At 44.7% G+C, this 144,179-nt stretch overlaps 2 protein-coding genes across 3 annotated transcripts; both read right to left on the bottom strand.

Annotated features, from left to right (window-relative positions):
- Positions 1 to 19,790: 19,790 nt before the first annotated feature.
- DEGS1 (delta 4-desaturase, sphingolipid 1) lies at positions 19,791 to 45,386 on the bottom strand. The gene is made up of 3 exons (XM_077485822.1): positions 45,164 to 45,386; positions 25,132 to 25,874; positions 19,791 to 21,930 (listed from the first exon to the last, which is right to left on the bottom strand). Exons 1-3 carry the CDS (start codon positions 45,243 to 45,245, stop codon positions 21,784 to 21,786), a joined length of 972 nt encoding a protein of 323 aa, XP_077341948.1. The 5' UTR covers positions 45,246 to 45,386; the 3' UTR covers positions 19,791 to 21,783.
- A 34,262-nt stretch (positions 45,387 to 79,648) lies between these two features.
- On the bottom strand, positions 79,649 to 127,123 carry FBXO28 (F-box protein 28). 2 transcript variants are annotated; one of them, XM_077485820.1, is made up of 6 exons: positions 126,938 to 127,123; positions 104,799 to 104,908; positions 96,478 to 96,616; positions 96,097 to 96,147; positions 88,466 to 88,661; positions 79,649 to 85,597 (listed from the first exon to the last, which is right to left on the bottom strand). In XM_077485820.1, the coding sequence occupies exons 1-6, from the start codon at positions 127,097 to 127,099 to the stop codon at positions 85,206 to 85,208; spliced, it is 1,050 nt and encodes a 349-aa protein (XP_077341946.1). In that variant the 5' UTR covers positions 127,100 to 127,123; the 3' UTR covers positions 79,649 to 85,205. The 2 variants fall into 2 exon arrangements, with proteins under 2 accessions (XP_077341946.1, XP_077341947.1); XM_077485821.1 differs by lacking the exon at positions 96,097 to 96,147.
- Between the last annotated feature and the right edge of the window lie 17,056 nt (positions 127,124 to 144,179).

Raw genomic sequence — 144,179 nt, 5'->3', positions numbered from 1 at the left:
TTTTTTTTTTGTTTAATTTTTATTTTATTGATCTATGCATTTCTATCTTATGCCAAATATCAATTCATATTGTTGCTTTATTTTCAAATTCTGTATTTCATAATTACAATGATATTCAGATTTATGTTTTACTATGTGTATGTAACATGCAATTTTTGTTTTATCAATAATAATCAATAAAAACATTGAAACAAAAAAAGTGTGAATTGGCCCTTACAAGTTCCAATGTCATTTCAAGGTTGTTTAAATCTTTTTAAAGCTGCAGCTTTCGCTAAATTGTTCAGACGCAAGAAAATCTTGATGCAGCGTTCCAAACTAAAGAATTGTTTTGTTTTTTGTTTATTAAAAATATAATAATTACCCTGGTATGGACAAAGGGCAGGTTCACAACAGATTTCAGCTAGAAGACTTCAGTGTTAAATAATAGCAACATAATACATTTTCCTATGAAAGAATAAAGAATGTTTTTCCACCTGCCCTGATGCTAATGTGTTATGAGCAGACAATTATCACAAGATTTACAATTATACACGGTAATTACATGGCTACTGTTACTTTGGTGATGCAAGCTTCCCGTCTCTTGTTGTCGTTATTTTATTTTTTTTATTCAATGAACTGTATCTGTGTACTGACAATGGCGGACGCACCCCCACGAAGGGATATTCTTACCTCTTCTGTCTATTATAAATCTGCTATATAAAACCTTTCCAGGTGGTGGAACACCCATCTCTGGGGAATTGTCTTATTGTTAACATTCTAGACCTAAATAAACTAAACCTGTAGCAGTCAGGAACTGACATGTAGCAGATTAAAAGGACAAAGAGGACCTGTCTTCTACATATTAAAAAAAAAAAGTTCTCCTCTTGCAGCTAAAAAGGATGGACCAGTGAACATTCCATTCAGGTGTTGGGAGAAGCTTAAATGAATATCTGTCTCTCCTGGATGTAGAGCAGGCATGTCCAAAGTCCGGCCCGCGGTCTAGTTTTGAATGGCCCGCCTCGTTATTTAAACATGTGTATCTTATATGGCCCCCCAACGATCTCCCGGGGCCAGGGCCTCAAAAGATATATAGGGTGGCTGCTTCGGGGGGAGGAGGCGGGACGAGTGCCATGCACACAGGAGGAGTATTACCTGTTTACACGGCAGCCTCTGTAATAGAAAGCCCCGTCTCCAGCGCTGCCATTGGACGACTGCTCTGTCCATCAAAGGAGGCAGGACTTTTTCTTAAAGAGGCCACTGTGTAAACAGGAGATTCTTCTGTAGGATATCTTTGGCGCTCGTCCTGCCCCCTCCAAGGCTGCCCTGATGGTAATGGTTAGTGCATTCCTGGCAATGGTGGGGCTGCATTCCTGGCAATGGTGAGTGAATTCCTGGCCATGGTGGGGCTGCATTCCTGGCAATGCTGGGTGCATTATTGGCAATGGTGGGGCTGAATTCCTGGCAATGGTGGGTGCATTCCTGCCAATGGTGGGCGCTACATTCCTGGCAATTGTGGGTCTGCAGATGGGCATTGACCCTTATTTTGCTTCACAGTTCTTTATTCAAAATTTTAAGTTTTCTTTCCTGAAACTTCCCTCTTAAAGTGAAGGTGCGTGCTATACGCCAATAAATACGATATATCCAAATAATACACTTGAGTTCATCTCTTCACCACACACAGCCACAAAGGCAAGAGAATTCTTGTTGGGCAGTGTATTAGTGCTCAAACGAACACACTTAGACCGAATTTTAATGGTTCAAAGAATGTCAGGCAAAATGGTCGGCCCTCGCGCATGTTCACTTTATTAAATCTGGCCCTCTTTGAAAAAAAGTTTGGACACCCCTGACGTAGAGGATCAAGTAACTTACTCCATGTGAGGCATTGGTGCTCCTTGATTGATCCTTTTCATGGGAGCATGGTGGCATGGATAGTCCTCAGTCCTGTTTAATCTCTGGCAGGAGCAATGGCAGCGGCTCCGTTTCTACTCCACCATCCTCATTCTACATCCTCAGTAATAGTTTTTAATTTTTTTTTTGATGCATTACAGATAATCATTTTGTACTGATTATTTTGGTCCACTTTTTAACTTGTACCTACAGGTAAGGCCTATCTGTAGGCACAGTGAATATCTCCTAAACTTGTACAGTTTAGGAGATATTTAAACATGCTAGTGGGAGGGGCTTAAGGGAAATTTTTTAACAAAACCTGGGCCTTCCTTGTACCTATAAAATATGCTTTGATTGCTTTGCCACCAGCTGAACTCTCAGGGATACATTACAGTACATGGAAGGCAGCAATGATCACTATGGCACATGGAAGGAAGGAACGATGGTTCACTACAGCCTATGGAAGGCAGGAAGGATGAATCACTACAGGGCATGGAAGGCAGGAAGGATGGATCATTACAGCGCATGGAAGGCAGGAAGGATGGATCATTACAGTGCATGGAAGGCAGGAAGGATGGATAATTTCAGCACATGGAAGGCAGGAAGGATGGATCACCACAGTGCATGGAAGGAAAAGAGCGATCTGAGAATTCACTCACCAGAGGCTCAGGCAGGCATCATGTACACTGGGTGCTCAGTACCCACTTACACAACCCCTTCACAGCACAGTATTGGCTGCACACTGGGGATTGAGGGTGGGCACAGGGGGACACGGGGAAGAGGCGGAGAACTAGCCTACCTCCTCCTCCCTCCTTATGCTGCAGTGATCTAGAGACGGCAGGGTGGGTGAGTGGGTGGGCCCGATCCTCGTCAGCTGCAGCACGGAGCGATGCACACCAGACAGGATTAGTGGAGTCAAGTTCTGTAACTTGTTTCGGTACTTGGCTCTGCTGCAGGACTCAGCCCGAATTCGCTTAAAATTCTATGACGATCCCGGGGAAGGTTGGGGGGTATGGCATTACACACAGAGTGATATATTTCAAGGATTTCCTTTCTTTTCATTTAGATTATGGCTTATAGCTAGTGAAAACCCAAAAGTCAGTATCTCAGAAAATTTGAATATTACATAAGACCAATAAAAAAAATAAAAGTAAAAAAGACTGCATTCCTTTCGGCGTGTCATGGAGGTGATCAGGTTGTGGCACTGCTGAGGTGCTATGGAATCCCATACTTTTGGCACTATGGGCAGGTGCCAAGTCCTGCTGGAAAATGAAATCAGCATCTGCATAAAGCTGGTCAGCAGAGGGAAACATGAAGTGCTCTAGAACAGTGGTCATCAACCCAGTCCTCGGGGCCCACTAACAGGCCAGGTTTTATGTATTACCTTGGGGAGATGCAGACTAGAATACTGCAATCACTGAACAGCAAAAGATATCACCTGTGATGTATTTTAGTTATCTTGTAGACCTGGCCTGTTAGTGGTCCCTGAGGACAGGGTTGATGACCACTGTTCTAGAACGTCCTGGAAAAGGGCTGTGCTGACTCTGGACTTGATAAAACACAGTGGACCAACACTAGCACCGGGTTCTGACCTCAGCCCTATAGAACACCTTTGGGAAGAATTAGAGCAGAGGCTGTGAGCCAGGCCTTCTTGTCCATCAGTGCCTGACCTTACAAATGTGCTTCTGGAAGAATGGTCAAACATTCCCATAGACATACTCCTAAACCTTGTGGACAGCCTTCCCAGAAGAGTTGAAGCTGTTATAGCTGAAAAGGGTGAGCCAACTCAATATTGAACCCTACGGACTAAGACTGGGATGCCATTAAAGTTCACGTGTGTCCCAATACTTTTGGTAATATAGTGTATAATAACAGTACTGGTAACGCTGCCCTAAAAATCTTAAATGTTTAAAAAAAGCCAGCCTGACATCCACCCATAGCCAGCAACAGCAATAAAATGTCATCTACCTCCACCTGTAACCGCACCCAGCCGTACCCACTGTTTCTAGCAGCCTCTGTATCCCCCCCATAAGATTTGCCATATATATATATATATAATTTTCCTAAATAAATATAAAAGCCATAAAATATGAGGTCAAACCTATACACACTCATTTTGTATGCAATCAGGTAGGCCCTTGCACTCTATAGTTTAAGGTAAAACTAAAGGAAATGTAATAGGAACATTGTACAATGTATGGCCAGTCTAAGTGACACTTATGTTTCTCAGCCCAATAGTGGACATGCAGCAGTGGTTGTAAGTTGCAGCCCGCCGCTCTTCCATTAACTGATGCTCCTCTTTAATGCGTAATCACAATGCCATTTGCACCCATTGAGAACACCACGGTCTCTAACAGAGTCCAGAATAGCCAAGTAAACCCCTTTCCCTTCCTCACTCCACCCAAAACTAAAAAAAAATTTCCCTAGACATTTAAAAAAATAAACCTATAAAGCCATTGCAATCCTTGAGATCTTACTGGACTAAAATATTCAGACTGATCTCAGATATTGCTAAAAGTGCGATCAACCCTTCTAACGAATTGGCTATTCTCCACCTTACTATAGATCAGTAACATGCAATTAGCAGACCTCCAGCTGTTGCAGAACTACAAGTCCCATGAGACAGAGCAAGACTCTGACAGCCAAAAGCATGACACTCAGAGGCAGAGGCATGGTGGGACTTGTAGTTTTGCAACAGCTGGAGGTCCGCTAATTGCATATCCCTGCTATAGATGAAATACCTGCTCAATTCAGAATCATCACCCTACATATACTTATAGGAAGTCAAATCCAATATAATGCATAAATGGAATGCCACCACACCATTGGGACTTGCAGAAGTCATTAATGATGTCAACCTGTAATGTACCTACAAACATATATTTGCGATTAGGAATAATTGCTACTCAAAGTTCCAGATGACATGGTACTGCTGGCTAATACACTTTATGCAACATAAGAATGCCGTAATCTACAGATTATATAACTTGTCATTCACCCCATTCTCTAAGGAAACCAACACCTGTGACCTGACCTATGGTTGTCTTACCTTTGGATAAGATTACAGTTATGTGAATGTTTTATCTGTATGCTTTCCCATGTGGTTTAACCACTAAGTAAGCTTTTCTCATGGTATAATAACCACTGGAATGTGTACTTACTTTACGCTTTGATTGCCATAGCCTATGTTCTATTTGAATCCAGACTTAATAAAAAAATAAATAAAATAAACTGGAAAAGAAAAATAAACCTATCAATTCATATAAACACTATATTGTCAAAAGTATTGGGACACCTGCTTTTACACACATGATGTTCAATATTGAGTTGGCCCACCCTTTGCAGCTATAACAGCTTCAACTCTTCTGGGAAGGCCGTCCACAAGGTTTAGGAGTGTGTCTATGGGAATGTTTGACCATTCTTCCAGAAGTGCATTTGTGAGGTCAGGCAAAGGTGTTCTAGCGGGCTGAAGTCATGACTCTGTGCAGGCCACTAAAGTTCCTCCACCCCAAACTCGCTCATCCATGTCTTTATGGACCTTGCTTTGTACACTGGTGCGCAGTCATGTTGGAACAGGAAGGGGCCATCGCCAAACTGTTCCCACAAAGTTGAGAGCATAAAATTGTCTTGGTATGCTGACACCTTAAGAGTTTCACTGGAACTAAGGGGGCCAAACCCAATCCCTGAAAAACAACCCCACACTATATTTTCCACTCCACCAAATGATTTGGACCAGTGCACAAAGCAAGGTCCAAAAAGACATGGATGAGTAATTTTGGGGTGGAGGAACTTGACTGTCCTGAACTCGATAGAACACCTTTTGTATGAATTACAGCTCGTCCACATCAGTGCCTGACCTCACAAATGTGCTTCTGGTCAAACATTCCCGTAGACACACTCCTAAACCTTGTGGACAGCCTTCCCAGAAGAGTTGAAGTTGTTATAGCTCAATGTTGATCCCTATGGACCAAGACTGGGATGCCATTAAAGTTCATGTGAGTGTAAAGGCAGGCGTCCCGATACTTTTGACAATATAGCGTATGTGGGTTGGAAAGAAGGCAAATTGCTAAAGTCATTATTGTCTCTACACATAAGAGATGTGCAGGCTTTCCATGACTACATAAACAGATGTGAGTAATGCATTGTAATAACAGATTACTCTGCCGCCCTGACATTAACTCCTGGCAGCCAGCCGCCGTGTCTTCACTAATCTAGAACACACTCCAGCAAGTCATCGCATTGATTCCTCCTATTGATCTGCCACTGTGATGTGACTCTGCGGTTTCTGTACAACCCTGCTAGCTATTGTACAACTACTCATCTACAGCTGCAGGACTGCTGTCACATCTGCTGCTTCAATCAGCAACAAAGTAAAAACACCCACGGCCTTATCACTGAATGTAACATATACATGAAAGTCAGGGGATAAGACAACTCAGTCATCGCAATGTGGATGGCCCAACACAGCGATCGCCAACCAGTGGTCCATGAGAAAATTTTAGTGGTCCCCAGGGGTGCTGCTGCAAATAAACATTGTGGCATATGTATACCGCCCAGTGTTTCCAGTGTTCTTCTCACTGAGCGCTGACAGTTAATACTGTCATCACGTATTGATTCCTCCTCTGTAGTTCCGGCTCCTCTGAACGCAGAGGGAGGCTTTTTCGATGTCTACAAAAGGCAGGCTATTGCAGCTTACTATGCATAACTTATATTAATTGCACATACAATCTTATGGGGAGATTGTTGAATTAAATGGTGTGGCAACAGGGTCTCTAGACTGCAAAATGGCCAGTGTAGTAAGGCCCCTTTCACACTTGTGCAACTTGTCCTGCGACTTGGGAATGCAAAGTCGCATGACAAGTTATACCCCATGATTCCCAAAGATTACCATTCATCTGTCCATCTTCAAGTCGCAGTGACTTTAAAATAGACCCTGCATTACTTTGGTCCAACTTTGATGCGACTTGAGGTCCAAAGACATCAAGATTACATGGGCATTGATGCAAGACGTGGCAAAATCGCATGACTTTCAGGTCACACAAGTGTGAAAGAACCCCCCATTCCTTATGGTGTTAAAACATGCTTCTCACTGCAGTATTAGGATAAGTTCACCTTTCTGAACACATTACAGCCATGTTTAGGGTTTTCACTGGTCCGCATCTATTCCCCCCCCCCCCTTTGTGACAGCGTGCAGGGGGGATCTTCGCCCCACACTCACTGTCATAATTCATAAAGAGCACAGCCATGATGGGCTCCACACACATCATTCATTCACAAATCCCTGTGAATAAATGAACTGCAAGTACCATCAGCCTTCATGGCTGTCAGCTTGTAGATCTCAATTAACTACCAGGGCACTGATGAGCGCTGTAGGTTTTCCATTGAGCTTCCAGTCATTCAGTAACTGTCTGCACGTCTCGGAGGTCCAGGTAGACAGACAGTCTGCAGGAGCATGGCATTACACCCACAATCTGCTTAACATGGGTGCAATACTTTACAGGTTCAAAATAAATATTTATTAAATGCACTTTACCTGTAACAAAAAATGCATTTATTACATATTTTTTGTAATGGTGAAGTTATCCTTTAAACCAGGGGTCTTCAAACTTTTTAAACAAAAGGGTCAGTTTACCGTACTTCAAGCTTTAGGGGGACTGATATGTGGCCAGCAGGAGTATAAAAATGTCTTCCCATCAATTAGAGTAGACAGTATCCCCTCTTTCGATAAGGGGAGGACTAGTACCCCATCATTGCTGTCAGTGGGAGGAATAGTACCCCATTGTTGCTGCCGGGGGGGGGGGGGGGCAAATAATGCTCCAACAGCCAGATAAAAGCAAGCAAAGGCCGCATCTGTCCCCCTTGTTCACACTTTGAAGTCCATGCATTTAAACCATGGTATACTTTTATACAACCTAATATTATACTGCACATATTTTCAATTTTCCAGGACATTTTCCTGGACCCTTCTCCAAAATTTGATTACCGTCAGTGTCCTTTTCCTTACACCACGGGCAGGAGAGAGGAAACACGATAATGTAATATTATCAGCCGTATGGAATGTAGTCCCACATCTGTGTTATATCAACATGCCAGCGGTAGTCGGCTGAGAAGCCAGCCTTGTACATCGCCAGTCTCTGTGGTCAGAGACTTGTCTATTAAGCAACCAGCCTTTTTTGCCCAGGATGGAGGGCACAACTAGTGACTAGTTCAATGTAGTAAACCTATGGTTCAGTTCTCTAAAGTGATTTGCACACCCTAGTAACAGAGCTAACAGCAATCATTTTAGCAGAGTTAAAGCAAACTGCATGAATCTGATGCAATTTTTTTTTTGGTTGGGCCTAGACTTCCATGGCACAAGTTACAAACCACAAAGTTTCTCTAAACAGCCCATTCACACTGGGTCAGATGATATGGTAACCATAGACCAGAGTTTCCCAACTCCAGTCCTCAAGGTGCCCCAACAGGTCGTGTTTTCAAGACTTCCCTCAGATGAAAACGGCTGTGATAATTACTAAGGCAGTGAAACTGATCAAATCACTTGTGTAAAATAATGGTACAACAAAAACACAGGAAAATTTCCCCAGGGGTTTTTTAGCAGCAGAGAGTTGGTGTGAAAATAGTTGATGTAAAAAAATAATTTATTTGACAGGCAATAGTAATTCCAAATGAACAATAATACATCATCCATATAGGTAGTGCGACAAATACAAACATGGAACATCACTCATAGCAAAAAACTCTATGTACAAGCATGGTTTGCCAATTGTATTCGTAACATATGTATCCACATGAAAAACCCCGATGCATTTCGACCCTTGCGATTTCCGGTCTCTTCAGGGGGATTTATATTCTAGGGCAGGGGTGGCCAACCAGACGAAGACCAAGAGACACATTTTTTACCGAGTTACCGCAAAGAGCCACATCATACGCATGGGCACACATGAACATCACCCCATCCCTTCCTCATACACACATACTTTTGCTCAGCTGGATTTATTGTAAATGTCACACACTGTTTTAACACTACAGACCACAGGTCAGTAATCTTCCTTTGAAAGTACATCCATGTGACAGAAGACAGCAGCTCATCTAATTTCCAAAATACAAATTGTCTTACAAACAGTGAACTGGTCAGGATAACAATAAACAGTTAATGGGTCTTCTAGCCTGAACTAGCAGTAAATTCTTCCAAAAAACATCACAGAAAGCATGCAGCACACACAGAGCTCTGGATAAATAAGTGAAAAGAAGCTGAAATGGTTAACAGCCAGCAGTGTGTCACACTATCAACAGACAGAGAATGTGCTGAGCAGATCAGGTGAAACGTTATTAAAAAAAAAAAAAAAAGTACAGAGCAAGACAGAGGGAGAAGGGAGGACAGATCAGTAAACTGCACACTTGTGGTCATACCTTTTTGTATCTCATCGGCTTCAGATACAGCGTGTTTCTCCTTCCTCTGCCCCCCTTCAGCCTCACTCCAGCGCCTATGTATTCAAATGTGGCGGGCTGGGGACACTACACGCTGATTGGCTGTTGATGTGTGGGAGGAGCGGAGGAGTGCAGAGACTCGGGCTGCCTGTCACCGCAATGAAACAGCCCGAACCAGCCCGAAGAGCCGCAGGAAACCGATCAAAGAGCCGCATGCGGCTCGAGAGCCGCGGGTTGGCCACTCCTGTTCTAGGGGAATGTCAAAATATCTAATTAAAGACTTTGGACAATATAGAAATATATGGGTGGCTAATTGGGTGGCTAAACACCCGCTTCTTCCCCCTTTTAACACATGTGAGCCCTAATACTTATGGGTTATGCAGCTTTGGGGGCTCCCTTATTGTTATATTTTTCCTTTTTACATATACCAATTGGGTGGCTTAACACCCGCTTCTTCCCCCTTTTAACACATGTGAGCCCTAATACGAGCCAAGACATACTGCCAATTTTTGGCGAAATCATAATGCAGGTATTTTTCCTTTAGCCACCCTTGAGGTGACAAAGGGACGCATACAAAGCGTAATAGCCTATAATGAAAGGCACCTGCATTTGAGCTCAGACAAGTGGAATCACTGTTTGAGCATAGGAGTATATCCTTTTTCCTTGGGGTGCAAAAAGTTATCCTCTTTTCTTCCCCCTCCATCGTTTTATGTAATTGATGGCATTGTATATGCCTTTGGCTCCTTCTACCAAAAATATAGCTATATTAAAGCGGGATTCCACCCTGATCGGAACCCCCCCCCCCTCCGGTGTCACAATTGACACCTTTCAGGGGGGAGGGGGGTGGAGATACCTGTCAAAGACAGGTATTTTCACCCACTTCCGGGCATAGACTCCCACGGGAGTCTACGCCATTTCCTGCCCTGCCGCGCTGTCTGCTGGGACACACACGGGTCCCAGTGACAGCGCGGAGATTTCCTATTGCGCGGCGCGGCTCGCGCAGTAGGGAACTGGGAAGTGAAGCCGATTCGCTTTACTTCCTGATTCCCTCACCTCGAATGGCGGCGGCAGCAGCCGAGGCCCGAGCGGTCGATCGGCCTCGGCATCGCTGGAACCCGGGACAGGTGAGTGTCCATTTATTAAAAGTCAGCAGCTGTAGTATTTATAGCTGCTGGCTTTTAATATTTTTTTTTTGGGCGGAATCCCTCTAACATATGATCACCTGTAAATTATTTTATTTGTACTACTTTGCATGCATTGCAGTGTTTTATTTTTTTCTCCATCCCCTTGGTGCAAACCGCTCTGTTCAGCCCCGCGCCACTGGGTGGTGTGCCTCTTTTCCGCCCCGCTTCCTGGCACAGTGGGGAGACGCAGATGTCATCTGCGATTCTCCCCAATGTTTGCTCCCCTACAGTTGAGTCCTTTTTGGGCCACTGTGGGGGGCTTTCTCCGTGCCTGCGGCGTTCCGTGATCGCCACCGGACTGTCAGTGACGTCATGCTTTTGCGTCTGAGGCGATGGCTTAGGCCAGGGCTTTTGCCTTCCGGAACGCCGAGGGGGCCATGCGGACGACGCCCTTTTGGTGTTGTAGACCTGTGGGAGGGTGGATTGGGTGGGGTCCCACACCTGCAGACAATGGACAAATCATGCAGATACTTTAAAATCCCACAGCTCCCAGGAGATCCTGAGGTGTTCCCTGGTAGTGCTGTCATACACCAATACAAGACTGATGGAGTGCTTGGTAAGTGTAGCTTTTGGAATTAATATGACTGGGTAATCCTTGTACTTATGCGATACCCATTCATTTATTAACATTACTACTTAAAGTGGTTGTAAACCCTTACAAACCACTTTGACCTACAGGTAAGCCTAGATTAAGGCTTACCTGTAGGTCCAAGCAATATCTCCTAAATCTATATGGTTTAGGAGATATTTGCCCGAAAACGGGCACCGCTTTCAGCGGCGCGCAGGCGCACTGAGCGCAGCAGTTCCAAAAATGGAGCTGCCGCATTTGTCGCGGGAGTGACGTCATCGCGGGAGTGACGTCATCGCAGCAAAATAGATGCGGCGGACTACAGGGGACAGCGGCGACTTCGCTGGCTCCTGTGTCAGGTAAGTGACACATAATGGGCTACTATGCGATGCATAGTAGTCCATTATGCTTTACCTTTGCAGGGAAAAAAAGAGGAAGTAAACTCATCAGGGTTTACTTCCTCTTTAACCTACACAATATTATTTCTTAGTAATATAATCATAATCCTACTCCCTCACTTTATGCAGTTAGCATTCAGTGTCATATCTCTCATGTTTGGCACCTTGATCCATCTCACTTTCACCATCTTATTCAATTGTCCACTTTTTTTATTTTCTTTCTCACACACACATACACGCATGCATCATTTTTTTCACATTTCCAATTTTGTTGTTTCAGTTTTCTTTTTCAGTAGTTTGGTTTTGTTTTCACTTTCACACCCCCCCGCCCCGTCATCAGTGTACCTCACATCATGCATTTTCACTTCACCCATCACATCTCCACACCCTATACCTCACCCACCTTTTCTCACTGTCAGCTAATCCCTCTTATAATTAATATAACTAATGAAGAAACTACGCCATGCTATATATAACTAGTTTAATTCTTTTACAATATGAATTCATTAATTACCAAGTAATAAGCCTATAACTGCCAAGCACTTCTATATACTCCCTCTAATATTTAATGATGACCTACAAAAAGTTTTTTGCATGTCCATCTGCAGGTGTTTTACCCCCCATCCTCCTCTCTGGGTCCCATAACGTGGCCCCCTGTAAGCTCAGTGGACTATGCACCCACCCAGAGGGCGTGAGGGGAACATGTGGCAGCGATGGGATCATTGGATGGCTATAATCCTGCAATGCCGGTTCATGCGACACGTCCTCATACACCCATTGGTAACTATATCTCTATATGCATGGAGACATATTTTTGCTTAATTTGAAATATTATACCTATATATATTTCTATATTGTCCAAAGTCTTTAATTAGATATTTTGACATTCCCCTAGAATATAAATCCCCCTGAAGAGACCGGAAATCGCAAGGGTCGAAATGCATCGGGGTTTTTCATGTGGATACATATGTTACGAATACAATTGGCAAACCATGCTTGTACATAGAGTTTTTTGCTATGAGTGATGTTCCATGTTTGTATTTGTCGCACTACCTATATGGATGATGTATTATTGTTCATTTGGAATTACTATTGTCTGTCAAATTATTTTTTTACATCAACTATTTTCACACCAACTCCCTGCTGCTAAAAAAAAACCCTGGGGAAATTTCCCTGTGTTTTTGTTGTATACTTATGGGTTATGCAGCTTTGGGGGCTCCCTTATTGTGTTATATTTTTCCTTTGTGCAAAATAATGGTAAGCCTGAAAACATGACCTGTTGGGGCACCTTGAGGACTGGAGTTGAGAAACACTGACCTAAGATAAGCTTGTGTGCTTGGCTAGTCAATGATGGCCACAGCTGGCCCGGAGAACTGTCAGATTGTGTACATAAAAAAAAAAAAAAAAAAAAAAAAAAAAGACACCTTGTAAAGTCACTTTGCCCTTTCAGCTGATCAACAACCTCCAAGGTGAACTCACTGACCCACACTCACATCAGAGCTTACCGGGGTAGCTGGTGCAACTGCCACTCCCCACATGACATTTGGGCCTGGCGATTGGCTGTTTAGGCCTGAGCAATGTCACATGCTCCACAGACTCAGAAGCCCTATATGGTTTGAGTAACAGAGGGAAGAGAGTCAGATGAAGCAAGGGAGCACAAACTGGACTAAGGAGGGTTCTTTCTGAATGGGCTAAAGCAGGGGGTCTCCAAACTTTTCAAGTAAAGGACCAGTTTATTGTCCTACAGACTTGGAGGGCCAGATTGTGGCCAGCAGGGGCAGAAAATGTCATGGGCCTGGCATGAGCGAGAATAAATATGGCCTTAGGGTTGGTGGTCAATAGGAGTAGTGTCCCATCATTGGTATCTGTGGAATGAACAGTGCCCCATATTTATATATATATATATTTTTTTTTTTTTTTTTATGTCAGTGGGCAGAATAGTGTCTCAAGGGTCACACGTTGGGAACCCTGGACTAAAGCCTGCTACACACTATCCATGTGATTTATTTTTGATTCCCACCCTCCCCCAAAATGCCCAGTGAGGAGATCTTGTGCTAACAATCCGCCGTTAGTACAGCAATCTCCCACCGAGCTATTGTTGACCGTTCCTCCTCCTCCTCCCCCCCCCCCCCCCGCAGCAGAACACTCCAGTCAACATTTTAAGCCACAGCGCACTGGTTGGATGTTGAACAGCAGACCTTTTTGGTCTTAACCCTACACCAGAAGCCAGACTGACTGCTGTACACACAGGCCGAATGTCAGAAACTTTCTATTGACCTAGTGGATACCGCCTGATATTCAGCTTGTGTGTACAATTCTTTAAAGAGTCCCTGCTGCTTAAATGGAATTCCAGCAAAACTCATCACTAAAAGTTCAAAATTTATTGGAAAATTTGATTCAAATATTGTAACCATATGCACTCATGAATTAATTCTAATGGTCCTTAATATAGCAGCAATAAAGATGAAAAATCCCAACATGTTTCATGCACTGGGCATCTTCAGGGGATGTTTTGGCCGCTAAGGGTCCTGGCACTATTAAATAGCAAACCGTATAAATATTTATGAACAATATTACAAGGATAGAGATCCATACACGTGTGTGTAGATATATAATGTTGGGTAAGCATGTTGGGTCAAGTACATAATCTGTCATTTTGACCTTTTAATAATTATTGTTAATTGACATGTTGCACCTGAAAAGTCCCATCAATTCCTTCTTTATTTTATTCACGAAGGCCTGATTCACACTTATGTAGGTTGCATATTCCAGGTGCATTTTGCAATACACCAGAAATAATTCCCTGGCCCTTCCCATAAAATGCACAAATGTGAACTACAACTATAGGAAACCATGTTAAACAGACTTTAGTGTGTTGCTGCAAAACTGAGACCGCACTTAAAAAAAAAAAATTGCATAGGTGTGAACCAGGGGTTAATCTCAGGCAGACCCTTACACTACACAGTTTGTGGTGGATCTAAGCAGCCTGTGTTGGGTGGCATAAAGTTTGAGATGCTTCAGAGCTCATTCAGAGCGCAGCATTTGATCTGTTTATGGTAATACAAAACCTACTTGAGGCAGGTCAGCAGATCAACTTGCAAAACCAGCTTGAAGGGAACAAAAGCCCGTCACCACCGACGACTCGAAGATACGAATTTGTACCATGTGTGGAAAAAAATTGAAGAATCAATAGATGCAGGATTCTTGTCAAGATCACACACAAAAACAAAAACCACAACAAAGCAAACAAAATGTACGTTTAATACATTTTAATTAGGTCAACAAATAAACTAATACTGACTTTACAAAAAGCTGCTTCAATAAGTGTGTCATGGATGGGTTTGGTTTAGACGGACAAGGAGTGGTTTAAGACAGTAATATTTATTAAAGCTGAGTTGTTCCAAGTTATGGGCTGATAAACAAAAGAACACTTCTCTTGCCCACATCTGGCACGTAAGGACAGGATAAGGTTAGTTTGCCCTTACACAGACCACTGGCAATGAAGTTGGTCTGAGGGGTTAAAGCTGAACTCTGGGCACAAAAAAACAAAAACAAACATTCATTGAAATATATTCAATACCCACAAAGGATATACATTTTGGAAGCACCAAATGTTTTTACAAACCCAGATATTCCCTTGTAAAAGCATCTGTGACATCACTGTGCAGAAAGCAGAGCTGTAGGAGGAGCTCAGCAGACCCCAGGGAGAAGGAGCGAGAGGGGTGGAATGATCTCAGTACAAAAAACACAAAGATTAGACATGTGACAGTGGATGTCCTGAAGAATAGCTAGACTCACTTCTAAAGCTGGGTACACACCCTGGCAGGCTGCACGAAAAAAAAAAAAAATACACAACTAACATAAGCCATGTTGGGGCAGCGATTCTCTCTCCCTCCCAGAACACACTGATCAGCGCTCACAGCCAATAGTATTCCACAAAAGCCAATCATTAGATCATCTTCTGTTGGACAGGTAGCTGTGCACACTAATCGAACGGCAGCTGCTTCACTCAGATAGTGTGTAGCCAGCTTAAGGCCCCCTTCACAGTAGGGCGGTGTTGGCGTTAAAACGCAGCTATTTTTAGCAGCGATTTACCGCCAATTTTGTGGAGCTATTCGCCCGCTAGCAGGGAGGTTTTACCCCCCTGCTAGCAGCCAAGAAAGGGTTAAAACCACCGCAAAGCACTGCTGCAGCAGCACTTTGCTGGCGGTATAGCCGCGCTGCCCCATTGATTTCAATAGGAAGTACAGGCGCGGTGTATACAAAGCTCCAAAGATGCTGCTAGCAGGACTTTTTTTTTACCGTCCTGCCAGCGCACCGCTCCAGTGTGAGAGCCATCGGGGCTTTCACACTGGAGAGACAGCAGCGGCTACTTCAGGGAGCTTTGCAGGCGCTATTTTTAGCACCTGCAAAGCACCCCAGTGTGAAAGGGGTCTAACATTAAGAACAATTGTGATCCAACTGAAAATGAGGACATTTAAATTTCCTCACCACCCAATACAAAACCATAAAGCCATTTTTTGGCCCTGCTAATATGACAATCACAGTGCCTGACACCCTCACAAACTAAAGGCTCCAAAATGGTGTGACAGCATGAGGTCAACCCCTTCAACCCCTACACCAGCCCCCCTTCCACAATATATTAAGTTATAGGGAAGCCAAAGTTTTCTTTATAGATAAATGTGATTACAAAAAAACAAACACATAATTTAATGTTTTTTTTTTCTATTTAACATTGTTTCTTGGTATATATCTTGTAAATACACATGTGAAGGGAGGCTGCCATACTGGCTCCTTACAGAAGCACAAGGGCTGCAGTGACTGTGCTTTACTGCTCCTCGCTCTCAGTGACAGTCTAGGAGTCGAGTCCAACTGACTGGTAGAGTGAAGTTCCTCTAATGACCGCCATGTCTTGTATGGACAGTCAGATGTTTTCAAGGTAAAATGACATTCATTTTTCTAGTGCTTATTCCTGTATAGTTCTTCCTGGTTTTCCAGCCCAGGCACAGATACGCCGCAGATCTCTGCCAGGTCTTTGGCACTCAGCACAGGGATTCTATACACGTGCAGACATACCATAATGTCGCTGCAAATCCCGAGGACCTGCGGTGTGACATAATCACACAATACTTTTGTCCAACTGTCTCCTAGGATGTGTGACATCAACACCCCAAGTGGCAGTAGGTGGGTGATAGATATTATCCTCACCTGGTGCTTGGCAACTGGGCCAGCAATCACATGGCATGACCCACATGCTTCTCCATACCTGCCGGCAGCTAAACAAAGCTGCAGCTAATGGGCGATAAATATGTGCAGCTGAGCCCTACATTGACAAAGCATTTCCTGTAATTACATTCGTTTCCCTTTACAGGTGTGAACAAAAAAAAAGGAAACTGTTAAGTGGTTGACCTCATACTAGTTAAAGCAGTATTACACCCAAAACCAACAATGTAATATAATGCAGCTTACCAATCCTTAGATGTGGCGGCTTCATTTGTTTTATTTTTACATTCTCTCTTCCCCCCTATGTTTTCACCTGAGTAACACACCTCCTGTATTAGAGGGTCTCCATTCTGGATGAAGGAGCACGGCAAAACAGCAGCAGCATCAGTCTGAGGGGAAGGGAGTGATACCGGCAGCTTTAGGGACACTATCAAATTGGGATAAAGGTTTTACATAAATAAAAGCTGATCACTATAAGCACTCTAACTGCTACATCTGCAGAACAGATTGTTCTGTTGAACAACCATAGACTTAATGACCAGGTGAATATAAAAAAGGAAAGAAAGCCTAAAGAAAAAAAAAAAAAAAAAAAAAAAAAAAATGCAGCCATCACATCTAAGAACTGGTAAGCTGCAGTATTTTAATAAATGTTAATTTTTTTGTTAAATACCCCTTTGAAACAGAAACCTTGTGCAATTTGACCCACCAGTCTACCCACAGCTCCAAGGGGGGACGGAGCTCTCGCTACCCCGGGAGGGGGGGAGGGGGGGTTGGGGCTGGGGCTGTGGACACACACAAGCAGCAAAAATTGAAAATATCTACATAGGTCTTTGGAACAAAAAAAAAAAAAAAAAAGGTATAAATAAGTTTTCTCAGATAAATATTTTTTCTGAAATGACAATGGGCTCATGTTAACATTTTTTTATACAAAATACAGCTCAGTTCTTTATGCTATTAGGAGTCATTTATCATTAACAGAACAAAAAAAAACAAAAAAAAACAAAAAAAAAAAAACACACACATTATGGCAGAAAATAATCTTCATAGCAATTAGGGTGTTCTAGCTTAGTGAAAACTTGAAGCGTGCTTTTTAAAGCTCACAGAATAAAATAAAGATTTTAAAATCTGACAATAAAGGGAGGTGAAGAGAAGCCACACACGACCAGTAAATTTGGGGGGGCAGGCAGAATGCACCTCTTTGGTTCCCTGTATGAATACAGAGCCCCCTTTCACAAACACAGCTTCACTCCAGTATCCGCCCAGACTCCACGCACACCCGCCATCACATCACAGCACACTTTGTTCATTTGCTGCATGTTTAATTAGCAGCGATAATCTCTCTGAAATGGTTGCAGCATCTTAATAGCAAGATGAAGAATGAAAAGTTCCATTGTTGGAATGGGGTGGGGCGGAGGGGGGGGGGGTAGTAATGTGCCTCATAGACAAAGTCACAAGTCAGTCACCACAGGGAGGGGGGGGGGGGGGGGGGGACAACCTGGTTTTCCTTGTGACCTAAGCTTTTCTCCAGCTTTGATCTGTGGGACATTTTAATATTATACAAAGAATCATTTATGACACCAATCCAGCGTGCTGGGGTTATCAGACATGTTACAAGATGTAAGGAGTGTGGAGAATAGGGCGCTCTGGATAGCAAGCAGACCAACAGTACAAAGTACAAGCCTGGCTCCTGAAGTGCTGCTGTGGTGCATCAAACAAAGCCGAATAGAAAGCGCTTCCAAGTGCAGTAATATAAACACTAATGACAAGGAAGGGTTAAAAACATTTACAAGACAGGAGTGAAAAAGTAATATAAATCAATCCATAATGTCCAACTGCAGGTGGAAGTTCTAGCCGACCAGCGGTGGTAAACACGGTCTCTCAGATCCAAGATGGAGGGCCGTGCTGTCAGGACCAGCATGGAATCCAGGCAACCGGAAGTGACGTCAGAGTGCGCGGTTACATGTTTGAGCATGCCCAGTCGCTCCTTCCTCAAACCCAAGCCATTGGTTTGAAGGAGTTACTGGGCATGCTCAAACATGTAACTGCCCACTCTGACGTCACTTCCGGTTGCCTGGATTCCATGCTGGTCCTGACAGCACGGCCCTCCATCTTGGATCAGAGAGACCGTGTTTACCACCGCTGGTCGGCTGGAACTTCCACCTGCAGCTGTCTTTACACCCAGGAGGCATCCCGCTGGACGTTATGGATTGATTTATATTCCTTTTTTCCACTCCCATCTTGTATGTGTTTTTAACCCTTCCTTGTCATTAAATTGTTTTTTTTACCGCACTTAGAAGCGCCTTCTATTCTGCTGTTACAAGATGTGGTCCCTTAATAGCAGGGCAGTAAATTGGAGGTACCCGATCTATACTATGGTATTAAAGTGGTTGTAAACCCTTACAACCAACTTTGACCTACAGGTAAGCCTAGATTAAGGCTTACCTGTAGGTCCAAGAAATATCTCCTAAACCTATACGGTTTAGGAGATATTTGCCGAAAGACAAGCACCGCTGTCAGCAGCGCGCAGGCGCACTGAGCGCGCCGCTGTCAACGGCGATATGCCGCGAGTGGCGGCTCCCGTGAGCATGCGCGGGATGTAGCAGGAAAAGGCTGTTATACAATACAAACCCTGATCCACAATAAGAGATAGCATAACTCTGATATGTCCTATTGAGAAGTTTATAACATGGAGAAGTTCTCATGGTTAAAGAAATGTACCTTGCTCCTGGATCACCTGCAGTACTGTAATGCTAATCACATGATCAGATGCCAAGGTAGGTCAATTTTTTTTTTTTTTTTTTTTTTTGTGTGAAAGAAAGCAGACACAATCAGTGCTCTTGTATCTAAATAAGTAGAACTATGAAGCATGTGTATAGTGTCACTGAAGGTGACCCTGTACATTACAAATAAAATAAAAACACCCCACACGATAGGAAACAGAACTTTTTGGCTTTAGAGTTAGAAAAGGCTAGAAACTATATCAGGTTTTTCTTGCCATCTGTGTCCCTGATGGGCAGAATTACCTTCAATTCGTGGTATGGTGACTGGTGTCATGTGGAACAGGAAATTAAATGTAAATACAGATACCACTAACTATATTACACTAAATTAAAAGCATGAGAATTTTTTTTTTTTTAAATCATATTTATTTGGTGGTTGCAGAGTCAATCTGATGCTGCTTCTGTCCCCCCACCGACTCAAAGACTGAAAACCGAGCGATCAAACACCCCTTAATTGCTTGGTTCTCAGTGCTCCCCGAGCAGAGAGCTGGTGACTCCCCACCCCTCAGTGCGCTGCCCTGTGGAGGGGGTGGGTGCGGCTGGCTCAGACATGAGGGTGGATCTCAATCATATGGTCCCAACCTTTGCCAAGCCTGAACAGGTTCTGGGATGCCAGCCAAATGTCTGCCGAGACTGGGTCACAGGAGTCCAAAACAATCTGCACTCTTGTTCGCCACAGAAGTGCAACCAAAAAAGCTTTTTAACACATTAGAAAACAGCAAAACTACAGAGATTTAAGGCAGTACCAACTAAGAAGCCAGAAAATGAAGGATGCCACCACTGCCTGGACTAACACTTGGTGGACCAATCCTCTAAGCTTGCAAAAGGTCTTCGACACGAACCTTCAGGTGACAGTTACCCTTCATAGTTACCTACTTTTCTTACTGGGGGGAAAAAAAAAAAAAAAACAAACACTCATCTACCCAACCATTCTGCTACAACATAAGAGGGAGTTTGAGGGGCAAAGTCCGAAGCAGTTCTAGGAGTCCCGGCAAATCAAGTGAATGTTTTCCTTGACTTTCACTCTGCATTAACTCTTTTGCCTGCACTTCAAAGCAACTTAAGACAGGGACACCAGTTAAGGAACAAGTTATTGGAGGTTGAATGCTTCAATCCACACTGTACAGAGGGTTGTAAAGCCACAGACACTGCAGAGTGCAGAGAGGTCAATAAGAACACAGCTGATAAGATTAGGGAGCTCCAATAAACAACATGACAGTTCATGCCAACGTGGCGACTTTGAGTGCAGACACAGATAGCATGGCACAAGGCTGATTTTTTTTTTGTCACTTTGATAAGAGGTCTCCACGTGTAGAGAAATATGGTTGGTTGGTTGCTGCAGATCACGTAGGTCTTTTCTATGTACGTACATGGTGCATACACTAGGAGCAATTCTAAAGGAATACATCATGGTTACTTAGTAGATGCCAGTAGTTACATAAATATTGTCCTTTATTGAAGCCTGTCTAGACCAATGACTCATACATGGGCAGTTACTTAAAACTGAACTCCAGGAATTAAGACAAAATTTACCGCTGCAGTGCCCCACCCAACCTCCACCACCCCCACCCCAGACTGCAAGAGCTAGTTGCTTGTTTAGTCTAGGGATGCAGAGATGAGGTGTATTACTTACCCTTGGTGCACCAAGTTCTGGGTTGATGGTGGTCATTCAACCTCATCACGTACAGTGGAGCGCTCGTATTCTGAGCTTGTGACTGCAGCCAAGTGCACCTTTGAGAGGGGCAACGCTGGCTGCTCGCATTAATGGAGGAAGCCTGGCAAAGCTAGAAGGCACTTATACCTTACTCCTGAACACATGACTAAACAAGTATCTTTTGTAGTGTGGAAGGAACCACTGCATGGGTATATTTTGTCCAATTCCCCAGCTTTAAAAGGAAACTCATGCTAGAAACATGATGGCTGCCATTGCTGAACTATCACACTGAAATAACTAGCAGTTTGCTACATGTGCCCCATGGCTTCAATATTTAAAGCCACTTAATTGGAACAGAAATATGGATTACAAATTCAGATTTTTTCTCCTGGGTCTGTAAGCTAAGTGGTGAAGATCATCATGACCCAACTAGCATTTTCATGGGGGGACAGAAATGGCAGCCTACAGCTTCTTCTTTATCCATGTACTTTTAAGGTATACCTGCTCTCAGAAAGGACAAGAAATTTGTATCGCTAGTTCATGAAAAGAGAAGCATTCGGAGTGTAAAAACCTAAGCCCAGAAGCTCCAGATGTCAGGCTTGCACGGGACACCCATATTCCTGCAGCTAAGACACATACAAGCCCCCTGAGCAAGAGCTTAAGAGTCTCATTGGTCCACACATTATTCCTGCTTGACCTCGCCCTTCAATTCCCTCTTGACGCGGGAGTATGGGCTGAGCGTATCGTCCATTATGAAGTCATAGAGAACTTTTACCCAGGACGTGTACTGTGGGAGGGGGTCGTAATATTCCTTCGCTATTTTCCGCACCTGTGGAGAAAAATAAATAAAATAAAAAGGACAAGATGACATTGTAAGAATAAAATGTGTACTAAACGCTCAGTCAAAGATCACAGCAATACAAATAGGACAAACTGTGCGTCCTTCCATCCAGCTACACAGTACAAAGACTTGGCATGAAGAAAGCTGCAATTATCACCAGAATAAACATTTTATACAACATCTCGAAAAGAGCAGAGATAGAGAGTGCATATCTCGGTTTTGGATAAAGTGGTAAGGAGTTGGAATACTTGATGGGGTTTTTCTTCCTTTGGCCCCATCTTTCACCCTATTTGTCCTGGTGACCATTGCCATTGATAAATAAAATATATGTGTGGGTGGTGTGTGGTGGTGGTGGTGGTGTGTGTGGTGGTGGTGGTGTGTGTGGTGGTGGTGGTGGTGTGTGTGGTGGTGGTGGTGGTGTGTGTGGTGGTGGTGGTGTGTGTGGTGGTGGTGGTCGTGTGTGTGGTGGTGGTGGTCGTGTGTGTGGTGGTGGTGGTCGTGTGTGTGGTGGTGGTGGTCGTGTGTGTGGTGGTGGTGGTGGTGTGGGTGGTGGTGGTGGTGGTGTGGGTGGTGGTGGTGGTGGTGTGGGTGGTGGTGGTGGTGGTGTGTGTGGTGGTGGTGGTGTGTGTGGTGGTGGTGTGTGTGGTGGTGGTGGTGGTGGTGGTGTGTGTGTGGTGGTGTGTGTGGTGGTGGTGTAAACCCCAAATTTTTAGCCATCACCAGAACAGGAAGAGCATGAGATTTTCTGATGAAGACACCAGTTCTAGTGACAACTTTTTAAAGGAGGGATTTTTTTTTTTGTACAGATTTCCACACTGTGTATGCAGTGTATAACTTTACATTGGAGCATGGATGGAGAATAAATTCTACAAGTTCTAGTGTGCCGGCAGCCTGGTGGACCCCCATGCCTGCCTTAGAAAGAAATATTTACCTGTCCTGGTGCCTGTGCCACTGAACTCGTTTTAAGACAAAAGCTTTGCCAAAGCTTGTTCAGCATTTCAACATTTTGAGGCTTGTTGAACTCTGGTGTTCCCCATTGAATTGTGTGGGTTCCACCACCGACCCCTATGGCACAAGCAGAGCACAGTAGGGACATAGGAGTCAGCAGAAGAAACCATAGGTCAATGAGGGGGGGGGGGGGGGGGGGGTTCTAGCAAGCTAGGGCCTAAAAAGAAGTGGATTCTAGTATAGTTCTAGGGTAAGAGGGACAAGCAAACATTGTTTTCTCTTTTGCAGGAACGGCTTCATTTCTATTTCAAAATGACTCCCCATCCCAAACAAAAGATACCTGGAAACCTGTCTAGGTCTTTTTTGCCTTTTCTGACATTTCCAGCTGTGTTAAAGGGATTTGTTTTTTTAAATAACAAACATGTTATACTTACCTCCACCGTTCAGCTCGTGTTGCACAGAATGGCCCCGAACCTGGTCTTCTGGGGTTCTCGGCTTGCCCCCGCAAGTACTTCTCACTTCATGCAAGCTCCCTCACATGGTGAGAAGAGCTTGCGGGCACGCTCCCGTGATATAGCCACCGGCTGTATCACTCAGCCTCACCCCCGCGTCATTGGATGTGAGACAGCAGCGCGAGCCAATGGCTGCGCTGCTTTCAATCCATCCACTCTAGCCAATCAACAGCCAGGCTGAGAGGCGAAGAGGATGTTGGAGGTGAGCATGGGACTTTTGAGGGGTCGGCATTGTCTGATGTTTTTTCACCTTAATGCATTAAGGTGAAAAACATTTTTACCTTTACAACCCCTTTAAAGGTTTCCTCAACTGCCCACAGCTGCTGCGCTTCCTGATCTACGCAGCTACAGGCACTGTGGACCAACTCATCCTCAAGGTTTACCTCAGAAGCACAGATAATATTCTAGTCCGTTCAATCAATAGCTTAGCTCCTTCTCCCAGCAGTAACTCAGCACACCCTGCTTTCCGCCTCACAGCAGTAATTCTGAAGCTCAGTCCCCTCCCCCACAGCATTGACTCAGCAGCTCAGCCCTGCACTTCACCCTCATAGTAAATCTGCAGCTCAGCTCCCCCTTACCAGTACTGACTCTGCCCCAACCCCCCACCCCTACTCCACAGTTCAGACAGCTCAGACCTCCTCCACCACACAGCAGTGTGACGCCAGCTCAGCCTCAAACCCCCCCCCCCCCCCCCCCCCCCTCTAAAGAGCATCCCACCATCTGTGTCTCATTACGCAGCTTTTTCATCACTTTCTGTCCCGTAGACAGAACAGATAGCGAGAGAAAATCTAATGTGAGGGAACTCCCTTCAGTCAAGTGTTACAGGAACACGTGTCCTCAAATGGAAGATGTCACCTCTAGTCCTGTTGACAACTCAAATTTTGAATTTATCATTTTCTATCCCAGTGAAAATGGTGATCAGCATAGTTAGCGTGCATCCCTCTAACAGGGGCAAGGATGGCCAATTTAAAAAAAAAAAAAAAAAAAAAAAAAATGCACTAAATAAACTCCCCCCCCCCCCCCAAAAAAAAGAAGTTTTGGCTCATTTCTGCATCAGGAAAGCTCAAGGGCCGAGTTCCTCTATTATTGTAAATGCAAAACTAACTCAGTGTCAGTGAAACAGAGGCTACCAAAACAAGTTACTGTATTTAAGCGGCGTACTTTTTCCCCCCTTAAAATCAGGGAAAAATCGCGGGTGCGTGTTATACGCCGAACGGCTGCCTCAGAGGGGAAGGAGGGAACGAGCGCTGCCGAAATAGACAGAGCCAAATCACCTGTGTACTCGGCTTCTCTCGGCTCCGCTTGCAGTCACGCCCAGTCCTGCCTCCCGCCATTGGACAGGTGTTATGTCCATCATAGGAGCCAAGGGGCGGGACTGGGAGACTAGCAGAGAGTAGTCGAGTACACAGGACATCCGGCTCAGTCTCAGCGGCGCTCGTTCCCTCCTCGCCAGGGGAAAGACTGTTGTGCAGTTGGCCACTAACCATGCTGCAAACAGTGGCAAATTAAAGCAGATGGGCAAAAATCATGCTCCAACGATGGGCAAGCTGCAGATGGACACTGATAAGGCTGCATTGATGGGCATTTAAAAAGTTTTATTCCTTAAACTTCCCTCCTAAACTTGGGGTGCGTGTTATACCCCCATAAATATGGTATATCCTGCAAAAGAAAGGAAAACAAAAAAAAAAAAAAAAAAAAAAAAAAAAAAAAAAAAAAAAAAAAAACTTACCAGTGGCAGGTTCTTTCCGGGAACACTGGGGAAGTCATGGTGCTCATTGTGGTATCCAACATTAAACGTTAGGTAGTTTAAGGGCCCATAGTAGGAGTAGGTCTCATGGCCCTTCATAAACATGTAATGCTCAGCTATAAAGTGTCCTGAAATTGGATGAAGTCCAAGACCAAGTATTGAGCCTACTAGCATGTACACCACAGATTTAATCCCCAAGTAGTAGTAAACTAGAGCATCAAAAGAAAACTGAATCACCAAATTGATTAGTTCCAGACGGGAGATAGGTTTGGGGTTGATACAGATGGGCCTAATGGTATAGAAGAGTGGTTGTAGGATGATCCACACAAGCTTTCGCAGATGGGTACAGAAAAACCAGCCTTCAAAGTCTGTGGGAATGTCTACATCAATGCCATCACCTCCCAGGTAACGATGGTGATCCATATGGTACCTCTTGAAGGAAATCGAGTAAGGGAGGCCGATAGGCAAATTAGCAAACATTCCAAAGCACCGGTTCCACATGGCTTTGCTGTTTCCAAAGGCGCAATTGTGAGAGATCTCATGGATGGCCAGGGTCATGGAGTGGCTGATGCAGCTTCCCGCCACGTATGTCCAGAACATGAGCCACTTCCATTCCAGGTCCTTCACCAGGTAAAAAGCTATAAACTGTGCGAGCACCATCAGTGACACAATCCATAACAGGTTGTAATCTGGTTTCATAAGCCTCTTTATTTCAGGATACTTTGCTATAAGGAAAAAAAAAAAAAAAAAGAATTAGGTTGTAGTGTTTCGATAGTCTTGCCACAATTAATTATATATATATATATATATAAAATAAAAAAACAACACACAAAAAAAGGGGACTTACTGATTGCAAACAATCCAAAACTAAAGGATACAGACTAAACTTCTGTGTGCGGGCACAGGCTCTCCCTTTCGCAAAATACAACTTAGCAAGCGATTAAGTATAAGAGGTCATTATTTGAGGGATTCTTTATCAAGAGGTATACCAACAAGTTTTGTACTTTTTTTTTTTTTTTATATAGCTTGGCGACTCTTCCATTTAGTATTTGTGGCTTACAATTATGATAAAGGCTCAACTTCCTATAACTAATTTTTTTTTTTTTTTTTTTTATTATTAAAAAAGTATACCGTATATACTCGAGTATAGGCCGACCCGAATATAAGCCGAGGCCCCCAATTTACCCCCAAAAAAACTGGCAAACTTATTGACTCGTGTATAAGCCGAGGGTGAGACATCCCTGTGTGTGTGTCCGTCCATCCCTGTGTGTGTGTGTGTCCATCCATCCATCCATCCCTGTGTGTGTGTGTGTCCATCCATCCATCCATCCCTGTGTGTGTGTGTGTGTCCATCCATCCATCCATCCCTGTGTGTGTGTGTGTCCATCCATCCATCCATCCCTGTGTGTGTGTGTGCCCATCCATCCATCCATCCCTGTGTGTGTGTGTCTCCATCCATCCATCCATCCCTGTGTGTGTGTGTCTCCATCCATCCATCCATCCCTGTGTGTGTGTGTCCGTGTGTGTGTGTCCGTGTGTGTGTGTCCGTGTGTGTGTGTCCGTGTGTGTGTGTCCGTGTGTGTGTGTCCGTGTGTGTGTGTCCGTGTGTGTGTGTCCGTGTGTGTGTGTCCGTGTGTGTGTGTCCGTGTGTGTGTGTCCGTGTGTGTGTGTCCGTGTGTGTGTGTCCGTGTGTGTGTGTCCGTGTGTGTGTGTGTGTGTGTCCAGCCTACCTGTGTCCCGAGCCTGTGTCCCGAGCCTCCGTCCCGTGCCTTGCCTCCTTGCCTCCGTCCCGTGCCTTGCCTCCGTCCCGTGCCGTGCCTTGCCTCCTTGCCTCCGTCCCGTGTCGTGCCTTGCCTCCGTCCCGTCCCGTGCCTTGCCAGGATCGCCGCTCTTCGTCGGCGCCTCGGCGGCCATTCTAAAATTCAAAAGCCGCGCCTCCGCCTGTGATAGGCGGAACACTGAATTTCCCAGCAGCCTGTGTTCCGCCTATCACGGACATCGTCTCATCCTCGTCCGTAGTACGAGGATGAGCGGATGTCCGTGATAGGCGGAACACTGACTGCTGGGAAATTCAGTGTTCCGCCTATCACAGGCGAAGGCGGAGGCGGAGGCGCTGCTTTTGAAGGGTAGAATGTCCGCTGTCTGTCTGCTCGACACGCTGATCGAGCAGGCAGACAGCGATGACTCGAGTATAAGCCGAGGGGGGCACTTTCAGCCTCAAAAAAGAGGCTGAAAATCTCGGCTTATACTCCTTAAAAGGGGTTGTAAACCCTCGTGTTTTTTACATCTTAATGCATCCTATGCATTAAAGTGAAAAAAAAACACTTGGCAAGTCACTGGCCCCCCCAGGCCATCTTTTTACTTACCTGAGCCCCATTCATCTCCTCGGCAGGGACGCGCTGTCCCTCTCTCCACGGGGTCCCGGCTCTTGATTGGATAGATTGATAGCAGTGCAGCCATTGGCTCCCGCTGCTGCAAATCCAATGACGCAGGCACCGTGGGGCCGGGCAGAGTACGTAATTCATGTCTGGATGCAAATGCTGCACTGGGGAGAGTGCTTCTTCTAGGGGGGTTATCTGATGTGGAGAGGAGTCGCTGGGGGGACCCCAGAAGAGGATGTCCAGGGCCATTCTGTGCAAAACAAGTTGCACAGTGGAGGCAAGATTATGTTTTTTTTTTAACAAAAAGTGTGAAAAAAAAAAAAAAAAAATGACCCTTTTCAAATAATTTTAAAGAAATTCCTGCCAGCTTAGCATGTAAAACAGATATTCACTGTCAAGCCCAGTACACACAGGTCGAACGTCAGCCTAAATCAGCCAGTAGATACCAGTCAACATTTGTCCACGTGCAGAGGTCCTGGTTTATCTAAAGCCGATCTGATGTCTGGCTTCTGTCGAACATGTATGCTGGAAAAACCAGCAGCTGATCGGCATCCGATCAGCCCTCGCAGCCGCTGATCGGTGAGCTCTGGTGGGGGGGGCTGTCCCATCAGAACACATTCGTTCAGCTGGTAGATCGCTGTATGAACATTGACTAGTACAGAGACCTCCTTGTGAGCTGCTCAGTTTTTGTTTCATTCAGTCCGCTGGGCTTACCTTGTGTACCAGGCTTGAAACTCATTCCATGCACACACATTCTTTAGCGCAAAAGAAAAAAGTAAAACATAACAGACACGCGCACAACCAAAGATTATGGGGCAACAAGTGCACATCAAATTAAAAATAGCTTTAGAGTTATTTAAAATTACAAGTTTTAAGTCCATTTTGAAACACGTTGTAGAGGACGGAGTCCATGTTGTGCACCTAAATAAATGTATCTGTGCTTGAGATACTGCAGAGTGCAGCCACTTTCTTATGCCTTTTATTGCATATACAGAGAGCATGAACAGGCTCCTGTGCTGTTTGTACACCGGAGGGGGGACAAGAAGGCTGCAGGACTTAAACAGCAGAATCTTGTTTTCTTTCCTCTTCATGTATGTAATACAGTGTTTTAATCATTCATATTCTTAAACTGTAACCTACCACGTTTCCCCTAAAATAAGACCTAGCGTGATTGTCGGTGTTGGCTGCAATATAAGCCCTACCACCCAAATAAGCCCTACTCTGTTTCCTCAAAAATAAGCCCTACCCTGAAAAGAAGACCTACAAGGACTTTAACTAGGGCTTATTTGGGGGGGTAGGGCTTTTATTTCAGCTATCACCGACAATCACACTAGGTCTTATTTTAGGGGAAACAGGGTAGCAAAAAATGTCAATGTCCCTCATTCTACATCCATTGTGTTTCAATGGTAAAAGTCTTAATGGAGATAGGAAGCGAGAGATAAGGAGTCAGCTGTGTAGAGATCTCAGATCTATGGCTCCAGTGCCAAACACAATAGAACAGGTTTGCCAAATCATCCCCAATGATTATGGTTTCCTCTAGTAATAAATGGTGCACCCCTCCCACAGGAACAAAATATGCCGAGCTGTCACATGTCACCACCTGGCAGGCAATGGTGAAGGTGACGAGCGGTCAGCTTATGCAAGCACAGCTAGTAGTGAATACAACTGTATGCATCCCGTGTGTCACTCATCAGAACCTCTGACAACATGCACAGACACATACAGAACAGAGCAACACTCGCTGCATTGAGGCCAATTTCATACAGAATGACCTGCTGAGCACAGCTTGGCTGCGGCTTCTCTCAACCTTCCCCAGTTTTCAACGTCATTGACAACTTTTTCTCTTATTGACAAAATGCCAATAACACCATTTTCAACTGATATGTTTAGGTGGCCGATAATTTGGTGTGTCTCTACAAGGAAACCTTAGTAATCTCTAGAGGAACCCTAGAAATCCATGGAACTCTGGCTGAGAATGGCTGCTCTACAGCAGGTCTACGAAACCAAACCTCCAGCATGCCCAGTCACCAACCATAGTCTTCAACAGTGCCCGAATCTCCACTGTATATACTGAACCTTGTGTGTGATGTGTGGCATTCTGGTAGGTCATGGGCCACGGTTGAGGCCCCTATATCATAATGCAGTGGTTGTCAAGGTAAAGGAACCTCAATGGCATCACCTAAGTGCAGCAGATAGCGTTCAGTGCAGATGAACGCAGTTACAAAAAATACGATTTTTATAACAGCTTACTTGTAAAATCCTTTTCTTTTGCAGTACATCATGGGACACAGAGCCATAGTAATGTATGTGTAGACAGCAGTATATGTGTGTAGTAAAGAAATAACCACTACTCTAAACCATTGTGTGTACAGACATTGAAGAACAATGCAACAAACTTTATCCCATTTTCCCTGCTTTGCATTGATTGAACAGGAATATCCCATCTACCCTCAAGCCACAAGATACTGAACCCCTAAAATGGCCAATTCCAACCTCTCCCACCCACCTCTATGGGTACTGTTGGCTTTTTAACTGCAATGAATCAATCTTCTAGTTCTATACAACTCCATTTAATTTCATTTGTATCCATTAGATTTGTCTATACCTGTTGATCAGGACCGTTTTCCTTGCTCCCAGCACAACAGGCTCCTAATGTTTCAGTAGCATTATCACCCTGCTGGACATGTTCCAGTGTAAGGACTGCAGTAAACAGTCCCTCTGTATGATGCGCTTACAAGGTCCTTCACTTCACAGCGCCTAGAGGCGATTCAGTTTGAATTGTGCACTATACAAGTATTTCATTCATTCATTGCGCTCGGCTTTACACTACTCTGCTTTTTATTGCTCTATGTCACAGGCAGTCCATCTGCCGTGCATTCCAGAAGAGTTTGAGTAGCAGAGTTGTATGGGATTTGCAATCATGAAGCTATGGCAATATTACCAGCTCCCATGGCCATGAGCTGTGGCTTCCTCCCACTCATAGCCCTGACCCTGCCAAGCAAAAGGGCAGTATATAATGTGACAAAGAAAAAAATAGTTAAAAAAAAATAAAAAAATAAAACACAGGAGAAGATTTACATGCAATTTAATATAATAATTTATATACAACTTTTTCTATATAGAGTGAAAAGCATTCAAATTCATGGTAAAATTTAAATTTCTGCATGTGACCACATTAGATCTTCCCTCACTTCCTGTCCCTGTGACCCCCCCCCCCCCCCCATACAACAGGATAGGGGGGTGCAGGTGTCATCAGGAAGGGGAGGCTCAAACAGCAATAAAAACACAGACATTGCCAAAAGTTAACCGCCTTCCCCATTAAAATGTTTTTGCCGTAATAAATATGTCAAAAAGGAGAAGCTCAACCTTCTCCATTCTATACAAAACATTTTAGCTGCATTAATGCTTTAAAATCACTTGGATAGCATAGCATTTATATTTTGTTGATCTTTTAGCAAGTAGATCACATCAACGTTAAAAAGTTCTACAAAATCTCTTTAAACAGCGATGACAGATGGGCTGCGGCAGGAAGTGATGGGCAGGATACAGGAATGCAGAGAGGAAATAATGAGTCATTGCAAAGGCTTTCCCAAAACTCAGTCCCCATTGCATTCTTTAAGTGTTGCATCAAAACTGGGAGGAGAAAAATGATAACAGAATTCAACCTTGACCGCTTCAATAACGGACACTTTCACCCCCTTCCTGCCCAGGCCAGTTTTCAGCACTGTCGCACCTTAAGCCAAGGTTCAGACTGGTGCGTGCAAAACACTGCATGAAGTTTGCACAGAAATTTGTTTTACATACTGACCAGAGAAGTACAGTCAGTGTCACCATAGATATTTTTTCTACTAGGGGTGCTTATTACAGTGAGGATACGATCACCGTTATAAGCAAATCCTTTTTCAAAATGGCACCCACTCCTGTGTTATTGTGTACTATTGTGATTGGCCACAGCCATCACTTGGTACAAGTCCGATGGGATTAGCCCCTGTACCATGCGATCACTGTGACCAATCACAATGAGCAAAAGGCATTGTGTACAACTGACATGTGATCTCTGTAATTGGTCACAGCAATCACATGGTATTCGGCCCGGCCCAGCACAACAATACTAATATCACTCTGCTGTGTGTGAGTAGGATGACGTCATGACTCCTCAGAGGATAATGGAGGAGGAAGTAGAATAAAGAAGATCCGTCTTTCTCTAGAGAACTGAGCGGACACTGACCCCCATCATCCGCACGCTCTGCTCAGCGGAAAGATCCACTGCTGATCTAAATAGAGCAGGGGTAGGCAACCTCGGCCCTCCAGCTGTTTTAAAACTACAAGTCCTACAAGACATTGCAAAACCTTGACAATCACAGGCATGATGGGATTTTTAGTTTCACCACAACTGGAGGGCCGAGGATGCCTAACCCTGAAATAGAGGCTGCCCTGTGTGAAAGAAGCCTAAGCTGGCCATACACTAGTACAGGGGACTAAAATTATGGCCCATGAGCCACATCCAGCCCACTACAAGATTTAGATCCTCTTCTCAGGTCCCCTGCCGACCCTCTGGGCCCCTCCCTCCTGCTGAGTGCCCCCGCAGCCTACTATGGGGGCACCCAAGCCAATGCAGCTGCTGTTTCTCCATAAAAAAAAAAAAAAAAAAAAAAAAAAAAAAGGAGGAGCCGAATGGTACAGCTCTGGCCTGAGCGGAGTTTTTTTTCTCATTCAAGCTAGCGGCTTAAAGCGGGGTTCCATCCAAAAGTGGATGGAACTCCTGACATGCCACATTACGTCTTTTTTTTTTCTGTTGACAAGTACACAGCTCCCACTTTGAAAGTTCCCCTTTCCCCCTCCCTGCAATCTTCTGGGACAAGTCACAGGTCCCAGAAGATTGCCCGGCCATTCAGAGGACACGCAGAGCGGCTTCGTGCATGTGCAGTGCGCACCCGGCTGTGAAGCAGCAAGCTGGCACAGCCAGGTGCCCACACTGGTGATGCTGGTGCCGTGGAGAGAATCTTGGGTTTGGGAGGCTGCATCGCTGGACAGGTTAGTGCGTTTATTACACTTTTTGTAGCCGATGACTTAATAAACACGGAATCAGCTGGAACTCCGCTTTAACTCAGAAATGTTCCTTCTATTGCTCCCCACCTCCTCCAAATTCCATAGTTTTGTGACTAGACTTCCCGTTTGTTCTCTATGGTCCCACTGTATGTAGGAACGTAGTCACCCTCTTCCTTGCTCCATAGATGGACTTACGGGATGTGTAGTGTGCATAGAGCAGTACACGAGAGCAACTATTGTGCACAGCTCATTCCCAGCAAATAGAAAGTGATGGGGAAATTGGAGGTCAGGAGTTCACAAAAGGAGGCAGAAAAACAAAGTTCATGAAATATTACAGGTTCATTCAGTAGTCAATGTGTAGGTATGTTTTTTGGCGAATAAGGACATTGTTTAGCGACAACAACTGTTTTAGGGGTTGTGTTCTACATTTTTCATATTTAAAGGGTTACTAAACCCGCAAAATTAAAATCTGTCTGTATATCCAGTTAAGCATGCTCGTTATACTCACTGTGAAACCAAATCCTGTCTGATCCTCCCCTTCTTCCACAGTCCCCTATCTACTAATAGAAGAGAGCCTTGGGGACATTCTGCACATGCTCAGTTTGGTGTGCTGTGTATTGCTAGAGCATTTTTCCTTTTTTGGGAGGGTGCACGTGATCAGAACAGGGCCAATCAGTGTTGTCCAGACAGAGGGTCAGGGGTCCTGCAGCCTAATAGGACAGTCATAGCAGAAAGAAAACTCCTACAAGCTTTAACCAGAAACCTAAAGTAGTCACATGACTGCTATATACTGCTGATGAGAAAAGTTATTTAGCAGTTTATATTACAATAATTGAATTTCCATGTTCTGTGTACTGTGGGAGACCAGATATAGTAAATGCAGGGTCCTGGGTTTATTAACACTAAAACATGATATAGGCTGGCATGTTCAACCCGGCACCTGATAAGCTCAGGTTCCTGCACTTTGATGCTAGAGGACCTTATCACACCCCGGTTATGGGGCCCTGAATGGGGAACAGATGTTCTGTACAGGCCCCTGGAAGGCCTCACATTTCCTAGTAAGTAAAGACTACAAAAACCATTCATGTCCAGAGAACATATACAGTCTCCAGGTCTGTGTGTGGGAGAACGCCTCTAATAAGGCATTCCAGAGCAGTAACTTCTCACTATTTGCTCTCTCCTCTCCTATAGCTGGGATAGGGCCACTCACTTGCTATAGATAACACAATCAGCTAATAGGTGATAGCACCAAGTAGCCACTGTTTACAACAATGAAAAGCTTTCTATAGGCAGTAAATCACTAAACATACAGAAGTCTGAAGAGCGGCAGCTAACATTTACAAGACATGGCACAGGGTCTGAGCGGCTTTCCCGCAGCCTCCTTCTACCCCAACCCATTAGTTATAAGGGTGAGATCACAACTGCCAATTACATGCAAAAACTCCAGCAGACAAAATCTAATACTTAAAAGACTAGATTGCACTTACAAGTTATGGATCAAATGGCGTGTGACAAAATAGTCGAGCCGCCCGGCTCTCGATAACTGCCCGTTCCTCTCGGTGGCATCAGCTGACATGTACCACCTACCTAAACATTGCTACTGCTGACCAAGTACACCCCTTCATTGAAATGGTATTTCCTGATGGCAGAGGCCTTTCCGCAGGATAATGTGCCCCATCACACTGCAAAAATGGTTAAGAAATGACTTGAGGAAAACGCCACGTTTGGAGGTGATAACTTGGCCCCCATATTCTCCAGATCTCCAACTAATCCAGCATCTCTGGGGTGTGCTAGAAAAACCAAGTCCGCTTCATGGAGGCCCCCACCTCGGGAACTTACAGGACTTAGGCTGGACTCACACCTATGCAGTTTCAGTGCTTTTTGCATTTTGTAGATTTGCACTACAAAAAAATAAAAATAAAATGTTCCATAGGAAACCATGTTAAATGGACTGCAGTGCAAATCTGCAAAATGCACTAAAACTGCATAGGTGTGAATCCAGCCTTAAAGGATCTACTACTGACAGCTTGGTGCCAGATACCACAACATACCTTCAGAGGTCTAGGGGTGGGTCAGAGCCGTTTTAGCTGCAAAGGGGGACCTGCTCAATATTAGGTGGGATCCTTATAATGTTATGGTCGGATTATACAAAAGGGATGATTAGGTGGTGAAATCTATGTATTTTTTTTTTCCAATACTGGAGGAAAAAAATAAAAATAAAAATTGAACAACTTAAATACCCAAGAACCTTTGTTTTGTTTTTTATATATACTGGGCCTGCATTCAGTAACAATACTAGCAGCTTTTGTATGTATTGTGCATGAAAACCAATTATTAAATGTTACCACAAGCAGATAATGGCCACCAAAACCAAATCCCCCCCTTCTGGTTTCATCCTTTTTAATCTTTTGTTTTCTTATCCTGCCACAAGCCAAACTTTGATGTTCATGAAGATTTTTGAAAAACAGGATGCCTGTAGTGTAACTTTTAAAGCAGATCTTCACTGCATCTGAGAACCACAAATCAGAAACACTAAAATTACATTTTTTTTATATTTAAAGCAAGCTTCCCTATTCATCTATGTCTCAGCTTTTTTTTGTTGAGAAACGCCTTTTAAAAACACCCCTCTAGCATTTTTGCCCATTACCCCATCTTAAGGGCAAATGATTCATGTAGTATTTCCTGGAATCCACCTGCCCTTAGCTCAAGCATGCAGGCAGGAGAGTGTGCTTGGCTTAGAAAAACCCTCCTCCTCTCGCCTTCCTGAAGGCTTCTGGGAAGTAAGACAATTTGCCTAGCCAAGAAACCAAAAAGAAATATAAGGGGGGGGGGGGGGTGTTTGGGACTTTGAAATAGGCATATGGTCAAACAAGCATATGCCTCTATCCCTATTGATTGAAAAAAAAAAAAAAAAAAAGGGGGGGGGGGGGGGGACTTTAAATGGAGGTGCGATACACAATAGTAAAATGAATGCAAAATACATAGGTTCATTCATGAAATTAGACAAAGTTATGGTACATTACAGAAATGACGAGATGGTATGCATATGAATTGACAAAAATTCATTATTGCACATAATCCTATATATTAATTTCTTGTAATACGATGTAAAACGTATAATTGAGAGAAAAAAAAAAAAGCATTTTAAAAGCTTGATGCGTTTCATGGATGAGGTTCCACTTCTTCAGAAGCAAGTGCAGAATGCAGGAATACAAAAAAATATTTCAAATTAAATAAAGATATAAAAAAAGGGGGGGGGGAGGAAACAGGAAGGCTGGGGGGACGCCCCTGCGAGCAGCAAAGACGGGGGGGGGGGGCTAAGCGCATGCGCCGGTGACGTCATTGTTCAGAAAATGAACAATTACACTGAAAGGAAGAAGGTGGGAAGCCATCCACACAGAGCACCCACTAGATTGCAAGGATTACAACAGAAATTAGATAGAATGGGTTTACTATCGCTTTAAGGGCCGTACACATGGGCCAAATATCAGAGGGTATCAGGCCGTGTGTATGGAAGCTGGTCCAAAAGAAGCCAACTGATCAGTGCATTGTGGGGGGCACAAATCTTCCTCTCAGAAGACAATAGCTCAGCAGGGAGATCGCTGTACTAACAGCAGATTGTCAGTACAGTGGCTTTAGACTGCCACAGTGGACATTAACATGTCTATCCAGGATTACCCAAATTTATCAGCAAACCTCCCTCTCATGCACCAAGAAATGCTGCCATAGAGCAGTTAAAGAAATAAAAATAACCTAAAAAAGGCAAAAGAAACTGTCAACTGGTCAGTCTGCCAGAAACACCATCATTAGAAATAGTCGAAAAGAAATATATTATATATATATATATCCTCCAGATATTTTCCCCTAGCAGGGGTTACAACGGTAAAGCCCCCCCCCACCCCAGTGGGGCATTAAACTTAAAGCAGTAGTAAAGCCCGATTTGTAATTTTTACCTACAGTTAAGACTATATTAAAGCTTACCTATTAGGTACAATGAATATCTCCTAAAAACATGCACCATTTAGGAGATCGGCTGCATGTAGGGTGACTGTCACATCACCCCAACATGCACTCTGAAGGTCCAGCATACCGTGCCGGAACCAAGGACTTCCGCGCACTGGAGTGACGGCATCGCTGCTCCACCCTCACAGCGACAGAGCCCTCAAACCTGGAAAAAAAAAAAAAAAAAAAAACACAGGGGAAGATGTCAGCCCTCAGCGAGATGCTGGAGGGATTTGTTCTAAGGCAAGTCCTCCATAATGTGCTAGTATGTGATGCATACTAGCACGTTTATGCCATTGCCTTACATTTGATGTCCTGTATATTGTAACATGTCCATGCAGAGCAAGTTTACTTTATGTTCTCCCTATCCTCTAACAATGGCACAATGGCACAATGACACGGATTGCACGGTACGGCAGCTTTAGGTGGATTTTTACAATGAGTCCTCTGACTCTGATGGAACAGAGCAGACACGTAGAGGAGTTGCACATCAACAAATAGAAAAATTGACTCCATACCAGGAAGCAATTCGTCCCAGACTGCACATACTATTCCCTAGGGCAAGATTTTCTGAGCCAAAGCCAGTTTTCACAACAAGACGATGCGACTGCCAAGAGGAAGCACAGTAAAAAGGGAGAGTGACCACCATAGATAACGGCATTGACCATCAGAAGGAGGTACCTCACACGACCAAGTTCCATGGAAAGATCAAGAGGAGCTTCACTACATATTTTTACAGACATAGTACATGAGGTTGGAGAAGAAAAAAAAAAAAAGGGACAAAGTAAATGACTGGCCTCAGGTGATCGAGATTAAACAAATCCTCCTACACAAGTTGTACCCGTTTATTTGCAGTCTTCTCTATACATCCAAAGTCCAGAATTTATAAGCTTGTCTGAACTGTCAGAAAAGGGGGTGGAGAGCTAAAGTCCCTCTGCAGAGCCCAGGAAGGACAGGCCTAAGAACTCATTGGAGTGAAAGGACACACCCCCGTTTACATAGCAGCCAACAACAGAGCTGAGGCTGTCAATCAGCTGGAGGTCCCTCCTCTGTCACCATTTTTCTCTTGGTGTCAGAAGTGATTCATACTGATAAAAAAGGAACGAAGCAGCAGATAGACTTTAGCCTTAGTGTTGCGGAATGAGACAATTACACACTATAGAGTGATATGCTTTATTCACATTTCATGTCTGAGGTTTACAACCATTTAAGTTCCCCCCTCATCTGTCCTTGTCCATGAGGAGCTTGTAAACCAGTCCAACACTTTGCCATGCAAGGAAAAATAAATAAAATTGTTCCTATGGACAGGTCATCCATCATTGGAAGGCATAACAGATGACTTCTTCATGGGATATTCACTGCATGTGCAAAGTAGTAAGAGGACCAGAGTTTGTAGTGGCAGCGGTTCAGTTTTTCATTCATCTTGCTGGAGGGCATGAAAGTTTGGGTGCTGGTGGTTAAAGCAGAGATCCACCTAAAAGGGGAAGTTCCACTTTAAGCATTCCTCCTCCTATGCCCCGTCTGTTTTTTTTTTGACAGGTGCCCACTCCCAGTTCTCCTGTCCCCCTCTTCTGGGCGACGTCACAGGTCCCAGAAGATTCCCCAACCATTAAGGAGGCACAGCACGCACACGGATGTAAAGCTGCAAGCTGTCGCAGCCGGGTGCTCACAGTTATAATGCTGGCGCTGAGGAAAGGGAGAAACCCGAGGGTTCAGGTGAGCATGGATCCTAGGACAGGCGAGTGCGTGTTTATTAAATCAGCAGCTACACTTTCTGTAGCTGCTGACTTTTAAAGACTGAAACTCCACTTTAACTACTTAAGGATCGCCTCCTGTATACATACGTTGGTACTTTGAAGAGGGATATCTCTGTAACGGCAGCAGCTGCTGCCACAACCAAGATATCCCTCTTTACAGGAGTCGTGTTTACGATAATGGTGGTCTCCACGGCGGGTTCACTGCGAGATCACCGTTATCAGCTGCGGGAGAGGTGCCACCCCCCCTCCCGCCGCTCTCCCCGTGCCCTCCACTGCTTACCTGAGCTGTCAGTAGCGGAGGAGGCGATCGGGTCATTCATGTTGCTGGGTATGGAGACGAGTGAGGCCAAGATGGCCCACACTCGTCTCTATACCATAGGAGGGCAGAAGCGATGTCAAAGTGTCACTTCTGCCCATATCTCTTGAACATTTTTTCAAATGACTCCCCCCCCCCCTCTTTTTATTGCATTCAAGTCCAAATATGAAATCTGAGGACTTTGTGACCCCAGAGCTCATATTTAAGAGGACCTGTCATGTTTTTTTCTATTACAAGGGATGTTTACATTCCTTGTAATAGGAATAAAAGTGTTTTTTTTTTTTTTAAACAGTGTAAAAATAAATAAAATCAAAGTAAAATAAATAAGAAAACATTTTATTTTTTTTATTTTTTAAACACTCTGTCCCAACGAGCTCCCAAGCAGAAGCGAACACATACATGAGTAGCGCCTGCATGTGCAAACGGTAGTCAAACCACACATGTGAGGTATTGCCGCGATCGGTAGAGTGAGAATAATTCTAGCCATAGACCTCCTCTGTAACGCAAAACATGCAACCTGTAGAATTTTTTTAAAATGTCGTTTATGGAGATTTGAGGGTAAAAGTTTGACGCCATTCCACGAGCAGGTGCTATTTTGAAGCATGACATGTTGGGTATCAATTTACTCGGCGTAACATTGTCTTTCACAAAAAAAAAAAAAAATTGGGCTAATTTTACTGTTGACTTATTTTTTTTAATTAAAAAAAAGTGAATTTTTTCCAAAAAAAGTGCACTTGCAAGACCGCTGTGCAAATACAGTGTGAAAAAAAGTATTGCAATGAGCGCCATTTTATTCTCTAGGGTGTTAGAAAAAAAAAAAACGATATATAATGTTTGGGGGTTCTAAGTAATTTTCTAGCAAAAACAAAAACTATTTTAAACATGTAAAACACAGAGTCTGAAAGAGAGGCCCGGTCCTTAACCACTTGCTTACTGGGCACTTAAACCCCCCTCCTGCCCAGACCAATTTTCAGCTTTCAGCGCTGATGCACTTTGAATGACAATTGCGCGGGCATACAACACTGTACCCAAATGAAATTTTTATCATTTTTTCCCACAAATAGAGCTTTCTTTTGGTGGTATTTAATTACAGCTGGGAGTTTTATTTTTTGCTAAACAAACAAAAAAAGATGCAAAAAAAAAAAAAAAAAATCATGTTTAATAGTTTGTTATAAAATTTTGCAAACAGGTCATTCTTCTCCTTCATTGAAGTGCGCTGATGAGGCGGCACTGATAGGCTGCACTGGTGGGCACTGATAGGCATAGTTAAGGCGGCACTAATAGGCACAGATAAGGTGGCACCGATGGGCACAGATAAGGCGGCACAGATAAGATGGCACGGATGGGTGGCACTAAGGGGCATTGATAGGCGGCATTGATAGGCGGCACTGATAGGCGGCACCGTTGTGGGCACTGATGGGTGGCACTTATTTATTAATGAGGTGGCACTGGCAGGGCTGGCCGTGATCGGGACTGATGCTGTCAGCGCGAGGAGGAATAATAGCCGATTAACGGCTCAGTTGTATCACATGATCAGCTGTCATTGGCTGACAGCTGATCACGTGGTAAGGGGTCGGGATCGACCCCTTACTCGGATCCGTGATCAGGCGAGTCTCATAGACTTGCCAATCACAGAGCGCGCCGCTCAGGGGGGCGAGCGCAGGCCGCTCATGCATGGGACGACGTCAATAGACGTTGTCCCGGCAAAGGAGGTGCGCACTGTAGCCGTCATTTGGCTATAGCGCGGATCTCTAGTGGTTAAAGAGGAGGGCCGGTTTAGAAAAAAAAAAAAAAAAAAAATTTTTTTTAAAAAGTCAGCAGCTGCAAACACTGTAGCTGCTGACTTTTAATAAGTAGACTTACCGTCCCTCGGACTCGGGTCCCGGCGCCACCATTTTGGGTAAGGGAAACAGGCAGTGGAGCCTTGCGGCTTCACTGCCCATTTCCTACTGCGCATGCGCGAGACGCGCAGCGCTTTGTGAATGGGACACAGTTCCCAGAACACAGTGCGACCCATTACCCAGAAGACGCCGCATGGAGGAGAGAAGAAAGAAGATCTCCGCGGAGGAGGAAGAGGCAGATTAGGATGATGTGCCTAGCAACAGGCATTTCTGGTAAGTAAATAAAAAAAAATGTCTTTTTTTTAATGATTTTTTTCTAATTTTTAATGTATTTTCTTTTTTCAGGGTGGCCCTCCACTTTAAGTGGTTAAGGATGACTACACAACTATAATTTCGCTATACATACAATAAAAAATAAATAAAGTTTTTCTGCTCTTTTAAACAGGATTCTACATACCGCTCACATGACCAAACCTGAAGGAACTTTCACGTGAACGTAACATATGGTTAAAAAAAAAATTTAAGGGAGGACGATATACGAGGGAGGACGGGCGTGTCACCACCTACATCCTCTTTCATGTAGAATCTACAGAGGAACATTCCCTTCCAAATACCTACTGAAAGGCAGCAAGCACAGGCTAGTGACTCGGGATCTGGGCGAGACCCATACCTCTTCAGATGAAATGTGCAAAAGAATATCCTTGTGTGGTCGACTGACCACTGTATCCAGATGTGTAAAAAACACACCCCTCCCCCACAATGTAAAAATACTAAGGCCTGGATATCACTCTTTGGTCTCCTAAAGTACGCCATTTCGAGGACAGGCATAAACATGCAGCAACGCTTCTGCTGGCCTGAGGGATTTTCCGTCTTGTACAAGGATCAAACAGTATTTCTAGTGTATCTACAGACACAACCCCTCCCCCGCCCAAAATAATAAAAAAAAAATAAAACCAAAAAGCTCCTGGAGATAAAGCTTATAAAACGACGGAGAGCACATGTGATTTTATAAAGTCGAACAAACAAATGCTTGATGTGAGTCACCATCCACAGGAGAAGAGCGAGGGGACAAACTTTAGGAAATATACGGCAGTGTTATCCAGAGATCATTCCCGTGTGCTTCATCCCCAAAGACACACTATAATACACACTATATACACTCACACTATAATATAATAGAATATAAAATGTCATTTACAGAGAGACAATACTTGTGCACCACTTTTATCTGAAGGTCCCCCGAGGACACGGTGTATCCATTCTCTAGAACAGCGATTCTCAAACTCCAGTCCTCAAATAGCGCCAACGGGTCATGTTTTCAGGATTTCCCTCAGATGAAATGCCTGCGGTAATTACTAAGGCAGTGAAGCTAATCAAATCACTATCCAAAAGAATGGAAAGCCTAAAAACATGACCTGTTGGGGCACCTTGAGGACTGGAGTTGCGAAACACTGCTCTATACAATACACTTCCAGTCCTCCATCTAGATCAGCCTCTCTCAACCTTTTAAACCCTTGAAGAACCCCTGACAATTTTTATATCTTAGGGAAGCCCTGCTAAAATCAATTAATTGGGGTCTCAGGAGGAAGAAAGCCCCCCCCCCCATACACTGCCTGCCAAGGGGAAGAACGCCCCCCTCCATACACTGCCGGCCAAGGGGAAGAACGCCGCCCCCCCCCCCATACACTGCCGGCCAAGGGGAAGAACGCCGCCCCCCCCCCCATACACTGCCGGCCAAGGGGAAGAACGCCGCCCCCCCCCCCATACACTGCCGGCCAAGGGGAAGAACGCCCCCCCCCCATACACTGCCGGCCAAGGGGGAAGAATGGCCCCCCCCCATACACTGCCGGCCAAGGGGGAAGAATGGCCCCCCCCCATACACTGCCGGCCAAGGGGGAAGAATGGCCCCCCCCCCATACACTGCCGGCCAAGGGGGAAGAATGGCCCCCCCCCCCCCCCCCCATACACTGCCGGCCAAGGGGGAAGAATGGCCCCCCACCCATACACTGCCGGCCAAGGGGGAAGAATGGCCCCCCACCCCATACACTGCCGGCCAAGGGGGGAAGAATGGCCCCCCCCCCATACACTGCCGGCCAAGGGGGAAGAATGCCCCCCCCCATACACTGCCGGCCAAGGGGGAAGAATGCCCCCCCCCCCCCCATACACTGCCGGCCAAGGGGGAAGAATGCCCCCCCCCCCATACACTGCCGGCCAAGGGGGGAAGAATGCCCCCCCCCCCCATACACTGCCGGCCAAGGGGGAAGAATGCCCCCCCCCCATACACTGCCGGCCAAGGGGGAAGAATGCCCCCCCATACACTGCCGGCCAAGGGGGAAGAATGCCCCCCCCCCATACACTGCCGGCCAAGGGGGAAGAATGCCCCCCCCCATACACTGCCGGCCAAGGGGGAAGAATGCCCCCCCCCCCATACACTGCCGGCCAAGGGGGAAGAATGCCCCCCCCCCATACACTGCCGGCCAAGGGGGAAGAATGCCCCCCCCCATACACTGCCGGCCAAGGGGGAAGAATGCCCCCCCCCATACACTGCCGGCCAAGGGGGAAGAATGCCCCCCCCCATACACTGCCGGCCAAGGGGGAAGAATGCCCCCCCCCATACACTGCCGGCCAAGGGGGAAGAATGGCCCCCCCATACACTGCCGGCCAAGGGGGAAGAATGGCCCCCCCATACACTGCCGGCCAGGGGGGGGGAAGAATGGCCCCCTAAAGCATAAATCATCGTGCATGTCATGATGCTGGCTCTGCCAAGTGATGTTGGCCCTGGAACTATGCAAGGCCCCATCAGATGGCAGTCAATCAGCCACAGCTCAAAAAAAAAAAACACAGGCAACTAGAGATGGGCACAGGTTTCAGTAGAACCCAAAGGATGTCATCGCTCTCACCCAATCAACAGTGGCCAAGGGGTGGGGATACTTGTGACCTCATTGTACTTGTGCCCGGTCCCCCACCTGCACATACACAAAGGGGTGCTTGTGACAATATTGGTCACATGACCATATTAGACCAATGATGTCACCAGCATCCCCACCAATTTATGTACCAGGAGCTGCAGGGAGGGGGGGGGGGGGGGGGAACGCCTTGGCTGCAGTTGATGGGTTTGGAAGGAAGCCGTCACTACAACTCAAAGTTTGGACCAATCCGTATTCAACCTTACTAGCATATCCGGAGGAACCTTGGTGTTCCATGTAACCCAGACAGAAAATGGCCGCTCTAGATCAGATCCAAACACATCCCTGCTCCAGAGGTTGCTGGGGGTTCCTTGTGCTGTGGTTGACTGACCCCCATCGGATGGTGCCGGCATCATGACATTTTAGCTTTAGTCCCACTGATCATCAATGCAAGGGCCATTTTCCCCCATTGACCCCCTCAATGAACTGGTTTTAGTAAAGGTTCACAGAGACCTGAAAAATGATTTCAAGGGTTCCTAAGGGGGGAAAAAGGTTGATCTAGGCTGTCGGCTCCTACAAGCTCCCTTACCGATCATATCCTGTATGTGCAGGACATGACTAATATACCTGTACAAGGAAATGTCTCATTAATTCGTATTGTCTGCAACATGTGACCCCAGTGTGTGTCAATTCACCCCACAATAGATGATCTACTCTCCTACAGAAATGCCGTCCTGTGTGCAGCCTGTCCTCTTACTACAGGACTCTCATTAATACATCGGGGGCGGTTTACTGAACACACAGACTGTGCACTTTGCCAGTGCAATTGCACTCATTTTCCCCAGAGCTTAGTAAATGCAGTGAAGCTCTGCTGATTGCCATCATCCAATCATGTGCAAGCAAACTTTTTTTTTTTTAAATCATCATCCTTGCACCCTGATTGGATATTCTTTACAAAGTGAAGCTTCACACCACATTCACTAAGCTCTGGGGAAAATTAGAGCAACCGCACAGGCAGAGTGCACAGTATTTGTCTTTAGTACATCCACCCCACAGGATATCCCCATACAGCTTCTAAATTTCCTGATAGAGGGTCAAACCCTCGTTCACACTGGAGAAACTTGACCTGTCAAATCGCATGACAAGTGACATCCCATTGTCAGCAATGGCAGTCTTCAAATGGATGCGACTCCAAATTTGCAAAACCACGTCGATTTGAAAAAAAAAAAAAAAAGAAGGGGGAAGAAGAGGAAGAGGAGTTCCTGCACTACTTTTGGAAATTTTCGGGTGTGACTTGAACAGACATCAGTACAGGATGCCGCACACATGTCTTCAGTCGCACTGACATGCAGCTTTGAAATTATGCGATCTCAAGGTGAACGAGGGCTTGCCAATGGGAAATGACAGGAATGGAGGGTCTGTACAACTACATGCCCCAGCATGCCTTGCAGAACTAAAAATAAAAATGATATACATATAAAAAAAAAAAAATTATAATTGTATTTTTTTGTCCCCTCCCTTATCCCTCTATGTGTAGATTTGGTGGAAGAACATAGACACTCCTATTAATGTCTCTATATAATTGTCGGCTTGAAGAGCACCACATGTCCCAGCATGCCCTGTAGGACACATAGATCTATGGAGCCAGAGCGGTGACTGTTATTTGCAGTGTCTGTATGGGGCAGCCATGTATGATGACATATGGGGGGGGTCCCATACTGCGAGCCCCCAGCACAGACAACCTCCCTCCCCCGTGACTCACCCAGGATCTCCTTCCTGCGGTCGGCATGCGGTTGGTCGGTGTACACCCACTCGAAGTCCTCCCGGGCCACCCTGTTGCCCATGTTGGCTGGCTGCAGTGTCAGCTCCGGAGTGAGTGCCCGTACAGTGCGCGCTCCCGCTATACAGAACCGGAAACCTCGCGCCGCCAACACGCCCCCACTAAGCAGCGGAGCCAACACCACCTCGTCGTCACACCCGCAATGACTGGCCTGGAAGCGCCACGCCCCGCGGTCCGCCCTGAGACACACCCTTTGAGTCCAAGACGTACTTAGTCAACGCAATAGAGAAGTGGGCCGTACTTCGTTCATCACGCCTTCTCCTGATTGGTGAATCCTGAGCTGTCATGAAAGGCTTAGCCAATCAACAGTCAAACAAAAAAAAAAGCACGCGAAGAGTAGCCGGGTTTAGCCCCACCTGTTAAAGATGACACGCCTTTTTCTCTATTAAAGGGCGGCTGTAATTAAAAGAGGGCGTGTACTAACGGTCTGGGGCTGTAAGGATGGAAGCGGTAACGCCCACTATGTGACGTGCGGAGTCGGGCCAGTGAAAAGCCTGTTATGTGATCGGATGAGGACCAGGCTGTCACTGTTCATTTCTGGATGAAGTTATGTTTTACTTGTTGATTATGGAAACAATTCCCATCTTCCCCGAATCCTGACTCCTCCCTGTAATCAAACAAGGCGGAGGGGGAGGGGGGGGTTACTAAAAATATAAAATATTGTTTTTTTTTTAATTGTCTTTTTTGTTTATAGCACAAAAATAGAAAAAAAGAAAGTTCTATTTGTGGGAAAAAAGGACATCAGTTTTATTTGTGTACAGCGTCGCAGGACCTCCCCAAATTATCAGTTAAAGTAACGCAGTGCCGTATCGCAAAAAAAAAATGGCCTGGTCATGAAGGGGGGGTAAATCTTCCAGAACAGAAGTGGTTAATGCAGAACTAAAGACACTAAACTCGCTTCCTCTCTTAAAGTTCCTCTCACCGACATCTCCCCCCCCCCCCCCGGTCCTCGTCTTCAGGGATCTTCAAAGGCCGTTGCGGGATGATGGAACTCCTACACATGCTCAGAAGTCATCCCAGCACACATGGACCATGACAGCATTGTAAGCTGAGCTGTGCATGCTCAACTCCGTTTATATTCCGCAAGCGGTGTTCATTTTGGCAGCAAATTTTTATTTAGGTTTAGTCTTCTGCCCCATACACACGGTTGGACTTTCCAATGGAAAATGTGCGATTGGATCTTGTTGTCGGAAAATCTGATCATGTGTGGGCTCCATCTGACTTTTTCCGTCAGATTTTCCAACGCACAAAGTTTGAGAGCAGGATCTAAAATTTTCCGACAACAAAATCTGATCGTTTAAATTCCGATCGTGTGTAGACAATTCCGACAGACAAAGTGCCACGCATGCTCAGAATAGACAAAGAGACGAAAGCTATTGGCTACTGGCCTCTTTATAGTCCCGTTGTACGTGTTGTTCGTCACCGCGTTCTGAACTATCAGATTTTCCGACAACCTTGTGTGACCGTGTGTATGCAAGATCACTTTGGGACAAAATCCGTTTGAAAAAATCCAACGGATTTTGTTGTCGGATGTCCGTCCGTGTGTACAGGGAATTACTCACTTAACACATTGGGGGTTATTTACAAAAGTAAAATCCACTTTGCACTGCAAGTGCACTTGGAAGTAAAGGCGCTGTGATCTGAGGCTTGCACATGATTGGATGATAATATCAGCAGAGCTTCCCCTCATTTCAGATCTACTCCTTAGATTCAGAGCGACTGCACTTTCAAGTGAACTTGCAGTGCAAAATGGATTTGCCTTTCATAAATAACCCCCATTGTGTTATCATTCATGTTGAATGGCACCAAAACATACTAAGAACACGCTTGTGTTGTATGTAGAGCCATGCAACACATGGCAGAAAAAAGGGTCTTGTGTGATGTTAGGCATGTTGGGGTGGGCTGGCAGCCCATTCATTTGAAATGGGATGCCTTAAAGCAATGCATTTTAACATGCATTCGTTAATGCACCGCACATACTGTATGTAAATTGTACCTTAAATGAAAAGCTAGGGTTAAAAACCCTTATACAGTGGGTATAAAAAGTCTACACACCCCTGTTAAAATGTCAGGTTACTGTGATGTAAAAAAAGTGAGACAAAGATAAATAATTTTAGAACTTTATCCCCCTTTAAAGAGGAAGTAAACCCTGATGGGTTTACTTCCTCTTTCATTCCCTGCAAAGGCAAAGCATAATGGACTACTATGCATCGCATAGTAGCCCATTATGTGTCACTTACCTGACACAGGAGCCAGCGAAGTCGCCGCTGTCCCCTGTAGTCCGCCGCATCCATCTTGCTGGTGGCATCTCGCAGCTCCGCCGCTGTCATTCGGCGAAGCCGCGATGACGTCACTCCCGCGCATGCGCACGGGAGTCGACACGCGCGGCAGCTCCATTCTTGGAAATGCCGCGCTCAGTGCGCCTGCGCGCCGCTGTCTACGGCGCATGCGCCGTAGACAGCAGTGCCCGTTTTCGGGCAAATATCTCCTAAACCATATAGGTTTAGGAGATATTGCTTGGACCTACAGGTAAGCCTTAATCTAGGCTTACCTGTAGGTGAAAGTGGTTTGTAAGGGTTTACAACCACTTTAATGTGACCTATAAACTGTACAACTCAGTTGCAAACTGAAATTTTTTTTTGGGGGGGGGGAAGTAAAACTAAAATAATGTGGTTGCACAAGAAGAGAGAGCAGCAGTGACCAGTCATTATTACAGGAAGGGGCGGAGACAAGACCAGTCACCCTGCACAAGAAGAGAGAGCAGCAGTGACCGGTCATTATTACAGGAAGGGGCGGAGACAAGACCAGTCACCCTGCACAAGAAGAGAGAGCAGCCGTGACCAGTCATTATTACAGGAAGGGGCGGAGACAAGACCAGTCACCCTGCACAAGAAGAGAGAGCAGCCATGACCAGTCATTATTACAGGAAGGGGCGGAGACAAGACCAGTCACCCTGCACAAGAAGAGAGAGCAGCAGTGACCGGTCATTATTACAGGAAGGGGCGGAGACAAGACCAGTCACCCTGCACAAGAAGAGAGAGCAGCCGTGACCGGTCATTATTACAGGAAGGGGCGGAGACAAGACCAGTCACCCTGCACAAGAAGAGAGAGCAGCAGTGACCGGTCATTATTACAGGAGGAAGTGGAGACAAGACCAGTCACCCTGCACAAGAAGAGAGAGCAGCCGTGACCGGTCATTATTACAGGAAGGGGCGGAGACAAGACCAGTCACCCTGCACAAGAAGAGAGAGCAGCAGTGACCGGTCATTATTACAGGAGGAAGTGGAGACAAGACCAGTCACCCTGCACAAGAAGAGAGAGCAGCCGTGACCAGTCATTATTACAGGAAGGGGCGGAGACAAGACCAGTCACCTGCACAAGAAGAGAGAGCAGCCGTGACCGGTCATTATTACAGGAGGGTGCGGAAACAAGACCAGTCACCCTGCACAAGAAGAGAGAGCAGCCGTGACCGGTCATTATTACAGGAAGGGGCGGAGACAAGACCAGTCACCCTGCACAAGAAGAGAGAGCAGCAGTGACCGGTCATTATTACAGGAGGAAGTGGAGACAAGACCAGTCACCCTGCACAAGAAGAGAGAGCAGCCGTGACCAGTCATTATTACAGGAAGGGGCGGAGACAAGACCAGTCACCTGCACAAGAAGAGAGAGCAGCCGTGACCGGTCATTATTACAGGAGGGTGCGGAAACAAGACCAGTCACCCTGCACAAGAAGAGAGAGCAGCAGTGACCGGTCATTATTACAGGAAGGGGCGGAGACAAGACCAGTCACCTGCACAAGAAGAGAGAGCAGCCGTGACCAGTCATTATTACAGGAAGGGGCGGAGACAAGACCAGTCACCCTGCACAAGAAGAGAGAGCAGCCGTGACCGGTCATTATTACAGGAAGGGGCGGAGACAAGACCAGTCACCCTGCACAAGAAGAGAGAGCAGCAGTGACCGGTCATTATTACAGGAGGAAGTGGAGACAAGACCAGTCACCCTGCACAAGAAGAGAGAGCAGCCGTGACCAGTCATTATTACAGGAGGGGGCGGAGACAAGACCAGTCACCCTGCACAAGAAGAGAGAGCAGCAGTGACTGGCCATTATTACAGGAAGAGGCTGAGACAAGACCAGTCACCTTGCACAAGAAGAGAGAGCAGCCGTGACTGGTCATTATTACAGGAAGGGGCGGAGACAAGACCAGTCACTCTGCACAAGAAGAGAGAGCAGCAGTGACCGGTCATTATTACAAGAAGCTCCTACAGGGGCAAAGTTATTGCACAGATCAGGAAGAAATACCCAAAGCACACCAAGATTCCAGCAAGAATTAATATGTTGCAGCTTGTATGAGATTTTAGCATTTAAAAAACACACAATGCTGCCGAGAGTGGAAGGCCACAAAGTAGTGCTGGTATCACAAAATCTTTTTACAGATGGAATTCCAGGCGTCATGTGCAAGTCTTAAAAAAAAAAAAAAAAAAAAGAACAATAATGAAAATACATTTATAAAAAAACAAAATGTTTAAATATAGCTACAGTAGGATCTGCAGTGTGCAGGACACACAGTCTGCCTCTGTAAATTTCCCCTGCATGCTAATTACATTCCTATTCATCAATGATAAATACACCCCTCGTGGGTTTCCTTTAAGAAATAAACTGCGTATTTCCCGCTTCCCCAGGAAGAATGTTGCAGGATTTCATACAATAGACTTGTATCTAGATTCCAGTGGCATATCACAGCTCCTGCTGATACATATAAATAAATAGCACAACCTGGACCAGGACAAAGGAACGCGGTCCAATCTGATACAGAGAGTAATAACAACACTTGGACGCTAAACTTTAAAAAAAAATTTTTTTGCCGTATCAGCCAGCTTTGGGGATCCTTACTTAAATGTTAAATAAAGTATTGTTTTAGTTTCCAATTAATACAAATTTAGGCTATGTTTATACATGTGGAAAGATTGCTGCACCTCTGAAAAGTGATCTGCCTTTTCAGAGGCATTTGGCAGGCAGTGAGGAGGCAATATACTGCTTCATCACCTCCTGTTTTAACCATATAAATACCTGGCTGACTTTAAAAAATAAAATAAAATTGCGGGACTCCGGCTTTAAGGTGAAAAAACACGAGCCATTACAATCCCTTTAACTCTCTAGGATTACCCGGGCTCAGAGGAAGTGGGTTGAATGATGCTGGGCAGGCTGAGGACATCTAGTGGCAGAGAAAAAGCACTAAGGGGAAATCTCTGAATTGAAGGTGAATATTGCAACAAAAGCTGCTTTTGTTATTTTTTTTTTTTTTATCTTTCTTTACATTTTGGTTCTTCTTATTTTTGGCTTTATAGTTTTGCTATAAAACATTAGATTTTTCTAGGCTTTTACCTGAAGTTTTTTTAAGTTTGTGACAGGTTGTCCTTAATCCAGCTCCAATGATACACCGTACTTCATCAAACTAGTTGTCATCCGGTTAGAGTTTACGTGTCCTTTAAGCTTCCTTAAACAAGTTTGGATTGATGTAGTGTTTTCAATGTAAACCTGATCGGCTGATATAACAACAGAGGACTGGTTCCGAACCATTATTTTTACCTGTTAATTTCTATTATGCCATAAACAAGGTTGAGATGCAGTCTTATGGAACTTTTCAGAGTTGTACTAGATTATTACCCTTAGGGGATGTTGTGGCAGTGACTTTGAGAAAGTCCTTACACCATCTCTCCTACTTCTGTATAAAAAGATTTCTGTCTGCCCCATAGGGTTGGTTTACCTGTAAGCTGGCCATACACTATACACATTTCCGCAGGGTCTAATGAACTGGTTGAAATTTGTGCAGTGAGTGGCCCAGTTGGCCCCCTCCCGCTCAACATCCTTCTATTGAAAAATCAAAAGGAGCTAGGAGGAAGATTGTCAGTCAAACAGCATCCAATCAGATACAGCCACTGTGTAGGTGTAGTCGTTGTGGGGGTTATGAGAAATTGCCCTAAACCTGTAGGTAAATAGGAGAACCAGAACCTTCGCCAACTTAAAGCGTGGGTTTGATAATAAAGTTGGCAGTGCCTCCACCCAGGACAGGACCCAGGATTCCTTTCCTGGGAAATGAATCAGTATTTAATCAAAATAATTGGAAGCAGAAGAACTAATGCAACCAGCATATAATAATAAAAATATACACCCCCCCCGGCCACTTTATTAGGTACACCTTGCTAGTATTGGGTTGGACCCCCTTTAGCCTTCAGAACTGCCTTAAAGGGGTTGTAAAGGTAAATATTTTTTCACCTTAATGCATTCTATGCATTAAGGTGAAAAAACATCTGACAGTGCATTGCTGGCTAATGATTGGCCAAGCATGCACTATGACCCGCTTGCTTGGCCAATCACAGCACCGTCTGTACAGAGAGCCATAATTGGCCAAAGCCAGGGTGGCTTTGGCCAATTATGGCTCAGGGAGTTTACCGGTAGTACATGGCCTACACTATACAAGACCGCCTGCGTGGCGGCCTTGTGTAGTGTGCTGTGGCAGCGGAGAGAGCGATAGACAGAGAGACAGTGTCATTTGATTTAAATTAGATGAGTCAGTTAGCTGCAGTTACAGTGTATGGAGGATATATATGCATCCTTGGTGTTGTGTGTCTGTGTGTATATATATATATATATATATATATATATATATATATATATATATATATATATATATATATATATATATATACACTGTATTCAGTTTAGCTAGATCCATTCCTGTTATTCTCTTCCTAATATACTGACAGGCATGCAGGTAATTTTAGTACTTGCTGTTTTTACAGTAAGCCCCTGTACACACGGTCGGACATTCTGCCAACCAAAACCGTTGGATTTTGTCCGACGGATTTTGTCCGACGGATTGTGTCCGAAACTGTTGCATACACACGGTCGGACCAAGTTGGAAAATCCGATCATTCTGAACGTGATGACGTTATTTCGTTACGACGGGACTACGTTCAGGCTAGTAGCCAATAGCTTTAGTGTAGGAATTTGATCTGAGCATGCGTGGCACTTCGTCCGATCGGAATTCTCTACACATGATCTGAGTATGTCCGATCAGACCAGTTTGTCGGAAAATATTTCCAACAGTTGGAAAATTGGGTCCGAAGGATATTCCGACTGAATCAGTCCGATGCATACCACACACAGTCGGATTATCCGACAACACGGTCCGATAGGACACATTCCGACGGATTCTCTGACCGTGTGTACAAGGGCTTAGTGTACTGTGTCCTTTGCACAGTGTGCACCTAAAGCTTCCTTCAAGACAATTGCTGGTGTTCTTCTGATCCTATTAATACCACAGGCAGGCAGCTGCAGGATCTACAGTTAGTGCACTGTGTCCACTGCACAGTGTGCACCTAAAGCTACCTGAAGAAAATTGCTGGCGCTCTTCTGATCCTATTAATACCAACGGCAGGCAGTTGCAGTATTTACAGTAATTGTACTGTGTCCTCTGCACAGTGTGCACCTAAAGCTACCTTCAAGACAATTGCTGGCGTTCTTCTGATCCTATTAATACCAACGGCAGGCAGCTACAGTATTTACAGTTAATATACTGTGTCCTCTGCACAGTGTGCACCTAAAGCTACCTTAAAGACAATTGCTGGTGTTCTTCTGATCCTATTAATACCACAGGCAGGCAGCTGCAGTATTTACAGTTAGTGTACTTTCCAAACAAACGGATTTGGCCACACACAAGCACACCAAAGTCCGATGGATTTGAACATGATAACGTATGACCGGACTAGAATAAGGAAGTTCATAGCCAGTAGCCAATAGCTGCCCTAGCGTCGGTTTTCATCTGTTGGACTAGCATACAGATGAATGGATTTTTCGACTGGACTCTAGTCCGTTGGACAGATTTGAAACATGTTTTATTTCTAGGTCTGTCAGATTTTGGGGAAAAAACAGTCCGCTGGAGCCCAAACATGATCGAATTGTCCGACAGATTGCGGTCCGCCGGACCTAGTCTGCCGGAAAGTCCAATCATGTGTATGTGGCATTAGTGTACTGTGTCCTCTGCACAGTGTGCACCTAAAGCTACCTGAAGACAATTGCTGGTGTTCTCATATTAATAATACTACAGACAGGCAGTTGATTCTGCTAGTTGCAGTATAATCAGTATATATATATATATATACATCCCAGCTTTGTGCAGCTACATCTCACTGCAGGCAATTAGTATTACTATTTAAAGTTTATAGAAAAGTCCCAAAGAAAAGTGTATTCTTCCACGGTGAAGAAAAGTGAAAAAAATCCAAAGACGTGTGCCAAATGTGGAAACAGAGAAAGGGGGAAAACACTGCGCTGAAGCCAAAAGCTAAAGGTCAGCAGCTAACACCCAAACAAACAAAGTTTAGTGAAAATGAGAAAAAATTGTAGTGTAGCGCTAGTGAATCAATTGGTGTAAAACTCTAAAGCTATATTTGAAGGGGTGGTAATAAAACCAATACTATAAAACATACACGTGAAATAATGTGCAAAGGTAAATAAAAAATGATAATATAGAACGAAAATAGATTAAATTAATAATTCACTAAGTATATGGATGCAATATATAAATGCACACAAATCTTAATGGGTATCAGCAACTGTTCAGTTATTCCCATTCAAATATAGCTTTACAGTTTTACACCAATTGATTCACTAGTGCTACACCAATTTTTTCTCAAATGTGGAAACAGCACCTCCACCACAGTAAATGCTGCCGCTTACCAGATGGTAGTGGTTCCTTATTATAGGGGACCACAATATGCAGATGGCTTGTTACCCCAGCCAGGGGTCTTGGACAAGTGTATTGGCGTGGACAGGCTCCCTCAATCACGCCGATATTCGGGCCAGATACAGCGAATACCCACACCGTCAGCATAAATATAAACGATAAAACTCGCAATAGTGTAAAACCATAGTGTTTATTGTAAAGAGTAAAAACAAATTGCGCACTTACATTAAAAAGATGTGCATATAGCATGTAACAAGCGAGCCGGCCAGTCTCGATAAACGCCCAATACTTCTGGGACTCAGAGTGTAGCATTGACGTCAGTGCGTCGCCCCTCCTCCCTATGCGTTTAGTCACTAACAGGACGTTGTCACGGAGTACAGTATGTCTGGAAGGCCAACAAGGAGAGGCAGACAGTTACAAGCTAATAAAAGAGGGCAAGCAGGCTCTGTGTCTAGAGGCAACAGTGCTGGTCGTGGACACGGTGCATCCTCATCAGCACATGGCCGTGGGACACGCTTGTCCTTTTTTTCGGCAGCTGGCCATGTTGAGCCGCAACATGCCGAAGACTTGGTAAAGTGGATGACCAAGCCGTCCTCATCCTCCTCATCCTCTCTCACCTAGGCTCAGGGTACTTTGTCTGGCAAAGCAGCTGCCAACGTGGCCTCTTCCCTCGTCTCAATGGCATCAGTCACTCCTTCCCTAGCCCCACCATGTTCTCCTGAGGAGGCCCCCGAACTGTTTGACCACAGTGTTGGGTACATGCTCCAGGAGCATTCCCAGCGTTTTGAAGGCTCCGATGATGGTACCCAGCTAGAGGAAAGCAGTAACGTAAAGCCTAGAGAGAGGGGGTGCCCAAGAAGGCCAGCAATCTGGCAGTCATGTTCCCCCAGCTGCAGAATACTGCCAGGTTTGCTCCAGTGATGAGGAGGGAGGGGATGATGAGGTCACTGACTCCACATGGGTGCCTGATAGGAGAGAGGAGGAGGAGGCACATCAGCGAAGCAGGATGCCCTCCAGGGGCCAACTTAAGGGCAGCACACTGACTGCATCACACCACAGAGTTATTCCAAAAGTTCTTTGGTGTGGGCCTTTTTTGAGACGAGTGCATCAGATCGCACCGCTGCTATTTGCAACATATGTCTCAAGCATATCTTGCGTGGTCACCCGCTTGGACACCTCATGCTTGACCAGACATATGTTGACCTGCCATGCAGATCGTTGGCAAGCGCATCTAAAAGACCCACACCAAAGAACAAAGAGGACCTCTCCTTGCTCCTCATCACTAATGGACTATATTTTGTGTTTCTGGCATATGTGATACCATTTATGTTTTCAGTTTGAAATTGATTGTATACATTATAAGGTTTCTTACTGGTTTGATATTTTGCATCACATTTCAAATTTAAACTTACAGTTGGATGTTTAAAGTGGTTGTAAACCCTTACAACCAACTTTGACCTACAGGTAAGCCTAGATTAAGGCTTACCTGTAGGTCCAAGAAATATCTCCTAAACCTACACGGTTTAGGAGATATTTGCCGAAACACAGGCACCGCTGTTTACGGCGCATGCACCGTAGACAGCGGCACGCAGGCGCACTGAGCACGCCGTGGTCAATGGCAATATGCCATGAGTGGCAGCTCCCGTGCGCATGCACAGGAGTGACGTCATCGCGGCTTCGCCGAATGAGAGCAGCGGAGCAGCGAGACCCACCGAGAAGATGGATGCGCCGGACTACAGGGGTAAGTGACACATAATGGACTACTATGCGATGCATAGTAGTCCATTATGCTTTACCTTTGCAGGGAATGAAAGAGGAAGTAAACTCATCAGGGTTTACTTCCTCTTTAAGTTTTAAAAACAATAAAGCGCTGCTAGGGCCTTAGTGCGGTTCACCGTTTGGTGACTGTCTTGGGCTCCATTTTTGAATATTGTAGCCACAGACTGAACAAAAGTAATTTAATTTACCACTGTATGACCGGATGTCCACGCTAGAAAAAGGAATATTAATAATTGTAAGGGTTTTTAGCAGTTTTTTTTCAATTGACTTTAAAGGGTAAGTTTTTTTAACAAAGAAATTAAAAGGTCAACATGCCCGACCCCTCCCCTGACCCCCCCCCCCCCCCCGCTGTCTTCTGGAAGACACACAGGTCCAAGAAGACAGCAGGGACGAGTCAGAACGTGCAGTACGACTCGCGCATTTGCAGTAGGAAAACAGGCTGTGAAGCTGCAAGGCTTCACTTCCTGATTCCCTTACTTAAGATGGCGTCGTCTCCACCCGGAGCCGAGGGACGGGTCAGCTTCGGGTGAGGACATCACGGGCGCCCTGGACAGGTAAGTGTCCTTATTTTAAAAGTCAGCAGCTGAAGTATTTGTAGCTGCTGATTTTTTTTTTTGCAGGCGGAAATCCACTTTAAGGAGAGAGTAGTGACCTGGTAGTTGTCATGGGACCTGGGAGCTTGATTCTCCCGGACGTGTCATTTATCAAAGTGTACAGTACTTCAGGGGAGGTGTTCTCTGTGTGAACCTGATATAATGCAGGTTTTCAGTTTCTTCTTTACAGGCAGTGGCGTATGATCCATGGGTACAGGATGTTTACTGCACACAGGCCTCCGAGGGGAGGGGGGCCCACTGTGATCCATCCTGCACACATGGATGATTGTCCTTTGGTTCCCAGCCGGGGATGATTGGTGCGACGGGAGGGACAGCTGTAAGCTCTGATCTCCTGAATGAGAGCCGCTTCTCCTCCACTCCCTCCTGCAGCTATCTGTGCTTACAGCTGTCCCTTCCTCCGCATCCAATCCTCCCGGGCTGTTCTCCGTGTCGTCCTCCTCCTCCCGGTCTCCTCTGCTGCTCCCTGTTCTCTCCCCGCCTGCTGTGTCCTCCTCTTGTCCTCTCCCGCGGGCTGCAGGGGATGTGTCAGGATGGAAAATGGAGGAAGGGGCCGGTAAATATGTCATTTACCGGCCCCTTCCTTTTCTGAATTGGACACAGAGAGCGATTGTTACCAAACGCTCTCTATGTCCTGTAATAACTGAATAACCTGTGTTACTCTGCTTCGGTTTATGAATGAACAGCCGCTGTCTCCTATCCATTTATCTTCAATGCTGAGGAAGGGATTCGGGAATCTGTGTCCTTAGTCCCTTTCCCTGTCTCAAAGTTGAGATGTCAGGGGTCTGTTTAGACTCCTGATAGCCCACCAAAGACCACCGACAAGGTTGATTAAAAAAAAAATTGCAAAAAGTATTAAAAATTAAAATTGTAAAAAAAAAATGTATAAAAAATGTAAAATTGTAAAAAAATAAATAAATAATAACTATTGAACCACCCCCCCACCCCCATGCCCTACTGACACTGTCCAAACCCCCCCCCCCCCCCACCACCACCGCTGAAATTGCTGTGAAAAAAAATAATAATACAAAAATAAATGATAAGAAATCATTTAAAAATAAAAATTCTGACACTGTCTATTGCTCTACTGACACCCACCCCCCACTGGCCGCCAAAAAGCATTTTGAAAAAAAATAAAAAAAATCAAATTAAAAAGAATAATAAAAATATAAAAATAAAAAACTACTGATAACGTCCACTGCCCTACTGACAGAATCCTGAACATAATACCCACCACTGTATACTTCGCACTCCTCACCTGCACATTCTACCCACCACCATACACTCTGCACTCCTCACCTGTACATAATACCCACCTCCATACACTCCACATTTCTCTCCCTGTACATACTACCCACTGCTGTACACTCCATACCCCTCTCCCTGCACATACTACCCACCTCCATACACTCTGCACTCCTCTCCTGCACATACTACCCACCGCGATACACTCCGCACTCCTCTCCTGCACATACCACCGCCATACACTCCACACTCCTCTCCTGCACGTACTACCCACCGCCATACACTCCACACTCCTCTCCTGCACGTACTACCCACCGCCATACACTCCACACTCCTCTCCTGCACATACTACCCACCTCCATACACTCCGCACTCCTCTCCTGCACATATTACCCACCGCCATACACTCCGCACTCCTCTCCTGCATATATTACCCACCGCCATACACTCCACACTCCTTTCCTGCACATACTACCCACCTCCATACACTCCGAACTCCTCTCCTGCACATATTACCCACCGCCATACACTCCACACTCCTCTCCTGCACATACTACCCACCTCCATACACTCCGCACTCCTCTCCTGCAAATATTACCCACCGCCATACACTCTGCACTTTACATTCCCTATTTAACATTAGAGAGTCATCTCAGACTCTATTAAACCACACCCCATTTAGCCACACCCTACATTTAGTGACATTAAGCCACTCCCATTTTTCGCAAGGCAGACTAAGCGTGTCAAATTTTTTCTTGTGCCTGGGGCCCACTTTTTATCTTGCTCACTCATTTCATGATACACCTCCGTTTACAGGTGTGCACTTTGCTGAAAAGGTTTGGTCATATGACAGGGTCTCTTTATTGGCACAGTGTTGCACTTGACATACTTTGCATTGCATTTCGCTTGGATAAAGTAGATCCTAATAAGGACATTTGCATTGCAAGCAAAGCAGGTCAATGCAGTCATTTTGCTTTAAATACATTCATTTGTGCAGCACTGAAAACTTAACCCAAGGGCACCGTCTGATAACCCGTCTATCTAAACGTATGTGGAAATCTTTGCTGATCTGCCCGCTTCCCGTCACCAGCTTCCAGCCTCTATTTGTTGTTACGCAACAGCCACTATAATAAAACTATCTACATGTTATTCTTAACATCAATAAAATTAAAAGATTGAGAATGGTCCAAAATACACAACACAAAGTGATAGTTTATAGTGGAACTTTAGTCATAAAATGAAAGTGGTTGTAAACTTTCTATTCCATTCTATGCATTGAGGTGAAAACACTCCTGTAATTCTGCAGCACCCCCTCCGAGCCCCTGCTTTACTTACCTGTACCCTCTTATTCTCGCAGCGCGGACAAGAACACCAGCAAAAGCCAGTGTCTCAGGTCCTGACTGGATGGATTAATAGCAGCACAGCCTTTGGCTCCCACTGCTGTCAATCAATCCAATGACGCGGGCACCAGGGGACGGGGTCGAGTCCTGCTTTCTGTGTCAATAGACACAGAAGCAGGAGTCGTGAGCGTGCCCGCACGGGTGTCCCGAAGGAGAGCGCTTCTCCGATGGGGCACTTGAGAAGAGGAGGAGCTACTAGCGCCGCTGAGGGACCCCAGAAGAGGAGGAACGGTGCCACTCTGTGCAAAACCAACTGCACAGAGGAGGTAAGTATGACATGTTTGTTATTTAAAAGAAGAAAAAAAAAATGAAACTTTACAACCCCTTTAAGTTCTGCTAGAATCACACCAGGCAGGCTTCTTTTACAGGTATAGCTATGTAAAAACGATAAAAATAATTGTGTATCAGTAATACACCGTCTCATCCTTCTCTGCACATGCTCAGTTGCTCTCCATTTTTAGGCACATTTAGGCACTGCTGAATTTGTTGAGGCTGATCTGCTGACAGCCTTAAAGCAGAATTAAAGTGGTTGTAACCCTAAAAAATATATATATATCCTGAACCTTTAAAGCATATTATACAGCACAGTGCTTGTGCAGTGTCATTTGCCCCCTCTATATTCTAAAAAACATGGTTGATTCTGCAAGTTCCTGTGTCCCCCTCACTGTACTGACCATGGTAATCATGGCTGCTGATCCATGATTACTGTGGTCAGTTCACGCCCTCTCTCCCCCCTCCCCCCTGCCTGTCAGCTCAGGAGTCTGTAATATTACTATTAATAAATTCTCTAATCTGCTCTTTTACAGGATTACATAATGTCCAGTGTGTGTCAAAATATAGCGAAAAATACGTTATTTAGAGGGCTGCTGGACGCTCATGTGACCTCCTGCTGCTCTCCTGTTCTCCCAGCTGACGTCAGCTTGGAGCGAGCAATGTAAATAAGGTATTTTCCGCTATGATTTTACACAAAGACACACACCGCACATTATATAATCCTGTAACACAGCGGATTAAAGGGTTTGTTATAAAGACTGACTAGAATCACTTTAAACCCTCCTATCTTTTACACCCAAGGAAGCTGCTTCTGTTTGATCTGCAACTGCCATGGTACCGCACGTGATCAGTTATGACACCATTCGATGGTTTGACTGGTTGAGGGCACAAGCAGATATGACAGTTAGCAATCCTGGCATTCCAGGAATGTAACTGTTTTTTAAACTGTTAAATTGATGGGTTTAGTTCCACTTTATGATTTACTGCTTTTCAGGGGCTCTGAACTTCAGCAAAATGGCAGCCTCCAGCAGGAAGAAACAGGAGCAATGCTGAAGGCATACACTAATAATGGTAGCATAATTATTAATGTTTCCTCACCAAACTGTTTATGGATGGTTGGGAGAAGTTGCTCTCGGAGGATGTTTCAGGATGCTTTGCTGTTGGCATGACACAGGACTGATGGTAGCGCTCACCTTTTCTTGTCTGGACAAGGTTTTCTTCCGGATGCCCCAAACAATCTTAAGGGGATTCATCAGAGAAAATGACTTTCCCCCAGTCCTCAGCAGGCCAATCTGTGAACCTTTTGCAGAATATCAGTCTGTCACTGATGTTTTTCCTGGAGAGAAGTGGCTTCCTTGCTGTCCTTCTTGACACCAGGCCATCCAAAAGTCTTCACCTCACTGTGTGTGCCGATGCCCTCACACCTGCCTGCTGCCATTCTGGAGCAAGCCCTGCACTGGTGGTGCCACCGATCCCTCAGCTGAATCAATTGTAGGAGACGTCCTGGTGCTTGCTGGAATTTCTTGGGTGCCCTGAAGCCTTCTTCATAAATGTGGTGGAAATAATTTTTATAGGATTAAGTTATTTTTCATGGCAAAGAGGGACTTTGCAATTACTCTTCATAACATTTTAGAGTGTATGAAAACTGCCATCATAAAAACTGAAGCAGCAGATTTTGTGACAACTAATATTTGTGTCATTCTCAGAACTTTTTTGGCCACAGCTGTGCTTTTTTTTCAGAAAGGCAGTGTGCCAGGACACAGAATAATACAACATCATACAACAAACAAATGGTGCTAAAAGACACTTGTTTGGTAAGGGACAGGGCAGCCATCAGAAAATGTTGGGCCCCTTACACAGCTTTAGGCCTGACCCCCCACACACACGTCTGTATATATGTAAGCCCCCTTTACACACACCTGTATATAAGTCAGCATCCCCCCCACACACCTGTATATATATATGTCACCCCCCCCCCCCACACACACACCTGTATATATGTCAGCCCCCCACACACACACTTGTATATATGTCAGCCCCCCCACACACATGTATATATGTCAGCCCCCCCCACACACACCTGTATATATGTCAGCCCCCCCACACACCTGTATATATGTCAGCACTCCCACACACCTGTATATATGTCAGCACCCCCCCCCCCCCCACACACACACACACACACACACCTGTATATATGTCAGCACTCCCACACACATGTATATATGTCAGCGCCCCCCCCCACACACATGTATATATGTCAGCACCCCCCCCCCCCCACACACACACACACACACCTGTATATATGTCAGCACCCCCCCACACACACACTTGTATATATGTCAGCCCCCCACCCACACACCTGTATATATGTCAGCCCCCCCACACACACACACACATGTATATATGTCAGCGCCCCACCCACACACCTGTATATATGTCAGCGCTCCCCCCCCCCACACACACCTGTATATATGTCAGCACCCCCACACACCTGTATATATGTCAGCACCCCCACACACCTGTATATATGTCAGCCCCCCACACACCTGTATATATATGTCAGCTCCCCCACACACACACCTGCATATAAGTCAGCGCTCCCCCCCCCCCCACACACACACAGACACACACCTGTATATATGTCAGCCCCTCCCCCCCCCCACACACACATACCTGTATATATGTCAGCCCCATACACACACCTGTATATACAGTGGTGTGAAAAAGTGTTTGCCCCCTTCCTCATTTCCTGTTCCTTTGCATGTTTGTCACACTTAAGTGTTTCGGAACATCAAACCAATTTAAACAATAGTCAAGGACAACACAAGTAAACACAAAATGCAATTTGTAAATTAAGGTATTTATTATTAAAGGTGAAAAAAAATCCAAACCATCATGGCCCTGTGTGAAAAAGTGATTGCCCCCTAAACCTAATAACTGGTTGGGCCACCCTTAGCAGCAACAACTGCAACCAAGCGTTTGCGATAACGTGCAATGAGGCTTTTACAGCGTCCTGGAGGAATTTTGGCCCACTCATCTTTGCAGAATTGTCCTAATTCAGTTACATTAGAGGGTTTTCGAGCATGAACGGCCTTTTTAAGGTCATACCACAACATCTCAATAGGATTCAGGTCAGGACTTTGGCTAGGCCACTCCAAAGTCTTCATTTTGTTTTTCTTCAGCCATTCCGTGGTGGACTTGCTGGTGTGTTTAGGATCATTGTCCTGCTGCAGAACCCAAGTTCGTTTCAGCTTGAGTACACGAACAGATGGTCGGACATTCTCCTTCAGGATCTCTTGGTAGACAGCAGAATTCATAGTTCCTTTTATCACGGCAAGTCTTCCAGGTCCTGAAGCAGCAAAACAGCTCCAGACCATCACACTACCACCACCATATTTTACTGTTGGTATAATGTTCTTTTTATGAAATGCAGTGTTCCTTCTACGCCAGATATACTTGGACACACACCTTCCAAAGAGTTCCACTTTTGTCTCATCGGTCCACAGAATGTTGTCCCAAAAGTCTTGGGGATCATCAAGATGTGTTGTGGAGAAATTGAGACGAGCTTTGATGTTCTTTTTGCTCAGCAGTGGTTTTCTCCTTGGAACTCTGCCATGCAGGCCATTTTTGCCCAGTCTTTTCCTGATGGTGGAGGCATGAACGCTGACCTTAACTGAGGCAAGTGAGGCCTGCAGTTCCTTGGACGTTGTTGTGGGGTCTTTTGTGACCTCTTGGATGAGTCGTCGCTGCGCTCTTGGGGTAATTTTGGGTGGCCGGCCACTCCTGGGAAGGTTCACCACTGTTCCATGTCTTCACCATTTGTGGATAATGGCTCTCACTGTGGTTCGCTGGATTCCCAAAGCTTTGGGAATGGCTTTATAACCCTTTCCAGACTGATAGATCTCAATTACTTTCTTTCTCAATTGTTCCTGAATTTCTTTGGGTCTCGGCATGATGTGTAGCTTTTAAGGATCTTCTGGTGGACCTTACTGTGTCAAGCAGCTCCTATTTAAGTGATGCCTTGATTGTGAACAGGTGTGGCAATAATCAGGCCTGGGTGTGGCTAGAGAAATTGAACTCAGGTGTGGACAACCACAGTTATAGTATGTTTTAACAAGGGGGGCAATCACTTTTTCACACAGGGCCATGATGGTTTGGATTTTTTTTCACCTTTAATAATAAACACCTTCATTTACAAATTGCATTTTGTGTTTACTTGTGTTGTGCTTGACTATTGTTTAAATTGGTTTGATGTTCCGAAACACTTAAGTGTGACAAACATGCAAAGGAACAGGAAATGAGGAAGGGGGCAAACACTTTTTCACACCACTGTATGTCAGCCTTATCCTGTTGCATTGCTGTGTTTAGATGGCCAACAGGGGCAGTAAAAATGCCGCTCAACAGCTTGCTTTTACCGCTCCCCAGGCTAGCCCAGTTCTAAAATCCCCCATTGTGGCAATGCCTGCTGTGTGTATGAGTGTGTTCTCTTTCTATTATTATGAAAGGTGTTCTTTGCACAAGGTATTTTTGACACACAAATCAACACAGCAATTAGGTACTTTATGAGATGTAGAAATTTGTCTCTTGGGTCCAATTAGCTGTTTAACCCTTTCATGACTAAGCCTATTTTTGGAATTTGGTGTTTACAAGTTAAAATCCATATTTTTTGCTAGAAAATTACTTGGAACCCCCAAACATTATATATATATATATATATATATATATATATATATATATATATATATATATATATATTTTTAGCAGAGACTCTAGAGAATAAAACGGCGATTGTTGCAATATTTTATGTCACACGGTATTTGCGCAGCGGTGTTTTAAACGCAACTTTTTGGGAAAAGGGACACTTTCATGAATTTAAAAAAACAAAACAGTAAAATTAGCCCAATTTTTTTGCGTAATGTGAAAGATAATGTTACGCCGAGTAAATAGATACCAAACATGTCACACTTTATAATTGCGCGCACTTGTAGATTGACGACAAAGTACGGTACCTAAAAATCTCAATAGGCGACGCTTTAAAATTTTTTTACGGTTATCAGGTTAGCGGTACAGAGGAGGTCTACTGCTAGAATTATTGCTCTCGCTCTGACGATCGCGGCGATACCTCACATGTGTGATTTGAACACCGTTTACATACGCGGGCGCGACTTCCGTATGCGTTTTCTTTGCTTCGCGAGCTCGCGGGGACAGCGGGCGCTTTGAAAATTTTTTTTTAATTTTTTTATTTATTTTATTTATTTTAAAATGACTAAATTGTTTTAAAAAAATAAATAAAAATTTGATCACTTTTATTGCTGTCACAAGGAATGTAAACATCCCTTGTGACAGTAATAGGTGGTGACAGGTACTCTTTATGGAGGGATCGGGGGTCTAAAAGACCCCCCACCCCTCCTTTACACTTCAATGTATTCAGATCGCCGAAAACGGCGATTCTGAATACCGGATATTTTTTTTAAACCGGCGTCATTGGCAGCCGAGTAAACGGCTGTACGGTACCTAAAAATCTCAATAGGCGACGCTTTAAATTTTTTTTACAGTTACCAGGTTAGCGTTACGGAGGAGGTCTAGTGCTAGAATTATTGCTCTCGCTCCGACGATCGCGGCGATACCTCACATGTGTGATTTGAACACCGTTTACATACGCGGGCGTGACTTCCGTATGCGTTTTCTTTGCTTCGAGAGCTCGCGGGGACGGCGGGCGCATTACATTTTTTTTTATTTAATTTTATTTATTTTAAAATGACTAAATTGTTTTTTTTTTTTTTTTTAAATGTGATCACTTTTATTGCTGTCACAAGGAATGTAAACATCCCTTGTGACAGTAATAGGTGGTGACAGGTACTCTTTATGGAGGGATCGGGGGTCTAAAAGACCCCCCCCCCACCCCTCCTTTACACTTCAATGTATTCAGATAGCCGAAAATGGCGATTCTGAATACCGTATATCTTTTTAAAACCGGCGCCATTGCCAGCCGAGTAAACGAGAAGTGACATCATGACGTTGCTTCCCTGTTTACTATGAGGAGACTGGAACGAAGCCGATTACAGCTTCGTTGCAGTTCCTCCCCAGCAGCCGGAGGCAGCGCAACTTGAATCGGTGCTCCCGATCGAGCGGGAGCACCGGTAACAGCGGCGGGAGAGGGGGACGTCCCCTCCCGCTCCTCCGGCATAACAGCCGAGCGGCTTTTAGCCGCATCGGTTGTTATGCCTGGATAGCCAATCGCCTGCTGAAAAAAACGGTACCGGGATGATGCCTGCAGGTGCGGGCATCATCCCGGTATACCCCCCGGAAGCCGAGTACGCACATCTGCGTACGCTCGGCGGGAAAGGGTTAAACAAGGAACTATAATTACAGACACACACCATAGTTACAACAAGTGGCGCTCCCCCTACTGAGTCTACAGGTGTAACAGAGGTTGGCTTTAACCCTTTCCCGCCGAGCGTACGCAGATGTGCGTACTCGGCTTCCGGGGGGTATACCGGGATGATGCCCGCACCTGCAGGCATCATCCCGGTACTGTTTTGTTCAGCGGGCGATTGGCTATCCAGGCATAACAACCGATGCGGCTAAAAGCCGCTCGCCTGTTATGCTGGAGGAGCGGGAGGGGACGCCCCCCCTCCCGCCGCTGTTACCGGTGCTCCCGCTCGATCGGGAGCACCGATTCGCCATCCGATGCCTCCGGCCGCTGGGGAGGAACTGGAACGAAGCCGTAATAAAATAAATAAAAAAAAACAATTTTTAAAACGCCCGCTGTCCCCGCGAGCTCGTGAAGCAAAGAAAACGCATACGGAAGTCGCGCCCGCGTATGTAAACGGTGTTCAAATCACACATGTGAGGTATCGCCGCGATCGTCAGAGCGAGAGCAATTATTCTAGCACTAGACCTCCTCTGTAACGCTAACCTGCTAACCGTAAAAAATGTTTAAAGCGTCGCCTATTGAGATTTTTAGGTACCGTACTTTGTCGTCAATCCACAAGTGCACGCAATTATAAAGTGTGACATGTTTGGTATCTATTTACTCGGCGTAACATTATCTTTCACATTATGCAAAAAAATTATTATTTTTTTAAATTAATGAAAGTGTCCCTTTTCTCAAAAAGTTGCATTTAAAACACCGCTGCGCAAATACCGTGTGACATAAAATAATGCAACAATCGCCGTTTTATTCTCTAGAGTCTCTGTTAAAAAATATATATAATGTTTGGGGGTTCCAAGTAATTTTCTAGTAGAAAATATGGATTTTAACTTGTAAACACCAAATTCCAAAAATAGGCTTAGTCATGAAAGGGTTAAATATTCAATGGGCTCCTGCGCTTACATGGACTTTGTGAGGAATGTTCTTATTTGGTGGATGCCGCAGGCACTTATCACCAGACTCCAGCTCATGTATATAGACTAAAAGCAAAAAATGATGGCGCTGCGCTTCCAGAAAAATGGAACCTTACAAGAAAACGCTAGAGAGCTAATTATTAAGATGGAGATATATCAGATGGTTTGTATTCAAACTAATATGGTAAAGGAGAACTCTTCTCCCGGTGTGAAAATGATTCTATGGAGAGTGCTTGCAGCAGTGTGTACACAATGATAACTGTCACAATACAAAGTGCAACTAAGTCCCTGTTAAGTAATGTAAAGTATAAGTGTATAAGTGAACACACATGCGATCCGATTCTGGTCCGAACAGAAAAAAGGGTCCTGTGCGTGTTTGGACCGAATGCGGTGCGATATCAACCATACTATCTGTATGGCTGACATGGCACCCGCACAGACATCGCATGTAATGTGAACAGCAGTGCGCTGCGAATTACATGCGATGTCTGGCATCGCGCTAGTGTAAACCGGCACTAAGTGTATTTTTTTTTACCTCTCATAGAGGTCACAATATTCCACCTACAATTTTCTCTCCTGACAAATGGATCCATCTTTGTTCAGGCATCATGCAGTCTCACCCTGGCCTAAGATGCTGTTAAATAGATTACACCATCATGTAAATCCCAGTGCCTGTACACTCCTGGTGTTCACAAATGTCCGACACAGATCAGCCCCTGCTGCAGCTGCTCTTCTTGTGACTTGCAGCAAAGTTACAATGTTACAGGCTGATCACTGAAGGAGAGGAGAGTGAAGAAATGCTTTCACCTGCCAGCAGCAGACTGTTGACATCATCTCAGCCTAGGCAAAGTCAGTAGATTGGAACACAAGGATGTTTTTTTTTTAGGCTTTAGAGTAGGGGCTCAAACTGGTGGTCCTCCAGCTGTTGCAAAACTACAATTCCCATGAGGCATTGCAAGACTAACAATTAGAAGCATGACTCCCATAGGCAGAGGCATGAGAGGACTTGGAGTTCCCCAACAGCTGACCCCTGCTTTAGAGAAACAGTCTGCAAACTGCAGGCCAGGGATGGGATGCAGCCCTTTGCTAGCCTTTATCTGGCCCTTGGGGCACTATTCCTCCCACTGACAACAATAACAGAGCATAATTCCTGTCACTGAAACTAATGATGAGGCACTATTCCTCCCATTGACAATAACGGGGCACTATTTCTTCCATTGACACCAATGATGGGGCGCCACTATTCCTCCCACTGACACCAATGATGGGGCATTATTCCTCCCACTGAAACCAATGATGGGGCACCATTCCTCCCACTGACACCAATGATGGGGCACTATTCTTCCCACTGACACTGATGATGGGGGACTATTCCTCCCACTGACACCAATGATAGGGCACTATTCCTCCCACTAACACCAATGATGGGGCACTATTCCTTCTATTGACACCGATGATGGGGCACTATTCCTTCCGCTGACACCGATGATGGGGCACTGTTCCTCCCACTGACACCGATGAGGCACTATTCCTCCCACTTACACCAATGATGGGGCACTATTCCTCTCCTTGACAATAATGGGGCGCTATTTCTTCCATTGACACCAATGATGGGGCACTATTCCTTCCACTGATACCAATGATGGGGCACCATTCCTCCCACTGACACCAATCACAGGGCACCATTCCTCCCACTGACACCAATGATGGGGCACTATTCATTCCACTGACACCGATGATGGGGCACTATTCATTCCACTGACACCGATGATGGGGCACTATTCATTCCACTGACACCGATGATGGGGCACTATTCATTCCACTGACACCGATGATGGGGCACTATTCCTCCCACTAACACCAATGATAGGGCACTATTCCTCCCACTATAACCAACGATGGGGCACTATTCCTCCCACTAACACCAATGATAGGGCACTATTACTCCCACTAACACCAATGATGGGGCACCATTCCTTCCGCTGACACCAATGATGGAGCACCATTCCTCCCACTGACACCAATGATGGGGCACTATTCCTCTCCTTGACAATAATGGGGCACTATTTCTTCCATTGACACCAATGATGGGGCACTATTCCTCCCAATGACACCAATGAGGGGGTACCATTCCTCTGCCCATTGACCACAGGTGCCATGTAACTGACCACCAACCCTGGGGTAATGTTTATTCTCTCTGATGCTGGGCCCAGGACATTTTCTACACCCCCTGGCCACAATGTGGCCTCCCTAAAGTCTGACGGACAGCAAACTTTGTGTGAAAAGTTTGGAGACTCCTGCTTTAGCGCTTTTCTGAAAAATGATACGGTTACTTTATATTTTGACATATCGGGAATTTATTTTCACACATCTGTAGTTACAGAAAGGTCCATTTAAGACCATGAAGCCAGAGGCCAAACCAGAATATATTTACAGACTGCGGAGGTTAAAGTCTATAATCAGGCTCTGGGAACGATGTTGGCCCCAATATAGAAATAATTGTAGCTGTGCAAACAAGAGTCTTGGCCAGAGGACATTCTGACCCAGAATATTCCACAACAGCAATTGCCTAAGTTTATACCATGCTTGTTTTGATTGTTTAAGCACCCGGCTATGCAGGAATGTAAATATGTACTCTTCAGCTCCCGAGGATATCCATCATATTGCAGGTTAACTGGCTAAAGACTGTCAGTCTGTACACTCCGCCAGAAACAAAAAGCATCTTTTTAAAAGCATATTCCACTTTTTGTTACAAAAAAAAGAAAAAAAATGCACTTATTAATTGTTTTGCATTGGAGACACAACTTAATACCATTGGAACAAGATAATCAGCATTATTCTATTTACCTGTCAGTGGTCATAAAGTTATGGCTGATTGATATTATTGGTTTACAGACAATTATTTTTATCAGCAGAAGTTGACACTTTAAGGGCCTATTCACACCATGTGGACAACTTTGCACAGTGCAGTCCCATCACAAAGACAGGGCAATCCGCTTTGTTTACTATGGTATCAGTTCTGACCACTGTGTTGCAGCCATGTGCGTTGCATACAGTAACCTACCCCATTCCCCCCCCCCCCCCCCACCAATAAAAAAAAAAAAAAAAGAACTGTTCCACGATCATTGGCAAAGGCACTTTAACTCCCTCTCCCCCTGAAGCACCCGACAAAAGAAAAGGCTGACAATCATTGGTAGCAGGGCCGTTTTCAAGACAGGGCAAAAGGGGCAGCTGCCCTGGGCCCTGTCATTGTTGTGATGCCCAAAGCAGCTGCCTCATACTTACCAACTATCCTGGTTTAAATTCCCTCGCCCCTTGAGGTTTTAGTCCTGTGCTGTGTCCCAATATCTCAGTGTGAAGTGCTGGAGCTAATGCTACCCAGCTCTGCCCTATTGTTGTGTAGAGATGACTCACCTGCAGACCCTGTGTTTACATGTAACTTACCGGCATTCATATGTAATTAGTGGCGGCCGGTGGCATTGATATGTATATCATGCCCCCTTGAGGTCATATCCACAGTAATCTCTAGCAAACAATCAACAAACAGAAATCATGTGCTGTAACCTCTAGCAACCAACCAGTGAGCTGTAATGTGTGCTGTAACCTCTAGCAACCAGTCAGTGAGCGGTAACGATACACTGTAACCTCTAGCAACCAACTGCAATAGCTGCCTGAGCTGATTCAGTAAACTGATTTTGAGTCTAGCTGTTATTTATTGTATGTCTCAGGACAGGTGGAGAGCAAAACTGCATGGGGGGGGTTCCAGGAAAAGTTTTGCCCGAGGTCCAATCAATATTAGAGGGCCCTGATTGGTAGTCCATTACACCATAACACCTTTGGGATGAATTAGAGCGGATACTGCGAGCCAGGCCTTCTCGTTCAACATCAGTGCCTGACCTCACACGTGCGCTTCTGTAAGAATAGTCAAACATTCCCATAGACACACTCCTAAACCTTGTGGACAGCCTTCCCAGAAGAGTTGAAGCTGTTATAGCTGCAAAGGGTGGGCCAGCTCAATATTGAACCCTACGGACTAAAGCCCTGTACACACAATCAGATTATTGGTTCATCATTTTTTTGTTGCATGCTAGTCTCATGTTGAAAGTGAAGAGGTTACTCACTACACCAGACTACAACTTCAGAAATTATGTAATGTGTTCACTGTAAAGAATCAATCCCCTGCGCTAAAAGTACCAATTGGGCTTACCGCTGCTGTACATGACATAGGTCAAAACATGGAAGAAAGGGTATAAAGACCACAGCGCTGACAGGCCTGAATGAATACAATAAAGTGCAACTGCTGTGCATAAAAAATTAAGTGCAAAATAAATCCAACAATACAATAAAATAAAATATCAAGCATGTAGCCAGTGAAAACTTAAAAACACATGCAAATAAGCAAAACTTCTACTTGGAGAGTTCCTTTCGCAGGTGCCTTCCACTGGTGCTACTGTGCTATGAAATAGTGACAATTAATATCAAGTATGTGGCCAGTGAAAGTTCAAAATGACGTGCAAATAAGCATATAACAATTCTCATTTGGCAAGTTCCTTTCCCAAATTCCTTCCAAAAGTGCTGCTGTGCTAGAAAACATGATGCTGTAAAGAGGTGCACACAGGATCCACCCCCTCCTTATGGTTGAACTCACCAGCTCCAATGGACCTCCAAGTACCACTGCATTGCGGGTCAAGCAGGTTGATGGAAATGCCGGCTCCTGAGTGCGATCCTTCCTGGGGTGATGGAAACGCCAGCTCCTGAGTGCCATCCTTCCTGGGGTGATGGAAACGCCAGCTCCTGAGTGCCATCCTTCCTGGGGTGATGGAAACGCCAGCTCCTGAGTGCCATCCTTCCTGGGGTGATGGAAACGCCAGCTCCTGAGTGCCATCCTTCCTGGGGTGATGGAAACGCCAGCTCCTGAGTGCCATCCTTCCTGGGGTGATGGAAACGCCGACTCCTGGGGGCGATCTTTCCTGGGGTTATGGAAACGCCGGCTCCTGGGTGCGATCTTTCCTGGGGTGATGGAAACGCCCACTCTTGAGTGCGATCCTTCCTGGGGTGTTTTCAGGCACAAACATATGGAGAAAGAGCCGCATAGTGAAGTAAGTCTTGTTTAATTCATTAAAATCAATTTTACAGAGTTCCAATTTTTAAAATCAATCATTACGGGGTTCCAAAGTGGAGGGCAAATGGATGAAACATCAATTAGCAGTCCATCGATCAATAGGTTCTCACACAACCTAACTCCAATCAAACACACAATGGATGTCTGACACCGTGTTTCGCCCCTCCCACCAGGTGTTATCAGGTCTTTGATAAGGAAATATCCTCAGGAAGGATCGCACTCAGGAGCCGGCGTTTCCATCACCCCAGGAAGGAACGCACTCAGGAGCCGGCGTTTCCATCACCCCAGGAAGGATCGCACTCAGGAGCCGGCGTTTCCATCACCCCAGGAAGGATCGCACTCAGGAGCCGGCGTTTCCATCACCCCAGGAAGGAACGCACTCAGGAGCCGGCGTTTCCATCACCCCAGGAAGGATCGCACTCAGGAGCCGGCGTTTCCATCACCCCAGGAAGGATCGCACTCAGGAGCCGGCGTTTCCATCACCCCAGGAAGGATCGCACTCAGGAGCCGGCGTTTACATCACCCCAGAAAGGATCGCACTCAGGAGCCGGCGTTTCCATCACCCCAGGAAGGATCACACTCAGGAGCCGGCGTTTCCATCACCCCAGAAAGGATCGCACTCAGGAGCCGGCGTTTCCATCACCCCAGAAAGGATCGCACTCAGGAGCCGGCGTTTCCATCACCCCAGAAAGGATCGCACTCAGGAGCCGGCGTTTCCATCACCCCAGAAAGGATCGCACTCAGGAGCCGGCGTTTCCATCACCCCAGGAAGGATCGCACTCAGGAAAAGTTACAAAGTATGTAAAGCTAATCAAAGCAAAATTCAACCTTCAAATATAAAAGATAAAAAAAAAAATGTCCCTCAAGAGCTTTATGGCATAATGTACTAGTATGCCCCACCTCTTAGCCCACCATGGCAAGCTTGCCTAATGATCCCTTCCAGCACTCTCTGCTTGTAAAAACGCTTCCATCAACTCCCAGTCTTCCTTCTGAGTTTTGACTCTACAGACACTTGATTGGCTGGGCCGTGATGATGGTAGTCATGTGCAGGAAAAGGTGGCGTAATGCCGCATTTATTTTTTATTTTTTTTAGTTTTTATCCACATTAAAGAGGAACTGCAGTCTGCTCACATAATTTGTAATTAAAACATCTTTGCCATTCTGAAGTTTTCCTCCAACCACTTTGGATATTATTTTATATAATGTGATTCTGTACTTGCCAAATATGCTGCAGAAACCTCCCTCCACTGAGTCTGGCTGCAACCATTTTAACCATGTGCAGCTGAAGCTGCTGCCTGTTCACTTCCTGGATTTACACAGACACACACCTGCAGCTCTGCAGCTCTCATTGGCACTCTTATGACTCACTACCTCCCAGCAAACTCTCAGGAGAGTGTGAGAGAGAGAGCTGTGCATGAGGTCATAAGCCTAGGCTTTTTTTTCCCCAGACAAGAAACAGGAATTGGGCCGCATAAGGTATTTACTGGCAGAAAAAAAAATGTTTTACTATCCAAAGTTAAAACAGCAAGTGCAGAAGATTTAATAGATGGAAAAATTACTGAAGGTTTGCTTTAAGAAGGCAAATATAAATTATATGCAAGCCTGCACAAACACAATAACTGAAAATTAAACAATTGTTTCCTGCATGAATCCAATCAATGAAGACCGGTTCACCCAGATTAGATTTCAATGTTTGCTTCTGCTTTGCAAAAGGCTGGCTCACCTACTGGAATTGGGTATTTATAGTATGCAAAGGTTTTTACATTTCCCTATGTATACTCTGAGGATGTGTGTAAAGTTGTATTTAGCAGACACTTGTTTGCATTTGTAGCAAGGTCAGAATACATTTGCATACAAATGAACAAAATATACATTTTATAAGAACTCCACCAAACAGAGGAAAAGGCCAGTGCATCTAGATTGCATAAAAAGATCAGAAAGCACCCTTCTCAAAATTTACAGTAGAACTTTAGGCAAAACAATTTTTTTAAATTTTCGATACAGCAAGGGAGGGTTATGACCGTCAGGTTTTTTTTTTCTTCTCGCCATCGGTGACCCGACCCATTGGGGAAATTTCCCTTCACTTCCTGTCCCATAACCAAACAGGAAGGGAGAGGAAATTCTTGGAGACTCCCAGGTCACTAGAACTAGTGTCCCCATTGGAAGACTTCCCCTTTGTTACTTTCTTGGGACAACCCAAAATAAGTAAATATGATATACAGTGGAACCTTGGTTTACGAGTAACGCAGTTAACGAGTGGTTTGAAAGGCGAGCCTTTATTTTTTTTAAATTCTGACTTGGTTTGCAAGTGTTGTCTTGCAAAACAAGCAGAATTTAAGCTAATGGGTGGTGCAGTACCACATTTGGCCAGAGGTGCGGGGGCGCCGGGGACACTCTGAGCACTTCGGAAATAGTCAGTTCCCGAGTGTTTCCGAGTTCATCCGAGCTGTCCCTGAGTATTTCCAAGGCTCTTGGGTGCCCCCCCACCTCTGGCCACATGCGGTATTGCATCTAATAGAAGTCAATGCAGAACGAATTATCTTCGTTTCCATTGACTTCTATAGGGAAACTGGCTTTAATATGCGAGTGCTTTGGATTACAAGCATTCTCCTGGAACTAACTATGCCCGTAATCCAAGGTTCCACTGTACTTTCCTATTTACTAATGCTATCAGCATAAAGGATTAAAAACATTCGATGTTGACTGAGAGAGTAAAGTTCAATTTTAAGCTCACGAGAAGTGTGGCTAAAGCTTCTTTCACCACACTTCTCTTGTGGATCACAGGTACTTTCAGACCAGGCTCTGGCAGGATCCCAATAATTGCATTTGGATGCACCCCATTGCCTGATTGACAGTTGGCTTGGCCTTTCAGCATGGGGCTAAGAGCTGGAGCAAGCAGTGCCTGCCCCCTCCAGTGACTGACAGTCACTACTGTCCACTTAAAGCAGACCGGAGACCTGAGCGATCAGCGTTCATGTGATCTCTCAGTTCTAAGTCTTAGAGCTGACGTAGGACAGGTATTGCAGCATGGAGACTCAGTTATACAGGTTTGTTTATAAAAAAAAAAAAAAAAAAAAAAAAAAAAAGAAAAGCCCATACTTGTCCTTCAAACTAGCCTTACGCCTGTAGAATTTAGTTAGAAAATGTGAGCGAAACGCACAGAAACAAGTGCGTTTCCCGCATCACAAATCGTATGCATTTATGCAATCTTCTGCAGGTGTTAATTAAAAGTTAACGACACCCCAAAAGCAGTTTGCAGGTTGCAGAATGCAGTGCGTTTTCTAGAATCAGATCACATATGTATGAACACCCATGCGATCCAATTCCAGTGTGGCAGTAAAAAAAATAAATAAAAAAAGTGCCTGCACTTTTTTTGTGCGATTGCAGTGCAATTAGAGCCATATAAAATGATGGGCTCAAATCGCACCCCACAGAATTGCATGTGATTTGTACGGGAATGTGATGTGTCGCATAAGTCTGAATTCAGGCTGAGGGCAGGGACTGATGTGCATATACATTATACACTCGTTGACCACTTTATTAGGTTCACCTGTTCAATTGCTTGGTAACACAAATTGCTAAATCCACCAATCTCATGGCAGAAACTTGATGCATCTAGACATGGTGAAGACGACTAGCTGAAGTTCAAACCAAGCATCAGAAGGGGGAGGAAAGGGAATTCAAGTGACTTTGAACGTGACATGGTTGTTGGTGCCAGACAGGCTGGTCCGAGTATTTCAAAAACTGTTGAGATTTTGACGCACAACCATCTCTCGGGTTTACAGAGAATGGTCCGAAAAAGAGAAAAATAATCCAGTGAGCAGCAGTTGTGTGGACAAAAATGCCTTGTTAATGTCAGAGAATGGACAGACTGGGGTGATAGAAAGGCAACAGTAACTCAAAATAACCACTTGTTACAACCAAGATATGCAGAATACCATGTCTGAATGCACAACACACTGAACGTTGATGGAGAAGACCACACCAGGTGCCACTCCTGTCCGCCAAGAACAGAAAGCTGAGGCTACAATTCACACAGGTTCACCAAAATTAGATAATAGAAGATTGGAAAAACGTTGCCTGGTCTGATAAGTCTCGATTTCACCTGCAATATTCAGAAGGTAGGGTCAGAATTTGGCATAAACAACATGAAAGCATGGATCCATCCTGCCTTGTATCAATGGTTCAGGCTGGTGGTGGTGTAAAGGTGTCGGGATATTTTCTTGGCACACTTTGGGTCCTTTAGTACCAATTGAGCATTATTTAAATGCCACTGCCAACCTGAGTATTGTTGCTGACCATGTCCATCCTTTTATGGCTTCAGTGTGCCCATCTTCTGATGGCTCCTTCCAGCAGGATAATGCACCATGTCACAAAGATCAAATCATCTCACCGCTGGTTTCCAGAACATGACAAAAAGGTCACTGGACTCCAATGGTCCACACTCACCAGATCTCAATACAATAGAGCACCTTAAGGGCCCTTTCACACGGACGGCTGTTCTGCCGCAGTTTAGCATGTTTATTTTATTTTTTCTGTGAAATTCAAGACTCCAGTCACAGCGATCAGCTGCATTTGTACAGTGCGATTACCTGCGTTTATGTGCAGCTGCGTTCAGCTGCAGTTATCTAATATAGTTATTCCCATAGCAACCCTTTTTTAAAATCTTTTTTTTAGTCCCTTGAATCCCTTCTCACGTTGCTATCCACAGTTGACACAAAAGACTGCGATTACCTGCTGTTATGTGCATATAGCTGCGCTACATCGCACCTGGACGGATTCAATTGTATTTTTTCTATTCGCACCAAATCGCATGTAACGAAATTGCAGCTAAACGCAGTGTGTGAATGGGGCCATAGGAAAGCATTGTGTGCTTTTAGCTGCGGTAGAAAACTAGAAAATCCGCAGCTAAAAGCACCATTCTATCTGTCCGTGTGAAAGGGGCCTTAGAATGTGGGGGGAAGGGAAGATTTAAATCATAGATGTGCAGCCAACATATCTGCAACAACTGAGTGATGCTATCATGTCCATATGGACCAAAATCTGAGAAATGTTTCCAACACCTTGCTGAATCTATGCCATGAAGAATGAAGGCAGTGCTGAAGGCAAAAGAGGGTCCAACCCGGTACTATCAAGGTGTAGCTAATAAAGTGGCTGGTGAGTGTATATGTAAACTGCTGTGGATATTGTCGGTGCAATACAAGTACCTGTAATAAATGTGTAATCTGCAGATTTGCTTTTAGTGCAGTTAATTTTCTCCTAACTACAAGGTCATCTCTAGCAAATAGACTCACTTTTCAAAGAATGCAACAGCCAGTGTAATCAAATCACTACTAATCAGTGCTATGGACTCCAATTGCGCCTCAAACGTCTGACTTCAAGCAAACTCAGTCTAATTTGCAGTCTGATACAAATGGCGTGTTCCAAATACACAGACAAACCTCTGATCGGTTTTGTCCAAACAATCCTCTTTTTCAGGTAATCAACACTGCAGTATGTGGATGTCTGTGGCAGTATTGCTCAGTTCATGGTGGTAGTTTAATTGTATTCGTTTTTATTTTAGTTTTCTTACTATTGTTTGTGAAAGTATAGTACTTTTTTTTTTAGTCCTAATAAAAATGTTTGTATTTTTGATAACACGTTGCGAACCATCTCACTTTTACAGTTCTAGTATCATCTAGATTAGGTGTTATTGCTTTATTCAACTAACTGTCCCAAGTCTTCTGCATTGAATGGAACCTCTCTCTGCACTTGACTACAATGATGCAGACGGGCACCAATGTTATGACATCAGCACTGCTGTTAAATCATTAAGAACTACCTTCCTGGCCAGAAGACATCTGGAAAAGGGAATAAAAAGCAAGAAAGAACAGGAGGTGGGACATGTCTTTAAAGCTGAGCTCCACCCAAAAGGGGACGCTCCGCTTGTTTGCACCCCCCCCCCCTTTTTTCTGCCTCATTTGGCACAGGTACCCGCTTCCACTAACAGCTCAGATCACCAAGTTCACCCCCCCCCCCCGCCGCCTCCTTCCCCTGCAGTCTTCTCACACACATCACAGGTCCCAGAAGACTGCAGGACCATTCACAAGATGTAGCTTGCACATACATAGTAGGAAATCGGCTGTGAGGCCTCAAGGCTTCGGATGAGGACATCACTGGATTCCTGGACAGGCAAGTGTCCCTATATTAAGTCAGCAGCTACAGTACTTTTCATTTTTCAAACAGGACTTCCTCCCTCCACAAGACAATGGCCATAATAGAGTGTACATAAACAAGTAACATTTACCTAGATGCAATGCTGCCTTTCTTTCTTGGGGTTTCGGTTTCAGGCGGCCCCTGCAGTCAGTTTCCTTGCTCTTGTGCAAGAGGGTTCATATGATGGCATGTGCCTCATCTTGATGCACCATACATTTTATTATTAAGAACAAAAATAAAACCTTCCCCATAAGATCTCAGATAAAGGGTTTGTTTTTTTTGTTTGTTACAGCAAATGAGTTTAATGCCATACAGCGCATGTGCAGGATAAGAATTCTGCAAAATCTCACATCTTTGGATACAGGATCTTCCTGAAGGCACTAGTGCAAATACCTTCCCAGGGGCATCTGTGCAGGGCTACCTCACCTGTGAATTCAGGTGAACAATAAAAGTAGCAGCAAAAAAATAAAATAAAAAGTAAAGTCAAAACTGTTTTTTTTTTTAGATGATTTCACTTCAGCATAGAGAGCTGCATGCTGAAGTGATTTTTAGAAGGAGGGAAGTCTAAACATTCATCTAATGGCCCTACATGTCTGGACCAATTGGTGGCCTTTTAGATCTTCCTGTATTTTAAATAGGTTGAAAAGAGAAGACACTAGACCAGTGATGGCGACCCTTGGCACCCCAGATGTTTTGGAACTACATTTTCCATGATGCTCATTCACTCTGCAGTGTAGTGGAGCATCATGGGAAATGTAGTTCCAAAACATCTGGGGTGCCAAGGGTCGCCATCACTGCACTAGACCATCTAGTTCAGCCAAGAAAATTTCTGTACAAATTACTAACAAACCCCTATTTAGAATACTTGCAGATAACGAGCACCTTCACGGATGGTCTAGTCCAGTGATGGTGAACCTTGGCACCCCAAATGTTTTGGAACTACATTTCCCATGATGCTCATGCACTCTGCAGTGTAGTTGAACATCATGGGAAATGTAGTTCCAAAACATCTGGGGTGCCAAGGTTCGCCATCACTGGTCTAGTCAGAATCCACTCCCCTTACCCAATTCTAAACAGGGCACTGGAGAAAGATTCAGCTTGTCCCCAAAAATCTCAACAGCTGGAGTTGTTCTATTATTGACCTTTACCTGTCTCCTCATTGATCCATCACATTCATGGGCTACCAACCTGGCATAAATAAAAACGTTCAGGGATAAGGCTACTTAACGCAGAGACCTATCTCGCAGAGGTGATAGCAACAAGGTCCATAAAGATGAGTGTTTGGGGTGGAGAAACTTCACTGGCCTGCACAGAGTCCTGCCCTCACTGTGATAGAAAACCTTTGGGGTGAATTAGAGCAGAGACTGTGAGCCAGGCCTTCTCTAACATCAAATCCTGACCTCACAAATGTGCTTCTGGAAGAGCGGTCAAACATTACCATAGACAAACTCCTAAACCTCGTGGACAGCCTTCCCTGAAGAGTTGAAGCTGTTATAGCTGCAAAGGGTGGGCCAACTCAATATTGAACCCTACAGACGAAGACTGGGATGCCATTAAAGTTCATTTGCAAATGCAGGCGCCCCAATACTTTTGGTAATATAGTGTATCTTGGACAGGAACAGTGAAACCTGGGAAGTGGAATTCTTCATATAAAGCCAAAGAGCACATAAATAGACATGTCAATCACAAAGGGGGAAGAAAAAAAAAAAGGTATATAATATTTATTTATACGGATATTTATATATACTGTGTATACACAATTCAAGTCTAAGTGATGTTTTACAAAGACTGGCTTTTCAGACATTGGTAATGATAAACCAGTGCCCAGCATCAAACTCAAATTAAAGAGACAGGGTCACAAATACAATTCCTTCATTGTCTCGCTCCATGTAGAACCAGAGAAAGAATTTGAAAACCTCTAACAGTCCGACGTCTGGGTGTTACGGATCCGCTAACAGGAAAAGTAGGCACTGAGGAGTTGGGTTACCAGTAAGAAACGGAAAACATAAAACAACACTTAAAAAGGCTAAGCATATCATATACAAAGTATAAACCAGTGTCCCATCTACTCCATCTCTTTGTAACCTGATCATGACATGCTTGTAAGGTAACAAGTCATTTGTAATGTAGTGGAGCCGCTGTGTCAGGAATGTGGGGTGGGTGATTGGGAAGGGGAGGTAAAGTGCACCCGTCTTCTAGCCTCATTCATCACCTGACATGATTTAACTCTTCTCATAGGCTCTTTGATGTACGGGGTCAAATGTGAGACTTTTATCCAAATTATTGCAACAAGCATGCTAGAAACTAGCAACATTACAAAGCACAGAGTGACCCCATACACACTTAGATTTTTCTGCAGATTTTTGTCTTAAGATTTACCAAAACCATGCTGTGCAAGGGTGTGCCTGACTGCGTACAAATTGAAACTCTTAAGGTTTGACCTCATATTATATGGTTTTGGTAAATCTGAAGACAAAAATCGCCAGGAAATCTAATAGTGAGTATCGGGTTTTAGAGCGGTGTGCATGAACCATATTTGCACATACATGTATTGGCGACTGCTGCAGTGAATTAACTGGCAGCGGCCAAATATGCCATGAAGGAGTAAGGGGGAGTGAGATCAAATGGCAAGGTAATGCAAAATGTCCTAAGCTTCCTCTGACCTTTAAAGTGTTACTAAACCCAGGACCCTGCATTCACTATAGCTGGTCTCCCACAATACACAGAACATGGAAATGCAATCATTTTATAGTAATACCTTTTCTCATCAGCAGTATATAGCAGTCTTATGACTATCAGTGTCTGGGTAATGCTTGTAGGAGGAGTTTTCATTCTACTCCTATGAAGGTGCAGGACCCCTGACCCTCATGTCTGGACAGTGCCGATTGGGTTCTGTGCTGATCACATGCACCCTCCCAAAAAAATAAAACTCTTTAGCAATACACACAAAACTGAGCATGTGCAGCGTGACACCAACGGCTCTGTGCAATCAGCAGATTGATTAGGGTCAGTTCAAAGAGGGGAGAATCAGAGAATACAGGATCAAAAAGCCTTTTTTACACAATACAGAGGATTAAGTCCTTTGGTTCTACAGCGAGTATAACATGCATGCTTTAGAGACTGATCTTACGATTGTGGGTTTAGTAACACTAACTCCAGTCTATGCCACATTAGAACTATGGAGGGTCAGTTGTTGCAAAGGATTTGGGACTATGCCATTATGCCACACAGAACACAAAGGCACAAATGCAGGAAGCAGACTGACGGCACAAAGGTTGCCATATTACTGCAATAGTAGCATTTGGAACCCCAAATGGATCCTTTTCACAAGGTGCAATTTATCAGCATTATAATTAATTTGAACCCAACTGGTATGTTGGTGAAAACTGTACTCAATGAAAATAAACGTTACATCTGGCATGCACTTCAAAACCTTATGTGCTGTGCTCCACTTAGCCCTCTGACCACTAGACATGATCAGTCAAGGTCTGTTCACAATACAGTCACATATAAAACACTCATTGGCATTTCCCCCTTTAAAAATGGGTTCTGAGCCCCCCCCCCCCTTTTTTTTGTAGCATAATCATGGGGATGGCTCCAAATGAAAATTAAAAGGGACCATCTATACTGGTCCATTCATTTTAACCATGGGGGCATTCCAGACATTCAAAAAAATTATTTGTACTGGAGTGGGTCACTTCTACATGAAACCTGACTAGCCTGTAACAAGGTCTGCCCTTAAATGTGACCACTGCAAATGTCAACGGAGCCAAGGTTAAAGTTTCTAATCATGCTATTTGAAGTATAACCCGTGTCAGATTTTTTCCACGTGTGTTCCCCATTTGGGGGATATACCTTCAGTTCCTGTCCCATAGGCAAAAACAGGAAGAAGTGAAGAAAACCTTACAAATTAAGGGAATTCCAGGGTGGCACCAGAACAAGTATCCCCATTGGGAAGATTACCCTATAGTATTTTCTGGGAACAATCCAAAATTTGGGTTGTAAGCAGGTCACAGAGAGAGGGCAAATCTCCCTAACAGGGACACAGAAGCAATGAAAACCTGAAACGTTCGGCATATCAAGGCCTTATTCGAACAGAGCTTAAAAAACAAACACTTATACAGGTGGCATTTTGTTTGTCCACTTGTAAAAACACTTCTATGTAAGCCTGTGTCCATGCACCCATAGGTGTATTCGAAGAGAAGGCAGCCAGAAAAAAGCCCCGCCTAAAGGCGTGTTTTTGAGAGGAACTTTCCAGGTGAAAAACACTATTCACCTAAAGCATATGCATTTAAATGCATTCCAGCGACCAGAATACATTATTCTAGCCAGTAGAATGCATGTACGCACAAATGCCTGTGCCATACACAGCTTTTAGTGCATCTTTCTGCCAGGAGTTCAGAGGGGCTTTTTCAGATGCCCTGTGGGCATGAGGCCGAATTTGGAGTGAAGTTTGCATGACATACCCTTAAGCCAACTATCATCTTCAATAAAGATTTGGATACTATTTGATGATCTGTGGTGTGCTGGCTAATATGTGCATTTGATCTGTGCAACATGCACAAACACAGGTCATGTGACAATTGGCAGAAAACGGTTTCACTGGTAGGATCTAAAGTAGCAGGGGCCTAAAAAATCCTGAATTTGAACTGCCGTTTTCCCTCATTATAAGGCTGAGTGATAAACCCCTGCTTCCCCTAAGGGGATCCCTATTGGAGCTGGTGGGGTGTCACACCATGATATCCTGCCCTCAAAACACCACTAAAGAAATTTAGACAACAAACCTATTAACCCAAGTCAAATGGATCTTTGGAGGAAGCACTCACCTAGTCAAACCTACCCGCTCAGACCCTCAAGACAAAGTTAATGCGGAGCCAAGGAACATTGCCTAACTTTTTCTTAAATCAAACCAAAACTCAAACAGGTTTGGCTGGAGGATCATTTTAGATACATGGGCAAATCTGTGCAGTTACATGAAGAATTGCAGTGAAGTAGCTAAAGACAAAGGTGTATATAGCTTTACCCACCAAGGAATTTCCATTTGGCTACTTTTGAGATTAACGCTGCCCTGCCCGTGAGCACGGCCGGGTCCATGCCCTCACTCTTCTAAAATGCAGATAAAGAAACAGAGTTCGGGCAAAGACCCCACCCCAGCTTATAATTAGCAAGCTCTCCGTGTTACATCAACAACATTGTGTAATGCAGTGGAAGTTGACTGTCTTGAAGTGTTGTCTTTCCAAATTTGGCCCCACAGCCAATGCAAAGACATACTGAGGTATTTTCTAAAATATGTTAAAAGGAATTTTCTTTTAATATAACTTGCTTAAATTCTATTCTATCTGCCTAGAATTCTGCTTTACATTGCAGAGGAGTGACAGACCCCAGCAAACTTGTCAGTAGATTTGATTATTTTCACGGACACAAAGAAGGAGTGAGCTTGCTTTGAAAGGAATCTATCACACAGAAAAATACCTGCATGAGAAACCACAGATGGAAGCTTGTTATCAAGCTAAAAACAAGTTTGTGAGAGGTGGTGCAGAACCCTAGTTAGCCAAAGAAACTGGTGGACAGAAGGAGAGGTCTGGTGGGGTGCGGAGAGGATACCACTTCTTACGGATCACAATTGAGGGTCAGTACTGGTAAGGCATGAGGAGGCTCCTTCAGCTCTACACATACTTATACACTGGAGGAGCTCTATGGGTGGTATGGAACTATTCACTTTTCTGTTGTCTAAGGCAGTGGTTCTCAACCCTGTCCTCAAGTATCTCCAACAGACCATGTTTTGGGAATTTCTCTTAGATAAAACAGCCGTCCAAAATACCAAGCCATTGACTCGGATTTAAAGCACCTGTGCAAGATAAATAAAAACCTGCAAATGTGGCCTGTTGGGGGTACTTGATGACAAGGTTGCCTTAGACCAGTGGTTCTCAATCAGTACCCTAATGCCGGTGATAAAACAGATGATCCACAGGGGGATTGTCCTTTTCCTCCATATCTACCTGTTACTGTAATCATTGAACTAGTGTTGTGCTTCTTTGGGCAACTTTACTTTGACTGCACCACCAAAATCAGCCAGTCCAGTTGCAGAGCGGGGGTTTCTTACAGACAAACTGCTTTGTGCCAGATTCCCTTTACAGGCCGGCTCCAGCCAAAACGTTATCAGTAGTGCAAGGAACAGAATCTCCTGCAGGTTTTTAACACTGCCTGTGTTCCCACTGTGAATACTTGCCCTTAATTCCTGTCCAAATGACTGATGTCATAACAGGAGGCAAGGCAAAACCACAACACAGACACATAGCGTTTAAATTTGAGACACATTAACCCCTTCCCTAACTGAAGTGGACCTGAACCTTAAAAGTAAACATTTTCTATCCTATAGGAACATCTAGAAATGTTGTGCCCAAGCAACACCCTAAAATAAATCGACCCTTTGTCTTGAATTCCTCCAAGTAAGCAAGTGTGCCTACAGCCTCACAGCTGTATATCTGTTGTGGGAGATCATCTAAGGCACTCCTGCCTCAGACTGCTAAACTCACCAGATTCAAAAGTAAGATATGGTGGGGACACTACTGTGCTGTTCATGGTTCTCCGCGCTGGAGAGGAAGCTGTACCTGAAGACCTGATCATTACATCACCAGTCATCAAGGGAACAGCTCAGACATGAGGACGCAAAGCCCTGCTCCTCTACCAAGTCAGGACATGGTAAGCCAGGAAATGGGGAAAAAGCTAAGATGCAGAGGGGCCACAAGCAACACTGGTTACTAGTCCTTTGCGCTCTGCTTGGGATTTTTGGATACAGCTTCCAAGGTACAGGTCCACGTTATTAATCAAAACTAAATACAGAAGATAAAATTTTAGCTGGAGCTAGACTGAAGAAACATAACTAGCTGTAATGCAAAACGAAGGACCCCTCATTAAATATGGTAACGTCATTCACTATATATAAAGCATGTGGCTAGTGTTAAGAATAAGTGCAGTGACACCTCCAGTTACTGCAGTGTGTAAATCCTTGGGGGGAGGGGGGGGGAGGGTGGGAGATATATTTCTGCTGTAACCTACCTCCCACTGGCTGCAAAATACCCAATTAAACTATAGCATAGCCTGCAAGGTGCTTGTTTTGTAGTGGCATTTAACCGCATGGAAGGGAAAAAGTGAAACCTATACCAAACACTGCTGATCGGTTACACCTTGGTTGCCAACCAGGGCCAAGTTTAAAAACCATGCCGCTAAACAGTCCAGTTGTGTTCACTTCCTGGTTCGAAGGCGCTTTGATTTCCTAGGACAGTCTGCAACTTCAGCTGCTTTCTTCCTCTTTTGCAGGGAGTCCTCGCGCGGGCTCGTTCCAGGGTTGCCTACAGCCCTATCCACGACCTCGCGCAGTTTATGCTCCAGTTCAGCAAGTCGCACGTTCTGCTCTCCTATGATTTGGGTCTGTTCTAGCAGTTTCTGGTCCTGGTCTTGTAGCTGTTTCTGCTGCTCCTGTACCTTGGTGCGTAGCTCTGACAACTCCCGCCTGAGGACCGTCATACCAGCTCCGTTGGATTTAACCTGCTGTGCCAGTTTTGTCACCTCCTGTCTTGAGGGATTTTGCTTGGAGAGCAACTGAATCGTGCTCAGTGTCGTGGAGGGGCCTGGAACTGCAGAAGTTACAGAAAACAGGTGTTAATAGGTTATGATGAATTATCAGCCTCCTACTATATAATGTATGGCCAGCCTTAGGTTACTGCCGGTTCTACAGTAACACCTTACAGTGGTTGGGTCTTCCAACCACCGTATAATCTTAGCCTGTGCAGAGTTGCCAATATTACTTAAATAGAAATTACCCTGCGGTCCTGGTGAAAATGGCATTTTTAATTATGATCAGTTTGGAGTCATTTAAATGGGACAAGTTTTGCCCTTTCCCTCCTGCACCAATAAAGTCATACAACCTTAGCATCAAAAGAGACAAAGCTGAACTCCAGGCAAACTGTTAAAAAAGGCAGATGAATTGCATATGTAGGAGCCATTTTCCTGCTATTTGCATTTGTCCTACCAGTATTCAGATCATGCAGCTCAGTCACACAGCATAGCCCTGTCTGATAGGAAGGCCCGATCCTTCTCTGCAACAGGGTTCCGTATTGACCGGGAGTCCTATGACTGGACATTGAAAGTAGAAGTAGTAGACCGATTTACACATGTCTATCACTCTTCTCTTGCCTACTCTCAGCTTGCCCCGTGCATTATAGCAAAAAATAAAAAACTTTTTTTGCTACTACTTCTACTTTCATTTAGTATCTGACAAAAGTAAGTACACCCCTCACATTTTTATAAATATTTTATCTTTTCATGCGACAACACTGAAGAAATTACACTTTGCTACAATGTAAAGCAGTGAGTGTACAGCTTGTATAACAGTGTGCATTTGATGCCCCCTCATTTGAGGCCCAAACTGTAAATATTGTGTGGCCACAATTATTTTCCAGCACTACCTTAACCCTCCTGGGCATTGAGTTCACAGGTAGCCACTGGAGTGTGGCCATTTACTCACAGTCTGGCAAATCCTCCCCTCCACTGTGTTCTGGGAGACACATGGGTCCAGGAAAACAAAGGGGACCTATCAGAATGCACAGCGTGACTTGTGCATGCGCAGTAAGGAACCAAGAGTGAAACCGAAAATGTCTTCACTTCCTGGTTCCATTACTAGGAATGGCAGCGGCTGCACTCGGGAGTCAAACCGAAGATCGGCAGGGGTGCCGACTTTGCGGGCTCCCTGGACAGGTAAGTGTCCTTATATTAAAAAGTCAGCAGCTACAGTATTTGTAGCTGCTGACTTAATTTTTATTCTTCTGTTGGCGGAACACTGCTTTAAGTCTAGAGACATGCTTGGCCAGTCCATCACCTTTACCCTAAGCTTCTATAGCAAGGCAGTGGTGGTCTTGGAGGTGTGTTTGGGGTTATGTTGGAATACTGCCCTGTGGCCCAGTCTCTGAAGGGAGGGGATCATTCTCTGCTTCAGTATGTCACAGTACATGTCGGCATTCATGGTTCCCTCAATGAACTGTAGCTCCCCAGTGCCGCCAGCACTCATGCAGGTCCAGACCATGACACTCCCACTACCATACTTGACTGTAGGCAAGACACACTTGTCTTTGTACTCCTCACCTGGTTGCTGGCCCACACATGCTTGACACCATCTGAACCAAATAAGTTTATCTTGGTCTCAGACCACAGGACATGGTTCCAGTAACCCATTTCCTTAGTCTGCTTGTGTCACTGAAGAAAGAAAATGACCAATTTGGCCCAATTAGGAAATTTCCACTTAGGGGTGTACTCATTTTTGTTGCCAGCAGATTAGACATTAATGGCTGCGTGTTAAGTTATTTTGAGGGGACAGCAAATTTACACCGTTACACAAGCTGTACACTCACTACTTTACATTGTAGCAAAGTTTAATTTCTTCAGGGTTGTCACAAGAAAAGATATAATACAATATTTACTAATGTGAGGGGTGTACTCACCTTTATGAGATACTATACATACATAAGCGTGAGAACTACAGTTGCACCTTTACTCTTGCCCAGGTGGAGCGAGTGATTTTGTTTGCCCAAAAGTCTTCTATAAGATTCTATGCCGATGGTATGAGGTCCCTACCGCTCTGCATAAGATCTTCCCACATCTAAACTTTGCTAGCGCAAGGAAAGCTCTTACTTGCATATCTTTTGGTATTGTCCAAAAATCCACTCATTCTGGGACCAAGTATGTCAGCTGATACTCAAACTCACGTCAGGAAACCTGGGAACTCATCCCATTAGTTATTTATTTCACCTCAATTAGTGTACTGCTTTCATGATACAAATCTTCGATTACGGTATATCTGCTGAATGCAGCTAGGGCCTGCATTCCTGCCTTGTGGAAACAACCAGTCCCTCCTCCTGTTTTTCAATGGCTTTCTAAAATGAATCATATTGAACACATGGAATGCCTTACAGCTGCTACCATAAGGGAGGAGAAGGTTTGTAATAAGCGGTACATCTTTTTAATTCTATCGCATAAGCTACAAGGCCAATGAGGCCAGGGCTAGGGCACTTTGGCATGGCCAATAGCTATGCGCAAAACCAATTGCACAGAGGTGGTAAGTGTGTGTAATATATATATATATATATATTTTCTTCTTTAAACAACAAGCGAGGGTTTAGTAACCCTTTAAGTTTTCTGAGTAGTCCATGGTTTCTTGCTAGGACGTTAACGGAGCAGTTTCTCAGTGTTCTGGACCTTCCTTGAGTTGCTGTACTTTTGACTTTTTCATGAATCCTCAGCTGTGTCTGAGCTGCCCTACTATGGTTTTTACAAAGTTTAACCCTCGTCTTTCATTACATAAATAAAAAAGGGAAGAATTTTGATTTGCTATGGTAGAAACAAACCAGAACCTACCCTCAATGGCTGATGACTGTCAAACCAGGGTGGATCCTGCCCCATTAAAACCCAAACGCCTCTCTATGCTATTCAATCACAGAGAGACACAGTACCTGGAGGAGAGCCCATAAGTCGACCTGACACTTCAGAACCCGGCAACTTCTTTTTAAGTATGGGAACTATCTTCTCATCAAAATATTCCATTGCCATTGATGAAATATCCCGCAATTCCTGCAGAACCTCGTGAGCCCTCTGAGGGGATCTCGTAGAATTGACATACCGCAGCACACTGTATATTTCATCGATAACCTGAAAGGAGAACATATATCATTAGGGATGATTAGCAAGTTCCATGTTTTCTGCTGGCATAATGTGTGCAGATGACTGGCTAGTATGACATAAGAAATTCTATAACTGACCTCTACTTAGTTGCCACTGCAGTGCAAGGACTCATACACGCTGCATCAGAGGACATGGTTTTAAGTTTGCAGCACTGAACCCATCAGCAAGACTTTACTTCCTCCAAACGACCATTAAAAAAATTAACTCATGGCTCAGTGTCAAAACTGACAGGTATTCACAAATCTTTGTGTTGACTCCTGCTGTTTATTATATGATTTTTGGTCCCAGCATCAGAGGAGCCTTTGGCAGAGGCTAGTGACTTGTCAGGAGCCCTCTTACCCTTTAAGTGTATACTTAAAGGAGAGATTTACTAAAACTGGAGAGTGCAAAATCTGGTGCAGCTCAGCACAGAAACCAATCAGCTTCCAGGTTGTTTTGCCACAGCTTAATTGAACAAGCTGAAGTTGGAAGCTGATTGACTACCATGCACAGCTGCACCAGATTCCAGAGTGCATCAATTTTAGTAAATCTCTTAGGCTTTGACACTTAGTTCTGGGTTCACACGACAGCGACTTGGGATCCGACTTGTAAGTCCTCAAGTCGCTGGACATAAGAAAAGCCAAGTAAATGAGAGCAGTCTTAATGTACACTAATGAAGTCGCTACGACTTCAGAAAAAGGATCCTGTACTACTTCAAGGCAACTTGCAACCATAGATTTCAATGGAAGTCGCCTCCAAGTCAGATCTACATCTATATTGAAGCGACTTTACAGGAAAAAAAATAATAATAATTTACCCAGGTATTGCCCACATTTACCCAGGCAACCCCCTCCCTACTTTTCTTTTTAGTTTTGGATAAAGTAGAGAGGTATTAGAACCAGTCAGGTTTTATAGCTGTCTGTGCCCCCGTTAAGATGAAACCTCTCTATTTGTCCTGTTTACCTTTATAATTAAAAGTGAAAGTAAAGAGAATCACAAATTTTGGGTTGCCCATAGAAAAATAAAATTGAGGAGAAATCTTCCTACTAGTTCTGGTGACCTGAGGCTCCCCTTAATTTGCAGGGACTTCCTCTCACTTCCTGTTTGGCTATGGGACAGGAAGTGAAATCTTCAAAACGAGACAGACGGCAGATAAAAAAAAAATATCTGACAGGAGGTTATAACCCTGTCTTTCTCTACCCAAAATGAAAAAAAAAAAAAAAAAAAAAAAATAAAAAAAAAAGTGTTTTTCCTATAGGTCTACTTTAATTTTACATACAAAGTTGGCATGAATATTTGACAAGGACATTTATTTTTAAACAATGATGCTGGATTTCCCAACCTTAAGAGAGACCCTGTCACCAGACCATTTCAGCAAAAATATTCCGTAAGATTACATATGCGTTTACCTTATTTTTATTTACTTGTAAAAGCCTCACCTGTGTAGAAGTCCAAAAGCTGCTGGGTGCCATGATGTTGGAGATGATGCATGCAGCCCCCACAGACATTACTCATGCAACACTATAGTATGCCCCTTCACCCCTTTCTTGGTGGCTACATACAACTTCTATGAGGGGCAGAGATGCTGGCTGGAATAGACATTCCCAGAAAATGGGAGCACTATGACACTGCAGGAGGGAGGGGCCTGTGCTAGACTCTTCCTGAAGCAGTCGCATTTTACAGAAAGTTCATATTGCTAGTAAACAAAACCTTATTTGTCAGAAAAAAACACCACACATTTAAGCTACTCGATTGTTCTGTGCTTTTGTTTTTTTCAAGTTGGCAACAGGATCGCTTAACAAATGTAAAATGGTATTCCTTTATCTCCCTGTGGGTGGTGGTGTTGGTCTTCTCTCTGCTTCAGCATTTCAGCCTTTATAAGGCTCATTCAATGCTTCCTGGAGTGTAGAATACCTGCATTCCTGGTACACATGGTGGCTTCATCCTCCAGAGGACACAGCAATAACATAGGGGTTGTAGGATGGTGCCATGCTCATGAGGGGAGAGAAACAGGCCATGAGACACTCCCAGAAGTGATGACTCCCCAAAAGTCTTATGGACTGTAGTGCTGGGATAGAGGGAAGGTAGAAGACATGAGCTGTCTGATGTATAATGGCTCTTTTGCAGAGAAGTTCCATTTGCATTTATTTAGGAACCCAGCCTGTTTTCTTTAAAAGAGAAGTGCGGGATATGAAAGAAACATTCATACTCCCCTAGATGGATGCAACATCGGTCTGATGCTTCATCTGTTCCCGCCACCTCTACACCGAGAGCTGGAGGCGATCAAAGACCACTGATCAGTCAGTTCTCAGTCTTCATTGTGCAGCTGCTCTGCCCATCAAGCGCTTACTGGAGCTCTGGGCTGTGAAGGAGGTTGGAGCAGCTGGCTCAGCCTTTCAGTGGCACACAGAGGATAAGCCAGCTGCCAGTCAGGCACCTGGGTGGATCCCAACATTCAAGTTGGGATCTCTTCAGGAATCTGGACCGGCTGAGTGACATTAGCCAACAGTAAGCTTTAGCTTGCCATCAGCTGAATACCTGTCACAAGAGTGCAGAACGAAGTGCACTACTGTAATCCCCAGAAGTAGTGCCAAAAGAGCTTTACTTTAAAGGGACCTGTAGTGAGAAAAAAAATAAAATAAAAATCAGGATGTGGTTTAAAAACGCCAAAATTTCCAGACTGTCTAATAAATATTCAATGAAAATAAAGCACTGGCCACATATGGTTATTAGAAAACAATTTCCTTCAGGATAGCAATCATAGCTTAAATGATTTTTTTTTTTTTTTGGGTTAAAGTCGATTCTGGTCCCTTCAGGCAGATTACACAGCACAGGGGTTGACAAATTTGCTTCCAATTTAGGAGCCAGTTAAAAAAAAGTTAGGAGCCAGTTTTTTTTTTTTTCAGTTCCCGGGGTAAGGCCACTCATTTTCACCCCCTATCCCTAACTCACAATGGAGCACCCAGTCAATAACTCCATTCAAACGCCGTTACATCAGGGGTATGGGCTGACCAGAAAGAGTAAGGCTGGCAAAAGATGGAACTGGCTGGCACTGGCAGGTGGCACTGGTTGCCACTGGCAGGCACGTGGAACTGCCAGATGGCACCGGCAGGTGACACTGGTTGGAACTGGCAGGTGGCACTGGTTGGTGATGGCAGGTGGCCCTGGTTGGCGGTGGAACTAGTTGTCACTGGCAGATGGCACTGATTGGCTGTGGCACTGGTTGGTGTTGGCAGGTGGCACTGGTTGGCGGTGGCAGGTGGCACTGATTGGCAGTGGCACTGATTGGCGGTGACTCTGCACTGGCAGGTGGCACTGATTGACGGTGACTCTGCACTGGCAGGTGGCACTGGGTGGTGGCAGGTGGCACTGGTTGACACTAGCAGGTGGCACTGATTTGTGGTGACAGGTGGCACTGATTGGCGGTGGCACTGGCAGATGGCACTGGTTGGCGGTGGCAGGTGGCACTGGTTGGCAGTGAAACTCGGCACTGGCAGGTGGCACTGATTGTCACTGGTAGGTGGCACTGATTGGCGGTGGCACTGGTTGGGGGTGGCAGGTGGCACTGATTGGTTGCAGGTGGTATTGATTGGCGGTGGCACTGGTTGGCACTAGCAGGTGGCACCGATTGGTGGTGGCAGGTGGCACTGGTTGGCGCTGGCAGCTGGCACTGGTTGGCGCTAGCAGGTGGCACTGGTTGGCGGTGGCACTGGCAGGTTTCACACGGAGCACTATGTTACTGAAATGTAACAGAGGAGCTGTCAGAATTGAACTTAATGTCGGAATGGGAGGGACCACCCGGGGTGTGAAACTGACAAGAGAGAGGCGGATATGTCAGATTTCAGCCTGATGTCGGGGTGGGCGGGACCCGGCAGCTATCAAACACCAGCCAACGATTGGGCTGCTTAAGAAAAGGGGCAGGCCACATACACGTAGCGGCCCACCCAGATCCCATTGGCTGGTGTTTGATAGCTGCCGGGTCCCGCCCACCCCGACATCAGGCTGAAATCTGACAGGTACTCCTCTCTCTGTTGCTTCTCAGTTTCACACACTTAGCGCAGCGCCGCTGAGTGTGGAGGAGGACGGAGGACGGCAGTCAGTGTTCATGTGCTGCATGTCTGGGGCATCGATAGTGAGTGGGCTGGTGGCAGCTTAGGCGCCAGGTTGCGATTTCTGGTCGCATTGGCGACCTGGCGCCTGGGGTTTGTCGAGCCCTGACACAGCACAATGCTTGCGACATGTAATATGCCCCCCTCTAAACTGTAAAAAAAATAAAAAAATAAAAAATAAAATAAAAAACCCACAACCCCCCTAAACCTCCCACTTCCTGTATGCCCGTTTCGAAACAGACCACGATAACCAGGGAAGCTCTGCACTAATCACTGTGGACAAAGTGCCTCCCTCTGTGATAGGCTGCCTGCTCTCCTCTTCTCCCCCCTCACCACCTCCTTCCTCCCCATCAGCACTCTGTCTCTGGTCTGGCCCTGCCGCTATTACTTTAATATTAAAATATAAATTTAGTCACTGCCAGCCTCTCTATTAGAGGCTGGCATAGCACACTGTTTTATTTAAAAACAAGCACTGTAAATACTAAATATCAGCTGTCTTCAGGCCGATATTCAGTATTTACAGCACTCGTTTTCAAATACAACATACACAGTGTGCTATGCCAGCCTCTAATAGAGGGGCTGGCATAGACATATATATGCCTTAAACTGTGCTACAAGAGTGACATCTAGTGGTCATTAAAATAAACAGCTAGCTATTACTATAAATACTGGCAAATTGACAGAGCTGCTGTTGACAGTGAAGAGCCAGACGTGTTTGATAAACTGCTTGATCATATAGTTTCATGCGTCAAAGAGCAAGTGATCTATCCAATTTTGTTTCACCGCTATGAACACGCCAATTAACCCAGAGGAAGATGTGTCCTTTGCTGGGCCTTTTAAATGAACAGGGACAAGTTATCATAGCACTCGAAGCGTAGTCACCTTTATTAAAAAATAAAATTAAAAAAAGCCTGCACAGGAAAAGCTTGAAACTGAACTCAGGCCTTACCTTAAAGTTTAAGTCCACCCTAAAACTAAAATCTCTGCATCTACAGACATCCACAATCTAACACTAACCTATCTAGGCTGGGGGGGGGGGGGGGGGCTGGGGGTCAGCTCGTCAGAGTCTATCTGCATGCACCAGGTGCATATAGGTACAAGAAAACAGCAGGGAGGGTAAGTAACAAAAATGTTATGTGTGCTGCTGTGCCCCCTGTGCTGCCTGCAGATTTGGACTTTAATCTCCTTCGATGGGACACCTGGCTGAGGCTGACAAGCTGGCATTGAGTTGCATTGTGGAAATGGATGTGGATGACTCTGGGTGGATATGAGAGTTACATTGTGGAGAGCCTCTTCACAATGTAACTCATCCCCACACAGTCGTCCTCATTTTCACAAAGCAACTCAAATCTTTATCCACACCTAGCATCTACTCCATCCCTCCATTCTCCACAATGCATCCCCACACAGCACCATCCATCCATTCATCTCCATAATGCATCCCCACCCACGCCCAGCACCATCCATCCCTCTCTCCCCACAATGCACCCCCACCCAGCACCATTCATCCCTCTCCATAAAGCATCCCCACCCACACCCAGCACCATCGATCCCTCTCCACAAAGCATCCCCACCCACACCCAGCACCATGCATCCCTCTCCACAATGCATCCCCACCCACCCCTCTCCACAATGCATCCCCACCCACGCCCAGCACCATCCATCCCTCTCATCAATGCATCCCCACCCACGCCCAGCACCATCCATCCCTCTCCACAATGCATCCCCACCCACACCCAGCACCATTCAACCCTCTCCATAAAGCATCCCCACCCACGCCCAGCACCCTCCATCCCTCTCCACAATGCATCCCCACCCACACCCAGCACCATCCTTCCCTCTCCACAATGCATCCCTAACCATCCCTCCAGTCTCCACAACGCTTAGATTTTATGAGATGAAGGGAAAAGAAATCAATCAGCCCAAAATATCGGCTGGAAAAAAAAAAAAAATAAAAAAAAAATCCGACATCATATATTGGCCGCCAGATTTCTAAATATCGGCATCGGCATGAGAAAAACACATACCATTTGACCCCTAATTTTCAATGCCCTGGCTGAGGGAAGGAGGTTCTCACCCATGGCCCTGTCCATCGTCCCTTTGATGCAGTGAAGTTGTCCTGTCCCCTAAGCAGAAAAACGCCCCCAAAGCATAATGTTTCCACCACCATGTTTGAGGATGGGGAGGTTGTTCTTGGGGGTCATAGGCAGCATTCCTTCTCCTTCAAACACGGTGAGCCAAAGATCTCGATTTTGGTCTTATCTGGCCACAACACTTTCACCCAGTTTTTCTCGGAATCATTCAGATGTTCATTAGCAAACTTCAGCCTGCACGTGGTTTTTTGAGCAGGGGGACCTTGTGGGCACTGCAGGATTTCAGTCCTTCACAGTGTAGTGCGTTACCAATTGCTTTCTGATGACTATGGTCCCAACCGCCTTGAGATCATTGACAAGATTCTCCCATGTAGTTCTGGGCCCATTCCTCACTGTTCTGATGATCATTGAAACTTCACAAGGTGAGATCTTGCATGGAGCCCCAGACCGAGGGAGATTGACAGTTATGTTGGGTTTCTTTCATTTGTAATTAATCGTATCAACTGTTGGCACCCTCTAACCAAGCTGCTTGGCGACGATCTTGTAGCCCATTCCAGTCTTGTGTCGGTCTACAATCTTGTCCCTGACATCCTTTGGTCTTGGCCATGGTGGAGAGATTGGAATCTGATTGATTGCTTCTGTGGACAGGTGTCTTATATAGGTAACAAGCTCGTTCCCTGTATAGAAGACACCTGGGAGCCAGAAATCTTGATGGGGGGGGGGTAGAATCAAAAATGTATTTTACTCATTAAAATGCAAATCAATTTATAACTTTTTTGAAATTTTTTTTTTCTGGGTATTTTGTTGTTATTCTGTCTCTCACTGGTAAAATAAACACACCAATAAAATAATAGACAGATCATTTCTTTGTCAGTGGGCAAAAGAACAAAAATCAGCAGGAGATCAAATACTTTTTCCCCATCACTGTATCAGGTCTCCCACAGTACATGCAATTATTTTAGTAAATATAAACTGCTAAAATACCTTTTCTCATCAGCAGTATGTACCAGTGTCTTGACTTCTATCAATGTCTGGTTAAAGTTTGGAGTTTTTATTCTCCTATGACTGCCCCATGATGCTGCAGGACCCATGACCCTCTGGCTGGACAGTGTTGCTTGGCCCTGTGCCAAACATATGCACCCTCAAAAAAAATAAAAATAATAAAAAAAAATAAAACCCCACACACCACAACAACCCTCTAGCAATACACACCAAACTGACCATGTGCAGAGTGCCATCAAGGCTCTGTTCTATCAGGAGATGGATTGGGGACTGTGGATGAAAGGGAAGATCAGAGAAGAAGACAAAATCAAACAGGCCTTTTACACAATGCGCAGGATTAACCCCCTGGTCCCATAGTGAGTAGAACAAGCATGCTTTTCTGCATATACAGACTGATTTTATTGTAGTGGGTTTAGGAACACTGAATTCCTTAAGGTAGTTTTGAGCACTATGGACAGCTATACTATTCACTTCATATTCATCTGTGGATTTCTGCCATAAAAAAAGGCAATTTTTTCTGCAAATTTTTATAATTTGACTGTGTCACAAACAGTGGTAATGTGTTTATACAGAAATTGATTTATATAGCCAACTCCTCACCTTTCCAGGAATAAAACAACAAAGATTAGAGTCCACATATTTCATAAACGTCATGTTGAGTAAGGAAAGTCTAGTTTCAACCGCAGCCAGGATGTCAGCATGGCGTGCCAGCGAGTGATTCCGCCTCTCCGATTCCCTCCTGCGCAAAAGGTTACATGGTATAATCAGCTGCAAATACGCATGACTGAGGGGATAAATAGAATGGTCAAGGTGCCTTTACAGTTGAACTCCAGGCAGATATAAGGATATAAGACAAGTTATTTGCAGCTCTGTAAAGATTAAATTCTTAAGAAAGCAGCGCAATTACCTGAAATTGACCTTGTATCAGCCGCTTGTAATCCCTGTAAGGCAGCGTATAGGAGGGAGAAGCAGTACAAGAGGGCCTTCAGTTCAGATGAGACACGAAGCATGCTGATCGAAGGAGAAAGCAGAATGAGATGAGCCCATCGCTGTGCTGCTTCTCCCTTCACTGTACAGTCCCAGCTGGTTAAATGATACTGGCCATGACTGAAGACTAAGAACATCTAGTGGTGGAAAAGAAATACTACAGGAGGACAGATTAAACAGTATAGCAGAAACTAGTACTTTTTTCCTATTCATTCCAATATTTGGGAGTTACTATCCCCCTATTTCAGATTTTATTTAAAATGCTCCCTTTTTTTTTTTCATGTCTGTATATTGAAAAAGGCATATCTCAAAAAAAAACATAGAAAAGGCAAAAAACAGTCACAAAATACACAAGAGGAAAAAAAACTAACAAAAAAAACACACCTCCACTATAACAAACCTCTAACCCTCAGAGGTACAGTGGGTAATATAATTATTTGATCCCCTGCAAATTCTGTAAGTTTGCCCACTTACAAAAAAAACAAAAAAGGTCTATAAAGTGTTATCATAGGCGTATTTTAAATGAGAGACACAGAATATCGAACAAAAAGTACAGAATAAGTATTTGACCCCCAAGCAAAACATGACTTAGTACTTGGTGGAGAAACCCTTATTTGCAAGCACAAAATTAGGGCGTTTGGTTAGTTACCAGGTTTGCACACATCTCAGGAGGGATTTTGGTCCACTCTTTACAGATCTTCTCTAAATCCTTAGGGTTTCTTGCCTGTCACTTGGCAATTCGAAGTTTCCGCTCCCTCCATAAATTTTCTATAGGATTAAAGGTCTGGAAACTGGCTAGGGCATTCCATGACCTTAACCACCTCCCGCCTGTGCTATAGGCGAATGATGGCTACAGAGTGGGCCTTAAAGCAGTGTTTCAGCTGAAATATTTTTTTTTTTTTTTTTTTAAGTCAGCAGCTAAAAAAAAAAAAAAAAAAAAAAAGTAGCTGCTGACTTTTAAATAAGGAGACTTACCTTTGCAGGGCGCCCGCGATGTCGGCCGCCGAGGCCGACATGTCCCTTGGCTCTCAGGTCCCAGCACTGCCATCCTCACTAAGGGAAACAGGCAGTGGAGCCTTGCGGCTTCACTGCCCGTTTCCTACTGCGCATGCGCGAGTCGCGCGGCGCTTTGTGGATGGGACGCGCTGTGTTAGGGAACACACAGTTCCCAGAACACAGCGCGCCCCATTACCCAGAAGACAACGCGACGAGGAGAGAAGACGAAGATCACAGAGGAGCAGGAAGAAGGCAGATTAGGAAGACTGCCTAGCAACAGGGATTTCTGCCAAGGTAAAAAAATAAAAAATAAAATTCTCTCTCAAATGTTTTTTTTTTTTTTCTTAGGGTGGCCCTCCACTTTAATTGCCAGGAGGCCGTCAGACATCCACCCATGCATGAACGGCCTGCTGCGGGGCGCGCTCTGATCACTGAATCAATGAGCCTTGGCTGATCACAGATTGGAGTAAGGGATGGATCCCGGCCCCGTACCATGTGATCAAAAGGGAAAAGAACCCGCTGCTCTAGGTGTATGGAATAAGCCCAAATGGAACCCAACTAGTAGTGCCAGCCCCGGCCCGCCTCCATAGAAATCCTCAAGAAAAAGAAACTGCTGCACATCCGGAGGTTCCAGTTGCCTTTTATTAATCACTGCGCTAACACCAAGGACAGCAGCATACAGTCACATTCCACCACATCTTGTGGTCAATCACTACCAAGGTATAGCCAATGACAGCTGATCACATGATGCAAACAGAAGGATCGGTAATCTACCCCCCCCCCCCCCCCGCCCAATGCTGACAGATCACTGTCTTTAGAGGCACTGCTGCCACCCATCCGTGCAGGAGAAAAAAAATTACCCGTTTTCATGAAACAGTTTATCAAATTTTTTTGTCTTTTTTCATTTTTTAGCAAAAAATAACCCCAATAGCGATTAAAAAACCACCAAAAGAAATCTCCATTTGTGGGGGGGGGGGATTATATAAAATTTTATTCGGGTACAGTGTTGTATGACCACAGAATTGTAATTTAAAGAGTGACAGCGCTGAAAAATGAAAATTGGCCTGGGCAGGAAGGGGGTTTAAATGCCCAGTAAGCAAGTGGTTAATGTGCTTATTGAGCCCCTCCTTTGTTGCCTCGGCGGTATGTTTTGGGTCATTGTCATGCTGGAAGACCCATCCATGAACCATCTTCAGTGTTCTGGCTGAGGGAAGAAGGTTCTAATCCAAGATTTTACAATACATGGTCCCGTCCATTGGCTTCTCAATGTAGCAAAATTTGCCTGTACCCTTAGCAGAGAAACAGCCCTAAAGCATCATGTTTCCACCTCCGTGCTTGACTGTATGGAGGGTGTCCTTAGGGTCAGTGTCAACATTTTTCTTCCTCCAAAACACAATGAGTCAAGTTAATGCCAAAGAGCTCAATTTTGGTCTCATCTGACCACAGAACTTTCCCCCAATCCTCCTCTGAATCATTTAGATGTTCATTAGCAAACTTTAGACTGGCCTGTACATGTGCCTTCTTGAGAAGGGGGACTTTACGGGCACTGCATGATTTTAATCCATAGCGGCGTATTGTGTTACCAATGGTTTGTTTGGTGACTGTGGTCCCAACTGCCTTGAGATCATTCACAAGCTCCTCCTGCGTAGTTCTGGGCTTCTCATGATCATTCTTACCCCATGAGGCGAATTCTTGCATGGAGCTTCGGACCGAGGGCGATTGATGGTTATTTTGTATTTCTTCCATTTGCAAATAATTACTCCAACAGTGGTCTCTTCACCAAGATTCTTGCTGATGGTCTTGTAGCCCATTCCAGCCTTGGGCAGGTCTACAATATTGTCCCCGACATCCGTTGACAGCTCTTTGGTCTTGCCCAAGATGGTGAGGTTTGGCTAGAAGATTCTGTGGACAGGTGTCTTTTATATGCATAACAAGTTGTCATTAGGAGCAGGATTAATATATGTACCACATGAGCACATACTGTAGTCAGCCTGTGAGAGCCAGAATTATTGTTGATTGGTAGGGGATCAAATATAAAATTTTACTCACTGAACTGAAACTCAATTTATAAAACATTTGTATCATGTGTTTATGGATATTTGTTTGATATTCTGTCTCTATCATTCAAAATACACCTATGATAACAATTATAGGCCCTTCATTTCTTTGTAAAAGGGGCAAACTTACAAAATCTACAGGGGATCAAACAGAAATGCTTGAGCCAGGTAAATCCCCCTCATCGGTAGTTAGAAGAGTTAATATGATCAAGATGGTCTGGGCCGCACAATTATTTACATACGCCACAATCCATCTATGTGGATACCACGGAAAAAGTTTGTTCGTATCGGTGCACAATTCAGGAAGCTTATTTGCAAAAGGCAGCCTGAATTAATGCACTACTTTACAGTATAGTAAAGATCAAGGTGGTTCAGTAGTCCCAAAAACTAGGATTTATTTCATAGCTGCCCAATATCAAGACTGGACGGGTTGGAATGTGGGAGATTTAACGAACCCCATACATAGGTACCTACTACACTATGACACAGAACGGCATTGTTGCATTTGGAAATAAATGTTACTTTTGTTCCATCAAACTGTCCTATGGTATCCTTGTTAAACAACATTTTGGAAGTATCAAAAAAAAAAAAAGCACAAGCTTGCAGTTTAGGGGCTACCTGAGTGGCACTCCACTATGGTGTAACTGTGTGAAAACTTTCTAAACTACAAGAGTCCACCCCCTGCCCGTCAATAGCTATTCGGTTCATTGCTCAATTATACTTTTGGGTATGTATTGAAGTCTTTCATCACTATACAATCAAAGTTTAATTTTGCAAGACAGAACTTCTACAAATATTTACAGTTATGTCATGCTCTAAAGCCCCGTACACACAATCGGAAATCCCACCAGCAAAAGTCCGATGAGAGCTTTTGGTCAAAAATTCCAACTGTGTGTATGCTCCATCGCACTTTTGCTGGCAAAATTCCCACCAGCAAAAGATTGAGAGCATTGAACGACATTTTCTTGGCTCGTCGTAGTGTTGTATGTCACCGCGTTCTTGATGGTCGAAAGTTCAGAGAACTTGTGTGACCGTGTGTATGTAAGCTAAAATTCCTTTGGAAAAACAAAAACTCCAATAGTGTGTATGCGGCATAAGGCTCGGTTCATACTGGGGAGACTTTTCAGGTGACTTAATTGTCTGACAAGATGTGCTCCATTCAGTGCAATGGAACCGCTTTGACTTAGAAAAAGGGTTCTGCACTACTTGGGGGCGACTTCAGATGGGCTTGCATGGACTTCTATTTGAAGCTGACCCAGTGTAAACCGAGCCTTAATGCTCAAACCTTTCATAGTACCTTGATACTTGAAGAACCACATTTATTCCATGACGCAAGGTTATAACTAATAAAAGGTGTGATTTCACACATTTATGCCATTCTCCTAAACCTAGCCCAAGATCCTGCTCACTTACCTTGCAGGGGGAAATGGGAGATATATGTAGGTGAATTGGATGGATAAAAATGAGAGGCAGCTTTGGCATCCATCCCACTACTTTCTCTCCACGCTTCACAAAAATTGTTGCAATCATGACTCCTGGATCGGGCTCATAAAACACCAGTAGAACGGTTTAGATGGGACTCCCCCATCTGTCCCAGATGCAATAAAAATGTGTAGGATTTAATCCATACCGTATGTTCTGGAGATACCAGAAGCTTTTCAGATATTGGACAACAGTTTTACAAACCACAGTGAGGGGGGTGGGGGGTGGGGGAATTTGATCCACTGCTGATTTTGTACGTTTGCTCACTGACAAAGAAATGATCAGTCTATAATTTTAATGTTAGGCTTATTTTAACAGTGCGTGACAGAACAAAAATATCCAGAAAAACACATTTCAAATAAGTTATGAATGGATTTGCATTTTAAACGAGTGAAATAAGGTATTCGATTCCCTATCAACCTGCAAGATTTCTGGCTCCCAGGTGTCTTCTATACAGGTAACGAGCTGAGATTAAGAGCCCTTTCTTAAAGGGAGTGCTCCCAATCTCAGTTTATTACCTGTATAAATGACACGTGTCCACAGAAGCAATCAGATTCCAATCTCTCCACCATGGCAAAGACCAAAGAGCTGTCCAAGGATGTCAGGGACAAGATTGTAGACCTACACAAAGCTGGAATGGTCTACAAGACCATCGCCAAGCAGCTTAGTGAGAGGGTGACAACAGTTGGTGTGATTATTCGCAAATGGAAGAAACACAAAATACCTGTCAATCTCCCTCGGTCTGGGGCTCCATGCAAGATCTCACCTCGTGGAGTTTCAATGACCACGAGACCAGCAAGGAATCTGCCCAGAACTACACAGGAGAATGTTGCCAATGATCTCAAGGCAGCTGGGACCATAGTTACCAAAAAAACAATTGGTAACACTACGCGGTGAAGGACTGCAATCCTGCAGCACCTTTAAGTTCCCCCTGCTCAAGAAAGAACATGTACAGGCCCATCTAAAGTTTGCTAATGAACAGCTGAATGATTCCGAGGAGAACTGGGTGAAAGTGTTTTGGCCAGAAGAGACAAAAATCGAGCTCTTTGGCATCAACTTAACTTGCCATGTTTAGAGGAGGAATACTGCCTATAACCCCAAGAACACCAGCCCCACCCTCAAACATGGAGATGAAAACATTATGCTTTGGGGGTGTTTCTCTGCTAAGGGGACAGGACGATTTCACCGCATCAAAGGGACGATGGACAAGGCCATGTACCATCAAATCTTGGGTGAGAACCTCCTTCCCTCAGCCAGGGCATTGTAAATGGGCCGTGGATGGATATTTCAGCATGACAATGACCCAAAACTCACAGCAGGGGCAACAAAGGAGTGTCTCAAGAAGCACATTAAGATCCTGAAGTGGCCTAGCTAGTATCTAGACCAGGGGTGCCCAACATTTTAAATAGCGAGAGCCACTTAAGCGACTTAGTAACCAATTGTGGGCCACAATGAGTGGAGCGAGCAGATGACAGGTCCACGTCCGCCCTGCATATGCAGAGCGGACACGGACATGGCTTGCTGTACTCTATGGGCCCTCCAATTTGATCTGCCATGATGGAATGGGATGGATCCCCCTTCTGTTTTAGACCTTAAGACCTCTGATCTAGACCTTAATCACACTGAAAATATGTGGAAGGAGCTGAAGGTTCGAGTTACCAAATATCAGCCTCGATACATTAATAACTCGGAGAGGATCTGCAAAGAGGAGTGGGACAAAATCCCTCCTGAGATGTGTGCAAACCTGGTGGTCAACTACAAGAAACAACTGACCTCCGATTACCAACAAAGGTTTTTCCACCAAGTCATGTTTTGCAAAGGGGTCAAATACTTATTTCACTCATTAAAATGCAAATCAATTTATAACTTGATACGGTTTTTTTTCAGGATATTTTTGTTCTTATTCTGTCTCTCACTGTTGATATAGACCTACTATTATAATTATAGACTGATCATTTCTTTGTCAGTGGACAAACATACAAAATCAGCAGGGGATCAAATACTTTTTTTCCCCTGTATTCGGTTACTGGTTTTGTTAATGGTGTAGGTATAATGAAGACTCTATACAAGCATCATATGCATTTGTAAGAACCTTATGCTGGAAATCATCTTCTACACATAAAAAAAGTAATTATATATGCATGACAAAAAAGCCTAAAAGCGGCCTTCCAGGCTTTTTTGTTTATTGAACGTGAGCAGCTACAAAAAGTACAGCTTCTGACTTTCAATAAACGACACTTACCTGTTCCAGGGTCAAGCGATGCGGTCGCACGGAGCACCGCGCTCCTCTCCCCTCCATTGAAACTGTGGGCACCTGGCCGTGACAGTTTGCGGCTTCACCGCCAAATGCGAGAGTCAAGCTGCGCTCTCTCAAGGTGGACAGGCAATCTTCTGGTACCTGTCATCTGTCATGGGAGGGGCCACCTAGGGGGGAGAGGAGTCGCCTAGGCGACCCGTAGGCAGAAGCAGGAAGTGGGACAGGAAGTCCCACTCAAAACTAAGCACCCACTCCCCCCATCCCCCCAAAAAAACGACATGCCAAATGTGGCATGTAAGGAGGCAAGGAGGCGTGGAGTGCTTAAAGTGGAAGTTCCTCCACTTTTGGGTGGAACTCCGCTTTAATACAAAATACAATAAAATGTGGGACAGATGGTTAGCGCAACCTGCTATGTGTTTAAATGAGGACTCTTAAATTCCATATTACACATCACTGGTAAATGCATTTTTTTTGTGTTACAAAGTACTGATTTCCTGACACTTGTCCGTTCTGCTCCATGATTATTGCACTAGTACAGAGCCATTACATACTATTTTACAGTTTATTGGTCATACACTTGGAATGAACGTTTCTTTTGGCTCTTGGGTGCTGCCGCTGCCATCTTCTGTAAGGGAATCAGGAAGTCAAGCCTTGCAGCTTCACAGCCTGGTTCCCTACTGCGCATGCACGAGGTGCACGGCACAATCCGGATGGTCCCTGCTGTCTCTGGGATCCGGGTGGGTGGGGGGGGGGGGGGATTTAGAGGCGTAGACTCTCGGGAGTCACCCACCGCCACCCCCCCCCCGGCTTACCGTTACCTCCAGTCCACCTGAGAAACGATTCGACGGTGCCATAGGTGATCAAAGAGTTAACATATTGTTTGGGGGTTATATATAATTTTCTAAAAAAAAAAAAAAATACTGATTTAAAAACTTGGAAAAAAAGTGCCAGAAAAAGCCTGGTCGGCAAGTGATTAAAATTTCCAAAGCTGGTACAGCCGAGGTAAGTGAACGATAAACACATTACGATGACCTGGCCAGAAAACACATAAGAAAAGGCTTCCATTTATTATGAAAAGGAGAACCTTTAAAGTGAGGTAGGCTTTAACAGTCATATTGCGAAACAATGCAGCAAGTACTCACCTTGGCAGCTGTGCTTTGACCTGTTTTTGACATAGGCTGTGGTAGCGTTCCACCCGCAGGAATCCTTGGTTGAGTATGCGCTGACACTCCAGGTCCATACGCTTACACACCTAGAACACAAACAGAACAAGTAAATTTACCAGGATGTAACCAATGTTGGAATCCTACGAATTTCCCTGAAGTTTCACAGGTACAAAAGACATTTTAGATGAAAAGTGCACAGCAAAGCCTCCATAAATATAAATCTTTGTATTTTCTTTTCCAATTACAAATGTAAAATAAAAAGGCGGGATGAGGGTCAGAAGGAGCTGTTGGGGGGTGTCACTTTAGAATAATAAATGGAGCCAGGGCTTCGGTTAGAAACCATGGAGCCCCATACAGCCAAACTGTCAGGGGCCCCCCAAATAAAAACAGTTTACTATGCTTCAGTAATGAACACAGTGAATGACTGGTATCAATGACTCATTGTGTTCATTCAGGAAAGGAAGGGACTGGTAAATATGACATTTACCGAACACTTCCACCACGCTACATCCCGGAAGATCCTATTGTGTGCTTGCAGCTGCAGTCTGGAAGGAGCGGAGGGAAGCTGGCAGCACTTCAGGGGGCACACAGGGGGGCCTTGGCTTTAGAGGGAAAAGTATGGTACATGGGGAGGGGGATTGATGCGGCAGGGAGGACAATTACTGGAATGCTTTGTATGGATCTCTCTGAAGCAGCTGAATGCCAGCAAGAGGGAGAGGGAAGAAAAAAAATTATTGTACATCGGTACTTTGACGCTAAATACCGTTGTTATGACAGTGGATATCTGACAAAACCCCAGTATTTTCAACAACGAGCGACTGGCTTTCAGATAAAAGTGGTCTCTGCAGCAGATTCGCCGTAAAATCCCTTTTGGGGTAGCGGAGATGACCGCATTATGGTCATCTCCACCGCTTACCGGAGCTGTTGGTAGCAGAGACGATCGCATCCTCCCCCCTGACAGGCATGGAGCCGAGTGAGGGAACGATAGCCCCTGCTCGGCTCCATGACATTGAAAGGCGGAAGCGACGTCAAAAATAGAGGAGTACTGGCATAAAATAGTGAACTTAATACAGGAAAGAACGGAGGAGAAAATAGAAAACAAAATACAAGCTTGCTTGTTCCACGACTCCAAGAAACAGCAATATATGAAAACAATCACTCCAAAACTCCTGAATGCAGCAAAGATGCAGATTCCAAACAACTGGCTAAAGAGTGAAAAACCAGGCATAAAAGAATGGTTTGAACAAATAGAGTATTACAGGAAAATGGAATCCCTGGGCAGCAGAGATAAAGGTCATTATGAAAATCATGTTAGCATATGGGAAGTTTGGGAAAAATGGAAGACCTCAAATAAATATCTCAAGAAGATGGAGGAAAGGGATAAAGAATTTGACGAACCTGGGGGCTAAGTAATAATAAGTTATATATGGAGGCCTTTTTTTTTTTATATGGTATGTGATTAAAAATTAAAATATTAAAACAATGAAATAAGTTATAGTAGAATAATCCACTATGATGTGAAAACGAGAAGGGACAAAGTTGAACTGTAAAGTTGAAATAAGTCTCTTGGGAAATTTTGCTGAAGTGGAAAAAAAATAAAAATAAAAAAAACACATAATTTCTGCCCAATGGTCTTAAAAAGGGGATTTTTTTATTTATTTTATTTGGATTTTTATGTATGAGATCTGAGGTCTTTTTGACCCCCAGATCTCACATTAAAGAGGTCTTGTCATGCTATACATCTCAATGTTTACATTCCTCGTAATACGAATAAAAGTGACCCAACATTTTTTAAAGACTGTTAAGAAAAAAAAAAATAATAATTTAAAGCGCACTGTCCCGCCGAGCTCACGCGTAGAAGTCGCTCCCGCATATGAAAATTTTGTTTAAACCACACATGAGGTATTGCCATGATCATTACAGCAAGAGCATTAATTCTAGCACTAGACCTCCTCTAACGCTAAACATGTAATCTGTAGAAATATTTAAACGTCGCCTATGGGGATTTTTAAAGTGGTTGTAAACCCTTACAACACACTTTGACCTACAGGTAAGCCTAGATTAAGGCTTTCCTGTAGGTCCAAGAAATATCTCCTAAACCTACACGGTTTAGGAGATATTTGCCGAAAGACAGGCACCGCATGCGCCGTAGACAGCGGCACACAGGCGCACTGAGTGCGGCACCATCAACGACGAAGATGCCGTGCGTGACGGCTCCCGCGCGCATGCGCGGGAGTGACTTCATCGCGGCTTCGCCGAATGACAGCAGCGCAGCAGCGAGACCCACCGAGAAGATGGATGCGCCAGACTAGAGGTCGGCCGATATATTGGCCGATATTTGCCGTTTTTTAAATAATCGGCATCGGCCGATTGTGTTGATAAAAAGCCGATTCTACAGGGGGACTTTGAAATGACTTCTGTAAGAAGTCAGTGTGAGTTGCCTGAGTCGTCATAGCAACACTTTCCTCCTCTCTGGGCAGGCTGCCAAGAAAAGAACAAAATGATACAATGTTTACACTTCTGAATGAATGAAGTCATCTCTGTGTGTAGAAGTTCTCAGTTTAACCATTTAAAGACTAAATCTTTTCTGACACTTGTTGCTTACAAGTAAAAATCCTGTATTTTCTGCCAGAAAATCACTTAGACCCCCCAAAAATTATATATATTTTTTTAGCAGAGATCCTAGGGAATAAAATAGCGGTTGTTGCAATATTTTATGTCACACGGCATTTGCACAGAGGTCTTTCAAATGCATTTTTTTGGGAAAAAAATACACCATTTAAAAAATAAAAATAAAATAAAAACAGTAAAGTTAGGCCATTTTTTTTTTTTTTTGTCCAAAAGTTTTGACTACCCGTTTTTATTTAATATATAGTTTTTTTTTAATCTAGATCATACATACAAGTAAACTGATTGGAGGTTTGTTTTGTTTAATAAATGTTTAAAGCGGGAGTCCGCCGGGACTCCGCGTTTTTTTTTTTTTTAAAGCCAGCAGCTACAAATACTGCAGCTGCTGACTTTTAAAATAGTGACACTTACCTGTCCAGCGCGCCCGCGATGTCGGCACCCGAAGCCGATCTCTAGATCGACACTCGAGTGCTGCCGCCGCCATCTTGGGTATAGGAATCAGGAAATGGAGCCTTTCGGCTTCATTTCCCGGTTCCCTACTGCGCATGCGCGAGCCGCGCTGCGCAATGAGGACGGTCCCTGCTGCCTCTGGGATCTGTGTGTTTCCCAGCAGGCAGCGGGGCACTTGCGGAAGGAGGCGGGCACTTGCGGAAAGGGGCGTAATGTACGCCCCTTTCCGCAGAGAGCTAGCCCGGAAGTGGGTGCAGTTACTTGGATTATCCAGGTAACTGCACCCCCCTCCCCCCTGAAGGTGCCAATTGTGGCGCCGGAGGGGGGGAGGAATCCGATGAGCGGAAGGTCCATTTTAGGGTGGACCTCCGCTTTAAGTGTAAGAAATTTTCTGTATCACTTATGAAGGCTGCTTTCACACTGGAGCGGGCAGACGTTGATGGTAAAACGCAAGTTTTAGCGGCTCTTTACCATCATTTTAGCGGTGCTATTTGGCTGCTAGTGGGGCACATATAACCCAGCTAGCGGCCAAGGGAGAGGTTAAATGCGCCCATGAAGCACCGCTGTCAAATCGCATTGCATGCGCTTCGGCAGTGGTGCCCATTCATATCAATGGGCAGGAGTGGTGGAGGAGGGGTATACACCACTCCAAATGTGCTGCTTGCAGGACTTTTTTTTAAGATCCTGTCAGTGCATCGCCTCAGTGTGAAAGCACTCTGTCTTTCACACAGACTGCAGGGGAGCCATTTTGCAGGCACTTTACAGGCGCTATTTTTAGCCCAAAAGCGCCTTAAAAAACGCCCCAGTGGGAAAGGTGTGTTAGATCAAGGGGGATTAAAAATAAATAAATAAAATAAAATCGGCCTAACATATCGGCCCAAAAAAAATCGGCATCATATATCGGCTATCGGCCGCCATGATTTCTAAATATCGGCATCGGCCAGAGAAAAACCCATATCGGTCGACCTCTACGCCAGACTACAGGGGACAGCGGTGACTTCGCTGGCTCCTGTGTCAGGTAAGTGACACATAATGGACTACTATGCGATGCATAGTAGTCCATTATGCTTTGCCTTTGCAGGGAATGAAAGAGGGTAATTGTTTGTTGCCATTCCATGAGCGGGTGCAATTTTGCAGCATGACATGTTGGGTATCAATTTACTCTGCGTAATTATCTTTCACATTCAAAAAAAATAAAAATAAATGTTTTTTTCCCCCCCCAAAAAAATTGTGCTTGTAAGACCACTGTGCAAATACAGTATAAAGTATTGCAACGACCACCATTTTATTCTCTAGGGCGTCTGAAAAAAGTAATAAAAATAATAAAATAATGTTTGGGGGTTCCAAGTAATTTTACAAGTCCGTTTTTTTTTTTTGTTGCTAAAAACAAGTGTCAAAAATAGTCTCGGTCCTTAAGTGGTTAAGAAGGATGGTGACAAGTCTGCTCACAATTTATTACTGATATTTTATTACAAAAAGGGGGATTGTATAGTTTAGATTTAGAGACCATAATTGGCAGGGGGGGGGGGGGGGGTGGCTTGACACGACAACATAGCTTGACATGTGTTTGCAGCTGTGATTTTTGCTTTGCTGGTCTGTTTGTGGACTAAACAAGAAAAGCCACATCAGTTTGTAGACTCATCTTCAAGGAAAAAAAGATTAGCAGATGTTTGCCATCTGAAATCTATAGGCTGCTATACTAGCAGATGTTCTTTAAAAAGATCGTGCACGCTCTCAGACCAACTGACTCAGAATTCAAGATCAATTTGTCATGCTTGCCATAACCGAGTCAGCAAACCGCTGCATCAGCTGCATTCTGAATGAATCCATTGTGCAGCTAGGAGACAGGGAGGTAAGAGAAGAGCCGTACCTACTGCAGATCCAATCAATCTCCGGCTCAGGGCACAGAGATCACTGATACCATCAACCTTTACATTCACCAGAGGAATAATACAGCTAATACATCAGGGGAAGATAGAGAGGTGCATCTCCAGCTTCTATGGAAGAAGAGTCAGGCTTTGTGTGCACTTTACAGCAATTTAGTACTTTCCATGAAATCATATCATCTGGGATGAAGAATAGGAAATCACTATTCAATAGGAATCATATGACCCTCCCTGCATTTTAAAGCATCACCTATTTGGTCTGTATTGCGATTTAGAAATAATGAAAGCTTTTCTCCAAGATATATATATATATATATATCAGACTTGCTTTAAGCTTAGTAACCTCAGTATATATCCCCGATATTCACTTCTAAGACTCAACTGCCCTCTCCATTATTTTAGAACTGGCAGTTAAGAGCCAACACAATGACTGCAACATAGCTGAACAACCAAACCAGCTTCAGGAGAAAACTGAGCTGAAAGCAAAAGAATGGCAAAGCTGGGAGGAAATACAGCGTAATTCGTAACCACTTGATCTCAGGAAGGCCATTTTTTTGCAATACAGCACTGCGTTACTTTGACAATTGCGCGGTCGTGCGTCATTACACCCAAACAAAAATTTACGTATTTTTCCCCCCACAAATAGAGCTTTATTTTGGTGGCATTTGATCACCTCTGTTTATTTTTTGCACTTAAAACTAAAATAGACTGAGAATTAAAACATAAATAAATCAACCTAATTTCTTCATAAATTTAGTCCAGTATGTATTCTGCTACATTTTTTTGGTAAAAAAACAAAAACAAAAAAATAAAATAAAAAAACACATTCCTAAGAAGCATACATTGATTGGTTTGAGCAAAAGTTATAGCGTCTACAGACTATAGGATACATTTATTCATTTTACTAGTAATGGCGACAATCAGCGACTTATATCAGGACTGCGATATTGTGGTGGACTGACACTTTTTGGGGACCAGTGACACTGATACAGTGATCAGTGCTACAAAATATGCACTATCACTGTACCGACATCCAGGGCAGGGATATGCAATTAGCATTCCTCCAACTGTTGCAAAACTACAAGTCCCATCATGCCTCTGGGTGTCATGTTTGTGGCTGCCAGTCTTGCTATGCCTCATGGGACTTGTAGTTCTGCAACAGCTGAAAGTTCTTTAATTGCATAACCCTGATCTAGGGTGATCAAAGGGTTAACGGTGTGCCTAGCCAGCGTTTTACTAAACTGTGTGAGGTGCTTTTGCTAGGGGAGGAGATGAAATTTGTGTCCCTTCCCCCGTCATAACGGCAATCTGCCTTGTATAGATAGGTACATTTCTGTTCTGTCTCTGCCTGACGATCGACTGGAGGACATCAAGTACAGTGGAACCTTGGATCACGAGCATAATCCGTTTCCAGGAAAATACTTGTAATCCAAAAGCACTCGCATATCAAACAGAGTTTCCCCATAGAAGTCAATGGAAATGAAGATAATTTATTCCACATTTTGAAGTCTATTGCATGCAATACCACATGTGGCCAGAGGTGGGGGGGAGCCAGAGAGACTCGGGAATACTTGGAGACGGCTCGGCTGCACTCGGGAATGGAGTATTTTCAAACAGCTCCCAGTATCACCGGCGCCCCCGCACCTCTGACCAAATGCGGTACTGCACACTGCAGAGGCTTGAATCTTGCTCATTTGCAAGACAACACTTGCAAACTGAGTCAGGAATTAAAAAAAATAAAAAAAATTGCTCGTATTGCGAAATGCTCGTTAACCGCATTACTCGCAATCCTGTACCTTGCACCTGCTGATCAGCTTCCATTGTATGCAATCACAGCAGAAGCGAGCCGTCGGCGCTGTGCATACGCACCCCCTACCTGGAAGTGTTGGAACACACACACACACACACACACACGTGATCCAGCACACAGGTGCCGCTCTGTAGCGATAAAACTGCTATACAGACTTAAAGTGGTTAAAAGAAATCCACAAGGACTGAATGATAGAAGATGCCTCTGCAGGCTTTTTGTTGTCACCCAGGTACTGGCTTTACTACCTAAAGGAGAACGCCTGGGAAAACAGTCAAATGTATTAAAGACAAATCAAATAAAATCCTGGCACCAGCAAATAAAATACAAATAAGGACTGCTGCGCTGCATCCACTACACAATGTAGAAACAAAATATAAAAAGATATTTCTAAAGTGGGTGCTCTGTCCCTTTAAAATGCATACAATAACGTTATATAATATACTATTACTATACTATAAGAAGGTACCAATAGTGTAAGCTTAGTGCATAGAATCTACATGAAAAAAAAACAAAAAAAAAATATATTCAATAAAAGATGCAATAATTCCATAAAGAATTATTTTAGAAGTGGCAAAAGCCATTCAAGTCCTAAAACATATGCATTATAATATGATTCACCCTCTACCTAAAATTAAAGCATATAAAGTGTATATATCCATACAGATGGACAATTCAAATATGAATAAAAGCAGCATATATAAACATGTTTAGTAAAAAATAAAAAAATAAAAAAAAAAAAAATTATAAAAGTGAACACTAAAATAAAGAAAGAAAAAAGAAAAAAGGGAAAATGTGTAGAATGTCTGTACAGATGGATACATATCCTGAACAGTCCAAAATCAAGATGGAAAATCCCAAAACGATAAGTGTGAGATGAAGAGTATTCTTTATTCCTGCTGCACTAAATGCTCTTCACCTCACACCTTGAAGTGTGTCATTTTATCCTTTGGGATTTTCCATTTTGATTTTGGAGTGTTAAGGATATGCAGCCATCTGTACGGACATTATACGCTTATTTGCCTATTTGTCCCAGAGCCATTTTCAAAATGTCAGACAGTCTCTGCAGCTTCTGCAGGCCCCTTCTGGCACTAGTTCTAGTACCACGGGCTGTTAGTAACAGCCAGGGCCCCAAATTCAGGAGCTCCTGGGCTTCCGATGCTTCTACAGACCGCTCTATAGACCTTGGACATCACCAATGACAGCACACATTTCCAACCTGACATGTTCCCATTTATGGTAACTACAGATATAAAATTCTCTTTTCTTTGCTCTACTTGCCCAAAGCACAGATGTGCTTAAAATATCAAGTGAGCAATGGCACTTGCCATATTTTATTTGTCAAAGGCCCAGGTGCAGGCTTCAGTAACCAAAACGGCAGTGTTTATCCTCATGACACATTACAGGAAGCACCCTCATGGCTAACAGAAGACAGAATTAGAGAAAGACTTGGAAAACAACATAAGTCACCGGGACCAGATGGCTTGCACCCAAGGGTCCTTAGGGAACTTAGTCAAGTCATTGCCATTACCATGGTTTCTAATATTTACTGACAGTCTACTAACAGGAATCATACCAGCTGATTGGAGAAAAGCCAATGGAGCCAACGTAGTACCAATATTTTAAAAATATAAATAAAAATACATCCCTGGGAATTACAGACCACTTAACCTAACATCAATAAAATACAAGCTTCTGGAATGGATCATAAGGGACTATATACATGATTCTGGTATAGAAAACAGTATCATTAGCAGTAATCAGCATGGATTCATGAAGAATCGTTCTTGCCAAACCAATCTATGAGGAGGTGAGTTTCCATCTAGATAAAGGAAGGCCCGTAGACATGGTGTATCTGGAGTTTGCAAAAGCATTTGACACCGTTCCTCATAAACGTTTACTGTACAAAGTAGTGGTGGCTGGTGCTCAAAATTCTGAAAAAAACCCCCATCAATTGCAGCCTCACTTGGCCCATCAAACTCTGCCACGGTGCCAAACGCTGCCACTGGGTTCCCCCCCTCCCTCTGCCACCTGCCCGGGAACTTACCCTGTCTCGGTGGGGCAGCGGGTGACAGCGGCAGGCGGTGTCCTCGATGTCTTCTCCCGTGCTCTCCTATGATTGGATGCCTGATTGGCTGAAATGACAGGCACTGTGATTGGATGCCTATCAGGTGATGGCTAACAGACCCGAGCACCTGATTGGCAGAGAGGCAGTTCAGTGGTAGGAAAGCGAATAGTCATTCGCTTTTCTAACACAGCTGGGTGAACTGCGAGCACCTAGCATAACGTTCGCCGTTTACTTTTTTTTACGCTTATTAGAGAATATGGCTCTAATCAGGTGCTTCAAAAACACCCCCAGCCACCGTAATTCAGGTGCCCGAAAGGGGACGGGCACCTGAACAAGGGGTGGTAGCGGTGGCCATGGATAGATTCATGCAATGCATGAATCTATACATTGGTCATATGGGGGTGGACAAGGTCCATTGTACATGGATTGAAAACTGGCTACAAGGGTGAGTTCAGAGGGTGGTGATAAATGGGGAGTACATGGAATGGTCAGAGGGTCCCCCAGGGTTCTGTGCTGGGACCAATCCTATTTAATTTGTTCATAAACGACCTGGAGGATGGGATAAACAGTTCAATCTCTGTATTTACTGATGACACTAAGCTAAGCAGGGAAATAACTTCTCTGCAGGATGTGGAAACCTTGCAAGAAGATCTGAACAGATTAATGGGGTGGGCAACTACATGCCAAATGAGTAAAAATTAAAAATAATGCTTATGGATAGCAAAAATACAAATGCAATCTATACACTGGGGGGGGGGGGGGGACCTCTGGGGGAATCAAGGATGGAAAAAGGACCTGGGAGTCCTAGTAGATGATAGGCTCAGCAATGGCATGCAATGCCAAGCTGCTGCTAACAAAGCAAACAGAATATTGGCATGCATTAAAAAGTGGATTAATTCCAGAGATAAAGTGATAATTGGCCTCACTTGGAGTATGCCGTCCAGTTCTGGGTAAGCAGTCCTCAGGAAGGAGGATGCGTTTTCAAATGTGTGCGAACTAAACTCCTGTTTTTAATGCATACTGTTAGACAGGTTTATTTGGTTGTCTGCGAGCTGGTGGTATATAGGCTTTTGTTTTTTTCCTGGGCATTCCCCAAGCTTTTGTGGTTATCCATTTTAGCCCTCCAATGCTGCTTATTGCGATAGCCAGCTATAGATGGGGGTGGTGGCAAGTTTTTTGTGATCACTCAGGAAGGATATACTGGAAATGGAGCGAGTACAGAAAAGGGCAACAAAGCTAAGCAAAGGCACTGAAGGGTATTAGTTATGAATAGAAGTTGTGATCACTGAACTTATGCCCTCTGGAAAAGAGATATGATTTCAAATGCCATACTGGTGACACCAAAATAGGGATAAAATGTTTCCACGGAAGGGAATTGAACCACTTGCCGCCCGCCATATAGAAAAATGATGGTGGCAAAGTGGTTTTAATATTCCAACCGAAAGTCGTATGACGTGCTCAGGATATTAAGCCGCTGCGTGCCCCCGGGGGCGCGCATCACGGCGATCGTTGTTGCGGGGTGTCAGCATGACACCCCGCAACTATGATCTCGGTAAAGAGTCTCTGACGGAGACTCTTTACCATGTGATCAGCCATGTCCAATCATGGCTGATCACAGTGTAAATAGGAAGAGCCAGTGATCGGCTTTTCCTCACTCGCGTCTGTCAGATGTGAGTAGAGGAGAGCCGATCGGCTGCTCCTCTGACAGGGGGGGGTCTGTACTGATCGATTATCAGCACAGCCCCCCCCCCCCCCCCCCGAGGATGCCCTCACTGGACCACAAGACACGCCACCAGACCACCAGGGATGCCCAGCAACAGTTTTGCCCCCCCTAGACCACCAGGGATGCCAGTCAGTGCCCACAATGGATGCCAATCAATGCCCACAATGGGCATCACTGATTGGCATGCATTATTGTTTGGCACTGATTGGCATCCATCCCTATACAATACTGTACACTACAATGCCCATCCGTGCCGCCTATCAGTGCCCATCCATGCCACCTATCAGTGCCCATCCATGCCGATTATCCGTGCCACCCATCCATGCCAATCCGTGCCACTTATCAGTGTCTGTGTCGCATATCAGTGCCGCCTATCAGTGCCACTTCATTGAGGCCACATTATTGGTGCCCATCAGTGCCGCCTTATCAGTGCCAGTCACTGCGGCCCCGTCAGTGCCCATCAGTGAAGGAGAAAACTTACTTATTTACAAAGTTTTGTAAGTGAAACAAAAAAAATGTTTTTTCAAAATTTTTGGCCTTTTTTTTTATTTGTTTAGCAGAAAATAAAAATCCCAGGAGGTGATCAAATACCACCAAAAGAAAGCTCTATTTGTGGGAACAAACTGATAAAAATTTAGCTTGGGTACGGTGTAGCATGACCGCGCAATTGTCATTCAAAGTGCGACAGAGCTGAAAGCTCAAAATTCGTCTGGGCAGGAAGGTGTATCAGTGCCCGGTATTGAAGTGGTTAATAAGACTTGTGGCCACTCACTAAAATTAGAAGAAATTAGATTTAACCTTAAACTGCGTAGATAGTTCTATATTTTTTAGGATGTGGAATTCCCTTCCACAGGTGGTGGTTTCAGCTGGGCGCATCGACAGTTTAAAAAATCTATTAGATAAGCACATGAACAACCACAACATACAGGTAAGATGTAATACTAACATATAATCACGCACATAGGTTGGACTCATGTCTTTTTCCAACCTCAACTACTATGTAACCGGGCGATTGAACACAGTCAGTCAATCACTTGGTTTTCAGGGCTCCCCAAACAGAGCTGAGACGGTCAGTCACCGCTCTTCTCCCTCCTCGCTCATTGGAGTGCTGAGCTGGGGAGGGGGCAGTCGGCTCAGTCTCTCAGCGGCTCAAGGAGAGGCTGCGCAGGGTGTCAGTCCAGGCACCTGGCAGATCCACTCTTCTTGTCAGGATAACGCGGTGCCTGGACTGATATCCATAATGTCAGCAGAGAGCAAAAACTATTCACAGGAGTGCAAAACGAATTGCACTCCTTTGATCCATCAGAGAAGTCCAGCCAAACGAGCTTTGGCTGGACTTCTCCTTTAAGCTTTGACAAAAAAAAAAAAAAAAAAAAAAAAAAAACCTGGAAGCCGATTGGTTTCCAAGCACAGCTGCACCAGATTTTGCCCTCTCCAGTTTTAGTAAATCAACCCGTGTGTCTTACAGCGAAAGTAAAGCCTTTGTTTAAGGCAGACTTTATGACCGAAGACTGTAGTGCCCCGTACACACGATCCGAAAATCGTACGGAAAATACCGCTTTCGAAGCGATCGTACGATAATCGGATCGTTAGTACAGAGCTTTCGAGAGCCGATTAGGACAGTACATCCAATATTATTCTATCGGACATGCACGGAAATTTTTTTCGTACGATGCCAGATCGTACGATTTTCGTTTAATCAGTACAGCTATCGTTCGAAAATGCAATACAAATGCATTACAACACATGACATCACTTCCGATTTTTTTTTCTGTCGTGCGGGAATTTTCGTGACTTTGGTAAACTCATCAGATTCGATCTGAGATTAGCATGCAATAAAAAACGGACGATCATTCGTCCGATAATCTCATCGTGTGTATGGGGCATAGGTTTGGGGATGGAAACTTGTTGATCACAATCCCCCTGTGGACCACAGGCAGATGACAGGTGGATCGCCAACAGATCCCCTGGTTGCCAACACGCTTTTTCCCCCTCAAGAGATTCAAAGCGCGCAGGCTGACCCCCCCCCCCCCCCTCAATACTATACCCTCCTGACCCCCCTTGCTCAAAAAATTATAAAAATTGATATATGTTACATACATACATACACACACTGCTTATAAACAAGAGATTAAAATCGTCTAATTCACTTTGAAGTTGCCTGAAGCCAAGAAGCTGGCACAGTGCTATTGCATGATGCTATCTTTAAAGCGTATTTCCACTTTTGCTGCCAAATTGGGAGAACACCTGCTTTGTTATTCATTACATGTTCCCATTCAAATAGCATAACTGCAAAAATAAATACTGTATATCTTTTTACGTACATGCATTTCCTCATTAGCTTTTCCCTTTTAATATTAAAGGATAAGTTCAAGGATTAAGGATCAACTTTTGGAAAAAAATAAAAAATAAAAGCACTTTTTTTTTTAGCTAAAAGCAGATTTGGGTGCAATGTCAAGCTCCTGCAGACTCTCAGGATAGCCATCTCCCCAAACCTCATAGGACAGGCAGTTATCCGAGAGCAGGAAGATCAATGGACCATAAGAGCACTCACTGGCGCCCCCGCAGTTCACTGAGAACAACAAGCAGTCAGCTGCAATGGCTGACGGTACTTGTATGCCATCATTCACAGGAAACTTAATGAATGACATGGCTGTGTGGGTGGAGTACCACACAGCCATACTATATTCAAATTGTGACATTGGGTGTGGGGAGAAGATCCCCCTCCTGCTGTCACAGGGAGGCTGCAGATGCTGGAACAGGTTACATGTTCAACCCTAAAAACAGATGAAATATCTAACAGTCTAAAAGGTGAATGAAATGTATGGCCATTTTTTTCAACAAATAGAGCTTTCTTTGGTAGTATTGGATAACCACTGGGTTATTTGTTACGCTATAAACAAAAAAGACAATTTTGAAAATATATATATATATTTTTTACTTTCTGCTATAAAACATATGCAAATAATAATAATTCATAAAAATGTAAGCCATTATGTATTCTGCTACATATTTTTGATAAACAAATCCCAATAAGCATATATTGATTGGTTTACACGTGTTATAGCGTGTACAAACTATGGGATATATACACAGGATTTTCTTTTTAATAATAGTAATGGCAGCGATCAGCGACCTATGGCGGGACTGCAATATTGCATCATTGTTTACAAGTGCAGAGCTCCACCCTGTGTCTCTCCTCTGCGATCAGTAGGTGCCCGCGGCCATCCATTGGCCGACACCTGCTGATCAGCTTCTGCTGTGACTAATCACAGAAGATGCAGTGCACACCGCCCCTACATGCAAGTGCAAAATCACACCAAAAAATAAATAAATATAAATATATATATATATAGTTGGCAAGTGGTTAAGAAGGGGGCGGCTAGGGCAATACATTTACAAGAAATAACCCTGTCTGTACTGTGCTGGCAGCTTTCATTATCAGTTGTAAAATAGTCCTAAAATAGAGATCTTGAGGCTGGGTTGGTACATTGTATGGTAGGTAATGCACTTTCCCCAAGTTTGTCCCTTTAGTTACACAATTGTTAGGGCAAGTTTATACAAACTATTTTTAAAGAAACAACCAGAAAAGCAAGAAATGTTTTTTGGTCTGTGGTGTGAATGGGAGCACAAACACATAGATGGGGGGGGGGGAGAGGGGTTCTCAACTTTGACTGCAAAAGTGAAAATTGTCTTTAGGGTACATTCACACCTGCAAAAGCACCCTGCCAGCAATTGCATGCAAGAACCCCAGAAGGGGTTCCTGCAATTAGCTATAAGCAGGCAGCCCCACTGAAAGCAATGGGAGGCTGTTGTCTCTCGCAGCTAATCGCACCCACTCGCATGTAATTGCTGGCAGGGTGTATTTGCAAGTGTGAACGTACCCTTAAAAATTACGATTAGGTTAGTGAGGATTAAGTAGGTGTATTGCAGCCCCCAACCTCACCAAAAAAATAAAATGATTAGGATGAAAATATCCATACGACTGTAGGGACCCTCTTTCTGGCATAAAAGAAGTAGAATAATGGGATTTCTTACTGCATTACATCCCAAGAAGGAAGGTGCAGTTATTTCAGACCCCTCTGCAGCAGTAGCAGAGGTCCCTTCAAAGGTGTCCCTGTTTCAGCAATAGAAGCAATGACAGCCTGCTGTGTATCCTTCTAGAGATGCTGCAAGGACAGAGGATACCAGGGAGTCTTGTAACTGAAGGAGGTGTCTGCTGCCAATCTAGATGAAGCAGGCTAGAAATTCTCCCATACTGTAATGCAAAAAAAAAAAAAAAAAAAAAAAAAAAGGAGGGGGGGGGGGGGGTGGGTGTAGTAATTGCAGGGGTAACATTCATAAACTATTATTATTCTCACCTTATACTGCGTGCCATCCTATTAATGGAGATGGCACAGAGTTCTTCTGCTCAAAGATAAAACAGAATTGTTATTGAATATCAAATTCACTTTATGAGCTACAAAGTAGCAACGTTTTGGATTGCATTCAATGTAGGAGTGAAAGAATTACACGCAACGTAAATCTTTGACAATTTGAAGCTCTGTTAGGCCTCATGTACACTGCCGCTGGTAAACGGACATTCAGAGGCAATTGGACGCTTTTTTCAGCTGCCCCTGAACTCATCCAATGTTATCTTATGTGTACAAGTACACAGGGTCATTTAATGTTGTTTTTAGGCAGTTGAGTTTAGAGGCCTTTTAGGGAAAGCAAAAAAAGAAATAAAGATGTTTTGACGCTGAAGTTAGACGCACTTCAAGCGCCAAATGCGGTAATTCGCTTTTAGTTTACAGGCGTTTTTCATTTTTGGCTATTAAAAAAATAAAATAAAAAAAATATTCTTTCAAACTCTTCTAAAATGCAAACACAGCATGTAAACGCGGCAAAACGTACGTTTTAAACGTGGGTTACTATCTGTCAAGTTAAATCATTCAGGAGAGGTTGTAAAAACGTCCACATTAAGCCTTACGTGGGTTGGGAAACCCGCGTTACATGTGCATTTCCTGCATAGCATTCAAAAAGCATTAGGTGCACGATTTGCTGCGGGTGTCAGTGTATTCCTAATGAAAATCCAAACGCAGATCCCAAACAGTTTGTTTGCCTGCACCGGATTGCATAGAACCGCAGTATCAGCGTGATCAGGTTGCAGAACGTTGAATGGGCTGAAAAATTGCACCACACTGAATCACAGGAACGCAGACCACCATTCAGTAAACAGATTTGAACCAGTCTTTATATTTAATAAGGTCTTTCTTATTTTGTTATTTTTTTATTTTTTTTAACCCATCATGGCTGAGGGAAAAAAATAACTTTTGGTAAAATACACAGGGGCTGCAGTGTTGAAAACAATTGTAAACATTTCATGCCCCCGACGCTTACTCTAACCAGTCAATCCCTTTCAGACAAAGAAAACAGGCGGCTGAGCTGTAAAATAACAGCTGGAAGGGGCTGTTCATATACCGTAGCCTCGATACTTGAGCATTATTAACCCTTTCAGGACTAAGCCTATTTTTGGCATTTGGTGTTTACAAGTTAAAATCCATATTTTTTGCTAGAAAATTACTTGGAACTCGCAAACATATACACATTATATATATATATATATATATATATATATATATATATATATATACACACACAATATATATATATATATATATATATATATATACACACACACACACACACTATATATATATATATATATATTATATATATATATATATATATATATATATATATAATATATATATATATATATATATATATATATATATATATATATATATATATTTTTTTTTTAGCAGAGACCCTAGAGAATAAACCGGCGATTGTTGCAATATTTTATGTCACACGGTATTTGCACAGTGGTGTTTTAAACACAACTTTTTGGGAAAAGGGACACTTTGATGAATAAAAAAAAAACAGTAAAATTAGCATAACTTTTTTGCATAATGTGAAAGATAATGTTACGCCGAGTAAATAGATACCAAACATGTCACACTTTATAATTGCGTGCACTTGTGGATTGATGACAAAGTACGGTACCTAAAAATCTCAATAGGCGACGCTTTAAAATTTTTTTACGGTTACCAGGTTAGCGTTACAGAGGAGGTCTACTGCTAGAATTATTGCTCTCGCTCTGACGATCGCGTCGAGACCTCACATGTGTGATTTGAACACCGCTTACATATGCGGGCGTGACTTCCGTATGCGTTTTCTTTGCTTCGCGAGCTTGCGGGGACGGCGGGCGCTTTAAAAAAAAATGTTTTTATTTATTTTAAAATGAATAAATTGTTTTTAAAAAAAAAATAAAAAAATTTGATCACTTTTATTGCTGTCACAAGGAATGTAAACATCCCTTGTGACAGTAATAAGTGGCAACAGGTACTCTTTATGGAGGGATCGGGGGTCTAAAAGACCCCCAATCCCTCCTTTACACTTCAAAGTATTCAGATCGCCGAAAACGGCGATGCTGAATATTTTTTTTAAAACTGACGCCATTGGCAGCCGAGTAAACGGGAAGTGACGTCACATCGCACGTCGCATCCGTGTTTACTATTAGGAGACTGGAACAAAGCCGATTACGGCTTCGTTCCAGTTCTTCCCCAGCAGCCGGAGGCATCGGATCGTGAATCGGTGTTCCCGATTAAACGGGAGCACCGGTACCAGCGGCGGGAGGAGGGGGATGTCCCCTCCCGCTCCTCCGGTATAACAGCCGAGCGGCTTTTAGCCACTTCGGTTGTTATGGCTGGATAGCCAATCGTCCACTGTAAAAAACGGTACCGGGATGATGCCTGCAGGTACGGGCATCATCCCGGTATACCCCCTGGAAGCCGAGTAGGCACACCTGCGTACGCTCGGCGGGAAGGGGTTAACTGAGGGTGAAGAGTTAGGTCTCTTTTAGGTAGGTAATCAGGGGGCAAGGAAAAGCCAATTTAGTTCCCCCCAGCCACACTAACAATAGCAATAATAACAATAACAGCTGGATGGAGCAATTTATAAGCCGCTACATTTTTAACTCAGAGTGCAGAGTTTGACTACCATCAACAAAGTAGAGTTTACTAACACTTTAACCTCTTCACAACCATGCTATAGCCAAATGAAGGCTATAGCACGGTCCCACATTTCTAGGAGGGTGTCTTGACATCTTCCTGCAACACACATCGGCAGTGGGCTGTGATCACTGTGTCCTTCCGACACATCTGACCACAGATCAGGGTAAAGAGCTAATCACAGCAGCTATTTGCTATGTGACCAGCTGCGTCCAATCACAGCTGCTCATAGCATAAACAGGGTTTGCTGGATATCGGCAGTTTTCTCATGCTGACGGTGTGTGAGGAGAGCCAGTGTCCGCCCTGTACTGCGCAGGCGCAGCGGTACGGAGCACAAGATTTGTAAAATCTCCTAAGATTAACGGCGCCTGCGCCGTGAGTCCAGGTGCAAGCCCCACTATCCAAGTGGACATAGGGCTGCACATAGTTAGAGGGCCCCTCAAGGCCTTGCTGTTCTCGCCACTCTTCGGGCACGGCCTCGCTTTGCTCGGCTCTTTTTTTTATTCTAACTCAATGTCCACTTGGATGGTGGGGCTTGAACCTGGACTCACGGCGCAGGCGCTGTTCATCTTTGGATATTTTCGGAATCTACTTGTCATGTGTACTGCGCATGCGCAGTACCAGCAGGCACTATCCAACAGGGCACAGTATTTGACAGGACACCGGCAAGCAGCAATCAACCCAGGGGACATCTACACTGATAATCAGAGTGTGCCAATCAGTGCCCATCAGCGCCACCCTATCACTGCAGTTATATGAATGAAGTGGACATTTCAATCATCCACCAGGCCTCAATTCATAGATCTCGTTTCACTCCTAGAAGCTGTAGTATGGCTTCCATGAATGGAGGAGCTGGGTGTAAAGGGAGGGAGGGAGAGGGGGCGTACTCGGGCACTCTTGATGAGTGCCTGTCACAGCTCCATTGGCTCTATTAACCTCCGCAACACCAGAATTGCAGCACCAGAGCTGAGGAAATCAGAGGAAGACTAAATAACATCCCTCGTGCCCCCCCCTTTTTTTTTTTTTTTTTAATGTAGGCTTTAAAAAAGGTAAACTCCACTGCTTTGGGAAGATTTGTATTAAGAAGATTTTTAGCTGAAAACTTTTTTTTTTTATATTATGAAAATTCAAGAATCCAGGAAAGCTAGCTCTGCCCTCCCTCTCACCTCCTCAACTACAGCAAAGTGCATGCCAGTCTGAGAGTCACACGTGTTCAATCTGCGCATGCAAAAGTGAAAGGGTGCCATACCAACGGAAGCAGGGAGCAATTTTAAAGTGGAACTTGTCAGAAAATTTAAGAGGTCCAGCCCTCCCACCCACTTACCTGTCCAGGTATCCCACGATGTTGGCACCCCAGACGATTTTTCTGATTGGCTCTTGGGTACTGCCACCGCCATTCGTTGTAAGGAAAACAGGCAGTGAAGCTTTTCAGCTGTGCTAACTGGCCAAGCAGTGGAGAAAGGAGGAGGAGGGGCCAATCGTAAACAAGAGGAGCTTCCACTTTTGAATGCAACTCCGCTTTAAAGTGGTTGTAAACCCTTACAACACACTTTGACCTACAGGTAAGCCTAGATTAAGGCTTACCTGTAGGTCCAAGAAATATCTCCTAAACCTACACGGTTTAGGAGATATATGCCAAAAAGACAGGCACCGCCGTCTAGACAGCGGCGTGCAGGTGCACTGAGCGCGGCACCATCAACGGCGAATATGCCACGCGTGGTGGCTCCCGTGCGCATGCACGGAAGTGACGTCATCGTGGCTTCGCCGAATGACAGCGGCGGAGCGGCGAGACCCACCGAGAAGATGGATGCACCGGACTACAGGGGACAGCGGTGACATCGCTGGCTCCTGTGTCAGGTAAGTGACACATAATAGACTACTATGCGATGCATAGTAGTCTATTATGCTTTACCTTTGCAGGGAATGAAAGAGGAAGTAAACCCATCAGGGTTTACTTCCTCTTTAAGTCCCGTTAGATGACTTCAGGCTGACCCCTTTATGCAGGTATAGTTATGTAAAAGATTTATAAGTACACTGTATCTTATCCGGCTCTGCACATGCTCAATTGCTCCCTATTCTTAGCACTGTGCCTAAAATCAGAGGTGGATTTCACTGGCAGATTCAGCAGGTAACTGTGGAACTTTCCAGGACTAAGAAAAGTAAATGTAGAACATTTTTAAGTAGAAGGCCACAGTTCTACTTTAAAATAAGCCTGTAACAGGTGGACCATCATTGCTGACCTGAAAATGCTGGTTGCCTGGATATTTATAATGAGAAAAGCCATCATATGTGCATGCCTGTTCCTGGCTATTGTCTCAACAAACGTTAGTGAAAGGATCAGCCCAACGGCCACATGAAATTTAATAGGAAAGGTCAGCAATGGCCTCTATTATGACAGGTTCACTATAAAGAAAACCAAACTGAATAAAGTAGGCTGCCATTGCTGATCTTATTAAAAAACAACCTGTTTATTTGTTCCAAGTCACTGACCTGGAACAACGGCACAGTGGGTGAAGATCACAACTCTGCATGCGTCTTTCATGTCAGTGTAAGGATTGAAACCACTGAGTCAAGACAGCCAGGCAGCCGAGTATTTTCAGGAGGTCAGCAATGGCAACCCCTGTGTTTCTCTCATCACAGACGTTCTGTGAAGCAGAACTAAACCCTCCTATCGCTGGAAGCCAAGGAAGCTGCCATCTTCAACTGCCATGGTGCTGCACCAGTACTCAGTTATGAGAACCGGTCATTAGAAGGTTTGACAGTTTGGTTGGAGCGTGGACAATTTACATGTTTTTTGGAAACCATTGATGGGTTTTAGTTCTGCTTTAAAGGTGCCGTCATCTCACCTATTCAGGCCAAAGTGATACAGACTTTGTAAAGGGTTCCCCTTGCACCAGGTATACTCCCCTCCCTGTGCACCCTTAGGCCCCTTTTACACATGTGCACCGTTCCTTTCCTCAGTCCAGTCACTTTTTATTTCTTTTCAAAGAAAAAAACATATGAAGTTTACATCGGTTTGTCATCCGTTTTTTTTTACATCCTCCAGCTAGAGAGTCCTTAACCACTTGAGTGCCGGAGCCATTCTTTCATGCAAAAACAGACCGTTTGTCCGTTCACATAGGATCTGTATTCTTTTTTTAAACAGAAATAAAAGAGAGCTTTGATCCATTCCAAAAAAAAAAAGAGATGTTGACGGAAACGGATGTAAACAGATGATCATCCAAGATTCCATAGAGATGCATTGATGTCCGTTTTTCATCTGTCAACGGATGCATGAAAAATGAACAAATGGTTTGCATGTGTGAAAGTGACCTTACCACTCCTTCCTCCAACCACAACACCTGCATCAGGGGCCCCCCAGTCCACACCACGTTCGGGGGGGGGCCACAGGCGCACCCCTGGGTCCATACCACGTGCGGGGGGGCACAGGCACGCCCCCGGGTCCATGCCACGTGCGGGGGGGGCACAGGCACGCCCCCGGGTCCATGCCACGTGCGGGGGGGGCACAGGCACGCCCCCGGGTCCATGCCACGTGCGGGGGGGGGGGCACAGGCACGCCCCCGGGTCCATGCCACGTGCGGGGGGGGGGGCACAGGCACGCCCCCGGGTCCATGCCACGTGCGGGGGGGGGGGCACAGGCACGCTCCCCGGGTCCATGCCACGTGTGGGGGGGGGCACAGGCGCGTCCCCGGGGTCCATGCCACGTGCTGGGGGGCACAGGCGCGTCCCCGGGTCCATGCCATGTGCTGGGGGGCACAGGCGCGCCCCCGGGTCCATGCCACGTGCTGGGGGGCACAGGCGCGCCCCCGGGTCCATGCCACGTGCTGGGGGGGCACAGGCGCGTCTCCGGGTCCATGCCACGCGGGGGGGGCACGTGCGTCCCCCCCGTCCATGCCACGTGCGGGGGGCACAGGCACCCCCCGTCCATGCCACGTGCGGGGGGCACAGGCGCCCCCTCATCATTGCCACGTGCGGGGGCACAGGCGCCCCCCCATCCATGCCACGTGCGGGGGCCACAGGCGCCCCCCCATCCATGCCACGTGCGGGGGGCACAGGCGCCCCCCCCCCCCCATCCATACCACGCGCGGGGGGCACAGGCGCCCCCCCCATGTCCATACCATGTGGGAAGGAAAAGAGTGCAAGATAAAAAGAGGGTGAAATGAAAGGTGCAAAGAACTAGAACAATATAGTCTCTTCCATAGAGAGTGTGGGGGATGGGTGATACAGAGTGGGGGGGGGGGGGGTTGCCCCTGTCAGCTGTAGTTGGGGGGTAATAAGTATTGCCCCCTCTCAGTTGTAGAGGGAGGGGGTGATAATTGCTTCATAGCAGGTGTAGGGGTCATTGGGGGAGGGGGTGGTATGTATTGCCCCCTGACAGATGTAGGGGGTATCATGGAAGGGATGCAGCAGGCAGAGCTCCTGGGTAGGTAGGTAGGGAAGGGGTAGTGAAGGGTAAAGCACACACAGCGCCCCCTCCCGGCCGGCTCCCCTCTCTCACCAGGCGCAGTTGGCTGATCTGGTCGTAGCTCAGGAAGTTCAGGATGTTCTCGATGGCCACAATGGGGAGGTTGAGCAGCGTGCTGCACTCCGGGGATCCCCCGGGGGACGAGGAGCCCCCCGTACCGCACTCACTCCCCCTCTCCTCCCCGGCTGCCGACATCTTTTTTTTTCCTCCAGAGCAAACACCCGCCCCCGGCTGACGTCACTTCCGCCACTGAGGCGACCGTCGTCCTAATACAGAAGGGGCGGGGCTGCGCTGTGCCTGTGTGTGAGGGTAGAACACACTGCTCTGTATGTGGGGGGCTCATCCCTGTATGAGGGGGATGGTATATGGGAGTCCCTGTAAACATAAGACCAATAAAGTCAAATATGGCAGATTACCCGTCCTCACATGTAGCGACTGCTTCAGTTACATTCTTCCATTCTGTTTCCCTCTTTATTTTCCTGCAAGTAACTCACTTCCTGTCCCAGGGTGACAACACTGCACTGTATCTATGAAGGAGCAACGTTGTCACCCTAGGACAGAAAGTGTATTAGGACTACAGAACACCTCTCACTAGCCCCCCATGGGTAGAGGGGAGGGAGACCAAGGAACATCCATTCACTGATCTTTCCTAGCAACTAAGAACCCGAAAACAACACGAATTTCATCACTTACATTTCTGCTCTCACTTTCCTCAGCTGTTGTAACTGAGTAAGAAGCCAATGGAGTGCAGAGAGACAGACCCCTGATGTCCTCTTAGGGTCAGCTCACAGCAATTGCAGTGCAAAATCACATATTTTCCAGCACTACACAGGAATGCAATGCTGGCTGTGCCGATGCCATTCATCCTTGCCCTGATTACAATAGTGCCACGAATCGGTGCCCACCAGTGCCACCAATCAGTGCCCATTAGCGACGCCAGTCAGTGCTGGCAATCAGTAATGCCCATCAGTGTCGCCCACCAGTGCCGCCTATCAGTGCCCACCAGTGCCACCTATCAGTGCCCATAAGTGCAGAATATTAGTGCCTCCTCATCAATGCCCACCAGTTCAGCCTATCAGTGCCGCCTCATCAATGCCCACCAGGTCAGCCTATCAGTGCCGCCTCATTAGCGCACATCATTGAAGGCGAAAAATTACTTAGTTACAAAATTTACTGACAGAAAAAAGTAAAAAACTTTTTTTGTAAAAAATATAAAGCCCAGCGGTGATTAAATATCACCAAAAGAAAGCTCTATTTGTGTGAAAAAAAGAAAGTGCTAAAAAAAATTGTACGGGTACAATGTAGCACGACCGCGCAATTGTTATTCAAAGTGCAACAGCGCCGAAAGCTGAAAAATGGCCTGGGCAGGAAGGGGCCATACAGGTCGACCGATATGGGTTTTTCTCTGGCCGATGCCGATATTTAGAAATTGCGGTGGCCGATGGCCGATATATGATGCCGATTTTTTGGGGCCGATATGTTAGGCTGATTTTTTTTTCTTTTTTTTTTTTTCCCCTTCATCCCATAAAATCTAACAGTTAACAGCTTTTGACACTCATCACAGGGGGAGCAAAGCTTAAGCCGACATAGAACCTTTCGAATTAACAGAGTTTCATGAATGATAGCAATGGGCTGATCACACCCCATACCACCCCCCTTGCCCCCACCCCCCCCCCTCACCCTCCACACCGTTCTCAATTGTCCCCAAACACCATGCGCCACCTTGCATCTTCAAATGTGTTCTTACTCCAACCTTGCCACTAACCGAATCTGAACACAGAGGAGATGTACTTATATGTTATATTGTTTACAGATTGATTGCATTGCTATTTGTATTCAGACTTTGACTGTAAACCTGATCTCATTTTCAATAAAATCTTTGATTGTGAAAAAAAAAAAAAATCTAACAGTTAGACACCTTTCCCACTGGGGCGTTTTTCAGGCGCTTTTGGGCTAAAAATAGCGCCTGTAAAGTACCTGCAAAACGGCTCCCCTGCAGTCTGTGTGGAAGCCTGAGTGCTTTCACACTGAGGCGATGCGCTGGCAGGGCGTTTAAAAAAAAAGTCCTGCTAGCAGCTTCTTTGGAGTGGTGTATACCGCTCCTCCACCACTCCTGCCCATTGAAATGAGTGGGCACCGCTGCCGAAGCGCCTGCAATGCAATTTGGCAGCGGCGCTTCATGGGTGCATTTAACCCCTTCCTCGGCCACTAACTGGGTTATAAGTGCCCCGCTAGCAGCCTAATAGCACCGCTAAAATGAGTTTTAGGCTGGGTTCACACTGCTGCGGGGGGAGATCCGGATGTGATTCGCACCGCACTGCAGTGCAAATCACATCCGATCTCTGTAGCGATGCGAGTTCAGCCATACAGATAGTATGGCTGAATTCGCATCGCTCCCGCAGCAAACTCGCACGGGACCCTTTTTTTGGTCCGCAGCAGAATCGGATCGCATGGGTGTTGACACCATGCGATCCGATTCCTGTGCGAGTGTGCAGATCGCACTGCGATATGCGGACGGATCTGGGGGTGTCATTAACATATCATTGACACTCCCAGCCGTCCGCATAGGGCAGTGTGAACTGCCGGCGGGAGGTATGCGATGAGGGAAAACGCCGCGGATTCGCGGCGTTCCCGCATCGCTATAGTGTGAACCTAGCCTATGGGCCGGTTCACACAGCGAGGCGATGCGAGGCGACACGACTCGCCTCGCCTCGCTCCCGCAAGTCGCCCCCGTTCTGTACAATGGAACCGTTCTGAGAGGAGCGACTCGAGTCGCTCCGACTCAGAAAAAAGGTTCCTGTACTACTTCTGGGCGACTTCGGGGGCGACTTGCATTGACTTCTATACAGAAGTCCTCTGCAAGTCGCCGCTGAGGTCCCCGCAGGTCGCGGCGAGGCAAGTCGGAGACGCCTCGCCGCGCCTCGCTGTGTGAACCGGCCCTTACTGTGAATGCCTGCCCGCTCCAGTGTGAAAGCAGCCTTAAGTAATAAAGTGATACAGAAAATTTCTTACATTTAAACAGTTATTAAACAAAACAAACCTCCAATCAGTTCACTTGTATGTATAATTTAGATTTTTAAAAAAACTATATATTAACCCTTTCATGACTAAGCCTATTTTTGGAATTTGGTGTTTACAAGTTAAAATCCATATTTTCGACTAGAAAATTACTTGGAACTCCCAAACATTATATATATTTTTTTTAACAGAGACTCTAGAGAATAAAACGGCGATTGTTGCATTATTTTATGTCACACGGTATTTGCGCAGCGGTGTTTTAAATGCAACTTTTTGGGAAAAGGGACACTTTCATGAATTAAAAAAAAAAAACAGTAAAATTAGCCCAATTTTTTTGCATAATGTGAAAGATAATGTTACGCCGAGTAAATAGATACCAAACATGTCACACTTTATAATTGCACGCACTTGTGGATTGACGACAAAGTACCGTACCTAAAAATCTCAATAGGCGACGCTTTAAACATTTTTTACGGTTACCAGGTTAGCGTTACAGAGGAGGTCTAGTGCTAGAATTATTGCTCTCGCTCTGACGATCGCGGCGATACCTCACATGTGTGATTTGAACACCGTTTACATACGCGGGCGCGACTTCCGTATGCGTTTTCTTTGCTTCGCGAGCTCGCGGGGACGGCGGGCGCTTTAAAAAATTTTTTTTTATTTTTTTATTTATTTTATTTATTTTAAAATGACTAAACTGTTTAAAAAAAAAAAAATTGATCACTTTTATTGCTGTCACAAGGAATGTAAACATCCCTTGTGACAGTAATAGGCGGTGACAGGTACTCTTTATGGAGGGATCGGGGGGTCTAAAAGACCCCCCACCCCTCCTTTAGACTTCAGTGTATTCAGATCGCCGAAAACGGAGATTCTGAATACCGGATATTTTTTTAAAACCGGCGCCATTGGCAGCCGAGTAAACGGGAAGTGACGTCATGACGTCGCTTCCGTGTTTACTATGAGGAGACTGGAACGAAGCCGATTACGGCTTCGTTCCAGTTCCTCCCCAGCGGCCGGAGGCATCGGATGGCGAATCGGTGCTCCCGATCGAGCGGGAGCACCGGTAACAGCGGCGGGAGGCGGCGGGAGGGGGGGACGTCCCCTCCCGCTCCTCCGGCATAACAGCCGAGCGGCTTTTAGCCGCATCGGTTGTTATGCCTGGATAGCCAATCGCCCGCTGAACAAAACGGTACCGGGATGATGCCTGCAGGTGCGGGCATCATCCCGGTATACCCCCCGGAAGCCGAGTACGCACATCTGCGTACGCTCGGCGGGAAAGGGTTAAATACACAAAAACAGGTACTCAAAACTTTTTTTTTTTTAAATCATTAGTGTATTTTTTCCCCAAAAATTGCGTTTGAAAGACCACTGCGCAAAAGCCGTGTGACATAAAATATTGCAACAATCGCTATTTTATTTCCTAGGGTCTCTGCTAAAATATATATATATAATTTTTGGAGGTCCTAAGTGATTTTCTAGCAGAAAATAGAGGATTTTTACTTGTAAGCAACAAGTGTCAGAAAAGATTTAATCTTTAAATGGTTAAACTCCTACACACAGAGTTCAGGTCATTGATGAGTAGAAACATTGTATCTCTTTGCTTTTTTCTTGGCAGACTGCCCAGAGAGGAGACAAGTCCTTCCACTGAAGACTTCAGGCAACTTGCATTGACTTCTATTACAGAAGTCATTTGCAAGTCATGCTGAAGTGATAATCGGCCTTTTTCATCAGCACAATCAGCCTATGCCGATTAATTAAAAAACACCAAATATCTGCCGATATATCGGTCGACCTCTAGAAGGCGGTATAAGTGCCCGGTAGGCAAGTGGTTAATAACACCCCGCACACATCTTACAAAAAAAGGTGCACTCGCAACCACCAAAACACACAGTAACATAGAATAATGTGGTTTAGTGTGGCACATTTTTAAAAGTTGGGCCTGTTGTACTTTTTACTCATTCAGCAGCCCATTGAAATTAATTGCCTGTTAAAAAGACGTTGCGCAGGAACGCACAAAGCCGCACACACCTTTCCTGGTGAGAAACTGTAGGCAGGCGCAGTCTACTTTCTCCACTGCAGATGGCGCTCTTCTGCAGCAGCACTGCAGTTGGAAAGGAAGCCAAGAAGAACACAGTTCCTCTATGGTTTCCTGGGTCACTGGGGAAGCATCCACTTGGATGTTGCCGACCCTTGTGACCCTGGCAGTCATCCAGCCTATTTAACTACTTGCCTAATGGACACTTTTACCCCCTTCCTACCCAGTCAAATTTTCAGCTTTCAGCGATGTCACACTTTGAAGGACAATTGCGTGGTCATGCAACGCTGTACCCAAACAATTTTTTAATATTTTTTTTGAGGCAGATAGAGCTTTCTTTTGGTGGTATTAACCACTTCAGCCCCGGACCAATTGACAGCCTAAGGACCAGAGGTCTTTTTACAATTTCGCACTGCACTGCTTTAACTGGTAATTGTGCGGTCATGCAATGTTGTATCCAAACGAAATTTGCGTCCTTTTCTTCCCACAAATAGAGCTTTCTTTTGATGGTATTTGATTGCCTCTGCGATTTTTACTTTTTGCGATATAAATCGAAAAAGACCTAAAATTTCAAGAAAAAAATATATTTTCTACTTTTTGTTATAAGAAAAATCGAATAAACTCAATTTTAGTCATACATTTAGGGCAAAATGTATTCAGCCACATGTCTTTAGTAAAAAAAATGTCAATAAGCGTATATTTATTGGTTTGCGCAAAAGTTATAGCGTCTACAAACTAGAGTACATTTTCTGGAATTTACACAGCTTTTAATTTATGACTGCCTATCTCATTTCTTGAGGTGCTAAAATGGCAGGGCAGTACAACCCCCCCCCCCCCAAATGACCCCATTTTGGAAAGTAGACACCCCAAGGAAATTGCTGAGGGGCATGTTGAGCCCATTGAATATTTTTTTTTTGTCCCAAGTGATTGAATAATGACACAAAAAAAAAAAAAGTTTACAAAAAGTTGTCACTAAATGATATATTGCTCACACATGCCATAGTTATATGTGGAATTGCACCCCAAAATATATTCTGCTGCTTCTCCTGAGTACGGGGATACCACATATGTGGGACTTTTTGGGAGTCTAGCCACGTACGGCACCCCGAAAACCAATCACTGCCTTCAGGATTTCTATACCGCGTACACACGGGCGGATTGTCTGTCCAACTTAGTCCGCTGAACCGTGTTTCAGCGGACAATCCGCTCGTGTGTGGGCTTCAGCTGACTTTTTCAGCGGACTGTCTGACGAACAAAGTCTTACGGAATTTCCGTAATTTTGTCCATTCAAACTTGGTTTTGTCCGTCCAAACTTGGTTTCAGCGGACAGTCCGCTCGTGTGTAGGCAAGTTGGACGGACTAAGTATGGCGCATGCTCAGAAAGGATTTACACGGCCGAAGGTTGCATTGCAGTGTATAGGACGTCATTTTTCTAGTCCCGTCGTACGTGCTGTACACGTCATCGCGCACGCTTTCAGCGGACTGTCTGCTCATCGTGTGTGGTCAAGTCCGTTCATTCAAAATTTGGACGGACTGTCTGTCGGATTGTCTGACGAACTTAGTTGGCCAGACAATCCGCCCGTGTGTACGCGGCCTAAGGGTGCAAATTTTTGATTTCACTCCTCACTACCTATCACAGTTTCGAAGGCCATAAAATGCCAAAATAACACAAACCCCCCCCCCCCCCCAAATGACCCCATTTTGGAAAGTAGACACCCCAAGGAAATTGCTGAGGGGCATGTTGAGCCCATTGAATATTTTTTTTTTTGTCCCAAGTGATTGAATAATGAAACAAAAAAAAAACAGAAAAAAGTTTACAAAAAGTTGTCACTAAATGATATATTGCTCACACATGCCATAGTTATATGTGGAATTGCACCCCAAAATATATTCTGCTGCTTCTCCTGAGTACGGGGATACCACATATGTGGGACTTTTTGGGAGTCTAGCCGCGTACGGCACCCCGAAAACCAATCACTGCCTTCAGGATTTCTAAGGGTGCAAATTTTTGATTTCACTCCTCACTACCTATCACAGTTTCGAAGGCCATAAAATGCCAAAATAGCACAAACCCCCCCCCCCAAATGACCCCATTTTGGAAAGTAGACACCCCAAGCTATTTACTGAGAGGCATGTTGAGTCCATGAAATAGTTTATATTTTGACACAAGTTGCAGGAATATTACAATTTTTTTTTTTTTTTTGCACAAAGTTGTCACTAAATGATATATTGCTCACACATGCTAAGGGCATAAGTGAAATTACACCCCAAAATAAATTCTGCTGCTTCTCCCGAGTACAGGGATACCACATGTGGGGGACTTTTTGGGAGTCTAGCCACGTACGGGACCCCGAAAACCAAGCACCGCCTTCAGGATTTAAATATAAAACGCTACAAAAAAAAACTGTTAGCGATCGCAGGGATCAGGCCTGACTCTACGAACGCTGCAGTTATGTGTTTAGTGTTTTGTAAGTGACAGTGATCGATCGATACTGCACTTGGGTGGGCTGGGCGGAGGGGCAAAACGCAGGTGCCAGCAGGTATCTGGGCTGATCCCGCTAACAATGCATTTTTTTGGAACCCTAAACTGCTGGGGACGCTAGTATAGATCTGATCAGTCAGATATTGATCTGTTCAGATTCTATACCACTACGGGAGGTGTATGCTTTGCGTGTGGGTGTTAGCGGTACTGGCACTAACCTAGCGCTGCCTGGGGCGACGCAGACCCTGACCCTAAAACCTAATTGATATCACCCGCCGGGTGATCAGGGGGTTAAACCTTTACTGGGTAATAAATGGTGGGTGCCCTGATGCTATAAAAAGCAAACTAACCAGAGTAACACTTATACGGTGATCACTGGTGAAAGGGTTAACTAGGGGCAATCAGGGGGTTAAAATCTTTATTAGGTAGTGAATGGGGATCCCTGGCGCTATATAAAAACCTGACGGGGAACCTAAATAACTAACTGGCTAACCAGCGTCACCAGTGGCACTTATACGGTGATCGCTGGTGAAAGGGTTAACTAGGGGCAATCAGGGAGTTAAAACCATTATTGGGTAGTATATGGGGGTACCTAGCGCTATAAAAACCTGGCGGTGAACCTAAAAAAATAACTAGCTACCTAGCGGCACTAGTGACACTAATGCAGCGATCAGAAAAATGATCGCTTAGTGATACTGGCAAAAGGGGGTGAAAGGGTTAACTAGGGGCAATCAGGGGGTTAAAACCATTATTGGGTAGTATATTGGGGTACCTAGCGCTATAAAAACCTGGCGGTGAACCTAAAAAAATAACTAGCTACTTAGCGGCACGAGTGACACTAATGCAGCGATCAGAAAAATGAACGCTTAGTGACACTGGCAAAAGGGGGTGAAAGGGTTAACTAGGGGCAATCAGGGGGTTAAAACTGTTATGGGGTAGTATATCGGGGTACCTAGCGCTATAAAAACCTGGCGGTGAACCTAAAAAAATAACTAGCTACTTAGCGGCACCAGTGACACTAATGCAGCGATCAGAAAAACGATCGCTTAGTGATACTGTCAAAAGGGGGTGAAAGGGTTAACTAGGGGCAATCAGGGGGTTAAAACCATTATTGGGTAGTATATGGGGGTACCTAGCGCTATAAAAACCTGGCGGTGAACCTAAAAAAATAACTAGCTACCTAGCGACACCAGTGACACTAATGCAGCGATCAGAAAAACTATCGCTTAGTGACACTGGCAAAAGGAGGTGAAAGGGTTAACTCTAGCGGCAATCAGGGGGTTAAACCTTTATTGGGGGTGGTAGGGGGCTACCCTGGACCTAACACTAACTGCCCTGACAGTTTTTACTTTTACAACTGACACTGAATGCAGTGATCAGTAAATAAATGATCACTGCAATCAGTGACACTGTGACTGGGAGGGGGAGGGGGTGGGGGGGGATCGGGGGCGATCGGGGGGGGGGTTTGTGTGCCTATGTGTGCCTACATGTCAGTGTAGTGTTGGTGCACACTTACTTTCACTCTTCTCCTCATAGTCCGGTCAAAAAGACCGCCCCGAGGAGAATGACATCACTTCCTCCCTGCCTGTGTTTACTATACACAGCGGAGGAAGCTTCTCATTCGCCAGGAGCGATCGAGAGGGGATGGCCAGAAACCAACGGCCATCAACTCATTCCGGATCGCTCCTGAAGCGAAACGGACCGCCGCATCCAGCGGGAGTGGGTCCGATCGGACCCCCCACCCGCTGGAAGGCAAGCACGTACATGTACGTGCTTGTGCCTGTACATGCCATTCTGATGACGTAAATTGGCATGCGGCGGTCCTTAAGTGGTTAAATCACCACTGGGTTTTTTGTTGTTTGCTAAAAAAAAATAAAAAAAAAATTTTAAATAATTTTTTTTCTTAGTTTCTGTTATAAAATGTTGTAAATAAGTAATTTCTCTCCTTCACTGATGTGCTCTGATGAGGCTACATTGATATAATGGCACTGATGAGATGGCACTGATGAGATGGCACTGAAGGGCACTGATGAGGAGGCACTAATACGCAGCACTGATAGGTGGCATGGATAAGCAGAACTGATGAGCAGGCGCTGAAAAGCAGCACTGATTGGCATCACTGATGGGCACTGACTGGCATCACTGCTGGGCACTGACTGGCATCACTGATGGGCACTGATTGGCATTACTGATGGGCACTGACTGCCATCATTGCTGGGCACTGTTGGGACTGCATTGATAATCAGTGCCCTGATTTATCTGTGCAGATCTCTCCTGTGAGTGTGAGGAAATGCCGCCGATCTTCTCTCCTCTCCTCACACTCTGTAAATGGGAGGAGAGGAATGCTTATATTATAATACAAGATTTATATAGCACCAACAGTTTGTGTAGCGCTTTACAACATCGGGGAAGACAGTACAATTACAATACAATTCAATACAGGAGGGATCAGAGGGCCCTGCTTGTTAGAGCTTACAATCTAGAAGGGAGGGTCAAGTGGAACAAAGGGTAATAGCTGTGGGGGATGACAGATGGACAAAATGAAAATAGTTGTTAGGTGTGGGTAGGTTAGGCTTCTCTGAAGAGGAGGGTTTTCAGGGATCATCTAAAAGCTAATAGAGTAGGAGATAGACGGACAGATTAGGGTAAGGAGTTCCATAGACTCGGAGAGGCTCTGGAAAAGTCCTGGAGACGAGCATGGGAGGAGATGATGAGAGAGCTAGAGAGCAGGAGGTCTTGAGAAGAACGAAGAGAACAATTAGATTGGTATTTTGAGACTAGGTCAGTGATGTAGCTGGAGATTGCTTTGTAGGTAGTTGTTAGTATTTTGAATTTAATTTGTTGGGTGAGTGGAAGCCAGTGGCGGGATTGACAGAGAGGAGTAGCAGAGACAGAGCGGTTGGTAAGGTGAATGAGTCTGGCAGCAGCATTCATGATGGACTGAAGGGGGATAGAGTATGCAGAGGTAGGCCAATGAGGAAGGAGTTGCAGTAATCGAGGCGAGAGATGATCAGGGAGTGAATTAAGAGCTTTGTTGTGTCATTGGTTAGAAAGGGGCATATTTTGGAGATGTGCGGCAAGATTTGGACAGTGATTGGACGTGGTGCTTAAAGGAGAGTTCAGAGTCCAGGACTACACCTAGGACCTTGACATGTGGGGATAGGATGATAGTTGTGCCATCAATTTTGACAAAGAGATCAGGGGAAGGGGCACATTGGGGAGGAAAAATGATAAGTTCAGTTTTCGATAGATTAAGCTTGAGAAAGTGGTGCGACATCCAAACTGAAATATCTGATAGTAAAATAGTGATACGTGAGGAGACTGAAAGAGTGAGTTGAGGGGTAGAGAAATAGAGTGTCGTCAGCGTAGAGATGGTATTGGAAGCGGTGGGAGGCTATCAGCGGACCCAGGGAGGAGGTATAGACTGAAAATAGAAGAGGTCCAAGAACAGAACCTTGGGGGACCCCAACAGAAAAAAGAAGAGGAGAGGAGGAAGTAGAATTGTAAGTAAAGCTAAAGGTACGGTTAACTAAGTAGGTAGAGAACCAGCGAAGAGTACAGTCATGGAGACCAAAGGCGTGGAGTCTTTTGAGGAGGAGGGGGTGGTTAACTGTATCGAAGGCAGCAGAGAGGTCCAGTACAGTAGGAGTACAGAATAGTGTCCCTTAGTTTTGGCCATTAGTAGATCATTTGTTAGTTTTAGGAGAGCAATTTCTGTGGAATGTTGAGGACGAAATCCAGACTGAAGGAGATCAAGAAGGCTATTATCAGCAAGGTGGATGCTCAGTTGGTTGTAGACTAGACATCAAGGAGTTTGGATAAAAAGGGGAGCAAGGAGATGGGGCGTAGTTTGGTAAGATTGGATAGGTCCAGTGAGGGCTTTTTAAGTACAGGGCTGACAAGTGCATGTTTTAAAGAGTTGGGGAAGATGCCAGGTGAGAGGGAGAGAGAAGATGTGGGTTAGAGAGTGTAGAATAGAGCTTGAGGGTGAATGTAGCATTTGAAAGGGAACAGGATCCAGAGGGCAGGTGGTAAGATGAACATTAGCAAGTAATTTAGCAACCTCGTCTATAGTGGTGGGGTTGAAAGAGGGGAGTAGCACTTTCAAACCACAGACAAATACAAGGCATTCTTCCCCCCCCCCCCCCCCAATCAGGGATGCATAACTCACAAAACAAAAGGGTGCGGTGTCAGCGGGGGGAGGGACACTGGGCATGGCGCCCACCTCCCTTCCCCCCTTATACTTCTACTTTCTCTATACTTTGCTCCCCCAACCCCTCCCTTCCTCACCCCTTCCCACCTATCCAACTAAACAATGAACCCTCCCCTAGGATACTCAACCGATCTTTAACCACATAGAGTTGCACCTAAGAAGCCATCTACATTCCCACACTGTCATTAGAGTCAGGATTAACACCTCTTTCGGAACCCAAGTTAGACCACATGATAATGGTCTCATGGATTGGGCACTCATATTTAGCACTACCTGGCACGACTTGAGTGCACCTCCTTTAATACACCATTATATCGGTTATACGTTTGTTGTTAAGCTATGACTATCTTTGTATAGCAATGTCCTATTACCCACGGCCAAAGTAACTTTGTCATAGTGACACCTGCTCCTTGATACGAAAGAGTCGTGGCAGCACTTTTTGTACTTGATTTTTACCTGTCTCACATGTCTGTATAATGTGAACTGTTTAATAAAAATCGTTTATGAAAAAAAAAAGAAAAGAAAGAGGGAAGTAATGATTGTACCTGTGCACATGAGGTGTAAAGTATGGATGGTATCTGAACAGTAGAGATCTCCTTGTGAATTGTATCAATCTTCTATTTGAAGTGATTGGCGATCTCCTGGGCAGTGAGTGAGTTATGCAGGCCATACACGGTCGAATTTCGAACGAATTTTCTTTTCAAAATCAGAAAATTTGTTTTTTTTGTGATCCGATGATGCCACCATTGATTTTCGAAATTCGGCCGACCAAGCCTTCAATTTCACCTCATGTTGCTACAGAAAAGAATTTTCTTGGCTGGGAATCTTCTTTTCTCTCCGTAAATTTTCTTTTATCTCCGTACATTTTCTTTTATCTCCGTACATTTTCTTTTCTTATTACGTTTCTCGCACGATTCTCCCATCATTGATTAGAAAATCGTTAGTTTTTCTAAAAATGTCCAACATGTCCGATTCCTCAAATTTTATTTCGGCACGAAAATCGGCTGTTGCTGCAGCCCACTAATGGTGCGAAATTCATACGAAAATTCTTAGATATGATTTTCGAAAGAAAATTCTTTCGAAATTCGAACCGTGTATGGCCGGCATTAGTGGGTGGAGAACGAAGTAGAGAGTTAAAGGTAGAGAGGAGTTGATGATAAGTTTTTAACGAGAGTGATGAAATACAGTAGGTCTGCTTGGCAGTGAGCAAGGCTGGAACTTCCTTGTTTACATATGATCAGCTGTGATTGGACACAATAGGTAAAGAGTCTCGTCATCAGCTCTTTACTGAGATCGTTTATGCGCCATGTCCCACCGCCCTTATGACGCGCAAGCGTGGCAAGAGTGGGACAAAATCATATGACGTCATCCCAGAAGGAGAGAGCACTTTGCGCCCGTCATTTTACAATACGTTGGGCGGCAGGTGGTGAAGGCTCTGGCTCCCAGGTTTGGCATGCATTTGTGAGTTGGTAATGTAGGGACAAGTACCCCTCTGGTTTAGGATAGAACGCTGACAGTTGGCTACAATCTGCTCTCTACACGCTGTTGGAACTGTGAGCCCCGGTTCACACAGCCACACTGAGCAAATCAAATGCGATTTTGTGTGGTGCACTTTGAGCCCATTCCTTTTAAATGGCTCACATCCCACTGCATCCACATGAAAAAGGTGCAGAAAGCTTTTATTTGTTCGCACTGAACCAGATTTCATGGGTGCACATACCAATGCTATCCAGTTCAGGTAAATGCACTGTTTTTGTGTGTTTTGCAACCTGCTTTTGGGGTGTTGTTAACCTTTAATTGACACTTGCAGCAGATTGCATGAACAAAGTATGATTGCTATGCAGTGCAGGAATGCACAGGAATCATTGTGTTTCCCACATCGCATCAATCTGAACAGAGGCTGAGAGTTGGGCTGCCTTCCCATCGGGTTATATGTGAACTGTCTTCGCATTACTTTAATACAAGTTCTTACATTGCACTGGGACTGAGTGTGTTATTCCGCCACCCCGCGCTGCACCCCACCTACAAACCGGCCCTTAGACCTCTAATCCTGCGTACACATGACCAGACTTTTTGACAGCAAAGGTCCAACGGAAGGAGTACGTCGGACAATTCGATCGTGTGTGGGACCATCAGACCTTTGCTTGCCAAAAATCCGGTGGACTTTAGAAATAGAACATGTTTTACATTTTCCGGCCGGCACTCCGCCGGACCGAGAAACCCGTACCTATGTATGCTAATCCGACTGACAAAAACCGACGCTAGGGCAGCTATTGGCTACTGGCTATGAACTTCCTTATTCTAGTCCAGTCGTACGTCATCACGTTCAATCTGATTGTGTGTGTCCAAGTCTGTTCATTCGGAAAGTCTGCCGGAACTCCGCCGAAAGTCAGTCGGAAAGACTGTCGGACCTAGTCCGATGAAAAGTCTGGTTGTGTATACACGGCATAAGAGAACCTGTCACTACAAGTATGCTATCACATAGGAGGGCTATTGATTCCCTATGTGATGGAAATAAAGTTGAGTAAAACAAATGTAAAAAAGTAAAGCTAAATCCAAGCACTAAAGTGGAACTTACTAAACCCTCCTACCCTTTTCAGCAAAGGAAGCTGCCATCTTATCCTCCTTTCGATCTGCAACTGCCATAATACTGCACATGTGATCAGTTATGACACCAGCCATTTGATGGTTTGGTTGAGAGCACAAGCAACTGTGACAGTTAGCATTTCCAGCATGCCAGAAATGTAAAAGTTTTTTGAAACTGTTAAAGCGATGGGTTTAGTTCCTCTTTAATCACTTCCTCACATACATGTACTAGGGCAGGGCGACCCTTCAGCGCAAAATCACATAACCTGTACATCTTTTTTATTTGCAGGTCTGGGGCGCACATGCACGCCGCTGGTGACCCGCTTCCGATGTGATTGGACTCAGTAGGAGCCAATCAGCGGGTCCAGCGGACCTGATGTTCGATAGCACCCAGCGATCCTTCCCAAGAGAGGCAGAACTGCGGTCTGCCTATGTAAACAAGGCAGATCGCAGTTCTGTGAGAGGGGAAGATGGAGATCCTGTGTTTCTGATAAGCAGGAACACGGATCTCTGTCTTCCCCCAGTCAAAGCACCTCCCCCACAGTTAGCAAGCACTAGGAACACATTTAAGCTTTAGATTGCCCCTGAAGTTAACCCCTTCCCAGCCAGTGTCATTATTATAGTGACAGTGCATATTTTTTAGCACTGATCACTGTATTAGTGTCACTGGTGCCCCAAAAAGGGTCACTTAGTCACAGTCACTGATCGCTGCCATTACTAGTAAAAAATAAAAATGGCATAAAAATATCCCATACTTTGTAGACGCTATAACTTTTGCGCAGACCAATCAATGCACAGTAAAACCTTGGTTTGAGAGTAACTTGGTTTGAGAGCGTTTTGCAAGACGAGCAACATTTTTAAACTCATTTTGACTTGATATACAAGGGATGTCTTGATATACAAGAAGCGTCACTTCACGACTAAGTACAAAAGAGAAGAGAGACGCCTCTAGTCCATTCACACAGGAGCAACTTTGGATCCGACTTGAAGTCGTCCCAAGTTGCCTCAAGTCACGCAACATGATAAAATCAATGTAAGTGAATGAGAGCTGTCTTAATGTACACTACTGAAGTCGCTCCGACTTCAGAAAAGGTTCCTGTACTACTTCAATCCCACTTCTAGGCAACTTGTACTCATTGATTTCAATAGAAGTTGCCTCCAAGTCTGATCCCCTGTCTTAACTGAAGCAACTTTCCAGGAAGTAAAAATAGTTTTCTAGGCAAACCCCTCCCTCCCACAGAGCTGATTATTATGTGATTGACCACTGGAAAAAGTCCCCTGTCCTGGAAGCAACTTCAAGTTGCCTTGTAAATTGCCTCAAGTCGTGCTGTGATTCATACTCAAGTCGTGTCCAAGTTGCCTCCCAAAGTCTCGCTCAAAGTCGTGTTGCCCCTATGTGAATGGACTCTAAGTGTAGCAATATGGTTACATTTAATGAAGGTACAACATTTAGCAACATATTGCTACACTTAGAGGCGCATCTCTTGTCTTTTATACTCTGTAGCTCCTGCTAGATTTTCCCCTTGTGGAGGCTTCTATTTGTGGATGGACATTTTATGGTTACAAAACCTATCACATTGCTATAATCTTTTTCTATGGACTATAAACTGAAGGATTTATGAATAAATGGTTGTGGAACGAATCATTTGAGCTTCCATTATTTCTCATGGGGAAATTTGATATACAAGTGCTTTGGATTACAAGCATGTTTCCGGAAAGAAATATGATCCCAAGTTGTGGACTGTGGCCAGTGGGAGTCAAAAAGGTCAGTGGAGGAATAGCACCCCATCATTGGTGTCAGTGGCAAGAATTGTGCCTCCTCGTTGATGTCATTGGGAGGAATTGTGCCCTATGAATGGAGTCATTAGGCCCCATTGTTGGTGTCATTGGGAGGAATTGTGCCTCATCTTTGGTGTCATTGGGAGAAATTCTACCACTTCATTGGTGTCAGTGGGGGAAATTATGTAATATTGTTGGTATTCGGGCCAATTCACACTATGTGCGGTGACAGACATTTTACTGCAGTGTAAAACGTCTCTTACCGCAGGGACACACAGGAAGCAATTGTTTCCTATGTGTCCCATTCACACTGCAATGCAGCCTAGCACTGCGCTAAAATGCTGCGTTTTATTGTAGCACACCAGCCCAAAACGCACTGCAATGTGCGGCAGCACAGAGTAGCAAGTCATAGCAGTGAATGACGTGTATTTCAAATAAAGCTCATACAAAAAAAATAAAGAAAGGGAGCAGTGTGATGCGATAAATCATGCACCACACTGCCCCCTAGTGCACCCAGCAAGGCAAAACAGTGAATTGCTACTGCCGCTCTGCGTTGCAATGTGAATTGGCCAATAATGGATGAAAATAGTGCCCCAAGGGCTAGATAAAAGCAAGCAAAGGGCCACAGTTTGGAGACTACTGCCTTACGTCATCATAGTTTCCTGTCTGCTTTTTCTGCAGCCTTTATAGCAAAATCAGCCTGTGAAAGTCCGCTGTGTTGCGTTTCTGCCCTAGGTCCTCATGCGCACAGAATTTTCTTTTTTTTTAAGCAAAGGTTTTTGGGTGAGTAAAACTCTCCTTAAAAATGTGCCTAAAGCTACATTTTGCATGCACATTTGTGCACATTTGTGATTTTGGCGTTAAGCCCTGGTTCACACTGGTGTGATTTGTCATGTGATTTGACAGTTCCAAATCACATGAAAGTCGCACCCTATTGCTAGCAATGGAACCATTCAGATTGCTGCGGCTCATGTCGAGACGACTTTGAAAGAGGTTCCTGAACTACTTTTTTCCGATTTCATTGCAACTTGCATAGACTTCTGTTAAATGAAGTCGCAAGCCGCAATGAAATTGGAGGTGGAGGATCGCTCCATTGTCCCCGCTGAGCCGGCGGATAACAGGGCGGTCCCAGCACACTGTGCAGGGACCGCCCTGTCAGCTC

This window comes from Lithobates pipiens, unplaced genomic scaffold (genome assembly GCF_037356315.1).
Source record: "Lithobates pipiens isolate NorthernLeopardFrog02 unplaced genomic scaffold, aLitPip1_a1.2 Scaffold_18, whole genome shotgun sequence".
Classification (NCBI taxonomy): domain Eukaryota; kingdom Metazoa; phylum Chordata; class Amphibia; order Anura; family Ranidae; genus Lithobates; species Lithobates pipiens.
Note: the sequence above shows the minus strand (reverse complement) of the source record. Positions and strands in the feature narration are given on the sequence as shown.

Coding starts and splice junctions, on each gene's coding strand:
- DEGS1 (XM_077485822.1), bottom strand. CDS start 45,245: ATGGGCAACAGGGTGGCCCGGGAGGACTTCGAGTGGGTGTACACCGAC. Junction 25,875..45,163: donor CCGCAGGAAGGAGATCCTGG/GTGAGTCACGGG, acceptor TTTTCCTTATAG/CAAAGTATCCTGAAATAAAG. Junction 21,931..25,131: donor CCGGAAAGAACCTGCCACTG/GTAAGTTTTTTT, acceptor TTTTCTCCACAG/GTGCGGAAAATAGCGAAGGA.
- FBXO28 (XM_077485820.1), bottom strand. CDS start 127,099: ATGTCGGCAGCCGGGGAGGAGAGGGGGAGTGAGTGCGGTACGGGGGGC. Junction 96,617..104,798: donor GTCAAAGCACAGCTGCCAAG/GTGAGTACTTGC, acceptor CCTTTTGCGCAG/GAGGGAATCGGAGAGGCGGA. Junction 85,598..88,465: donor ACTTATGGGCTCTCCTCCAG/GTACTGTGTCTC, acceptor TAACTTCTGCAG/TTCCAGGCCCCTCCACGACA.